The sequence below is a fragment of the Patagioenas fasciata genome, chromosome 3 (genome assembly GCF_037038585.1).
Source record: "Patagioenas fasciata isolate bPatFas1 chromosome 3, bPatFas1.hap1, whole genome shotgun sequence".
Taxonomy (NCBI): Eukaryota; Metazoa; Chordata; class Aves; order Columbiformes; family Columbidae; genus Patagioenas; species Patagioenas fasciata.
The window spans coordinates 79,925,441-80,069,619 of NC_092522.1; the positions used below are offsets into that span (position 1 = coordinate 79,925,441).

General features: G+C 39.7%; 1 protein-coding gene across 1 annotated transcript; it reads left to right on the top strand.

The window, feature by feature from the left end:
* The first annotated feature begins 15,173 nt into the window (after window positions 1-15,173).
* On the top strand, window positions 15,174-120,299 carry PREP (prolyl endopeptidase). Its single transcript, XM_065834753.2, has 15 exons — window positions 15,174-15,365; window positions 16,626-16,700; window positions 26,606-26,739; window positions 29,915-30,045; window positions 32,760-32,969; window positions 34,203-34,324; window positions 44,278-44,383; window positions 66,755-66,946; window positions 76,318-76,515; window positions 79,871-79,974; window positions 100,813-100,949; window positions 106,872-106,966; window positions 109,844-109,975; window positions 114,585-114,741; window positions 117,209-120,299. Exons 1-15 carry the CDS (start codon window positions 15,198-15,200, stop codon window positions 117,501-117,503), a joined length of 2,256 nt encoding a protein of 751 aa, XP_065690825.2. The 5' UTR covers window positions 15,174-15,197; the 3' UTR covers window positions 117,504-120,299.
* The last annotated feature ends 23,880 nt before the right edge of the window (window positions 120,300-144,179 follow it).

The window sequence follows — 144,179 nt, forward strand, 5'->3', positions numbered from 1 at the left end:
TCTCAACAGAGCTCAGTGGAAACACCGTGTTTCAGAGAATAATAAAGATCCCAGACCCCTTGTGCCTCAGTCATTTGGAATAATTAGGGGTTCACTTACTAAGGGTCAGATCATGTCATTGACCTCTAAACTTTCTGATCTTTAGGAACCTCCTCAAAATCGGCAAAAATCCAACAAGAAGGTACTATCTGCCTTTTTAAGCAAGTTTTCAGGAAATAAAAAAGATAGGATTCCTCTGAAGTTAATTAAAACATTCTAAAGATTTTGGGTTTGAAGTTTTTCAAAAAAGCAACTCTTTCCTTGGTTCAGTGAAAACGTAGCATATTTCTTACATTTTACAGAAAAGAAATACATTTTTTTAAATTACTCTAAAGGAAATTTACCATTGCTAGTTATAAAATAACACCTTTTTTAGGGCAAATATTTTTACATTTTGACATTTGGTTTTCACTGTGGAAAAGCTGTCAAACAGAAATTTATTGGAAAACCAGAAATTTTGGGAGAAGCAATCAGAGTCATCACACTGATTTGTTTTGAAAATATAGCTGAAATATTATGGTATTAGTTATTCGATAGATTTGAAACAGTAGGCACATGTGAAAAGAAAATGTGTGGTTAACACAATATGCCATGCAGTGAAGATGAATGAGAATGGTGAAGTGGGAACAAACATGTGAGTCAAAATATTCAGCACAACATTTGTCTTGCAAATATAGTCCTTCAAGTGCTTTGAATAAATTTGATTTCAACAAAAGACCTATCATTCTTTTTTTACCAATAACAGAAAATCTCAGCATCATGGTGTTTGAAAAACTTTCATAGCATGTCTGTGAACAAAGAGACATAAAAGATGATGAAGCTGAAAATGAATATTTCATTATGCTGCAAATGCAGAAATAAAATTCAGCACTTGTTAATGAATAGTATCTGTTCTCTTGATTCAGATAAGATTGTAAAAGAAAAACTATCACAAAGGATTTACAGGACGATAGAATTCTAAATTTATACTGCAATGTTGCATTTGAGCAATAAGTTATAATGTCTACACGATTTTAATTCACTTGTAGCATGAGATATTAAAGATTTTAACTTGAAAGAAAACTATACCATTGTATGATTATAGGTTTTTCCTGTTTTACAGATCAAATGGGTCTTCTGACTCCCCTTGGACTGATAGTGCTTGAAGCTTCTCTTTAAAATGTTGCATGAAAGATTCCTTCTTTTAGAAAAATCTTACCTTTATAAGAATTACTCTCACAATGTGCTTACCTTCTTCTGCCGATAAAATAGAATATTAAACTAGCAACTTCAGATAAATTAACAATTTATCTGCTGAACTGGGAAAGTATCTCTAAAAAAAGTGAAGTGCCAGAAACATCACGAATTTCCCTGGACCTTGCTACTGCTCTTGATTTTACATAGAGGACATTGGGATTTCAAAGAAGCTCATGCACTCAATCCCTGTGAAATCATGATACTTTCTAGGTACTTAAATCCATTGACTTATTTACTCTTCAGACTGCAGTGATAGGCTGAGGTGTGCAATCCTTAGGCAGTGCTCTTCCAAATTCATTTTGCAACAACAACGATACTTGATCGCTTTGGTATTCTGAGGTAAAACTTGTCTTTAAAGCAGTTTTCATGTAAGGTTTCATTTTATCTACATGAAAATCCTCAGATACTTTGCTGGATCCTTTTGGAAAGGCTCTATTGACCTATGTGGAAAATAATTTGCAAGAAAACACTGTGGACATAAATTTTAAAGCTCTCATAAAACATTACGCATGGGACAAGTGAGGCTATATTACATAGAAAAACAGACTCTGTCCATAGAGTTATCAGTTAGATTAGTGGTTAATATGTAATCTGAGACCTACAAATCCTGAAAAATGAACTCTCTGCACTCGTATCACCACAAAAAATGTGTGGGTATAGTCACTTTCCATGATCTCATAACTTTATCACTGATTATGTTAACTTCACACTATTAAGCTGAAGAAAATTCTCCCTCTATCTATTTTTCTTTCACACAGAATCTATGCTAAAAAGCTACTTCAATAGTTCTCCTGCTGCATGCAGGTTTTATTATAGCATTTTCACCTAGATAGAGTATTGAAACAATTTTATGTTTTCCTAAACCATATGATCCAAAATCGTAATATACAAATACATCAGCATCTCAAAGGTGTGTTTTACTCAGCTTACTCAAGGATCTAAGATATAATTTTGTAAAAGATCCTAATCATTTTAACAAAATTAATGAAACAAGGTGCCACTAACATTAACATTTGGTACTGTCCTTTTCTGCTAATAGTTTTTTAAAAGGCTAAGCTGCATTATACTTGCCAAACCTCTATACCAAGCCTGATTTAAAGGCTGGCTGCATTCTCTTCTCCTCACAAACCACAGGATAGATACACGTACTGCAGATTTATGCGGATATATTTATAGTTATTTTGTTACTTGCTACTGCACGCTAGAATGAGAAGTCCCACAAAATACTATTTGTGCTAGGCAATTATGGATTTGACTAAGCTATTTTCCTTTAGTATCATCCATACCTAGAGGAAACTGTTACTCAAATAGAAATGAGAACACATACTCCAAGCTTCAGGGGAACACTGTGTTCCCTAAAAGCCTTAAATAAAGACCTTTTCCCTGAATTAAGACCCTATTCCCTAAATAAAGACCCAACAAATCCTGCCTAAGAAACTACGGAAGGGACTGAACTTTTATTGAACCTCGAAGTTTTGGCTTATCTCTTGGGCAATGGCTGGGCTTGTTCTTATTTATATCCCTATTTAAAACAATCAGATTAATTCTTGGGTTTGCTTTCAAATTTAGTCACACATGGAATGTCTTAACTGTTTGTTAAAGGAACAGCAGGTTGTGGTCAGGGTCAAATGCCCTTGTGCTCAACAGATTTTAACTTTACATAGTAGTAACTCTTGAGACTATGATAAGCAAGCAAAGCAAACCTAGAGGAAGATCTTCATGCTGTACGTGAGGGAAGCGCTGAGTGTGCAGGTACACAAGGGCAGGGGAAAGGGAGGAGGGGACCTGAGTCCATCTTTTACCATCTTGGACAGCATAGTACGTACTGGTAAATGGGCTTTTGGTGCATGTATGTCAGGGACTATGGGATTCTGCAAGATTAGTAGTAAAACAGTACAAGATATCTCTGCTGCAGACTTAAATTGAGTCTTGGCAGAAAGATTTAGGTATATGGGCTGGAAAGCTGGTTCTGTGATCATTACTGCTTTGTAGTGGAGGCACAAGCTGGACCAAGGACCTTCTGATGGTCCGCCAGTAGTGCTATTGCAGAATTTCCTATTTTCCTAGAATGGGTGGGCACCTCCCTGAGTCCCTGGGGAAGGATCTTCAAGTGTTTCACCCAAACAGAGCACAAGGTATCATGCGATCTCCACTCACATACGGTGAAAATGTCTTTCAGATGTATGTGAGGAGAGGCAAGGGCTTGGTGGAGTGACAGATCTCTGAGGCACCACAGAAGAGCTGCCCCTAGGCACACTGCATGGATGGACTAGTGCAGTTGTGAAAGCCATGGGCTGGTTTGGGTGGATTTCTAAGGCAGGGGGACCTGGTGAATGAAAGCTCTCCTCATCATTTCCTCAGGGTCCTTCCAAACCTGATCCTGCGTGTTCACGGACAGGTTATAAGGGGGACTGAAGTGGCTAGATGGTAACAGATAAGACATGGATAAATTTATTTTTATGTGACCTATACCTCTGAAGTGTCAGTCTCAGATGTAGCATTCTCTGTGGTCACTAAGTGACTCTTTCCACTAATGAGCAAATCCTCCTGAAAAGGAGAGATCAGCAGGAGTAAATAAGAGGGGTGCTCAACCTCCCTCAGCTGCAGTGGGCTGGTGAGATTGGATGGCTCAGCAGGCAAACCCCCTGTTCCAGTCCAGTGGTTGGCACCACATCTTACTTGCATATCAGGCAGCCTCCAGGGAAGAAAAAAGGGTTATTTTAACTCAGCAAAACAGTTTCAGCTCTGTGTTATTCTGTTAGGAGAAAAGGGAGGGACCTCTTGTCTTTGGGACCAAGGGACTGGCTCTGTTTGTTTTCCCTTGGAGAAGACCAATTGCCAACTTTTCCACACCCTGGAACGAGGAGGGTTGGCTTCATTTATTTTTGGCACCCTCCAGGAAATGAAGCTGTAAGGTTTATTATCCCAAAGCTAGAAGGCCAGTTCAGTTTCTTTAGTAAGTGTAGGGGCATGGTTACTAAATTTACTGCACTTTTTCCAAAGGGTTGAGCCTTGGAGCAAGTCTGTTATTCATTCCCACTCACCACCTAATGCCCTGATGTCTCTTTGGCCAAAATCTGCCAGCTCAAATCATGACCTGCCAAGCACAAGCACAGACCTTACATAGGCAGCAATCTTCAGTTAGCACTGCTAAAAGAGAAATCCTAAAAGCTGTGTAGAAATGTGTCTATTTATGTGTGCCCAGGGTTGTGGCTGTATGACATCAAGTGCAGCAGTGGTATTGGTGAACAGCAGTGAGCACCCAGCTGGTTAAGAAGGCTGGTTTACAGCAACGTCAGTGTCCTGCAGGACAGAAAGAAAATCCAGGCAGCATTACACAAGAGAAAGGCACATTTCTTTCTCTGATCTCTTTAGTGCTTACAAGATTTAGATAACATGTTTATCATGAAGCAAATGGAGATATTTTGCAAGTTTTACTTGGTGTGGTAACAACCATTACCCTTTATACCTTTGTAAATACCCTGAAGTTCGCAAGAGTAAGGGCATAAATAGAGCGAACAAACACGGCCTAACTCCAAATACCTCTTGGCTTTCCACATACATCTGTAATTAAATGAGGAGGGTGAATTTTTGTGAGCTTGTAATAAAATACAATTATGTAAATAAATATCTGAACAAAATAGTCATATGGCTAGAATAAATTACTATCATATTTTTAATTACTGAAGTAAGTTTTGGTAGGAGGGAATGAATAATATTAAAAGATTTAATTAGTGAATTCAGAGAGGGGTTATTTACAGCATTAACATCAACACCATAACATCTAACATAATTAGGGATCAAAAAAAGCCTACTGCAACACTAACATCTAATGTAATTAGAGATCAAAGGAAGTCTACCAGGCAAGCAAGACCGTTCTTGCAGAAGAAGATGTGGTCTCCCAGTCTTTAACTCTTGTACTTTTCTCCTTTAAGTTCCTTTCTTTCCCAAATACTTTTATTTCCTCTAGAATATTTAACCATGGATAATTAAATCATTTTTGTGAGGGGTCAAATAACCTGCAGCAGTAGCCTGTTAGTTCTACAGAAGCTAGACAGCAGAAATAGCTGCTGAATATTGATGTCACAATACCACTACATACGTGAGGAATGGGGCAAGGGGAAGCAGGACACGTCACTGTTATTTAGCACAAATAGTGACTTATTTTTTTTCTCCAAGATGCATAAAGAGTTCTTCTAACCTGTCTAATTTAAGCAGAGCTTTGGAATAGTAGGTCTATAAAGTTATAAAGCAGAGGCCTTTTTCTACCTTGACCTTGTTCTGTGCCTTTCGATGACTCTTAGGCATGTACAGGGTTGGGAACAGGACTTCCACCAGGAGGTAAAACTGAATTAGGTGAATTAGATTAAATGAATAAGGGGAAACTTCGTGAGGATTTTTTTGCAGAATTTTTTTCCACCCATAAGTGTCATACTTTTGCAATTTCTTTGACTTGCTCCATGCTTCCTGGCTGTGCTCAGAAACCTGTTCCAGTCAGTGAAAAGGATGCCTCCTCCACCTAGACTGAAGGCAAAGGAAGAACATCTAATAAATATGTTCAGAAGAGGAATTAATGAGCATGATAGAACACTGGAACAGCTTTCCCAGAGAAGTGGTGGATGTCCCATCCCTGGGGACATTCAGGGTCAGGCTGGATGGGGCTCTGAGCAACCTGATCTAGTTGAAGGTGTCCCTGCTCATTGCAGGGGGGTTGAACTAGATGACCTTTGAAGATGTCTTCCAACCCAAACTATTCTATGATTTTTCACAAAATTTGTCTCAATTTCTCCTTCTCATCATTTGCTGTCAGAACTCAAAATGTTACACTTATTCTAATATTTATTGAGTCTTTGAAATGTCTGTTCCTTTCAAATTCTGGCAGACTTCTCCAGGAGAAGGAAATAACAAAGTATACAGAAAGCATTTGTTTTCAGTAATATTGTTGCAACTGGAGAAACTTAAAATTCGTCTCCAAAAGTGACTCAGTAAACCATGTAGGGCTTCTGTATCAGCTTCATGCTAAATTAAAATCTGTGCCTTTTAAATTGTTGGTAGTAGGATATAAAATCAGTTATTAGAAGCTTTTATTATCAACAAATCAGATGCTGGAACAGGAGAGTAACATGTCCTTTTTTTTCTCCAGCTTTCTGTGGGTTCCCAAGGGCTCTGCCCTTGGTCTCCTTCCCTACTCCCTCTGGAGAAAGCACCTCCTCTCTGGGGAAGCTTATCTGTAAGCATAAGCTCAACTGCTTACACTGATGACTCAAATCTACCCGTATGGTCCCTTTTGTACAAGCCCGAAGCTCAGCCTGTTTCTCTCTGGATGTCTCGCCATCGGCTCAATCCCAGTATGGTTCACCAGAGCTCTTAATCTGCCTTCTGAGCTCTCCTTGTTGCTGCTTTTTGCAGTCACTGTGGTGAACATCACTGGCCTGTCTGCTGCTTGGGCCTTGAACTTGTTAGCCAGCTCAGACTGGGACTTTCTCCACCTCGGTTTCTCATATCAAGGCTTTCTGTAAATCCTGATACATAAAACTTCAAAGCGATGACCTCCTACTTCCATGAAGCTAAAATTACTAGTCCGGCTTTCATCCTTTTGCCTTTCTGCTCCCACAAGATGCTTCTCCCTGGTCTTGACAGAGCACGTTTCCCACTCTTTCCTCTCCAACCACAGCTGTAGGTGGGTTTCCTCTCTCCTCACATCTTCCCATCAGCTCCCCTATCATGAAGCACAACATAATTCTCCTGCGTGCAGATTGCAGCCCCACTGCCATTTCTGATATCCCATGGCACAAGCTGTCATCACACATTCATAAACCTTTCACAGCTGTAACGTCCTCTTCCTGCACTGCCCTTCCAGCCTGGGAGGAGCTCTCTATGAAAATATACAGCACTGTCATCGTGCACCTTCAAAATTTCCCCAGGAGCTTTCAATTTCTCACAGTGTCTGCACAAAACAGGTTGCTGGCTCACTGCAAGTGTTACATGCATAATAACCAGTAATGCTGCCTTTTTTTCCTCCACATCCCTGAATCTAGCTACCTGCTGGCTTGTGTTTTCTACTTTGATTGTAAACCTTAGATCATCAATGCATCAAGAATCTTTACCATTTGGGCATGTGTGGAATAGGGCATGCTGAAGCACTTGTCCACATCTGAACTGAACAGACATGGCAGTATCAGAACTGCAGACATTTCACATTCAGCTACACAAATGTTGGGAATACTTTATTCAGTTATTTTACTATATTTAATTCATTCTCCTTTGGAGGAGAGACTAAAGTTATCCCTAAATGTTAAAAAATAATAATAAAAAAAGATTTCTTACAAATATAATTATATATTACCTGTCAAAATTTTGTGCTTTTCTTCAAAGACACTTTTGCAACTGAAATTTTTTCTTGCTTCTTATTTTTGTCTCCTTTGTGGAACTGTAGTTGAAGTATTTTAAATGATTTGTCATACAGGGTGGCTAGAGCATTACTGTACATGATAACCTAGCACATTGTCCAACATAGTTTGAATTTCAGATTTGGTGGTCACTGAATTGCATACAGTTTTCTTTCTTTTTCCCATGTATCAAGAGGTTCTTCTCAAAGGCATGTGCAAGTCTTGCTTGGAATCACATTTCTGGTTCTCTGACTCTAAAGCATATTTTTTTCCACAGGGATCTATAGTTTCTATAGTGTTCTAACCCAAACCAAATGTGTTCTGAGGCACAATAGAAAGCTCTATTTCTAAGCCATTTGAACACATGCATTCAAAATGTATTAAACATGGGTAGATGATGTCTGCAGAAGAAGATATTTCTAGTTGTGGAGCCTTTTAAAAGGAGCTAAAACTGTTTTCCTTTCCAAGAAAAATATATCAATTTCCCTATGTTTAGTGTATTTCAAATTCTGTCAACAAGTCATAAACTGTTAACAGGAAGCTGCCTTCTGTTTTGCTCACTGCCAAGATTAGGGGTGACACTCCTACTCTCTTGAAATCAATGACAAAACTTCATTCGACTTCCTTAAGGAGAAGATTTCATCCAAAGCAAAAAAACCAATCGTCCTTGCACTTTCAGAACTGAAAAGAATAAAAAACCTCCTTCCAACTGATATGTGTCTGCATTTTCAGATACTGCCATGTAAAAGTTATTTATACTGTCATCCTCTTCAATATAAAGATTATCTTAGTTGGTTTTGATGATTGAAAACAGGAATTAACTTATAAAGTATTTTTGCAGCATACAACAGCAACAAAAGAGTAGTTCAGAAAAGCAAAAGCAAACACACAGAAATAAGCAATTTTCTGTCCATTTTATTAATATGGATTTGCTATGTTTCCACACAAAAGAAGGAATATCATTTCATTAGAAAGAAATTTATGCTTATATAGTTCTTTTTGTAGAGTGACGTTTAGTGGGAGAAGATGAAGGAAGGGTTGATTCACAGATCATTGAAACATGCAGGGGGAAAAAAGTAGATAGAAAAGCTTCTGTTGACTGTGTTAAGCTTTATGCCCCCTGTTTAATATTGTGTACCAAGGAAAGTTCAAATCCTTCTAACTTTTCTGCAAGAACCTTCTTAAGAATAGCAAAATACACAAGACATGGAGACCCAGCTGAATTGTGTAAGTTTAGGATGCATTTCCAGAAACGCTGAAGTATAACCTAAATGTCATGAATACGCAGTGATCTGGTGCATAAGTAGGCAGTACCTAACCTTGCAAACACTGAAGGTCTCCCTGACAACTTCTTAAAAGACTCAAACACACCAAATTCAGTGAAAGGTGAGTATTGACTGTCTATGCAGGGATAGTCCCTGGTTAGATTTTCCTATGTGATTTCTGGTACTTGGCAAATCCTTTTTTTAACGGCCAATTGTTATCAGTTAAAAAATGAAGACTAAAAACATAGTGTCAAATAAAAAAATGTCATCATCAGCCTCTTCTAGGATTAGAATTTTGCTCATTCTTCACTTCACGAAGAAGGAAAAGGTGAGCCTAAACCACCTTAACTTTCATTTGTCTGAAAAAATTCCTTCAAAGAAAAGCTATTTTTATTTGTATGTACTTATACTATGACCTGCATGTTGATGCTCATAACGTCAGTTTACATTTTTTTGTCATACCATAATCGTGGTTTAGGTTCCGTGCCTGATGAAATACTTCGAAATACTACTTTGCAATTGCTATTCCATACTAAATCCCCAGGCAGACATCCCTTCATCGTTTAATTGATGTGACAGCACCAGGAGTGAAGGCACACAAAGGCATAGCCCCAGGACAAGCCAGAGTAAGATCTGCAGCTCACCGCTGACTTCAATGCACCCGTCCTGTCCCGTGGTGTGGAGAGCAGTTTACCACAATGAAATATTGCTTTGCTCGGTTGTACTTTCAAACACTGACCAGATCTACATCATGTGTAGGTTTCTATAACTGAGATAATAAAACCATATTTTGTTACATAAGCTACTTCATAATTCAGCTCAAAAAACAAGCAAGTCTTCAATTATCCATGAGCAATATGTAATTTTCATAATTAATACGTACAGTAGATGAACATAATTTAGGAATTAAAGATTCACTGAAAATCAGCAGGACTTAGTCGCTTAAGTCAGTGCTTCCAAAATAGAAATCCAGAAGAGCAGACACTTTCAGAATCACATTTCTCTGGAACTCCAGTTATTTGTAGACCGCAGCACATGCTCATGATAGTGAAAGACTGAGGTTCTGCTGACACCTGTTGATAAATGTCTGAACAGCAGAACTGGTGTCTTAGGTAAATAATTTTTTTAAATGCATAAGAAAACAGGAGTAAAGGTACAGACCTGCCTTCTTTCTATAGCAGAAAGGTTTCCAGTCATCGCTGAGTGATAATGGTGGAGAAAGGATAGGGAAAGGATTAAAAGGAAAGGTAAAACCAAAATTTGCTGCTAGATTTTTTTGTCAGATCTTCCCTGACAAGAACAATAATAAGGTCACTTCCTACCCAGTCAATACACTACTTGTAGTGAGTCATTGTGGAGATGCTGACTAAGCTGAAAGAGATTTGCTAATGACTGGATGATCAGCAGAAGTATAATTAATATCAGCAGAGAACAGTATGTGTTTTTCAAACGATCAGGTTCATGCAAACATGGCTATGTGATAAGACGATAAAGACTACCAAGAGATTTTCAAACCTTTTTTGAAATATAGGAAGAGAATTCTTACTTACACAGCAGCTTAACCTCAAAACTCAGCAAATATCGTATTTGAACTCTGCTGGGGTTGATTAGGCTCAAGAAAAGGTAAAATTTTAGTAGAATTTTAATTGCTGCTATAACATTGAACAATTAAGACAGGCTGCAAAATTTCAGTTATGATGAGATCCTAACACTAATTACTTTTAACTTTGTGTTAGGAAACATATTGAAAAAGAGAGAAGATTGCTGCACCTTTGGTAAAAAGTATTTCTGTAAACAGACTGCACACTGCACTCCCTTTTATTTCTACGGGGTGCCTGGTCCCTGGTAAAAACAAAAGCACACACACACAAACCAACCAAACACACACACACAGATCATTTTTGGGGCAGTATTTTCGACATTATGTAACCTGTATTAACTGCTTTTCTGGTAAGAAAAGGTCAGACAGCGTAGACTTGCTGCTTTTGCTGTAGTTCACACATGATCCTTCCCTACTCCCCCACCCCAAAGAAACAAAGGAGAAATTTACAGTATGAAGCAAATTCACTTTCTGTTCCTGGTGCTCACCTGAAAGACAATTACTGCTTGTAAAATACAGGCCCAAAGATCTTATCTTGGACAATCATGTATTTGGGTTTCTTTGTATATTCCCGCCTTCCGTGTATCCAGGATGAATTAGAAGGTATTGTGATGGATAATTACTGTGATTACTGGATGTTTGGCAGCCCATTCAGGAATTACAGTGCCCTGGATTGAAAGGATTGCTGAAGCCTGACAGATCTGCTCGGTGGCAGCTGCACAGTGCTGTGCAGTCAGGCTGCCCTCTCCCGGCAGATCAAGCTTCTACATGTGCATAAAGTAATGCCCGCCCCAAACTTCAGTACACCTCAGCTTGGCTGCCTTTACAGCATGAACATGATCCGTGAAAAGGTTGTGGAAATTCCCAGGAGATTTGGATGTACAGCTGCTCAGCCAAAGCTACTTGCAAGCCTGACTGAGCTGCTAAACATTCAGAAATTCTGGATAAATGTAAAGTACATTAAAATACATTAACCAATTTCCTTTCAGCTAACTTATTCTAAGGAATTGCATTTTTCTGAAGTTGGCTGCATGTTTTCCAGACACTGTTCGCTTCAGAGCTGATAATGGTAGCAATGGTATGCGGAAGAGACACAGGTTTATCCTTATTGCTATGGCCACCAAGGCTGCTGATATATTTTGCAGGTCACATAATTGAGAGAAGCATACTCGCATGGAGGGGCAGACAGAACAGGTGATCAAAATTGACCAACTAGGTATCCTATGCCATCCATGTCATACACTGTGTAAAACTGGGAGATCACAAGACCCTCTCTCTCTTAATCCATGGCCGATATCTGAAGAGGCCTGTTCTGCCTATGATCCTAGTTCAGGTTCCAGTATGTCCATCCCTGAACCCAGTTCCTGTGTACCGTTTCTGTGTCCAGTCCAGGACTTTGGGTGCCTGCTCTGTAGCCTCTGGTGTGACACTGAGAAATTCAATATTGGTTTTGTATACTTTGCATTATTTTCTCTTATTATTAGTATTATTAGTAAAGCATTTTTAACTTTCCAACTTGTCTTTCTCCTTTTTCCTCCTATTGCCTTGCCATAGTAGGGAGGGCAGGGGGTTAACAGAGACGATCTGTCATGGTTTATTGTTGCCCTGCAGTAAACAGTGACAGTAGCAGACAGCAAAGCCAAATGCTCTACAGAGGTATTGAGCTAATTCTCCATATGATACCATTTCATGCACACAGGTACTTCTGTCCGGGAAGTTCTAGACAGAAATGTGGCAGCCTTTTGCCTGCCAGCGTTTACCTGAGCAAGTCACCCAGACAGCTGGCAAACTTTTATCAGCATTGGGCATGTCAAGGCATTGGCATTAACCACCTTGCTGGCTGCCCATTCTTGAGTGCTACAAACAAAAGGTATAGTCGGGAACTGTGCTCCAGCCTTGTAAAGGGAGATTAATGGAGGAACAAGGTAAGAAGGAAAAATGACCAAAAGAGAAGGGATGAGAGACAAGAAGCCACGTAGGCATTGTTTAGGATGTAAATTAAGCTGATGAATGCAGTTATGTCACTCAGGAACAGTGATCATTATGGGATTGGCTTATTTCCTCATACACATACAACCCTCAACCTCGCCACAGGATACCCAATTAGAGGTGGTAACTTTTCATTAAGAGTAAGTAATCAAGACACATTTCTGAGCTGGTAACTATAAACATTCAATGCCATTTCTGAAATGGTTTAGATCATTGTCATTCCAGGTGGTTACTTTATTCACAATTGCAAACGCTCATGAGGTTGATCGAACCTTTAAACACCAACACCTGCAGAACTCCATGTTCCCGGCTGGTGCCACACACCACATGTACATGGGAGTTTACCCCAGATGAGCTGAGGTGACGTCCTCTTCAGGCTGACAGGATGACTTGGTGAGGGCTGCTGGTGGCAACTCTGAAGCAACAACTATTTAGAAAAAAAGCAGTTAAGACATGTTGCTAGTCAAAGGACAACCTGATTGCTGCATGTTTCCAGTATTTTTGTGACACGGGGGCCTGCTGGGTCACTACCTGGAAGGAAAAAAATTCGTAAGTTTTCTGACCCAGGAAACCCTCTTGCAAAATAAACACCTGGCTGATGAACCTGAGGTCACCCACCCAAAACACCTTTAGTGGCTAATGCACTGGAGCCACTGTTCTTACTGAGGCTTGTTGGCTGACTTGTCATTTGCTTCTGTGCTGCTTGTGGGGCAGCATGTTTGATGTACAGGCGCTGAAGGTTTGAGTGGACCTGGCCTCAAGCTGCCCTGAGCCCTTAACCATGAAACGGGCACTATTTGCCAGGCATCACTTGAGGGGAGCTCTCCAGATCAGGTCTGAGCCTCTCTCCACATGCTGTGTCAAGGTGGGGGAGCTGAGAAGAAAAGAAAAAAACCCGAACAAACATGAACTTCTTTTTTTTTTTTAAATTTACTATTGTTGCTGGATCAGCCAAAAGACCTGATCATGAGGTCTCCTAGCTAATATTAGGTAAATAACAGATGAGATGTCTAGCATAGGTTAACTTTAATACAAATAATAAATGAGATGTCTAGCAGCAATTAACTTTCAATTGTAGAACAAATCCTATCCTGGAATTGAGAAGCCAACCATGAACAGCTGATTATTTAGTTATTATTGTCAAATTTTGTGGATGTGCTTAACCTAAAGTGAACTTTGCTCATTATAGTATCATTTTAATACAAAACCACACCTCCTCACCAAAGGCTACCTGTCTCCAGGGGAAGACCCCTACTCACTGAGCATGTGTAGTAAGGATAGTGTTATACAACTTGTATGCAAATGTTGTTACTAATCAGCCCTACAAGACTGCCCTGAGGGCATAGAATCATAGAATGTCCTGAGCGGGGAGGGACCCATAAGGATCATCAAATCCAACCCCTGTCCCTGCACAGGAAAACCCCACAGTTCATACCACGTGTCTGAGGACATTGTCCAGTCTCTTCTTGAACACTGTCGGGCTTGGGGCTGTGACTACATCCCTGGGGAGCATGTCCCAGTTCTCCAGCAATTAGATTTTGTATAAATCATTGCAGATATGCTAGTTTGATCTAGTACCCAGACTTCCAGTTTCATTCTCCCTGGCGAGCCTCTGGCTCACTTTTGCCCCCTTCTTTACAGAGTGGATATTTCAGAAGAAGCCATTACTGTGGGGATAATTGTGCCCCATAAGCTCTCTGAGTCCATAGCAGAGGTTAAATGTCTTGATGATCTCAGCTGGAAACTTCAGGAGGCATCAGCTCTCCACAGGCAGGAGGGATAACCCCTCTGAGAGGGCGAAGCCCAAGCTGGCCTGCCCAGTGTTGCATGGCACTGAGCGTAGCTTGTGGCACTAATAAACAGGCTCTACCTCTGACTCCATTGGGCGCAGAGCAAAGACAGTGCTAGAAATAAGTGAAGAGAGCAGCAGGGTGCTCTGTTTGTGGAACTTGGCAACTTTTCCCAAGTAGCAAGTGACAGGATGAGAGGAAATGGTCTCAAGTTGTGTCAGGGGAGGCTTAGATTGGATATTAGGAAAAATTTCTTCCCAGAAAGGGTTGTCAGGCATTGGAACAGGTTGCCCAGGGAAGTGGTGGAGTCACCATCCCTGGCAGGGTTTCACAGACGTGGAGATGAGGTTCTCAAGGACATGGGTTAGTGCCAGGGTTAGGTTAATTGTTGGACTCGATGATTTTGAGAGTCTTTACCAACCAAAATGATTCTATGATTCTACGATTCTATGACTTGTACAACTGTAACAAAATCAACATCTTTGAATGGGACATTGGCACTCATGAGAGCAAACTTGCAATTCACAACGCTGTAAGGAGGATGAAACCCGTTGGACGGGTGGTGCAGAGTGAAACAACGCCGCTGCTGGAGCAGGGTGCACCAGGAGGGGAGTGTTCCTGCTCCGGCAGGGGATTGGACTAGAAGATCTTTCGAGGTCCCTTCCAACCCCTAACATTCTGTGATTCTGTGATAGGAGCCAGGCCGCTGCCGACGCCCGTGGTCCGTCTCCCTCCCCCGCGGCCTGTCCTTCCCGCCCCGCCCGGCTCTCCGCCACCAGACGCTGCCTGCGCGGCGGCTCCCTGCAGGGGGCGCCGTGTGACGCGCCGTGCCGCCGGCTCCCTCTCTCGCCCGGGCCGGGCCACGGCTCGCCGGCAGGGGGCGGGACGGATGGCGGCGGCGCTCCGCCTGGCCCGCGCCGCACGCCTGCTGCTGGCAGCCCCGGCCCTGCAGCCGCTTCCGCGCTGCGCTTCGTCCTCCTCCTGTTCTTCCCTTCGCCTCTCTCCGCGCACCATGCAGGTCTTCCAGTACCCCGAGGTGTACCGCGACGAGACCGCAGTGAGTACGGCCCTCGCCAGGGCAGCCCGCCGGCGTGTGGCGGCCGCCGGGCCCGGCCGCGGAAGCAGCATGTCTCGTCGGCACCTTGGGTGCTACTGAGGGCCGCCCCGGGGGAATTACTGCTTCCTCGGCTTTCAGGGCTTTGTTCCGCTTGGGCCCTTAAAGTCCAGCGTGCTATGTTTAAAAGGGTCTCTGTTTTTTTCCCGTCTGTGGGCCGCGGCGGCTGCTGGGGCTCGTGAAAAGACGGATTGTTGGCCTCGGTGCCCGCGGGCACGTCCCGCGTGTGCAGGGCCCGGGCCGCCGCCCGGCTGGGCCGGGAGGAGCGGATCTGGCCGCCGTGCCGAGTCGGGAGAGCGAGTCCCCGAGCTTCTAGTTCCGCTGCCTGTCTGGGGAGTCCAGGCCTGCACCTGGGCTGGACAGCGGTAGCGGGGGAGCAACCGGTCTATTTTGATGTGATAGCACATCTGCAAGATGGGCTGTCTCCTTGTGTTCCAACCGTAACTTGATACCGAGGATCACTGAGTTTGGCTGAAACGCGTTCGGTTTTCTTCTCATTTTGCAAAGGATTGTGCTTTAGGCGCCAGCCCAGGAATTATTTACAGAACTAACATCAGCTTTGAACCTAAATGTTAGCCAACGTGAACTAACACTGGAAAAAAAATCAAGTATTTACTTTCATAGTTGAGTAAAAGGCTGAACTGTGCAACTCCTAACAGCAGGTATTTAGTCTGATTTTGTGTACTGGAAGAAGGAAGGAGATAAATTCAACCACATGGGTTAATCCTCTTCACTTTTCCCCCTTTAATTTATATATGTACTTTACTCACATGTTTGTGAGTAGCAATAGGGGGGAGGTCTAAGCCAGAGACGCTTGCATATGGGTGCATCTAGTAATCAGGTTTTGTGATTTGACTCGAACCCCTGGATTTGGAGGAGGTTTGGGGTTGTTTGGCATTGGGTTTTTTTTGTTTGTTTGGAGGTTTTTTTAGTTGTTTTTTTACTTCACTAATCTGTCTTGTGGAAGGAATTTGTGTTCATGTTCTGCATTTCTTTGGTGCTCAGTGTTTTTGTCTGAGGATAACTTTGCTGCCTTCACCAAAGGATGGTGATATTAGCAACTCACCTGGGAGCAAGGTGTTCCTCTTCTTTTGGTTCTTAGCACTGTGTGCTCTTGTGAAATTTCAAATGCCCTTCATCTTGATGAATAGTGTTTACTTGTGTGCATGTCTTTTTCTAAAGTATTGTCTTTTTTAAATTCAGGAGTTTGATTACCATGGGCGTAAAATTAGTGACCCATACTGCTGGCTTGAAGATCCTGATAGCGAACAGACAAAGGTAACTTTTCTTCATACAGGAATGGCTGTTTTGACATGGTTCTCTTCTATAGAGTAAGTGCATGGGTTCTCTGTTTTTGAAGGACCTGCCAATACTTTTTGAAAACTTACGTAGTGAATGGAGGTGTAGTACACTTCATATGTTATGGTGCCAAAAGCAATGCCATTATTTTGTACTGTTGTGTCGGTGGGGGAAAGACTGGAACACTTGGTATAATCTAGATCACAAAATTTGGAAAATTAAGGCCTTGTTTGTCTTGCATCCATTTTTCTAAGACAATTTGAGTGCTCAAGAAGGTGTTGTCACATTGAAGAGAAACACTCTGATTTTAGAACATTTTATCCACTGTCCTAAGTACGTCTAAAATTGCCATAATAAAATAGTTAGGAAAGAGTAGAAAGAAAACTCCTTTGGGTTGCTTTTGTCATACAAAGTGTGTGATTTTTTTTTTTTATAACTCCATTTAAAAAAAAAAGTTTTCCTCCTGAATTTAGGCTTTGTCAGTTTCTTTTGTGACAGACTGAAGGTGCTGCAGTGTTTTCAGCCTGCAGTCTGCTGTAACTGGTCTTTCGGTGAGAGAGAATCCTGAAAAAATAATAGCATATGATTGTGAGGCAGTTCCTCTGATATTCAGGGCGTAAGGAGTTGCAGGGGCAGAAAGTGGTGGAGGGGATTTCCTCTGTAATGGCTAAACAACATTGTGATAACTGTAGTTCCAGCATGGTTGTGTTAGAAAGGTGGTAGACAGCAGGATCTCCATTTAAAAATATCATGCAGGGTGGCTTTCCTTTAGTGAGATTCCTTTTAGGTTCTCTCACGCATATGCTTACATAGTACCTGTTGATCAGCTAGAGGGTGGTCAAATAGAACTTGCTGTAACTGTCAAGAGCAAGATGAAAATTGTACAGGCAGGATCCTGTTCCCTACTTAAAAATCTACCAGCATAGGCTCATGTGGATTAAAAAGGTTTATTTGGAATCAAGTTTTACTGAAAAACTCTGCCATGGATGTTAACAGCGACAATTAGATAGGGAGGTTTTGTTGGGTTTTGTTTTGCTTTTCTGGCATTCTTAAGCAACAGAACGCATAGGACGGTTTTGTGCAAAATTCAGAGGGGTGTATGTGTGGGGAAGTATCGTTATGTCTTTCTTTTGTATAGGCCTTACATATATCTATTAAAGTGGTTTTAGGCATCCTGTGGAAGCATCAGGATTGAAAAAATGCCAAGACCTGAATTTTGTGGCTCCATGTTCAGTACTCTCACCATTTACTGCAAACAGGTTAGGTGAGAGGTTGTAGTTTAGGAGACAAAATAAGGATTGGGGGATTATAGCATGCTCATAAAAATGCAGCAGCCCAGACACAAGATGTCACTTTGGTGAAATGAAAATACAATTAAATCTTACTTGCCTAGACACTAAAAAACAAATGCCTTGGCAGAATTTTGCATTATAGTAGTAGTATAATGCAAAGAGTATGTATCTTTCTCTGAAGTTCCAGGAGTTACTGAACAAAGCAAATTAAACTATTTTGCTGTTCTACCTCTTTCATAGAAGGGATCAGAAAAAATAATCTTGAAGTGCTAAACTCCTCTCATCTGCTTTATCATTCACTATGTGCTCTGTAGCAGGGGTTGCTGACAGCTCCTCTTTATTGGTAGCTTTTCTTAATAATTTTATCTCCAAGTTCTTGAGATAGTTTGCAAGACTCCTGCGGAATAGCCATTCTGCACTTACCCGATCAAAGAATAACCAGACACTGGTGTAGAGGCAATTGAATGACTGTGCAGGCTTCAAAGAGAATTTGGAGTGTGCTTCTTAGACTTTTAAAACCTTCAAGTCACTGACCTTGAGACCTGTGTCCTTCCCAGTCTTCTTCCAAGTCACTTGCTCTCTTTATTGCACTCCTTAATGTCCCAAACCTCCAGTTGTTTGAGGGAAAAGTAAAAATATCCTGTGTACACCTGCAACAAAAGGCTAGCTTTAATTTTCTATGTATTAAGTACAGAACTAGAAGAATAATTCCTTGAGTGTCCATGCTCATCTGTAATGAAAGAGCCCCAATTTGTTTCTGTGTACAACATTCTTCCTTGATTTGAGTATGTGTAACAGTGAAAATTCAGGTTTATGCCAAGAGTAAAGACTGAACATCATTGATTTTTTAAGTTAGGAACCTTTTCTCACATACAAACAATCAAAATTATGTGGTGTGTGTGCTGTCAAACAGATGCACAAATATGTTGGAATTCTACTTCCTGGATTTAGCAGAAATAGTCATATCAAGCATTGATGTGGCTATAGAAAATAAATGGGTAGGCCTCACTTTGTTTCTGTATTGATGTGAGTCAGTGAAACATCAAGTTTACTATTTCTTGAAGCACGAAGAAAGAAGCTCAGGCAAGTGAAATTGGTTTTATCTCTCTAATTTTTATTAGTTTCACCTGATGTTCACTGTAGGGTTAATGGGACTGAGATTGAAAGAAATTGTCCACAACAGCTTTGAGTATAAAGAATTATACTAATTTTTCCTGTGGCTAGTCCAAACTATCTTGTGGACTCTTACAGTCAGCAGCTTAAAAACACATCAACATGGAAGGGTGTTATTTTGTTGATAGTGGTGGTGGTGATGGTTCATTTTTTTGTTGTTGTTTTTGGTTCTTTTTTTGGTAATTGGTTTAATCAGGTATTTTTGCAGTGAGAGTACAGTGCAGATAGTACTGTATTTGCTCCACTGTAGCTTGCAGGTTTCCATTAAGTCAGGTGGTTCTGTGTTTTATCTCTGCCCTCTCTCCTCCTTCTTGCACTGGCCTGAATGTTTCTGTCCCTCCCTTGCACAGGTATAGCCACCACAAGGTGGTGTTCTGGAGGGGAAGCCTTTGGTGGATTAGTTTTCTGTTGGCACACATGTGTAATCCAGGTCACCCCAAGGCCACATGTTGGATCTAAGATGGTTCAAGAATGGCATCTTTCCTTTTCCAGCAGCCCACAGCCTACTTTTAATTAGGTGAAAGTCAAATAGGTATAGAAACTTTTCAGCCAGGTCACCAAGATGATCTCATTCCATGTGCAGTGTATGTATCTGCTATAGAAATGAGGTTATTGAAATCTGCAAGTGGCTAACCAGAACTATGTCCTGCAGATTTGCAGTCTTAGAGCTGATGAAACCAATCACCAAGCCGCATCTTCAGTTTCCTGTGGAAAAGCTCTGGTTCAGGAAGTACACACTTCTGTGTTCATGATCTATGTGCTATATCACTTTTTTCAATATCACTTTTTTTCCCTCTGTTTGCTTGGTTGGTGTAGTCATGTGCAGCTATAAGCAAACAAAACTCCCTTCTCCGGACAGGTAAATAAAAGCTGAGACCCTGGTCAGATGAGGAAGTGCAGAAGCTCAGTTCATGCTCTGTTGCTGTTTGACCATTGGCCTTTAAGACAGACCGAGGAAGCGTCCCCAATATAGCTGAAATGTTTATGCTATGCTGGTAAAACACTTCTGGTGATGACATAAGCCACAACTGAAAAACCATACTTTTACTGTTGGCTTGGGTTTGGCTTGGTTGGACTTTTCAACTTCTTGTTTTGTTTTTACACTTTGTGGGAAATAATTTCTTTTTTTACTGAAGGGAAGTCTTTTGCTACTCTGTCAGTCAAATACGGTACCTTAACTTGCTGACAGTGTAGGCGGTGATGTGTTGCTTGTCTCAGACATGAGGAATGGAGAAGAGATGAAAGAGCAGGTATCATGTAGCATACACAGTTGAGTTGTGGCATTATGAACAGGCGTGTGTTCGGATTAAGACAAGAATGAAACTCTCAAAACTACAATTAAATGGATTTGGAGTCATAATTGACCAGTGTTTCATTCACATTTTGATGAATTTCCAAAAGCACTTTGAAACTTTCATTGCTAAATACAAAAGTAAATGCTAAGAGGCAAGCCACCAGAAATCTGCTTAATTTTATTTTGTAGTACTTAAAAAAAGGTATGTGCCCTCTTGTAGGAATTGCACTGAGCTGCCTTTTACTGAGAAGATATATATGAAGATTTTGGGGGTAACTGTTTAAGAAACTGTAAATACTTTACAGATTAATAATGAAGACTGGCAATATTAGACCAGTTTGTATTTTAAGACTTCTTGGAAAGTATAGTGTGAGTGGAAACTGGTATCTAATCAAGAGAATAGCTTAGTGGCACGTAGAAAGCTGATAGGTTGTAAAAATGCATAGTTAAAAATTTTTGTAGCATGTGGTTTTTTTAGATGAAATTTAGTTACACTTAAAAACAAACTAACAAACCAAAAACCATAAACAACAACGACAACAACAAAAAACCAGAAAAACAGTTGGCCCGACATGGCCAAACATTTCGGCCTCAAGTAAAACATCTCTACTCTTAGTATAACACTTTATAAATTCTTTGGCTTTTCAAATTACCTTATTTTCTGAAGCACCAATAAGCATATGCTTTGCTTGGACCCTTATTCTGTCTTTTCTTCTGCTAGCAAATTCTGTCCTGGTTCAATGCTTATGATTGTCAGATGCAGATTTCTACAGGTAAAATATGAATCTTTCTCTGTAGGCTCATGGAGATGTATAGAGCTACTGTTCACACTATAGCCTGGGTGGCATCTGTTTAGCTCAGTGTGGTGGGTGCAGTTGTTTACTGTGAGTTTCTGCTGACAGCATCATTTCTTGTACTTTACCTGGAGCAACATTTCAATTATGTATTGCTTTTTGAACATGAGTGCAACCTTGTGCTCAAAAGTGTAAGAACAGAGAGTTTACAAACTATACTGGATTCTGCTTGGTGGAACTCTTTCAAAAACCTGTAATTCCTACTTCCTTTTTTTAGATAGCAATGGCATTCCCTTTTACAAATAGTCTTGGAATCTTTGGTATAATACATACTAAGTGGAAATGGGAAAAATATATTAAGTTCCTGTAGTAACTCAGTGAGTGCAATAGTTAGTATGTAAGCATGCTCATGTGCAATGAATGCTTGTAAAGAAAAGTTAGTGTCTCCTCTTTGAGTACCAGTAATTAAAGCAGATGTGGTAATATGTGGGTCAGGATCAAGGGACAGGCTGGTAGGGGTGATACTGTTGTAGGTGTCTATTACAGGCCACCAGATCAGACTGAGGAAGTTGATGAGGCCTTCTATGCGCAGCTGAGAGTGGCCTCACAGTCACAGGCCCTGGTTGTTGTGGGTGATTTTAACTTCCCTGATGTTTGCTGGAAGGACCATTCAGCCAGCCAGCCACAGTCCAGGAGGTTCCTCCAGTGCATTGATGATAACTTCCTCATGCAGATGGTGGAGGAGCCGACCAGGAGAGGTGCACTGCTGGATCTCATCCTCACTAACAAAGAGGGTCTGGTTGAAGCAGTAAAGGTTGAGGGCTGCCTGGGTTGCAGTGACCACGAGATGGTGGAGTTCAGCATCTCGTGTGGCAGGAACAGAATAGCAAGTAGAATTGCAACCCTGGACTTTGGCAGGGCTAATTTCGGCCTTTTCAAGCAACTGCTGAGGGAAACCCCATGGGCAAGACTGCTTGAAGGAAAAGGGGCCCAAGAGAGCTGGATTGCATTCAGAGATTGCTTCTTCCATGCTCAGGATCAGAGCATCCCCACACGTAGGAAGTCGAGGAAGGGAGCCAGAAGGCCTGCGTGGTTGAATAGGGATCTGTTGGGTATGCTCAAGCAGAAGAGGCGAGTTTACAGGTCATGGAAGCAGGGACTGGCCACTTGGGAGGAATATAAGGCTGCTGTTAGAGGATGCAGGAAGGCAGCTAGGGTAGCCAAGGCCTCCTTAGAATTACAGCTGGCGAGAGGGGTCAAGGACAGCAAGAAGAACTTTTTCAAATACATAGCAGATAAAACTAATACCAGAGGCAATGTAGGCCCACTGATGAATGAGGTGGGTGCCCTGGTGGCAGAAGACACAGAGAAGGCAGAATTGCTGAATGCCGCCTTTGTCTCTGTCTACTCCGCTGGAGGATGTCCTGGGGAACCCTGTACCCCTGAGACCCCGGATGAAGCCAGGTTAATGGAGGAGTTTGCTTTAGTCGATGAGGACTGGGTTAGGGAACAATTAAGTAGTCTGGACGTCCATAAATCCATGGGTCCAGATGGGATGCATCCGCGGGTGCTGAGGGAGCTGGCTGAAGTCATTGCTAGACCGCTATCCATCATTTTTGCCAAGTCTTGGGAAACGGGAGAGGTGCCCGAGGATTGGAGGAAAGCAAATGTCACTCCAGTCTTTAAAAAGGGCAAGAAGGAGGACCCGGGTAATTATAGACCGGTCAGCCTCACCTCTGTCCCTGGGAAAGTAATGGAACAGCTTATCCTTGGTGCCATCTCAAGGCACATAAGGGATAAGAGGGTCATTAGGGGCAGTCAGCATGGCTTTACCAAGGGTAAGTCATGCTTGACCAACCTCATAGCCTTTTATGAGAATGTAACAAGGTGGATGGATGATGGCAGAGCGGTGGATGTGGTCTACCTTGACTTCAGTAAAGCCTTTGACACAGTCCCTCACAGCATCCTCACAGCTAAATTGAGGAGGTGTGGTCTAGACAATAGAGTAGTGAGGTGGGTTGCAAACTGGCTTAAAGAGAGAAGCCAGAGAGTGGTGGTCAATGGTGCGGAGTCCAGTTGGAGGCCAGTATCTAGTGGAGTGCCTCAGGGGTCAGTACTGGGGCCAATATTATTCAATATATTCATTAATGATTTAGACGAGGGAATTGAGTGTACCATCAACACGTTTGCTGATGACACTAAGCTGGGAGGAGTGGCTGACACGCCAGAAGGTTGTGCCGCCATCCAGCGGGACCTGGACAGGCTGGAGAGTTGGGCGGGGGATAACCTGATGGAATTTAACAAGGGAAAGTGTAGAGTCCTGCATCTGGGCAGGAACAATCCCAAGTTCCAGTATAGGTTGGGGCATGACCTATTAGAGAGCAGTGTAGGGGAAAGGGACCTGGGGGTCCTGGTGGACAACAGGATGACCATGAGCCAGCACTGTGCCCTTGTGGCCAGGAAGGCCAATGGCATCCTTGGGTGTATTACAAGGGGGGTGGTCAGTAGATCGAGAGAGGTCCTCCTTCCCCTCTACTCCGCCCTGGTGAGACCCCATCTGGAATATTGTGTCCAGTTCTGGGCCCCTCAGTTCAAGAAGGACAGGGAACTGCTGGAGAGGGTCCAGCGTAGGGCAACAAAGATGATTAAGGGAGTGGAGCATCTCCCTTATGAAGAAAGGCTGAGGGAGCTGGGGCTCTTTAGTTTGGAGAAGAGGAGACTGAGGGGTGACCTTATTAATGTTTATAAATATATAAAGGGTGAGTGCCACGAGGATGGAGTCAGGCTCTTCTCAGTGGCAAACAATGATAGGACAATGGGATCAAGCTGGAACACAAGAGGTTCCACTTAAATTTGAGAAAGAACTTCTTCTCAGTGAGGGTAACAGAGCACTGGAACAGGCTACCCAGGGAGGTTGTGGAGTCTCCTTCCCTGGAGACATTCAAAGCCCGCCTGGACACATTCCTGTGCGACCTCACCTAGGCGTTCCTGCTCCAGCAGGGGGATTGGACTAGATGATCTTTTGAGGTCCCTTCCAATCCCAAACATACTGTGATACTGTGATACTGTAATATGTGACTGCAGTTAAAACTGAGTAACACACAGTTCCAGTGTACCCTTGCCGCAGTGTTATTGATAGATGAAGCAAAAATGTGTGCTGGTTTCTGTCCACTAACTGCAACTGAAAAGTGGTTTTGCCCATCCAGTACAATGGATAGTTTTATACATGGTTTCGTGTGGCATCCCTTTTTGTGAAAATGTCACAGCACTTCTGAGTAGTTAGCTTATTTGTGTAGCATGTTCTGTCTAGATTTTTTGTGTCTGTGGTAATTCACGTGTTTCCATTTAGACAAGACAAATTCAGATACAAGTAGTAATTTTTGGGTAGATTTGATTAGGTTCATCATCTGATCAGATCGGGAGAAGACAGTTGTAGTGGTACAATGTGGAAGCTTCGTGCTGTTTTGACTTACCACTGGGATGTGCTGTGTTGCCATCCTGGCTTGTAAAGCTGTCTATGCCAGTATAATCCTCAAAGAGAAAGCAGAAGCAAAAATTGGCCATTCCTTGGCAATGTATTTACCTGTTCCCTTCATTTTTTCTCATGGGATCATTTCCTGACTTGATCCTTGCTGATGCATAGAGCCTCACTTTGAGTAAAGTTCCAGAAGTCATGATTGTTGGCCGTCTGTATCTGTTCCTTTTCAGTGCTATAGTGCTGGTTTTTTGTGTCATCCTTGAGTGGTGACCTGTGTGTAACCAGCCCACGTGTTCTTAAACTAATATGCTTCAACACTTAGCCAAGTGCTCTTAGGGCATTACTAATTCTGCACTCACAGGCTTAAAGCTTATCAGTTTCTGTATGCTTTGTTAGACATGAACAAATACCTCTTAAGTGGAGACTCCCCATAATTAATGCGCTTTCTCCTTTACATTTTGGCCTGCCAACTCTCTGAAAAAACAGCCTGGCATGTCATACAGCTCTTGGCTGTGCACTGCAATGGCAGCGAGACAAGTGGGAGGGAACGTGTCCCTCTGCTTGCCCTGTGTGCTCTCTTCTTGCTGTGTGAAATGTCTGTAAAATGCTGCTGAAAGAGATTAATGTACTATTCTTTCCTCTTTTTCACCTGAAGAATTAATAAATGAGTAAATGTTGATAGCAATTGGTAAGTGTGTGCCAGGTACTCTGTGCACCAGCTGGCTTTTCTGAAGAACTGTGAAACATGAGTTGTGGAATATGGATTGTAGCCTCACAGCTCCTGTGGGTCATGCCCTGTGGTGAAGTGTGGCTCAGATATTATCATTTGTCGATCTATTTACTGTGTGACAGGTTCAGGACAGGTAGAAACAACAGCTTCTTTCAAAGCAACTGGGGAAGAGACCTGTGTAAGCAAGAGGTGGGCGGATGGGGTTTCAGGCTGGAGGTGAGAGGCTGAGGTCCAACAGTGATACTGCAGCCATTGTTGCAACATCTGACTGTGAATTACAGCCACGCATGCTGTGTCCTGTCCTTTCTACTCCATGTTAGAGACAGAAGAGCCTGTATGTCTGCTTCTTAGCAGCTGTGGTTCACCTTAAAATGCTTAGGTGTTAGTTTTATGTTAACATCCTGTGCTATAAATAGGGATGGTGAAACGCCAACACGGCACCAGTTTTTCCATGTGTGCCATGGGAGTGGCAGCCACTAACAAGCAGCTGGAGTGTTAATGGTTTTGGCCACAGTCCTGAAGTGTTTGTCAGTAGGAGGTAGAGTGTTTTCAAGAAACCATGTTCCTCAAAGGTCTCTTCTCAGAGATAAAGTGTTCTTGCCTTTTGTAACTAAGAACTGATCTGTGGATAGTACTTCGGCCTTTCCAAGAAATACTGCCTGGGACTGATCGTGTGTATTATGTTAATAGGATGAACAGACAGAGCATGTGACATTTTGTGTCATCATTGGAGTATTGTATATTTGTGGTGAAGCAAGGGAAGATGGTATTTCCTAGGTATATTCTATAAGTTAGCTTTACTATGTCATTTAGGCAAATACAATGGGAGTTTTTAAAAGCATGAGGTTTGAGGGTGTTTTAAAGGGCAATTGCAGGAATCTGGTTTGTCTTTGAACCACTGGTTATACATGTCACAGAGAGACATTATTGAAGATATAAGATCAGTCTTATTACAGTATTGTGGCATAATGCAAATAACTATGCAAGACTTCGGGTGTAACTCTACACAACCTGAATGGGGGGAAAGATGTCTGTGATGCATTGCTTCAAAAAATAGTGTTTTCTGTAGGAAATACACATTTCTGCTTGAGTTCATGTTAACTCATGGATTGTTTTCTTTCAGGCATTTGTGGAGGCTCAGAACAAGCTTACAGTTCCCTTTCTTGAGCAGTGTCCTGTCAGAGGACTGTTCAAGGAACGAATGACTGAACTCTATGATTATCCTAAGTACAGCTGCCACTTCAAGAAAGGAAAAAGGTATGTGAGAAATGTCTTTGTAGGTGGTGATTAGTGTAAAACAAGTGAAAAACAATGACTAGTTAGGAAAACAAATTATAAGTTACATTTATTCCATTATAGTTGGGAAGTAGAAAAAGTAAGCCAATGTTAATACCGTATATGGTTGCATGATGCGGAGCACAAGGTGCTTGACTGTCTCCGATTTCCAGTCATATTATCTTGTTCTTTTGCCGTATTTTCTTTCTATAGGAAGAATTGTGAGATTATCAAAACCCTGTCAGCTTTTTAGAGTAATTGTTATAAAAATAAAACTTTGGGGACTTTCTTTCAGGGTTGGTTACTGTCAGTATAATTAAAGGCACCTCATCCTGAAAACACCACATGTCATGTGCATGTTGTTCTAAATATTTACTGAAGTACTACTCTTATGTCGGTCCTACCTGGAGCAGCTGGTAGGATTTTTGTTCAATCGTAGCCAGTGAAAAGTAGTGAAAAACAGCTCCTGTGTCTGCAAGAGATAGGGGAAGAATTATTTGGAGGACTGAAGGTGACTGCTGCAAAAAGATCTCTCTTCTAAGAAATAATGAAATCCTGCTATATTCCAATACCTAATCTACTTATATCCCTGTTTTAATTCTGTGGCTAGGTAACGACTTGGTGCTTCTGTGGGTTTGCAGTTTGAAGACTGCAGCTCCTACTCAATTTTATCTGACCTCTTTTGGAAACACTAGCCATCTAGAGAAAGGGAGCAGAGAGATGAAACTGCTGTTTAACTAAGAGTTGTTTTACCAGTTCAAAAAGAGGTAGTGCAAACAACCAGCCATTCTTAATCATGGGAAACACAGTCTTTTTCAGTATTTTCAGTTTGTTTGATCCTCGTTGAGTGACCACCTGGATGTACCAGGTGTGTTTTCACTGTCATCCACAGGAAAGAGCAGAAGCTGTCTCATTGCCTTAAGATTACTGCACAGATACTGAGGGAGATCTGCTACTCTTTAGTTATCTGCCCTGTGTTGTGAGGAGGGTGTGGATACTTGTTCCTAAGGGAGGGAAAGTCTGTATTGTGTGTTGTAAGTATATTGTGGGGAGCAAACCCAAGCTGATGTCGATTTAAGTTGTCACTGTTGTGGCACAGGACATCAGTGTGAGGTTTAAGCCCAGAATCAGTGGAGCTGTTCAGGACAGCGCTGCATGCAGGAAGTAAGCCTTGTTGAGCAAAGCTTATTAGTCTGCGTGTGATGCTCATGCAGATGTAACTATGCTGAGTCTGGTTCTGGAGCACACCTGATCAGCGACTGCTGGATTCTCTGACCCATTCTCCTTGTGCAGTGTAAACATGCCTTCAATGCTGATAAGGCCTGATGTTGCGGAAGTGCTCATGGCAATGATTAATATAGTCTCTACTAGAGATAAGAAGTCTTAATTTGATGCAGCTGACTGTCCTTCAGGAAGAATGTTTATGCCAGGAACTTGATGTCCTTTAATTTATGAGACTTTGATTTTAATAGATACATTTTAAGCTTTTCTGAGTATTACTCTGTTTCTTGGCATGCGCTGAACTTAAATCACAGTGGTTTAAAAATCATACCAAAACCCCATATATTATGGTGTTTGAGGAGATAAAAAGGGATCTACCAAGTTAAATAACATTTAGTAAGTGGCTGGAGGAGGAACTGTTCTATTCGAAGAACTACCTAAACTTCACATGTCGCTTAGAGATTCTTATATTTAATTACTTCAATTTTCTGCTGAGGAATGCCTGCTAAAAGTGTCTGATGAGCTATTCTGTAGAATCTGCAGAAAGGAAGAGTGTCCAGGGAGGTGCTGTGCCTGTCACATTCTTTGACCGTTGCTTCCCAGCTTATTGCCTGGCATTGCAAAGGTGAAATTGGCTAGAAAATGCACAGTCAAATGGAAAATTACATATGTTTTTCTTCTATTCCTTTGAATCTTTCATTTTTTTCACTCACATTATTATTTGAAGATATTACTAGTTCAGATTGTTAGCCAGGTCTTTCTGAGTGTAGTTTCCCCTTCTGGGTTTGCCATATTGCTGTGCTTGTATCCAAGTACTGGGCAGCCTTAGGAAATATGTGAACTTATGTTTAGGTTTGAACATAACCCCATAAATTCTTTTGTTCCCACAGGTGAAGCTGCTTTTTGATTTGTTAAGTCACAGATTTTCATAGTAAAACTCGGGAGTCCTATGAAGGAACAGAAGTGTAGTAATTATGAATAGCATAGAATGCAGTTATTAATTTCTTTGTGCTCTGTAGTGTATTCTGATATGAAGAGTATGCCTCACTAAAGAGAATTCTGTGATTCTCTGTTCCTGCAAGTTTTTCAAAACACACGCAGTTTTATAGACATTGGGAAATACAGAATCACAGAATGGTTGGGGTTGGAAGGGACCTCTGTAGATCATCTAATCCAACCCATCTGCTAAAGCAGGTTCACCTAGAGCAGGGTGCACAGGAATGTGTCCAGGCAGGTTTTGAATATCTCCAGAGAAGACTCCACAACCTCTCTGGGCAGCCTGTTCCAGAGCTCTGGCACCCTCAAAGTAAAGAAGTTTCTCCTCAAGTTTAGATGGAACCTCCTGTGCTTCAGTCTGTGCCTGTTGCCCCTCATTCTACAGATGAAATAATTTCAGATCTGTTTCATTTGAATATCTGTCTACCACACGGTACAGGTTGAAAGCAGCTATATGAATGACAAAGCTTTTAACATAGGAGATGGAAACCTGTGCCAATACTTGTAACAGAGAAACGCTAAGACTGCCAGAGCTGTTTCACATAGACAGTTACATAGAATTTATAGTATACTTAGCTTTGTTTGAAATGCACTGTGGCAAATGCAGCTTTTATTTTTAAAACATGTTTTCGCTGCATCCTACAGTCTCCTCTATGCAATCTATATCACATTGGGATGAGCTTCCTTTCATTTTCAGAGGCCTGGAAATTTATGTCTGGGCTTCCTCTGTATTAAGGAGGAGATAAAGGCACCTATAGAGGATGGTTAAATCCATGATGGCCACAGGGGAAACCATGATTCCTACTCTGCTGTGAAGCTTGTGTTTCCCTTATATATTTATCTGTCTTTTATTCACTTCATGACAATCTCATACAAGTTTTTCTTGCTTGCCTCACTCAAAATCTGAATGTACTTATTCTTCCCTCTTGTGTTCTTTTAGGTACTTTCACTTCTACAATACAGGACTGCAGAACCAGCGAGTTTTATATGTACAAGACTCCTTGGATGCTGATGCCAAAGTTTTTCTTGATCCAAATAAGCTTTCTGATGATGGCACTGTGGCTTTACGAGGTTGGTGAGGCAGTAGTTCCTGCTGAATAAGTCTGGGTCTTCAGGAGAATTTGGAAATGATTTCCAACTCTTTACCAATAAAAATATGGCTAGAGTGGCTTGTTTTAATCAAAATAATCACAATAGCCATATGTGGATTTTTATGGTGTTTCAGAAGAACACTTCTAAATCTGCATTGTATTCACAATTAATGTGGTTCAGTTTCTCAACATCTTCTTTCACAACTCTTAAAAATTACGTAATTACTTCTGTTCATTAGGGCTCTAACTTCATGCTGGCTGTCCATTTTCCCGCTCCGTATTGGCTTGTTGTAGAAGCAGGACTCTTGGACCTAGAAGTCCTTGAAGTCTCTACAAGGCAGTTACTAAAAGCAGAAGGAAGAGTTAGTGGATGCTTCTTTAATTGTGACCTAGTTGAAAAGAATCAATCTGGCATTTTTTAGTGAGAAGTCCTGGCTTAAGTTGTGGATATAAGGACTGGGTTCATATAATCTTTCTGTATTTCTAAAAAGTTTATGACAAAGTCTCTTTCCAAATGCACTTAAGAGAAACAACAACCATGGAAGAAGAGGAGAAACTCTTGGTGTTGATAAATACTTAATTTAAAAGGCAGGGACAGGAATAACTGATCAGCTCTTGAAGTGGAAATCACCAGTAGGCTTCTGTCAGGGTCTGTGCCAGGACTTGCACTGTTCACTGTGGTCATATACAAGGTGTTTCAAAACAGTGGACCCAATTTTAAAGCAGTATATTTCACGATGGCAACATGGCTGCTTGTATGCTGGGAGAGGCATCTAGCAGTAATTATTTGAAACTCTATGCCCTACCCTTTCAAGTTGTAAGAGTTTCATTCATGGGAGGTTCATAGTTGCAGAAATATAGTGATTTCAAATTGGATCCATCTTCTTTATATATCCTCTATATCTTTGCAACTACAAACGGCTCATGAATGAAATTCTCACAACTTGGGAACACAGAGCATTTATAAAAAGGTTACTAAAGCTTGATAACTCATTAAACTGTTTGTAATTTTTTACGTAATTGTAACATGTTGCCATCACGAAGTATACTTCACTAAGTCCACCTTTTTGAAACACCCTGTATATTACACAAATGAGCGAACAGTGTGGCCGCAGAGTTTGGCAACGCTAAAATGTTGCTCCAGGTAAAGGCTGAAGAATGACTGAAGAGATGCAGAAAGACCTTAGGGATAGTGAGTGGGCAATAAACTAACAAGTAAAAGTCTCTGTGCAGATAAATTAAGTGGTGCACAGGGGACAAACAATCCTAACCTTATTTGTAGAGGAATGGATGGAACGGACTCTGAGCTGACCATGACCATTTGGGAACAATTCTTAGGCTGTAATAGGTAGTTCCATGAAAATGTCAGCTTGGTTCTTGGTAGCAGCCAAACAAGCACATCGAATGTCAGAAATTATTAAGAAGGAAACTGTGAGAACAGAAGACACCATTACATTAGCAACCCAGGGAGTTATACAGTAGCATTGAATAGAATATAGTTCCTGTCCCCTCAGCTCAAAGCATGCTCTGAAATACAGTTCAGAGGAGGGCAGTAGGAGCAATCAAGGGTATGGAGCAAAGGTCAGGAGCAACGGAGTGTTCCCAGATCAATCAGGTTATAGAAGGGACAATTTAGCAGGGGTAAAATAGAAGTCTACAGAACTATTTGTGGCATGCGATAGCATGGAGAGAATAAATAGGGATTGCTTAGTTGACACTTTTTCTATTACAAGAATCAAGGGATATCAAATGAAGGCAGTGGGAGTAGAGTCCAAAGCAAACAAAAGGAGGTGGTGGTTCATACCAGAAGTAGATTTGTAGGACTCCTTACCAATGGATGTTATTGGTGCAAAAAAACTTATTGTGGGTTTAAGGGCAGGCTGGACAAGGTCAAGGAGGAGGAAAGTACTGAGGATTATTAACCAACTACTTCATGGAAAAGACGTGTCCTAAGCTAAAAATGGCCAGAGGTTGTAAGAATATTTGAGGAAAATATAACATGTGCTTGCATTGTTATTACTTTAGTAGAAATCTTCTTGTGACCCCTTCTGAGGATAGTTAGGTGGAATCTTGGTCTGAATCAGAATCGCCACTCTTATGTTGTTATGGGTTATTAATCCATTTGCATGCTAGTGTCAAATTTTTCCAGTTACTTCAGTTTTTAGGGCTTTGCAGGGTCTCGTTTTCAGTGTCTCCAGTACTGAAGTGCTATTTGCTTTATTTCAGGATGCACTCCACGTTTCTCTTTCAAAATATCACTTTAAGTTCTCTACCTGTGTGTATTTTCAGTCTCCACCTCTTCTCCTAAATTCAGGGAAGTAGAAAAAAATATCATAATTCATGTGTTGGGCATAAGTGATGTTAATGAACATACTTACTGAGTATGCATGTCTGAACTCAGATCTGTGAACTACTTGAGAAGCCCACAACAGCTGGAAAAGTGCTGCAAATCCCAAATATGATAGCAGATGTAGTTGCTTGCCCTGTCTTTTAGAAGATAAACTCTCTTCTCTCAGTGTTTGGTGAATGCAGTTTTTCTAACTGCTTTCCCAATTTCACCTCTCTTTCATTGGGATTTGGCTAGTGAGTAGTAAATAATAAAAAGCTTTGTGGCAAAATAAGAAACACTTTTTTTGAAAGTGCTGATTCCTTGTGCTGGTTCTTATTTCATCTTGTTTGGTTCCAACTTCCTAGGTTATGCATTCAGTGAAGATGGTGAATACTTTGCGTATGGCCTGAGTTCTAGTGGCTCTGATTGGGTTACTATCAAGTTTATGAAAGTAGAAGGTCCTGAGGATCTTCCAGATACACTAGAGAGAGTTAAATTCAGTTGCATGGCATGGACCCATGATGGAAAAGGCATGTTCTATAACTGCTATCCAAAACAAGATGGGAAAAGTGATGGTAAGTATGGTTGTACTAATTCCATGCTATATGGAAGCAAAATGGTCTTTTCAGTTATTGGTGCAACAGTTAATGAGCTCTACTAGTTTATACTGAAAATAACTAGCTATACTAGTTTATACAATTAGATATCAGCTTATGTCTTGTCTGATCAAAGCCTGTCCTCAGTTAGTGTGAGTATCCTCTTGTCTGCCTGTGTTCTCTTAAAAGTCTGCTGCTCCACTTCCTTTTCTCTGCAATGATTTATTTAGCTTTCATACAGGGTGTTATTGGCTGGAATTTGATGTCTGGTGACAGCTTACTTAGATCTGTTCCCCTTTTGCGTCTGTGGAAGCATAGGTGAACTGGCTTGGGAGGCTGACCTTATGAATAGCAATCTGGGGCATAAGGTTTTTGTTATTCAACCAGATTAATTCATCTGTGGTTCACAGAACAGCAACACAAAATGTATATGCTAGCAAAACTCAAGGAGCAGCACACAAAGGGGAATAAATTGCTGAGGAGCGTCAATAAGGGAGGAATTTAGAAGCTTTTATAAGGCAGTGCTACTGAAAAGTTTCTTCTGGACCTGTGCTCTTTGTTAGACCTTGGAGAGAGCCCAGATTTTGCCTTTGTATTTGCTTTTGCAGCCTATCATTTTGCCACACTTCCAAGTTAAATACCCACTTTGTGTTTTTTACTTTTAAACATTTTTGTAGTTCAGAAGCTGGAGTGTTGGAAAATGTTGCAAGAACGAAATTTTTAAAAAATCAAGGAGCACTTCTTGCAGTATTTTTAAAGACTTTTTTTTTTTTAAATCAGCAAATGGAAGTATGAAGATTTCTAGCATATTAATTAGCAATAAATCTCGCCTTAGTTGCCCAGGGTGAAATGGGAGCAAAAACATCATTAGAGGATGGCAGGGATTGTTGTTGTTTTTCTTTGAGTGCTTAGTATTTCTAGAAAGCAAAGCCTGAAATGATAAATCTTTAGATTTGAAGATAGTATTATCAGCAAATAAAGGAAAGGGTAACTGTTTGAACAGGTTTGCAGAGTGGTTTGAAGTTTTATTTGGTTTGGGGAGTGTTGTTTATTTGGAGGGGAATGGCTGTAGACTCGAACCACTGTAATTCTCTCTGCTGAAATACTCTTCACTTTCATATGGAAAGGAATACAGAAGTTGACAATGATTTTATTTGGTGGTTGTTGGATTTCTTTGAGAACTAATTGGTTTAAATATCTGCATTTCACTAGGCACTGAGACCTCAACTAATCTGCACCAAAAGCTGCATTATCATGTATTAGGAACTAACCAGTCAGAAGACATCCTATGTGCTGAATTTCCCGATGAACCCAAATGGATGGGTGGAGCTGAGGTATGGTGAACACCCTGAAGTTTGTTGTCATTATGTTCAGTTTTTCAGATTCTAACAACTGGTAGTAGTTATAAAGAGGAAAACATCTTGTTAAAAGAACATTTTTTTTAGTGTTTCAGTATTGACCATTCAGCTAAGAATTGCTGAAAGTAAGACTGTCTAATTTACTTTAAATCAGTCCTCATTCCTGTAATGACACATTTACATATCCTTTATTGAGGATTTTCTGCACAATGTACATTCCAGGACAGAAAAGGATCGTTTGATGAGCAATGTGTCACTGTTCTTTTTTTCTTCTTAGTCAGTGTTGAGCTCCAGCCTTCACTTTTAGCACAAAATGCTTATTCCAATAACCAGCATGTCTGGATATTCCCTGCCATATATTTATTTTGTTTATATTTATTTTCAGAGCGTCTTTCCTGGAAATGAAATATGTCTATTCTACTTACTTGAAAAATGGAGACATACAGTTAAAATCTGTTAAAACTGTGTGCCCATTTGGAGACTTTCAAGTCTCCTAAAAGCAAGTTTATTCAGCACAAATACTGTACGGACTGTGTTATTGGAGATAGAGCAAGTCACTGCTGGAATTGATTCCTTAAGCTTCTATTTTTGAACTACTACTATATTGTCCAAAGTCCTGGGATAGCTAATCATCTTCCTGACATGAATGCTTCAAAAGACCCTAAGTTTTGTAGCTAATATGTGTTTTATATTTCATGTTGGATTTAACAATTCTGGATTGAGCACTATGTTCTAGGTGCTGTTGGGATGTAGTGCTGGTCATTCTGTTTATCAGGGAACTGATGTTTTTCCAGTGGATAAAAACCTGTTGTAGTTCTTTGCACTCTCCTAGCTACTATGTTTAATCAGTACATTTTGTTTCTCTACAAGGTCTCTTTTGATCTGACACTTTTGAGAAATATGAAATGTTTTTACCCTGGTTGGGCTATTCAGTTCCTTAAGAGAACCTCTTTTTAACAATTTGCTCATCAGTCTGTGCTCACTTTTCCGTACAATAACCCATGAAAATGTTCAGGTTTTCTTTTCTGTGGGCTGCCAGAAAAGAAAGGTTCTTTCAGAGAATTTGAACAGTGGGATTCAAAAGACAGTGAGTGAGAATGTGAAAGATTCACTAGCAAAGTGACCTCACTGAGCTTTCTTTGTACAAATCAGACTTATCTGTAGGATCTCTGAATAATCATCTCATCTATTAATGATACATACTTTTAACAACGTACCTGAATATAAGTGTAAACTTGCAAGTAGGGCTTTGGAATTTTTTTTTTTTTTTCTGTTCAAAAACTAGTTGTTTCTGTTGTCTTAAACTGGCAATAAAAAGTAATTTGTAAATCATTATCCTTATTTTTCCCTAGCTCTGGAAATAAATAGGCTTTCTGTTGGTGACAGATGTCTTCTAGTGATGTATCCACTGATTCATACAAGTGATGCATATTATTATTATTATTATTATTGCTTTGCAGCATTGTGAGCTAAACTACACATGTTGTTGTGAAGGCAAATTCAGTTTCCGTGGAGGAGGGCTGTTGCAGTCTGATTCATTAGACTATACAGCTTTTTAGGGTAGTGAAAGTTTGAAGTCTCAGATGATTTTAAATCCCATGGAAATTATATCTTCCGTTAGTAGGTGTAGAGGTACGCCTGTCTTACAGGTAACAAAACCTTCTTTGAGATAATAGCACACTAACAGAGCCTTTTGTTATCTAAGTTGAAGAAGCAGGGCTGGAATATTTCAAGATCAGAAATACAGAAGCAAATATGAGGAGGACCATGGAAGAGAACTCATAGTATACTGCTTGTAGTGAATAGCAAGAGTTTGCCTGGCCAGGGTGCAGAGAAATAGCTATCCCGCATCTCCTGGCTCCTCTATTGTGAAAGAAAAGCTTGAGGCAACCTTAAATGTAAAAGTAGTACCTTTTTTTTCTGACACCAAATGTCTTGGGTAATTTTTGTGATTAATGAACATATAGCCATTATATTAATTGATCAAAAGGCCTTTGGGGTCGGAAGAGGGGACTGGTAGTAGTAACTTTTGCTGTACAATAGGAAAATGATAGAATGTAGCGCAACTACCAGTTCTGAAGCCACTGGAATCGGTAAATGGTAAATAATCATGAGCTTATCTAAGTGAAAGTACTTTAAAACAGTTGACATTCTGGGGTTGTACTGTGAACTCCACCTGTAAAATGTGGTTCTGTCATTCTAATACTAATGAAAAATAGTCTTTAATGGTCAGGAAAAAACATATTCTGCAATTAAAAAAAAGCAATTGCAAAATGTGGTTTCATCCTTGTGCAATATGTCAAATCTTTTCAGGCCATTCAAACAAGTTTTCTGGTCAGTTTTTCTGAAAGTATGTGTTTAAGAAAATGTAAGACCACAAAGTAATAGGCAAATATTAATTATGTGGCTTATTGACACTGTTCTGAATATACTTAGTTGGCACTAATATACTGCCACAGATTTTAAAATACAGCTTTGCACAGCTCAACATTTTATGAAAGTCTGTTTTCATGCATTCCTGCCAGATTACTAAACAAATGTTTTTATTTTACAGGGCCTTGCTGGGCCAAATAGGTAAAGACATTTGGGTTTTCTTATGTTTTAGACAAGCTCCAGTAAAGACAACTGGATTATGGTTTGGATGATCCAGTCTCAACTACCAAACCTTTCTCTATAGTGGGAGCAGAACTTGAACTTCCATACTTGGATTTAGAGCAGAATTTGCAGGTCTCATAACCTTTGGGTCAAAGGACATTAATACCTTACTTGCAATTGAAAAGCACCTGACAAGGAGGTCTTCAGAGCCTGCAAAAGTGATAATGTTGCCATAATACTTTTTTAAAAAAAGAGTAATCTCAGGTGCTCTGCAGGGAGTCAGCATGGTGTGTATTTTCAATGGAGGGAAGAAACTAGGTCACTGATTAGGATGAAAAAAGGCTTGTGTAAAATTTTGTTAGCTTAATACATTTACAAGACAACATGCAAGAAAATAGCTTCAGGGTTTTTTTTCTTCATTACACATTCAACACCAGCCCCAAGTATGCTTCATTTAAACAAAATCTGTGGTGCTGAAAATGTTGACATAGAAATACAGATGCATTTCCAACTCCTCACTTAAATGGATTGCTTGTGAGGAAGAAAAATATGTTTATTGTTAGCCAGATATGTAAGTTTGAAAAAGAGGCTATCGAGTCTTTTGATTAGTCTAGAAAAAGCATATGTATTTCTGGTATTCTAGGGTGGTGGGGGAGTTGGGAAGAGCAGGGTTGGAGTTTATTTGAATAACTTTCCAGTAGAGGGCAGCCTGGTTTGAAGATTTTTTTTTTTTTTTTAAAACCTTGGCAATGTCATTGTTACTCTCAGAAAGAGGAGCTTCCCATCCTTCTGTAAGTGACATGTTCTTGCTTCCTCTCCAGACTCACAGAGCCTATCTCTCTTTCACAGCCAGACTGTTATTCTCAAAGTTAAACAATAAGTTATATAAGAGCCTTTCACAGTTGGTAGTGTTTAAAGTCCCTATGGTACTGGCAGGAAAGTAAACAGAAGAGAAAGCAGGGGGTGGTGAGGAAGCCTCCCATCCCAATTCTGCCAGCAGTAAAACAAATACAGTTTTTCATGTTGTTGTCTGACAAACACAGTTTACAGTCCGTGAATTGACTTTTTTTTTTTTTTTTTTTTTAAATGTTTAGTGCTGTCAGTTAACATCAGTGGTTCTCAACCAGGGAGATGATCTTGCGAATGAAATTCAGAGCACAGAGTGAGCTGTGCCAGATGTGTGCTTACTACAGTGTGTTTTCACTGCAGGAGCATCAAGTGCAACATCCACAGGGAAAGAGTGAGCAGCACAAAGGGGAAGGGCTCGAAACAATGTCAGTTTGCTCAAGTGAGGCTCACTGCTGGACTAAATGGTGTTGTGGGAGTTTTCTGAAGACTTACACTATCTTTGTCAAGGCTGAATTTGGAATAGAAGCCTGCTATTAATATTTTTTTTTTCAGCCCTGGTAATGGATCTGGAGAATTTTGCCATTAAGAAACAAACAGGCAATTTTCTTGGCTGCACATGGGGCTATGGTAGATGGCAGTCTCTTACATAGCCAAGTTCCTGATGCTTTGGTGCCTTCATTGCACTCAAAAGCAAGCTGAAAGCCACAAGAAAAATAATGTGTGATGTTTGTCTGTCACCTCATAAGGGTACTGATTTTACTCTGTGCTAGATTAAAGAAAGAGAATGCATGTAAATATGCATTGTACATATTGCTGTGTTCTTCTGAACAAGGCTGCCTTGTGTCCTGTTATAAGCACAATGATCGAGGGTTGAAGCCCCAGTTCTCTGGCTTTGGGAAGTGTTCTTCAACCCCAGGCTTAGCAGAGGCTCAGAAGAGTATGATCAAAATAGAACTGCTCTTCATACCAGCACATTGTATCTGAAATCCAAGAATAAAAACCTGCCTGGAGTATGGAAATTGAATTAATGCCCAAAGCAAATTTTCTAACCTGGGAAATGGATGGAGAAGCACATCAGCATGTTGTTTACTTGTAATCGGTCTGTGTCCTGCATAGAGTATGTCAGGCCTGTTCCTCAGAATGTAGTAAGTGGGTTTTGTTGGATCTAATCCTGAAATTATGCAGTTCTATGATCAGACATCACTAGGTCTTTGAAGTCTAGTTGATTAAACCAGTAGGATGCAAATAGAAAACAAAGCATTTGCAGTGTTAGAGTAGCAGCTTCAGGGGCCTTGGATTGTGCAGACAGTCCCAACAGGTCACTTAGTGAAAAGGAGTTCTTGCCCCAGTCCTCATTCTCTCAAAACAGAACATAAAATATGATAGGAGCTATATGCAAGCTTCAGTGACTTTCTAGTTCCACTGCAGAGATAAAGTCAGAACACAGCTTTATGTGTTTTTCATTACAGCCCTGTCCCCTCAACCCCCAAAACAAAACCAAACAAAAACACCAAACCAAAACTTTAAAGATCATTTTACCTTTTGAAATCTGTTTCCTGTTCTAGAAAAGGAAACAGCTTTGCTTTTTCTAATAGTGAGTTAATAAAAGTGGAATTTGAAAGGCTGGGAAATTACAGTGGGGGTTCTTGACTTTGCCATCGTGAAAGCAGGACTTTGTGTCATGGGAGTGTGTGCGCATTTATGACATTAGAATAGTTGAGGCTGTTCAGACAGCGTAATTAATTGCTTTCATCTTTTACTGACCAAACGTTGTGGCAGTTTCTATAGAAATTTTTACTTATTCTCTGTAGAAATTTTGTGGGTTTTATCTTCAGTATTTTCCTTTACTCATCTGACACGAAGCTTTAAAATATTGATAGATAATGCAGTCAGTCACTCTGGGTGGTTTTAACTGTTATATTCATAGCATATATTGAAAGTTCTAGGCATTCTAAAATGCAGCTTACTGATGCTATGAGTTTTTAGTTGCTGGTTAGTTAATGCCATGCATCGCATGGTTGCATCTTTATTGCGATCCATCTTACCTTCTCTGGATGGTTTGATTTTTTTTCCCATGACTGGGTACATGGAGTCCGATTACTAATTTGACCATTTGGCTCTGTTTGAAAGTTTTGATTCTGTCTGTGATTTTGTGACCTTTATTTTTTTTTTTTTAATGCAATTCATTTGCTCTGTTTCATTGGAAATGCATTAGATAGCAATGACAGTTGCCTTGTTCCATATGCAAGGGGCACCGCTGTGTGAAGAGCAGTAGTTTGTAAAATAATCAGAGGCAGATCAGGTTGTAGATTAATGTCAGATTATAGCGTTAATATCTGCAGTTAAGGGAGAAGTCAGTTTATCTTTTCCTGAATAGAGGAATGTTATCTAATAACTGAATTTTACTTGTTTAATTTTTAAAATATATTGTTATGCAGAAAGAAATTACGCAGAGATTAGATTTTTTCCACCTTGATAATAAAAAGGGCAAAAGTGGTAAAACTTTTAATTGGGTAGCTTAAAAAGAAATTATGTGTGTGTATATAGTTGCCTTAATATAATACCATACGCTCAAAAAGCCCATATTTGCGCACTAAAAATAGAGAACTCTTCCTTATCCTGAATCTTGCAGTGGTGACTTCTCAGGGAGTATTCAAAGAACTGGCATTAATATTCACTGAGGTTGCTGTCATGCACTTTTCTTGAAAGCAAAGTACTTTAATGTCTCTTCTATTGACGTTTTAGTTGAGGAGTAATACACAAAGCCAGGAAGTCTGAAAACCCGACAGCCTTTTCCTTCTTTTTCTTTAATTATGTATGAATTTTTGGTCTGAAATGTGCTGCTAGTAGACAAAGTATTTAACTTCACGTTTACTGTGGACCCTCATACATGGTTACTGCTGTTATAAATGCAGAACATAGAACCCTTTGGGGTTCCTTATATGGCTTGTCTATGAATGAACTATGTTTTGTTATGAAAGAAAAAACTTTAGTTGGAAAACTCATTTTACAAATTAGGCTTTAAATTATGTTTCTTCTTTTGATATCAATTCATTTCTTGAAGTTACAAGTAAACCACTGTATCTCTTATTGTTTTTTTAAGCAGTGGTTACTTTTCATCAAAATGGAGAGAACACCTAACATTAAAACAAAATTGCTAATAAAAAACCAAAAGTACTCCACTGTAACCAAAAACTTCTCTATAAAGATTTTATTTCAAAGGGTTTGATCCTTGAAAGGCTAAATAGAATAGTACTTGTGAGCACAGCTGTCATAATGATACTTATGTATGTTTGTATGGTGCCAAGATGGTCACAGCAAATATTTCAGAAGTAACAGATCTAATAAATTCAAAATTGCCAAGTGACTGAATGGTGGCAGTGAAACTACCCACATCAGCTTTTAGAAATAATCCTTCCTTTACTACTGCTGTGTTATGCCGATAGAATCATGGCTATGCTGAAGGTTTTTAAAAGCTCCAGTTAAAAGGCTACAGGATTTTTTTCTGCGCTGTTTTGACAGGACCTAAATGTCATTTTAAGATGTTCAATTGTTTTATAACCTCCTTACCTTTTGCTAGTGGGTGTTGTTTGAAATGATAGAAATTACATTAATGAGAGAAATGTGCACCGACTAGCATTGCAGATCTCAGAAATTCTTGAGATGTTTCCTTTTCAGCTTGAATGTCAGAAACCAGGAGAATTTACTTGTGATCCAAGCTGTCAGTTCTAGCATTACAGCTGTCCCCTTTATGCTGAACTACAAATGCATTCTAAGATTTGAGTGAAATGCTGGTATGAAATTTTAGTTCAGAAGTTTGTGGGCCAAGAGCAAGGATTGCAGTTCTGCTCATGAAGATGAAGTAGCAGCGTAATAACCTGAATGATAGCTGGGGAATCCTGTTTGCTTTTGCCATTCTGAAACCCAGACTCTTATCTGTTGGCAATATACAAGAGTCAGTGGTATTCAGGCTGTGATTACACATTGGTCAGTGCTGCCATCTGAGCTGCCCTAAATAATCTCTGCCCATATTATTCATGTTTCCAGCTGCTTGGGGCAGTGTGTTAGCTCAGCCATTTGTGCAACTGCACAGTGAACCAACTGAGATACTCGTCTGTCAGACAGGCTTTTTATTTTTTTTTCTGTCTTTTTAAATTATTAATATTTATTTTAATTTTTTATTTTAATTTTTTCCCCCTCCTGTCCTCTTCTTTGTTCTGATCTATTTTTCCTGGATTCATCTTTTTTTCTTTTTTTTTTTTTTTTTTTAATAACGTGCTATTTTTTCAGCTGGATCAGCTGCTCCAGTCTAGTTTACGACACAAATGGTAAATGGTTATGTTGGTATGATTATAGGGGCACGAACTTGCATGGATACAAGCAACCATAGCAGTAGGGAGAGCTGGAGATGGAGACCGTGTAAGCTCGTACTGCTGCCAATATTTGCTCATCAAACTGTAACTTTGCAATGTCGATGTCTAAGTTTGCAGTATAGTAGTAAACATTTTAGCATGCTGCAGTCAGCAGTGTCTTGTCCTGTTTCTGTCACATTCCTTTGGGTTATAGAACTCACTGGTCTAAGAATAGCTTTAGTGATAGAGACAGACCTAATTGGCTTCCCACCAGCAATATGCTTTGGGAATTCCTACTTCAAATTAAACATAAACCTGTATCAAGTCTTCAGTAGTCCAGCTGGGAATGAGGAAGTAAAAACTCATTAGATGTACTCAGATTTGCTGTCCGCAGAGGTTCTGAATTGCCCTTGCAACAGCATCATCAGAAATTTGTAAATACGTTTTCTTGGGTAAAGCGAGCAGTCTTCTATTAACCGTTAACTCACAACATCAAAGAACAAATTTGTGTGGGTTCTGACTACGACTGAAAGAATTCTGTGTGTCATACTCTTGAGTTTTAACTGAAATTTATAGTTGTGCATACCACTTGCAATTATTTAACATGTTTTATGAGTTGGTGAGGAAGAGAAAGAAATTTGGTGTTTTTACAAGTATGAACAGTTGTTTAAGCAGCATATTGCAGTCACAAGTTTTATTAAAACTGACACCTGCAGTTAATGTTTGTCTAAAAACACTGAAGATGCTTCTTTGAAAAAAGATAACCTAATTTTGGTTTCCATTTCTGCATATACTCCCATCTTGGAAGGAGAAGGCAAAATGTCTCAATTTTGCAGGTTGCCATATTAAAACTGTCCTAGGTATTTCATATAATTTTATTTTATTGAGGGGTGGAGGGTATTGGTGTTGGTTGTTTGTTACGTTCTAGTAGGAATCTTAGGTGTGTTTTTTCTATTTGCCTTTTGATCTTTCAGCTGTTTAGACTTTTTTTTTAGTGGCATGGTTAGTTGATTGCAAAATGTTAAAAAATATGACTTGGAAACACTCATTTGGGTTGTTTTTTTGTATTTGTTGTTTTTTGAGGGATCTTTGGTTGTTGAGGTTTGTTAGTTTTCAGATGCTGAGGTTTTAATCTCTATTCTACGAAGTTCCCTTATTGTGTGTTCAAAACTGTGGATCTGTTTGAATAGCAGTATAGTTAAGACCTAATTCTTCTGAAATTTATTTCACATAACTAATTCTACAAGTATTTTGTACAACTAATGTTACGAATGTTAACCAAAGTAAATTTGAGAAGTAATCACAATATATGAATAAGAATTTTTTTGACGCTGTGTTTAGGGCCAAATGGAAAGTTTCCAGAACTCAGATACATACTTTGTGACTAGAGGTCTAAATTTCCATTAGATATTGTCATATAAGAATGTGGATAGGAAACAGCCTTCTGTCTGAGCTGTTAGTAAAACATCTAAATCTGCTAATTTTGGAATATGCTCAGAACAGCTCAGCTAGGAGTGGGAAACTTTTAACTTGATGACTTCCTGTTACTTCCTGCCTTTCCTTGATGGGCTTGCACTTTCAAAAGTTTTGCCAGGAAAAAGACTAGATTTGCAAAGCCTGAGTAGAAAGAAGGGTTCATTGATGGCTATGTACCAGTAGACACCATTTTGAAAATTTTATCCTGTGGGTATGTGCATGTGCAAAGGCAAACCAAGAAGCTTCACTGGAAAATTTATAACGTAGTTGTAGCTTATAATGTTCATTCAATAGCAGCCCACAGAAAAGACCACGGTGAACCAGGTTGTCATCCTGCAGCCCATGGAGGTCCATGATGGAGCAGATATCCACCCTGACTCTTTTAGACACCTTTTTAGCTGGAATACTGTTAAAAATCAGAAAAATCAGCAGATTATAACTATTTTACTTGTTGATGTAAGCAATAAGTGTGAGTTCTTGGTGAGTTCTCATATTCCATGCGTGGCTGTTCACCCTAGTAACCGTAGCATCAATTTATTTTTTGCTAGGGGTTTAGGGACTAATTTGTCAAGTTGGATTTTTGTTTGTTTGTTTGTTTGTTTGTTTGTTTGTTTTCAAAGGATGAATTGTCCTTGATTTTCCTGTAATTTCTTACAGGTATCAGACGATGGTCGATATGTCTTGCTGTCTATCCGAGAAGGGTGTGATCCAGTGAACAGACTGTGGTACTGTGATCTACAGACAGAGCCTCAGGGTGTATCAGGTGTGTGTTTTCTTGCTTAGTAACTTTTGCTTCGTTTTAAGATGATGTAAGACTTAAAATACTTTATGGTTAAATATATATATTTAAATATATATAGTTTAACTTCTCTTTTTTTTTTTCTAATGCAGAGAGTACGAGAAAATATGCACTGCTTCTGCTAGCATTCTGTCTTCTGTTATGGATCAGTAGATGGAGAACTCCATTCTTAGTTCTGTAGTTTGTTTAAAAGGTCACAAGGAAAAGTTGAGATTATATAAGCAGCCTTACCAGGGTGTGTTCTCTTTCTTTGTGTACCACTAGTGCTTTTCCATGTTTGACTTTTTACATTTTAGAGGTTTCTGTGTCTCCCTGCGCTCATCTTCCCTCTTTTAAAAAGTACTTGGTTTATAGGTAACACTATTTTAAATTCATATAGTACTAGCAAACAAACAAAAATCCTCTAGTAATATAACTTCGCTTTATAGTATCATTATTATTACAGTAGCAGTATCTACTCATGTTTCAAATACACAATCATGAACTGCTCCTTCCTTACCTTCTAGTTGGATTAGCCTTTGGCTTTTGTGTTCTTGGCTTTTTAGCCTTGATGGTATGGGCTGAAAGTATGGTACTTTGCTCCATATGGTTATTTTTGATGGTTGGCATAATTAGTTGTTTCTGCTTATTGGTGGTTTTGTATTTCCAGAGCACTGGATTATTGAAATCTCTTTCTCAATATGCGCTTTGCATAGAACATAAAGCTTTTGATTCTTTGCAGCTTCTGTCTTCCAAAACTTCAGAAACATAATAAACATGTCAGTTCAATTTGTAATTTTCTGGCACAGGAATTGTAGAAGTTGCTCATGAAGTTAGGAGCAATGGATGCCAAATTTCATTATTTAAGCTGTTTTAGACAAATATATAAGCAGCTCTAGAGCAACAGAGTTTAATGGCAAGTCTTTTTCTTGATTTAAGACTTGGGTTTAACTGCCAGTTTGTGTGGACTGCTCAGTAATATTTCAATGCATGTTCAGATGGGTTAAGATTAAGCAATGCTTAGAGATCTATGTATAACAGAAGCACATGCTTAACAAAACCATGAGATACAAAAATACTGACCCTTGTTATGCTGTCTGTAGAATGCAGTGTTCAGTACAGGGTCTGTGTAAGTATCAAACCAAACCACTTGTTAGGAAGTATTAAGAGAATCAAGTTCCTTAGAAAAGTGTCTGTACTTTTAAGAGACCTTACATTATCCTTCTGTCTTTCAGTATGAACGTTGTGAATACACCTCATACCTTTGGTGACATCTAAGATACTTCTTGCAGTTTTCCTCCTTCAGAACTATTGAATGTTTAATCTGAGCCTTTTTACTTGACCTGTTTACAACGATCTGTTCAAAAATCTGTTCTAGTGTTCAGAATACGTCATCTTAGTTTTGAAAAAATATAAAGGAAAGAAAAGTAAGATAGCTAGTGTTTTTCCAGTGTCCTAGATGGTACTTGATATAGATAACTAGATTTGCAGACACATTTTTTTATTCTCTACTTGGTCTTTTAATGCAAGTTGTCCAAGAATACACATGTTCTTTAGAAAATTGGGGGGTTTATGCTTTAGATCTTTCAAGTTTCAGACAGCTTTAGACTTATTCAGAGGGCATCAAACACAAAAGGCAATGATGCCTTTTCAGAAGGTAACAGGCAGTAGTATTTTTACATGCCATCCATTACTTATACCATATATTTCTTTGTGAGGAAGTAAAAGCAACTGCTAAGCGAAAGGTAATAGATGAGATTCTAATTTTATGAAGTTTGTGGCAAAACCTTGATTACTGAAGGATACCGTTCTTAAAGCTGTTCTGTAACATCTATTTATAAAATAGCATTTCAATCATGTGATCATGAATTTCTTTTTTTTTAAGTACTTCCTGTCTGAAGGTAAACATACCACTGTGTAGTTTAAAATGCTGTATGTAAAAAGCATGATTTAAGGAATCGTCTGTACCTAGAAATGCACAAAATGCAAAGAACTGATTTTCATCTATTGCTTATTACCTAAAAAACCTATTTCAGAATGTCATGTAAACTAACTTAGGGGCACCTTTCTTGATTTTAGTTGCTAGCAGTGCATTCTTTGACAGAAGGTAATCAATTTTCTTTAAAAAGAACATCGTCTCATAGTCAAGAAATACGACCACTGAGGAGTCAATTTATTTTCCTTCTGATGTAGTGAGGGCCTTGTGGAGTTAAGAAATAGTAACAGAACTACAGTTGAAGATGTTGGTTGCAATGATAAAGGTTGCTTATTTGGCCACATGGTGACAAATGGCTGTGAAGAAGTCATGAAGTTCAGTGTTACAACCTCAGTGCTGACTGCCAAAGTGCCAGGTAGTTGTCTGTGGGAAAACTGCAGGAATGTCTGTGAAATGGCATTCATTATGGTTCTAGATCAATAGTTTATTCCTAAAATAGCGAAACTTAGATTTTTACTGGGAGATAAACATCCATATTTCATGATTTAAGGAAAGTAACATGGCATAATATGATTTTTTTTTAAAGAGTGTAATTAATTGTTTACATCTGTGTATATTATTGGTGCTTCAGAAGTAAAGAGAGTGAGTTCTGAAAATTAGAAATAAATGCTGTTATCAACACTTTCTGCTTCTGAAAAGGGAGAAAGGATTTCTTGGGGCATGGAAGATTGGAAAGTGTCTCTCATGTTGGGAACTAAAATAGCCACAAACTAGAAGGAGAAAGTCTCCTCTGTCTGCAGGTTACAGGTAAATTTGTAGAGGGTGAAAATGGCAGGGTATCTTTGACTGAGTGCATGTTCCCTAGACACCCTTCTCTTCTTCTATACCTGTGGCAAAGTTTGCATTAGGAAATTCTGCATAAAGTCTCTTTCAGTGGGAATTATGTCAGGAAAAGATAACAAAATAGAACCTAAAAGTTGCATCAGACCTAGATCCAGTGTGTCCTGATCTACTGTATTGAAAAACTGCTTGTTTATTTCTTGTCTAAGGTGCAACAGGTCTTTTAATTATTGAAACTTTTTGCAGTGTTCAAAGTGACTTCTGTGTTAGTTTCCTTCAGACTAATATTACTGAAACCACCAAGGGCTGACTTCTTGCCTATTTGTTTACTATGGTGTGAGGTACTTTCACAGCTTTTAAGTTGTCTTATTACGTGTCGCATTTCAGCGTTTAACTATTACTATACTGGTGATGGTCTTAATTTCTAGACATATTTAACGTGGCAGTAATAGATCTTTATTTGTTTGTTAAGTTTTTTAACTTTGGTTGTCCTCAAGATTAAAACTTGCTTTAGAGGTGCTGAATACACACTCCAGAGAGTTCACAATCCAGGATCCATGAAACCTTAAATGAGTCAATAGGAATGTGACAAATTGAAAAATATAGTTTCTTTAAAACAATCCAGACTTACCCAAAGAGAAGCACTAAGTTGCTCTATTGAGCGAAGAATGTACAAAGAAATTTCTCTTAGCGATAGCACATCTGTCATCAACGTCATTCCCTGAATGAAATGAGAGATTTTTCCTTCTCCTAGGCCTGAATGTTTATTAATTCTGTAGGACAGATGAGGACAAATTGATTTTATCCAGATCAAGTTTGATTATTTAAGAGATGTCTTCATTTCGTAGTTTGTACAGTGGTAGAATTTAATGACATTTGTTATTTCATACTTTATCTAATAGTCTAGTTCATTACAACAGTGAAAAAACAGTAATTATAATCTTTTCCAAAGTTGAACCCAAATGATCTGCTTTTTCAATATTTAGTGTGTTTTGAAAGTTCATAATTATAATTTGAGCTTGTCCAATCCCAAACTGTCTTCATTCTTGTTTTACAGAAAATGAAAATACAAGCTGAAAAATACCACATGTTAGGAAGCAGTGAGAGAATGGAAAAAAAATGTATTTGACCTCTTCAAATAGTGTGGTACATTTTCAAAGTGTGCCTCTTAATCAGTAGTGATCTCCAAAACTGACAAAAATCAGATTTCCAGGGCAGTTGGGTTCCACTTATCCTAATAACACTTCTAAATGCAATTAATAAGCAGATTATCTGCATAAAGTCTTTCAAACAAGGAGCATAATTAATTATTGGCATCCTCACTGATTAAAAAATGAACTGAAAGCAGCTAAAAAGCAGCTCCCATTTTACACCAGTGTATAATCTCTACCTTTTATATTATATTTCCTGAAAAGAGAAAATGAGTCTGAAATACTTGACACTCCTCTGTGAAAGTCCCAGTCAACATACCCTCTGCTGCCTTTTGCTGTTGCTGAAACAGAGATCTGGCACAGAATTTGTAGATAATGTGGCAATAATTTGTGTTTATGTTCTTCTCAGTACCCTCCTGCTGGAAGACCCGAGTCCTTCAGCTCTTCTGTTTGATAGAAGCACGTGTTCAGGCTTCCCACTGCTTCATTATAGGGGTGGGCTGCGCTGCGTGTGGAACCCAGGGGCTCTCTGTGCAGTAGCAGGTTATGTGCTCTGACACTGGCACCCAGCTCACCTCTGTGCCAAAGCTCTCTTCCTCCAAGACATCATAACTGTATCCAGGTTGCCTGTTGGGAATGGTTTTGGCAAATACTGTCCCCCAAACTGTGACCACGCACTGTCTACAGATGTGGGGGATGATCTGCTGGTAGTTACATAGTGCAGAAGTCGTGGAGCAGTGCATCAGACCTGTGTCCCACCTCTCTTTTATATACTGAAGTGTATATAACCAGGTTGATTTCACACAGCAGCCTGTTTGTTCTACAGATGGGGATGTGAATTATGTGTCATGTTCTTGTTGTTATGTGTTCTCAGCTGAACTATTCAAGAGCTGAGGAGATGGCAATGTTGTGTGATGGACAGAAGTGAGGAAAGGAAGCAATACAGTTGCAATTTGCCTGAATTAAAGTTATGTTCCTTTAAGGAGCAGTGGTCACAAAAGAGGAATGGTAGAAATATTAGTTTAGTAATGACTCTAATAATTTCTATCCAAAAAGTTGTCTTGAGGAAACAGAGGTAAACTTAAAATGTGTTCTCCATCTCTCTTTCTTTCCCAATGTGCCTGTCTTATACCTTAGACCAAGGACTACTTTGTGAGGTATAGAACTGTTTAGGTTGGAAGGGACCACCTGAGATCCACCTCCTTTGTTTTAGCAGGGTCTGCTAGAACAAGTTGTATAGGACTGTGTCTGGGTTCTGAATATCTCTACAAATGCTCTCCACAACTTCCCTGAGCACTGGGTGCCAGTGTTTGACCGCCCCACATCAAAAAGTGTTTCTTATGTTCAAATTGAATCTCGCAGCAGTCAATAGAAAATTGAAAGTGTGGACGGGATGGTTAATAAATTTTCTTACATTTTGCTGTACTGCAGGAGTTTGGTCACTGCCGAATTCTATGTTGGAGGTAAAGTGAGAATCACTTCCAGACGCTGGATATGTTAGAAGAGATGAGGGACTGAATTCACCTCTTTAGACCATTAGCTGCAGCTCCTGCGTTCCTATGCTCCCCTGCAGCTGTTATGTGGAAAGAGTGTGTGAAACGAGAGTCCTCATGATGATTCAGTACATGTGAAATACAAGTAGCCCTCTGGACAGGTCTGGACCTCTGTGCTGATTGCAAAGGGTGCCCATGGCTGTTAGCTGACATGCTCCTAAAATTAGAGGGAGGGAAAGAAAAGAGAGAGACCACAGAACTGAAGGCCACTTTCAAAAATTGGAACGGGAACGTTCCTCCCATGGCATTTGAGAAAAGTACAAAGCTGAGGTGAGAGAGAAAATGAGCTGATTAAGATATGGGTGTTTGTGAAAGAAGATCTCTAAAAAAGGGAAGTAGTTGCAATACTATTTGAGTTATTAGTTATTTCAGAAATTGTACTGCCTGGCACAGAGGGAATGAGGAAAATTGAAAAATGAGAGAAAATGTTAAGATATAGCTAGCCTAGCATCTAGGAGATAGCGTATCTGTTATGTTTTTAGGACAGAGTGCTTTGACAGTGAAGCTCCAATATAGTGACCTCAAAGAAGAGGTTAAATAACATTAGATTAGAAAGAGGAGAGGCTTTGATTATTTCAGTCAAAATGCCTTTGGATCCTGGAGATACTCGCTGAGGACAAATAGTCTCAATTTGCAACTGAAAGCTGATGGTGATATTCACTAAGCTGGTGACTGAATTGTTGAAGATAATTGACCAGACAAGGCTTCTGTCAAATATGCCAGAAACAGGGCTATGATTTTTGTAATGAGGAAAGAAGAAATAACAGAGCTGATAACTAAGGGAAAGGACCTAATACATGAAATAGACCTCAGAATTGAAGGGGCATGACTGGTTTTCAGGCATTAAAAATGGTATTGTAGGAATTCTGTATTTAGCTTGTCTTTTTTTTTTTCCCTCCTTCTTCTGTAATAGACCTCGACCATCACTGTTCATATGACACTTCCGGTGTTTGGACCTGTCCTTTAAAATCCGACAGAGGCAAAATTCTCTGGTTATAGGAGTCTCTTTTATCCTGTTAAATTTCTTTGAAATGCATGAGAAATTAAATAACTGTTTGACCGTGACGAAATAAGTGTGTGTGTATGTACTTAAGGACTGAAGTGACACTACCACTGTAGAAGCTCATGTGCTCAATGTACAGTGTTGCTCTACAGCAGCGTCCTGGCTGTAGCAGCCCAGATAAATAGACTGATCTGACTTCTCTTTGTCTAGATAACGCAAAACAAAAATGTAATAAACTGTTCCTATCCCAGACATTTTATAGGCATGTTACATGTTGCTGGCTTTCCTCGCACTGAGTAGTAATGTTCTGGTCTCTAGGTTGAGGCTTTTGTAATAAATGAAAAACGTTTGTGTTGCCATGAAATGATCCATAGTTTGGATCCCTTCTGTGGTATGCTGTACAGCTTATTTAGAAATAGTAATTGCTTTTATAATCTTCCTCATTTTAAGAAGGCCTTAAGAAAAAAAAAAAAACAACAACTTGGAAAATTCCCTATGATCTGACAGTATATATTATAGATTGTTAGCAAAAAGAGGTAAACTTTTTATTTCATTTTGTTGGAGTTCTTGCTGATTCTTGTGGGACAATCTGGTTTTCCCTTTCAGCCTCTAAGGTGAAAAAGGTGTAGACTTATTTATTTACATTACCTAGATATCCAGTAAAAACAGGACAGGTATGTAATTGAGCATAAATATGGAAAAAGTCCACAATTTAAAGAGGAAAAAAAAGGTTTAACAGCTTTGGGGTTTTTTTGTCAATTGGATGTGCTTATGCTGTTGCATTAATCTTTAAAAAAACTTCCAGAAAGCACTGAATTTAATTTGAATTTAATTTGAATTTGAAATCTTCTTCTTGCTATGAAAACATGATACATGTAAATAAGAGTAAAAAGGGAAGACTACACGTTCTGTCCATCTGCTGGGGAAAGAAATATCTGAACTCCTGTAAGCCTGTTACAAGCTGTTAATATATTGTGTTGCTTAATAATTCCCACAGTAGCTGATTCATCTCTGAATTCACAGTCATCTTTTGAGTTCTGTCAGGCAGGTATTTGATAAGTGTTTTTTATTTCCACACATGAAATACACAGTTTCATTTTGCATTCCTGTTTCTTCTTTCTTTTACTAAGGTGGATTCCCCTTCCCTAGCCCACTTCTCCACTCTATCCTGCAAATTTCAGCAAAATAATTCAACTGGACACTGTGCTGTCTGAGCGAAAAAGACCAATAAAATAAAACTTTACTCTGAGGAAGCAGATCTCTTAACATCTAGGGGGAAAAAAAAATTGTACCATATTTCTAATATACGCTAAGTTGGAAACAAATTTCGCAGATGAGCTAGGCAAGCTTAATTTAAACAACCCTAAGTATAGCATATCTGCTCTACTGCAACGTAAGTTTCTAAACCATGACTTTACAGTATAAATAAATTCAGAACTATGTGAAATTTGTTGATACCATACTTGAAATATTCCAAAAGAATATAACCCCCTCCTATATGTCCAGCTGTGTGCTGATTTAGACTAGTTCAGCTAAAACAAACCCCAAAGATGAATATAATAATGAAAAACTATATCATAATATCTATACTTGACAGAGAAGGCTTGAAGTTGTATATGCTCATGTGAAACCTATCACCACCCAACTTTTAAGTATAAAAGTGGTAAAAGCAATGCCTTACCCTCCAGAACAGCAGAAAAATATTTTAGTTGTTTCCCTGTCTCTCATCCCATGTGGTGCTGGGCTTTCTGTGGCTCCTTTAAGATTTTCTTTTAGCCCAATGGTCTTGTTTTCTGACTAACAGTCTGGCAGGCAGTGATGCTAAATCAAAATGCCTTGCTGTTTTGAGGTGTCTGACTTAGGTTTTAGCTCACATACCTTTAGTTATCTTTGCTGTTTTAAAAAATTTCCATTTTTTTCACAGAATGTGTTGTTTCCATTTTCAAGAGTGGGAGTCATCTTCAATCATCTTGCTAGTGAAGAAGGATTACTGTACTGGGCCTTAAAAATAAGGAACATAATGTATATTTCTATGTTTTGTCCCGCATTGGATGGTTCTGTAACATGATCTGGACATTACAACACAGAAATATTTCAATATTTATTTTTCAGATTCTTTGCCACCCCGTGGAACCTGCAGTCCTGAGCTCCATTTCCATTCTATAAAATTCAAAGAGAGACAGGGAGCACAGAAAAGGATGCATGATAACGTGCCTACTGAGCTTCTCAAGTTAGGAAATAGGCAGTGTTGAGGTGAGAGGGACAAAGTTAGAACTACATGGGATGTAGGTACTCCATGTTCAATAAGTAGCTGAGGTATCACAAAGTATGCGAGAAGTGGTGCTTTTCCTAAAATGGCATAATGTGCAAGACACATACTGTGTCTTTACTTGACTATGGATGTTGTCTCTTGGGATGAGACTGTTCACTCCATACTTTGCCTCCAGCTGAACTTCTTAACTTCGATATTATATGTATTTTAATCAAATCAGAATCTAAAAAATGACATTTTAAGTGCTCTGGGAAAAAGTGTTCCTTGTGGAAGTCATCTGCTGGGATGTCTGTCACCTCTGTGCATTTTAGTAAAGTATTCAAGGTGTCAACCAATCCAGAGTAAATTGCTTTGATGTAGAGGAAACCTTTGGCTGAGCTTTCTCACAAGTTAGCTTTTAATGAAACATGGTTTGCAATATTTGCCACTTCATTATTGCTTTCATTAACTTCCTGCACAGCATGAGTTGTGGCTTCTCTTTGCACGTACGCCCTTTAAATTATAAGTCAAGAGATAATGATATAATTGAAACTCTGTGCAAGCATCTATTTTATTAGTTCTGCTGTACTGAGGGCAGTTGTGTCTTGTGCACTCATTGATTCTTGGTATGTTCCAGTGGCTGTGGACCAGTGGAAGTTAACTTGCCCTGTGGTGGGCAGGAAATTATCTTGACTCTGAATGGAGATCACATCTAATAAATGAGAGTAGGCCTTTTCTAAATATTTGAGAAATTATAAGGATTTTACTTGCTTTTTTCTACATTTGAAATTTTAAGTGTGTCAGGTTGCCCTTCTCCCTTTACTATATATGATTACTTACGATATTTTGTCAACAACCATAGGTTAATTGAATGTTCAGTGCGATCGTCTGTAATAATTCTTGTCAGTTTGTTTTCCCCAGAAGATAATCTACACCGCAGTGTTTCTGTTTCTTTCCATGAACATCACAGGGAGCATCTGAGCATCTTTTCTGCTTCTCAGGTTAGCTAAAATGTTGTTCATGCTTCCTTTTCCCCCTTCACAATCTTTATACTGTATCCAGGCTGAGTCATTTTCCTCTTCAAATATTCAGGTTGTTTGCTAGGTTTTTAAATGGGCCATTGTGAGCTATTTGTGCCAAGAATGCTCCTTTTCAGAATAGAAAATCACTGTGATAAGTAACTTATGACAAATACACATCTATTTTTTATGAGAATTTTAAATTAGTCTGGATACATAAGAGGTTTGGGGGATATTGTTTCCTACTCCCCTGCTACCGTGTGCATCTTGTGAATCCCACCAGTTTAACCTAGCTTGCGGCTTAGTTTTTACCACAAAGCTCTCCATGTTAGAAATCACTAGGTTCACCAATTGGAACCAAATACACTTTAAAAAAAAAAAAAAAAAAGGCTTTTATTGTCTCATATCAAAGTGGTTTGCAAATACTTCATTCCTCAAGACTAGATACGTTTAGTCATAATTCACAATGTTGTGGCAAGACAATACCGAGAGAAGACACAACTGGGCTGTTCGTTAAGCTTTTGGAGAAACTCCATTGCCATACTGTGCTTCAAGCAGCTGTGGGTAGTGGGACTTTTCTTTCCTGCATGCCTCTTTGGTTGCTTACGTAGTGGGGTTTAGAAAGATGAGGGAGAATTAAAACCACTCTTCATCAGCCACTGAACCAACTAATGCAGTTTAGTTTTGCTTTATGAAATTTCAGTAGCAGAGGTGCAACAGCTGTATGTTGTGTCAGGAAGGACAGCACTGGGGGTTCATGTCCAGAAGGTCATCCCTCACTCAAGAATTCCCTACTTATCTTGCCAAACTGTGAGGATTTTCAAGCCTTGACTCTTTCAATATTTGAAAGTGATCTAATGCTAAGTGTTTCTTTTCCTAGTACCCGAGCACAGTTTTTTACTATTTTATCAAACCTGTCTTCCAGAAGACAGACAGCACTTGACTTTGCTTGTATGTTGAACCAGTCAAACAAGTCAAACTTCTCTCATTAATCACTTTGCTTAACTGTTGTTCTTGGTATACCTGAAAATGCTTCATATTAGCCAAACAGCTAGATACACAGTAATCAAGTAATTATATATTAGCAAACTTTGTTGTACACCTTACCAAAACAAACAAACAAACAAACAAAAAACCAAACACCACCAAAAAAACACCATAAATGAAAAAACAATGGTGTTTTTTCTGTGGTGTTTTTTCTGTTTCTGTGCCTGGTAATAATTTTGTTTTTCCCTCTTCTTGAGAAATTGTTTCTTTTCTATTAGATTGTCAGCCTTGACTATTTATTCTTTTGACTGTGTGGTTTGGTGCAGGAAAGAGGGAATTTAGCACAAATCTGTTGGCGTGCAACAAAAGTAAATGAAAGCTTTTTAATCAGCCTTGGCTATGAACTTAAACCAAGATGACATGGCTGATCGGTCTTGTTGAAGTTGTTAACATTGACCTTTTTCTTTGTTTTGCATTAAGCTAGCCGCTTGGAAGCCTAATAAAAAAATCGGTATCCTCTTGTTGTGAGCATCACAGAGCTGATTTATGAGTCACTGACTCAGAGCTCTGAGCAGAGCCCGCCTTTCCTCTTCTAGGGGAGCTGAAGCATGAGAACAGAGAGGAAAAGGAAGGATATAAGGCAGCCTGGGGAGCAGAAGAGGTAGCTCTCATTATAACCTCTGGGCACACAGAAACTGTGAAAGGTTGCTGTGTCTTCTGGAATGCAAAACTTTGAGAGGGATAGCAAGTTGGGAAGCACAGCCCGGGTTGTCGGTTTGGAGGGATTGCACTAGCCAGGAGCTCAGCGGACGTTTGTAGAAGTTAAAGGCGTAAGGAGTTTGGGGAGAGAGGAGAGTGGTTGGGGCTTTTAAGCTTGGGTGCTGACTGGGCTGCTTGGAGACTGGCAGTTCGTGTCTGGTGGGAACAGTGGGAGGTGGTGGGAGGACATGTATGCAGGAAGAGGAGCTGGTGTAAAATATTTTAGAGCCACTGGCTTGGAAAGATGCAATAAAAATGGAGAAAAAAAATGAACTTCACAGTTAGCTGGTCGCTTAGTCGTCGTCAGCTGGAATGGCTTTGCACTGAACTGGCAGAGACAGGATGCAAGAAGGAATTCAAGAGCAGAGTTATCAGCCATAGGAATTTTTATTTTGTTCCTTTGTTTAAAAGGTTTTTCTTTTTTCCTCACATTGAGGAAAGCATGTACATGGCTTGAGGGCAAGCGGAGAAACAAAGGGCATGTTTGTCCACTTTCTGTTGAAAGTAGGTTTATCTGGACTTTTGTATTTTAGTTTAGTCTTGTCGTTTATAAGACTCTCTAAAATAAAAAGCAATGAACAGTGCTGTATACAGTAACATCAAACGGATGAGTCAGTATGTGCTGCGTAGCCTGAAAAAGTGGATCAAAACCTTTGTAATGAAAAAGAACAAGAGAAAAAGGATAGTGAGGAGACAGTAGACATCAGCTAGAAAGTGGAATGTGGTGGGAGGGAGAGTGCTCTTCATTTTTTGAAAGACTTTTCTGTCATTGAAGTAACTTTAAAAAAAACTGTTTCATATCCCTTACGTGGCAAGTCCAAAGAGTTTTTATTTCAGTGTATTTTTTTTAATTGGAGGCAAATCATTAGCAATAAAAGTAAATAGTTTGCTGTTTGGGCAAGGAGATCTTTATGCTACCAGTGTCCAGCTGGACATGACATTCACTATGAAGTGTTTCTTAGATTATGTATTTGTGCTTTGTGTATATTAGAGAAAGTGCAGTGTGAGAGAGATCACCTTTGGCTCCTGTTTTTCTGTTGCTGTGTTCTCCTGCATGAGGACATATGCTTTGTTTTGAGAGAGTTATAGCTTATATATTCTCTTCTGTCTTTTGAGTGATCATCCAAATTGAAGTAAAATAGAAGCCTTGAAACTGACAGAAAAATCTCTGCTCATAAAAATGCTTTATTTCTTTCTTCTGGGCTAATCTTTGATATATCTGGACATGTCTAAATGTTTTAACTCAAAGGAATAAATATTGCCTCCTTACATTTATTTATTTTTTAAATTGCAGATACATTAACTTTCCATCATCATTGAATAAGCTTCATCCATCATCCACAGGATGAGTGGCACTGAGAGCACAGTACAAACACAACAAAGTTGCGTTCCTTTCAGGGACATATTAATAATACCTCCACCCCAGTATTGCCTCCTCAGATGTTCATAAATGAAGTCAGGTCCCAAGAGATTAAGAGATCTTACTTTCAAAGAGAGTCCACATTGTTTGAAAAATCTCTCTTGCCTTTGGAGACCAGAGAGAGACAATTTTTTGTAGCTGTGAAGAAAGAGCCAAAAAAGCGTAGCTGCCTGGCTCAGAGTGAGACCTTGAGAGGAAGCAAAGCGTTACATGATTCAAAAAGAAATTAGATTCTGATATGGAGTAGAAGTCTGAGTGAAGGGCTGTGCTGGGCCATTCATTTCCAAGGATACATTATGAACAAACCACTGGGGCCCTGAAACTCTCTCTTCCAATTTGAAACACATTGTGTACCGTGAGATTACCTGTCTTCTATCGAACACAAAAACTATTGTGGATTAGTACTGTGGCAGACTCCAGAGTAAGTGCCCGGTTTTCAAAATCTCCTCTCATAGAGGATACTTGAAATTTGGAAGCCTTTGTTGTATGGATTTTCAGCGTCTGAGAAGACTTTTAAATAAAAGTTTGAAGGATCTGACTTGCTTTAGTGAGTCAGTATTCAGCAATGAAAATTAAAAGGTTAACCTTCATCTGACTATCAACATAAGTGTTACTTTTGCAGGTTATAAACTTCTTTCAGTCACCATATCCACCACTCTGCCAATGTTTGTTTTTCTGAGTATTATGGGACACCAGAAAAGGATGATGACTATATATAAACTGTTGTCATCCTAAACACCTTGTGGTTCCTGTCCTCAGGGTCTTGGTGACAATGTGAAATTTTATAGTAGTGATAAAACTTCTCATATTATTTAAAAAAAGAAATTCAGCTCTATTTGGCATCCACAGTAACAAGCACAGAAATTCTGAGATTTAAAAAAAATGACATTGAAAATGTCAGAAACAACACTATCTTTTCCTTAAAATTACGTTTTTTGTGTCCAACTGCGTGGTTAGTTACTAAATTAGTTAATTGTTAGAATAACTATTCTCTAGATACCAAATACCAAGAATAAAATGCAAGGAGGAGTAGCTACACACAAGTATGATCTGTCAGCCTCTTATGTTTTGCAGCTGGGTTGATTGTGGGTTGTATTTTTTTTTGTTTGTTTTGTTTGTTCCTTATTTAAACAAGCTGCTGGTGGAGCAAAGCCAGAGGTCTCAGAAGGACTAATGTCTATGTAATGGGTTAGCTGACTCATAATTTCAGAGTACTTCTGAAAAGGAGTCTTCAACAGTTGGCACGTGCAAATCAAGTGAAGATGCAGAGTTGATGCAGCTGCTGATAGGGGAAGGAGGAAGCAAGAGATTAACATCAGTGTGGTGGCTCAGGGTTTGCAGGTGAAGTAGAACTATTTCAGTTAGAGATAGTGTAGCTGGTAGAAATCTAAGCACTGAGTTTTTTGGGTAGTTTTATGCTTTCAGGATAGAGCTGCTGAGACAGACTGGGGGGATGGGCACGATGCATCGATGTATAGCCACAATCTGCTCTTCTCAGCTCTCATTTCACATAGGAAGTTGCTGTACTCCACTATCTGAAACCTGTGTACTGCAGCTGTTACAAAGCAATCTCCATTTTTTTTTAACATACTCTGAAAGATGACAGCAGCATAATACTGGATTTTCTGTTATATCTAAATATCCAGCAGTCAGCAGTGTGAGATACAGTCTGCTCTCTGATATGGTGAGAAATAAAGGGGGAATACACTCAATAACTACTTGTAGGGAATTACAGCCATGTGACATGCAGTAATTGAATGTTTCCTTTCTCGGATTTACCCTGTACACTGTAACAGGCAAGAAGAAAATACAAAGGGGGGAATACTAAGAGGAGATGTGAGTACTAGAGAAAACTTAAACTGCACTATGATATTTGGTTTGGTTTGTTATGCCCTGTGATGAAGGGCTTTATATATCCTGTGGTTAAGATTTTTGGACATGGAAAGAGTTTGCCAGGTACCTCCAGCAAGTGAAACAGCTTCTCAGATAGGGATTGACAGTCCAAGGGCAAAAGATATTTCTCTGCTGTAGCAAAGGTCTTAAAAACTTGACATGTATCTATGTGTCTGTACACATACGAAAAGAGGTACAGATATATACAAATACCAGTATACCAATGTATTATAGATTTTAAACCATTTTAAATGTATTGCAGGCTATGTAGGTAAGTTAATATTGGAAAATGGAATCTGTGAAAGATGTAGATGATTCTTCCTTATGAAAATAAAATTTAGGGAGTAAAAGCTTTCTCTTCCATGGGAAACATAAAAAGCAGAAATTGAGGGAGTGACTGATTTTCATCCATTTTCCTGAGACTGAAAAAGAAAAAAATAATCCACTAACAGAGTCCTAAATTGTAGAGTTTAACTATTGATTTCCTCTTAGAAATAAAGATGAACAAAAGAATCCGGAGTTCAAAGAGTAAATATGGAGACTTTATAAAATTCACCGTAAAAATACAGTGAGGTAAGAAGGAAATAGTATGATGACTTAACTAAAACCAAGATTTTTATCTTCATAGGATTTAAGACCTTACGTAGAGACACATTCATTTCTGTTTATAAAATTTTCAGTAAAATATGTTCTTCTCTTACATGAATGGGGAAAACATAGAAAATGAAATTAAATAAATTGAAAGTGCTTAATAATGTATGTACCCATGTGACTTCTGCTTTTATAAGGCTTTTTTGGAACTGAAAGTGTTAAGGCTGTGAAGTTATTGTCCTCCTATGTCCTATTAGAATGTGCTGTTGTATATATGTGTATGTTGATTAGTCTGTCAGTAGCAAAGTATTTAACTAAACCAGCATGTTTCTCTTCTGTCTCCGATGCTGCTAGTGTTGAATGCATTGATCATTCCAGTTTAGGAGTTGAATGTGTTATAATTCTAACGTAAAACATACATAAAACCCATATGCCCTAAAGTTACAGTTGTGCATGTAGATAATCTAAGTGGATGTTGATAGATGCACATATATGGAATCGCAAAAACAGAATTACACTGTTTTTAAGGCTTTTCTGTGAGCAGATTGCATTTAAAGGCATTTTGGGTTTCATTTGTATTTTCACTCTGTTTAAAAAAAAATCTTCCTATTGAAATAATTGAGCAAACTATCATCTTTAAGATGAAAGACAAAATGAATTCCAAATAACTGTTGAACAGCTATCAAAATTAATTCAATTTAGAAAGTCATGCCTGTAGCTAAGTTGGAAGCTCATTTGTTAAGGCTGAAGATAACTGACTGGGTTGGTTTGGTTTTTTTCACGTATTTTTAATATTCCATTTATGATTCAGAGGCACATTATGCACTTAAACTTCAGTGCCTCCTTGAAAAATCAATTCAGTGTAAAATCTAAGAGTTGAGAAATCATAATGTTTCCTTGAGTAGAAGTTTACTTGTTTAATGCATGTAGCATAATGAAATTTGGTGTTCCTGTTTGGGTAGAGAGCCTGTCCCATCATTATGAGACATTCTGGGCATTCTCTTCCATTTCCAGGAAATATGTCTGTCTTACAAAAAAATATAAGTGACAAGCTAGAATGGAATATAATTTTGTGGAAGTTAACATTTATATCTTCACCTGATAGTTTTGACTGCTAGACTACCTGAAAAAAAGCCAAATGAGAGCGTTTACCTTGTTCATAAAACCTTTTTCCACAACATCAGTAGCTGATCACTAAGCCCTGTCTTCTCCAGCCAGCACAGCTGAGAGGTTATTTGCCACTAATTGATTGTTTGGCTTTTCCATGAAACATGAAATATGGAAGGAAGTATTGAGAACATTTTATGAACTGATGAACAGTGACTCTCAGCCATTCTGTCCTTTCTGTCTGAAAGAGGGTTGATAACAGGCTTTCTCTGATCGTTCTTACTGTTATAATCAGTTTGTTCAAATTAGCTTTTCCTTCTCCTGTAGTTGCCACTGTTCAGCTACAAACCTGCTTCATCACACAGAGAGCTCTCAGCAGACCAGCGAATGTTTGGCTGTGTTCAGATGCCAGTACAAGATTGAGGGCTTAATCTGTGATGCTTACTGATACAATTCCCCTACTGTGGATCCAAACATTTTGTTTAAAAGTTATGTCTGTACACTGTATGTTGCTTTTGTCCTAAACATTGCAGAAGAAGGACTAGCTCTGTAGGATTATGATTTTCTGTTGTGTGGCATGGCTTTAGTGTCCATCAAATAAAGGTTATAAATCCTCTACCTGCAGTTCCTATAGTAATGCAATTATTTGATGATGGATAACTGGCAGGTATAAAGTATATAGGCAAAAGCATCTATAGCTCTTCAGCAATGTGTTTTAGTGGAAGGACTGGCAAAGAAAAGGATTAGGTTATAGCAGCAGTATGCAGTAAACTGTCAAGATCTTCAGCCTCATGCTTTTCTGGATTAAACTCTGCAGTCTTGAGTGACTCTGGTGTGAAGGATAAGGGTGCCTGGACCACAAGTGCCACTTCTCAATGACTGTCTTCAAAGACAGATCGTCTCAGAGGGCTGCTAGTTCTTCACCTTCCCCCTCCCGTCCTTTCTTTTAAAGAAGTATGAGCTCAGTGTCCATCCTTTGCCTTACTTTTGGAGGGGTTTTTAAAGTCATAACTTATAGATGTATTGTTCTTTTCATTAGTAAGAGGCTGTTTTTTCTGAGTTTGAGAGTGAAGCAAGAATCCTTTAGCTGTTTCTAGTTGATGGTAACCAGCCTTCCATTCATGGGCCTTGGTGCCCTTTTTGCTGGAGACATTCAGAGATGCGGAAGAACTGGTTTGCATGAACTGTTTGGGGGTCAACAGACCATTCCTTGTTTCTGAGACCCTGTAGTCCCTCACCTGTTTTGATAACTGGGTAGATACATGCATGCCACATGACGCAGTGCACACAGTCGCTTTTGGTCAGGTATGTAACCAACAAGAGAGTATCCATCCAGTCATATGATGGGTTGTGTACATGTATGTCAGGCCGTTTGGTAAGAATGGATGTGCTGATCACATGAGTTTGCATTGGCGCGATGGAGAACTGGCTGTGGTCTGTTACCCAGCTAGGTCCAGCATCCTTGCTCTGACAGAAGATCTGAGCACCACAGCTCCCTATCATTTATTGTTTTATACACTTTGTCGTGCTTCTGTGTTTTCGTCTTTAATGTAAGGCAAAAGGTATCTTCATGGGTCATTTTATATGAAAACTATATTTTAGACCTTTTATCATTACTCTGGTCTGTTTTGAACCTCTGTTTCCTGCATCTCATTTAGCTCCTGGGAAGACTGTCAGTCATCTACCACTGGCAGAGCCCTTTCCAGTCTCTTGTCTTAGTGAAACCACATAGTTCATCTCTGTATCTTCTTAGCTATATCCATTTGTATAAGGCATCTGCTTTTTTGACTATGGCTGTGTATTCATCAATAACTCCACTGTTTTTCTTAGCTTCCTTGGGAACTGGTGGATGACTTAGTGTTACAAGTTACTTGGAAGGCTTTTTGTTGTCCCATCTAGGTTGTGTGTAGATATCTTCATTATTCTTTCAGAAGTTATAATGTGAGTCCTCCATAATCAGCTGCACTCTCCCACATCTGCACTGCATACTAAATTACTTTTTGCTTACCTCTGATTGCTGGAACATCCTCTTCTGATACTTAGATAACAGCTCTCAGCCTGGCTCATTGAGCTTCTGTACGAGTGTGCACTGTTCCACCTGTACAAAGAACATGCTGTAAGGAAGTGAGCACCGCTTGAGGCTCTCAATGCATAGTTCACTGTGCTTTTGAATGTTTGACCAGTTACTATAGAATCATCCATCCTAAATTTAGGCCAGGTGAAAGCTGCACACAGGTACCTTTCCTAGTATTCAGTAGTCATGCACGTAAACAAAAGACACTAAGAAAATGAAGTTACACTTAATCTACTTGCATGGAGTTTGAATTGGAAATGCATGTGTGTGTCCCTATCTGGGCAGGCTTGTAGATGTATTCCTGACACAGACAGAATCTTTGATAATGGATACTTTACACTTCAAGTTGTGTTCATTCAAGCAAAGTCTCCTCATGTAATGTGCTGTCTTTAATCAAAATCTGCCTTGTCCATTCCCATGGGCCTTTTGGGTACCACAGGAAGCAGTTTTATGAAACAAACAGAGCCAGATTAATCAGTTAGTGCTGTGGAAAGGAGAGCTGTCCCATCTCCATAGGCTCATGGATCACCTAACACCATCCCCTCCTGTTGAGTCACCTGTCTGACCCTGTGGTTAGGTGACTGCACTCGCTAATCTGCCACGGGGGAAAAAAAATGTATAGTAGAGAGAGATTAGTTTTCTTCTAGGTTAGCTAATTTAATCAGCTTTACTGTTCACTCAGGCAAATGCCAAACCAAGCGTGAAGGTGGAGACACGCTGATGGAGGAGGAGGGGGAAATGGGAGTGTGCGGCGTTGCTGCAGTCAAGCTTATCTTATGGCTCATTGCTAATGACAAATGTTGTTGCTCCTCTTCAGCCTCTCTCTGCTGCTGCCTTGTGCACGCTGGCTGCCCTGTGCACAGTGACACTCCTCTGCCTGGCAGTGAGCTGGTTCAGGCAACAAAAGAGAAAACTTTCTTTTGTGGCACGTTTTTTGGGTTTGTTTTTTTTAGTCATTTAACCCATTAAACGAGCTCACTACTGGGGCAGATGAGCAAAAGAGAAGCAGTGAGCTTGAAGTCATGTGAAGAAGGACAAATTCCTCTGTGGCAACGATGAGGCGTCAGCTCAACTCGCAGCAAGGACAGAGTGCTCGGCCTGGGGGCATCGCCACGCCAGTGAGCTGCATGGACCTGCTCTCCCTTCTGCTGCCACTGGTGTGACTGCAGATAAATGGTTCTCCTCACAGTCGCTTTTCAGCCATATTAGTGCCCAGAGAACTGGACATGCTGGTCACCAGGCTGTTACCCCTGGCCCAAAGGAAGGCTAAGCAGGGTGCTTGAAGGTAATGCTCGAATATCCCTTTCAGTTACGGGCCGCAACTGGATCAGCTGCAACCAGCTGTAAAGGTGCATCCTCTTGTGTCTGATATCTGTCTCGCTGCAAAGTGTTTCTTCCTTTGATTAAAGATCTACAGGACATACTCTGTACAGTAGAAAACATACCTGATGTACCGGTCTCTTTCAGCTGCCTGTAATTGCCTCATTACCACCTTAACTTGGACTAGATATTGGCATATTTAACCACTTCAGTGAGACCAGGGTTTAGGGATAATTCATCTGCAATATTTGTCTTCTAAGAACTATATAACATCCACTTTAACAACATGAAAGCTCTCGATTTTGTAATAACAACTTAGTGTATCCCTGTAGAATATCAACCCTTTTGCTGTTTTACTACCTGCTCATTTGGGCGCGGATGAACAAGTTGCACAGCAGCAATGTAAATCCCTAATGTCACATTATTGTCCTTTTTCTTAGTGGAATCCAACTTTTGTTGCAGTCATGGAGACTACAGTTATTGTGCACATTTACCATTTTCAACAGTCTGGGGATTCCTTTTTATGAAGTCTTGTTCTTCTTTAGTAGGATGGTTTCATTTCATCAGATACTGGAATACAAATGTTCCAATATTGTTATGGTGTTATACTGCAGTTAAGTTTTTATTTACTAGAACACTTATGCATGTGAGTTGAGATCTTAAAACAGTTTCACTAGTGTATATCAGAGTTTGCTGTAGGCTGGATTTTCTTTGTTTTACTGGGCATCAAAGCAGGTTTTCTCTATAGAACTCCGAGCAACTGAAGGGACCTAGCAGGATTTTTCTTCAACATAAAATCTCTTGAGAAGGACAGAACTCTGGACCTCAGTGGAAACCAAAATTCAACAAGCATTTGGTTCACTCAGAGAGGGGATACTAAGTTGGCTGGATTGTCTGGAAAGTTTGTTTTACAGCACTATAAAAAATAGACTTAATTGGCAAATCTATTGCTTTACTTGAAGAGACAGGGAAAATTTTCTTAAACCAAAACCAATTAAGAGATAGGAGCTTTACGAATGTACTAGGCCTGGCTATCCTCTCTTATTACATTTAATGGGTTTTAAATGAGCTTTGCCATCTCACTGCTTCCTCAGTTATTCTTTTCTTTTTTAAAACTTAAAGTAGTTACAGCTTAGCTATGATCTACTTCCATTATTCTACTCAGCTTTTAATATTATAAAATAATCTGCTGTGTTGACACAAACATTATATTATGGAGTTTCATGAACAGATTTATACACAGTTGATACGGTTTTACTTAAAAGCAAAGACCCAACCTTTAGTTTTGGAAAAGAGGCAGGGTGGGCCAAATGTTATTTTAAGATAGAAAAGCTTTAACTTTACTATCAATAAGGATTCTGATTTTTCAGCATAGCTAATGTATGAAGTTTGGCTGATAGGTTGGGTTGTAGATATAACAAACATATTACATAACTGATCTAGTTTTACTGCTTTTTCTATTAGCCTCTAAACCTATTGCAAAATATTAAAATGTGAATTAAAAGTAGTGGAGTCTTTCAGTCCCAAATCCAGGCTGAGTCAATACTAAGATTGTGGTACAGACTGAGTAAACTGAGGCAATTCATATTTAAGAGAAGTCCACCTCTGTTAGTGAGTGTGATATTCTAGAAGGTCGGTAGGGAAAATGCAATTTCATTCTTCACAAGCCAAGAAGTTAACATTTTAGCTAACTGTCTGTAGTTGTCCTTTGGTGGTGACAAGCTTCTACAGAAGAACACTTAAGGAGTATTGTTTCTGAATCAACAGGGAAATTCCTGATATTGAAGTTTATTTTACTTATTCAAATAGCATCTTTTCTATTCCGTGGGAAATTCCGAGCTTTTAAGGAGAATGGAAAACTTCCCACTTTAAGGAAAAGTAACTTTTTTCAGAAAGAAAAAAATATTCTATAACTAAATAGTAATCTGAAAAAGCTATTGAAAATAAAATCGAGCTCAAAAGCTTAGTGCAGAGATTTTGACTCAGCTGCAACTCCTCATTCCAAGTCTATAGAAGTGGGAGCTTGTGAACTCCGTTGGCAAGAACATGATATGGTTGACGTTGTTGGCTCCACAGCAGTCAGTGTGGTAGAAGCACCTCTGTCTGTAGCAAACACCTGAGATTTCCAGCAGCCTCTCAGGAAAGCTGGTGAAACACTAACCATACTTCTGTGAGTATTCTGTGCATATTTTGCTAGAAATTCCTCAAAACCAGTATGTTAACATGTCTGTGAATGGGCATTTTCCCACTGCAGCCTAGTAATCTGCAGTATTCTTTGAAAATTCTGAATACTCAGTGCATATTCAGCCCCTTCCATAGCTGTACTTCTTCTGGTCGTTGCCGTTGTTCAATAAAGAGCCTACAGCAACTGTCAGGAAGACTTTGCCCTCAGTTGTTAAAATATTTTTGTTTCAGAAGGTGAAGAATTTACATGATATGTTTGATCTTGCAGGAATTCTTCAATGGGTGAAGCTGATAGATAACTTTGAGGCTGAGTATGAGTACGTCACCAATGAAGGAACAGTGTTCACTTTCAAGACAAACCGCCATTCTCCAAATTACCGGTTAATCAACATTGACTTCAGTGACCCAGAGGAATCCAAATGGAAAGTTCTAGTCCCTGAACATGAAAGAGATGTTCTAGGTAAGAGTTCATGTCAAGTTAAAGATTTTCTATTCTGCTTTTTTCAAATTAATTCAGAAAATACCCTATTGAAGGATCTTGTACAGACTTTTTTTTTTCCCCTGTGTTTAAACTTTGTTTAAGATTTGTGATTAAAAGACTTGCTGAGACCTGAAAGATCCAGGATCTATTTCTCTCTGTCTAACATCCTGTGTGGCCATAGTGAAGATGCTTCATGTGTCTTTGTTTTAGTTCTGTGTTTGTAGGAGTTGAGGGCAAAGTATTTTCCTGCTTCATGTCAGTATAGTAAACATGTACGAAACAGTCACAGATTACAGCAAGAGGGACTTTGTAAGCAGAAGGAAGGGAAAGAGCAAGTCTGGCAGTAGTGTAGCACACTGTGAATCGAGTTGGTCAGAGTTTGAGGCAGGATTTTCTGGTTTTCCTGCAATAAGAGAAGACAACGCTTGAAAAATGGTCTCAGGAAAGCTGGAGGACATTGACGCTTCTAAGCATAAAAGCAAGCTCAAAAGAGAAATCTTTGGGTTTGGTATAATTAAAATAAAGGTCTATTTTTTTAATCGCATTTTTGAGGAAAAACTTAGCATTAGTTTCAGATAATGCAGGAAAACCTCCTCTCATCTGTTTTTGACAGATCCTCTGTGTACATTTATTTAGTCTGCTCTCCACACAGTGCAAAATAGTATTATGATTTATCTGACTAGCAAAACTATAGCTATTCAAAAAGACTCAAACCTTTTTTTTTATTAATCCATCTTTATACAAATTCGTTCACATTTGCTACTTTTCTGGTAAAGAGCTGCTTTGTAGGAGTAGAATTCTCTGCGTGTGTGTGATTGATTTGTTTGTTCAGCAATTTATAAAGTGGGACCAAGTTGAAGAATTGACTTAGAGATGGCACGTGTCCAAACAGAATGAGACAGAAACATGTGATTGACATGAATGGTGGTTACTGTGTGTGGATTTACCTGAGATGTGGTCTAGACAGCCAAAGGAGCTTTGACCAGTGGCTGTATAAGCACTGGCTATATATTCCTTCCTAGGAAGGTAAAGACCACATCTGTTCTTCACTACACTGCAGTATTTAGCTCAACTCCATTTTGTTTTCATTCTAAAGGCAAAGTTGTTCTGAGTTCATGTTTGTGCACATGCAAAAAAAAAATTCATGCATACAACGCTCCTTTAATGGATTATACGTGACAGCCTTGACTATACAAACATAACAAGAACGGTATTTAGAAAACTGAAAGTTCAGATAAATGGGTTTGCTGAGGGCACTGGCCTTCAGACTGTAAACATAACAGGCATTCAGCTCTTAAACACTTGAAGGCAAACATCATCTGTCATATAAAACCATCAGAGTGACTTTCAGGAGTCTGTTGTGTGTCACTAAGCTTCCACTGTATTTGAATGTGAACCCGGAGTAGGCAATCATGTCCACTTTTCTCTCCAGCTTTTTAAAGTGCTACGTAAAAGAATCAGATTAAAGTAACAAATAAAAATGTATCCATAAGAAGATGAGTTATAAGTAGATCTTAGCGCTACAGTAAAGTGAGTTTAAATTGTTCATTTGCTTCTTTGTGGCAGACACTTGCAGATTGGTGTTGTATCCTCAAAACCAAGATAAGGGAGTTTTATCATGTTTGGGAGGTTGTAGCCCTGAATAAATATAAGTAAATAAATAAACCAAACACATTTACTTAATGAAGTCAGCAAGCAAGCCAGTCTCTATGTCATGTTGTTTCAATCATTCAAGATTTTCTTTAGAAAGATGTAATTATACCAGAAAGCAGTTAATAATTCGTTGTCTTTAAAACCTTAGAGTCAAGTGAATTTGATTTTGTTTGATGCAGAGATGACAATGTAATGAAACGCCTTCTGCAAAAGCTAGGACAGCAGTGATTCAAATGGTAAATGAGTGTTGCTGCTTGTCCAGTTTTACATATGTGTGGGAGCGAGTCTACTCAGATGTAATTAGCTGTGTCAGAATTTCCTTATAAACATTATAGTTAGTGATGCTCTAGGTCACAATTGATTTTTACTGGAATATATAGATACTCAGCTCAGAAATTTCCTGTTCTGGTGTGATCTGCCTGGTAGCCATAGCCTTCTTCATTTCTATGTGTTGGCTTAGATTCAGTTTCATAAAAGCTGGACCATGTGCATACAAAAATAGATTTATTTATTAACAATAAATGCAGGTTTGAGAATTATGAAGCTCTGCCACTGTCTGTCAATGGCAAAAAGAGAAATTTCACAAAGTATCATAGTGCATTCTTAGGGAAGATGCTATAGCTAATATAATCTAACAAAGAAATAAACACACAACTACAAGTCAGTGTGAATGTCAATTGGTTTCTGCAACATATTATTCAAGATAGACTTTTCTTATTGGCTTTAACCTTTTTGTTTTCAGAACTGTTTATAAATTAACTAATTTGAGAAATACAGGGAAAAAAACCCAAACATATTCCTGCAATGATGTTGTACACACACCTCATTTGACAACTCCCAGCAGAGATTTCACACAGAGTTGGGGTAAATGTACATCTTTCTCTGTGAGCTGAGGGGAAGAAATAAGCGACAACTATTTTAAAGTGAAATTTAAAGAGGGCATCAGAACATATTGGGGTGTGATGAGACTCATTTCCCCCTTTGGGAGTTTGTTTATAGAGTGTTACTTTTACTTTTCAGGGAGTCTAAAAGAGAACCATAGGAGAGATTCACATCTAATGTTGAAGAAGTGGTTTAAATTATCATATACCTGCAAATCGGTGTGCTGAATTAGTTAAAGGGCAGCTATGAAACCATAAATGCAGACTGATCATTACAGACACTGTGACCTTAGTCCTAAGGCATAGGATAAATCTGCTGTCTTTAGAAGGTTAAATAATTCTGAGAACTGTGACACCCCGAAAAGTGCCCAACACCAGTGGAGCGGGACAACTTAAGAGTAGCAGTTATATCCAGCCCTGTACTTGTGACAATGACAAGGACAGGGAACTGCTGGAGAGAGTCCAGCGCAGGGCAACAAAGATGATTAAGGGAGTGGAGCATCTCCCTCATGAGGAGAGGCTGAGGGAGCTGGGTCTCTTTAGCTTGGAGGAGACTGAGAGGTGACCTTATTAATGTTCACAAATATATAAAGGGTGAGTGTCATGAGGATGGAGCCAGGCTCTTCTCGGTGACAACCAATGGTAGGACAAGGGGTAGTGGGTTCAAACTGGAACACAAGAGGTTCCACTTAAATTTGAGAAGAAACTTCTGAGTGAGGGTAACAGAGCACTGGAACAGGCTGCCCAGAGGGGTTGTGGAGTCTCCTTCTCTGGAGACATTCAAAACCCGCCTGGACACATTCCTGTGTAACCTCATCTAGGTGTTCCTGCTCTGGCAGGGGGATTGGACTAGGTCATCTTTTGAGTTCCCTTCCAATCCCTAACATTCTGTGATTCTGTGTGGAAAACAGAATAGATCTCCTGAGTAAGAAGAGCTGAGAAATAAGGTGTATTCCTGAATGTGTCGGAAATGAGGTGGATGATCTTGAGCAGTTCCTTGAGCCTCAGTTGGCCATTTAACTAGCAAGGGCAAAACTAGTAATGCTTCTGTGCCTTGTACACATCTGCACATCTAAACTCAGTGCATGTAAAATGCTTCCGTTCCCTCACCTAGAATGTGCACTCCAAGTAAACAATAGTAATTTTCTTCATACCTTTAACCTGCTGGCTAATTCGTAGTTTGAGGAGGGGAGTTACTGCAACTAAAGTGTTGTTGTACTCCAGCAGTGTCACAAAGATTTTTGGCTGCCTTTTTACAAATTTAAACTCTAAAGCCAGATTTTGGGTCACTGTCCTATTCACACATGAAGCACGGCATAAAATAATTAAAAAAAAAAAAATTCCCAGGCATTCTTTCAGATTTTATGTAATTCTTTTGAATGTAGCTTACACTGGAAAATACAATGTGGAGACAAGATACTGAGCAACCAACCAGAATAATCAAATACATTGCAAGATAACTATTTATCTTTTGGCACTGTAGTGAAACCAGGAGGGACAAAGTCTGGAATGAGTGCTATGAAATTGCTGATCCTGCATGACAAGGACGTGCATGGGTGTGAGTAATCCCTCACGTTCATCTCAGTCGTCAGGAAGCTTGTGCACTCTGTTATGCTGTGATGTTTTTCAGGATACCTGTAGCTTTGCACACCTGGGAGTTTGACTTGCAAAGCAGGTGCATGTTCTGTGTGCACGGCTGTTCTGAAGAGCTGTTGTGTCACCTGCCGTGTGCAGCCCAGAGGCATCACCCTGCTGGGATGGCTGGTGCAGAGGAGTACAAGAGAGGAAGAAATTAGCTGCAACACAAACAACCAAATTGATAAGCTTCTACTGTGAAATGTGAAAAAGAAAAAACAACAACTGGGATGTGACTTAGCTCCGGTGTATGCCAGCAACAAAAAGTACCTCCTAAGATCTGGCCAAGCCAGATACTGTTCCTCACACACTGTGGACATGGGAAGAGGATGTGGTTCAGATGCACGTCCCTGACTGAAAGTTTTGTTCTGCTTTCATGGCTCTGTTTAACTCTGTTTTCCTTGGAAAACTGGTGCTGGTCACAGATGACTGAAGTCTGTAGGTTACTTAAGGAAGTATCACTCCTGATCTTTGCAGCTTCAGAAGAGCTTTGCCCCCTTGATTCTGCATCTCATTTGTGTGTCTCATACTGAGAGGATGTGGAGTATAAAATCCTCATCTTGTTGAAATTGGTTGGAGCTTTTCCATTAACTTAAACATGGCGGACTGTTACTGGGGATGGTGTCTTGGAGAGAAGACATATGCCTTTTCATATGTTGTGAGGGTTCATCAACTTTTACTCACATTTCAGAATTATTCATGTTTTATTATGTAAATTGCTCATGCTTTGCTTGCAAGTCTACCCACAAGTAACCTCAAGTGGTGGTTTCAAATTATTTTCACTGAGCTCAGCATGAATACCTGTTAATGTACAGAAACACTGAGGTTTATGGTCGCTGTCTGTGATGACCATAGGAACCAAAAGGGCCTTCCAGGTCTATTTTGCAGTTAAAGCTTTGACAGTCCATTAAAATATATTAATTATTCATTGAGTGGACACACAAGCACATTGTACAGCAAGTGACTCAACAGTTTCTGCTGAAGACTTACGGCTACCTAGCTCATCTAGCTTGGTGTGGTGTTCTCCATCAACCTTTCAGCCTGTGTCTGTCAAAGCTTGTTTGTACAGCTGGACACTTAACATGCTGTAGCTACTGCTGCAGAAATGAAAGGTCAGAACTGTCATTAAGTTATTAATTGTCTCTATTTAGGGTTAGTGGCACAGATGCTTGGTTTGAGGATTCAAACTTCTTTTTCCTGATACTATTTCAAAAGTTGTTCATGGCAACATGGCAGGTGCTGAGTTAGTGACACATCTTTGCTACTAATGAAAGCTGTCAAAATAAAACAGTTTTTGGAAAGTAGCAGTATATTTATTTCTAATAGGTTGAATGGACCATTTCTTCTAGAGATGGTTGAGCTCAGTTTTCTAGGCCTTGATAAGAAGTGTAATTCCTCTAGCCCAAATTTAGCTTTGAAGGATTGTGTGTAACCTATTGTAATCATCAAAGTGGTCACAGTCATCTTCAGAGGGAATAGGCAGTACTAAGAATAATTCTTCACACCTGCTTTCAGCACCTGTGAGTGTTTCCAAGTGTGTCCATCTCTCTCTGCTGCCTGAACCGAAAGGCTTAGGTTTGTGAAGGCAACCTCTACATGTTTGTTGCTTAGTAAAATAAATACTTTGCCTGATGAGTATTTTAAGTAGGTGGGTTGTAAGTATGCTGGAGAACAATTGATACATTTAGGTGTAACTGTGAGAGTAACTGCTGTGTTCATTGGTATTAATTGAAAATAAACTGACCCTATACATGAGGTCTCAGATGGTTAGCTTTTAAAAAAAAAAAAAAAACACACTTGTGTGAGTGAAACCACTCAACAAGCAATTCATAGTATCCCAGAACAGCTTGCAGTCAAAAAATAGCTCTTGTTAATAATTCAGCATTGGTTTAGCTTTCTATGTATGTATGTACGTGTTGGTTCTTAGTGTCTTCTGCTCTTTCAAGTCTGCTTCAGTGTTTTACTCTGTTTTGATTTTTTGCATTTCTTTGTAACTTCCATTACTGTAAATTTTGGAGGCAGTTAGCAATGCACCAAAACCAGTTATAACACAAGTATTATACACAGAAGTTGTGTTCCTAAATCTCATGGAATGTTTTAAAAACATTTTGTGTTGTCTTATCTGTTATTTTCACCTTGCTGAGAGCATCTCATTAGTAAACCAAAAGAGTAACAGAGAGTTAGTAATGCTACTTCCTAGGCAAGTTATTCAATAGCACGAATCCCCGCGTAAGCCAGCAGCCTTACCCATGGGCAATTGAGTCTGTTTAATAGAAGAGTAATATCTCTTCATAATATGTAAGCCAAAGTAATAATGTACCTTGACTTTTAATGAAAACATCCATTAAACTGGAACACTTCATCAAACGATTAGTGAAGAATTAAGGGTCATCACAATTTAATTTTAAAATAAAAGTTGCTTAACTAATATTTTTGTTGAAGCAAAACTACATGCTTTATACATTTGATCTGAGAGTGTCTGTAATCCATTTTATGTAACTTTAAATGTCAGAAATTTTTGAGAGTAAAAAATAGGCATTTTAGTTACAGATGTTACTGAGAATGCCAATTGAGTTCATGGGCTCTCATAATTACTGCAGAGCAGTTAATTCTGCAGGCAAAAATGCTGTGTTACTGTAGGTATGCTATATTTTTAATTCATGTTTTATAACTGGTTCATTAATATAAATGTGAACGTTGTCAGGTTTGTGCAACGACACTCATAAATATTTTTAATGACCACATATTCTCTTTGTTCATGCAGCCAAGAATGATTCTATATTTCAAAATACGTAATTGGATATAACAATTAAACTTTATCCTGTTCTCCAGTGTCATTTAAGAAATTTCAGTTACTCCAGAGCTAAAATTACACATCAATTACTAATTTATAAACAGTGTTATGCTGTGCTATGTCTTTATTTCAGGTCATGGCTTCATGGTTGAAATTTCAATTAGTGTTGTACTGTGGGGCTTTGGTTTGAAAATTCCCAGATTTAAGCTAGAAGCTCATGAAGTAGTTAGTCTCGGGGGGGAAAAAATGTCAGTGGTGGTCTTTAGGAAGAGGAGAGGACTAAAGCTTTATTTTGGTGTTTATGTAGCATAAATTCATACGGCTAGAAATTCAAATTAGTGTTAAATTTCACCGGTCCTTCAGGAACAACCTAAAAAGAAAGTAGTCTCTATTGAGCTATTAGGATTTGAACGTCTTCGAGCTCTAGGGGGTCGTGACAGACCTGAACTGTGTATGAAAGCAGGGACTGTTAAAGGAGCTAAGTGTTACGGAATAATGAGTTCTGACCTTCAATTCAGAAAGAGCTTCTCACCTTTAGCAGAAGGGACGCATCATACAACTTGGAACTTTTGTTCTGGAACTTGAATGTGCAAAGATGCATTTATAAGACCATCATCAGTCCCTCTGTGAATTCAAATTATTTGGTTTTATAGGGCATTGGGGAAACTGGGAAGAACTGTTAAAATGTGAACTACATAAAATAGTGTAAAACTGAAATTCAGTCAATTTTGCCTTGCGTCTCCTCGTTTTTTCCTCCAATATTGGTATTTTAAACTCCATGTCTCTTGATGCTAAATTACAGCATGCCCTAGTCAGTCCTGCCTGATTTTTCATGCTCATTTGATTCCATCTTTTAGTTTTTTGCTTTCAGCAGGTCAGAGAAGGCATTGTCCAGTGCTGGCACCTTGCCCATGACTTAGGTTTCCAGTCTGATTTGTCAGGGGAGAAGTTGCACATACATAGTTGGAAGAGGACAGGAATCACCACCTCACCTAGCTCTGCAAATTAAAAAAAAAAAAAAAATCCCTTGTTCCCTCCTTCCTGATATTTTTTTCTTGACTTTTAACCTTGTTTGTACTTTGTCTTGTTTGTATTTGATTTGTGAATCAACAACAAGTTGTAATATTTTTGTTGCAAAGGTTAACTGGTTTCTTAAACACTGAGGGAGATGAAGAGGTTTCAATCTTTTTCCTGTCTGCTTGAGTAAATAAACAGATTTGTCACTGAAGATCTAAAGCCAATGGCACAGGAGACAGGAGAGAATATGTTACATGATATATATTGTGGGTGAACTGGAGCCCTGAAGAGTTTCTACACTTCACAGGCTATAAAGATGGGAATTGAAGTGAGGTGGTTGACAGAACTGCAGGGATTTCTTTAGAAATTGCCAGCCTTGATTTTTTTTTTTTTTTTTTTTGTTTTTTTAATCGGTTTGGATTTTCCAAAGTATAATTAGAAAAAAATACCATTCCATGAAAAAGTTCACAGATCTGTGTCCTGGTTGTTGTTTTGTTTAGTTTTTCTTTACTTCTTCTGAGGAGCAAACTCAGAATGTGAAAGGTTCTATGAAGCAGAAGTTCTCATTCCTGCACAGCTGAGATGGGCAGCGCTGCTGGGGTCCAGGACTTTCAGGAGAGGCACAAAGGGAATGACCCTCTGCAGAGCACCTTATCCCTGGGTCCTTTTGCCAGACTGATTTCCCCATGCATTGTCCTGTTTCTGTTACCTGAGAGTCTCAAGAATGCTGTTTAACATTAGCTTCTTTAATAAACATATTTGTTCTTTTTTTAAAGGCATGTTGAGGATATCACCTCAGAATAGCCCTTTTCTTGCACCCAATAGGGCTTATGAGAATAGCCTCCTGAATACCTAGGCAATAAAAACAAAATGAATAGTAACCTCTAGGTTCTGTACTTTAATGTGCAGTGCAGGATCACATGTGCTTTTGTTCTTATTCATTTAGCTTGAGTCTAAATCATAGTCATTGTTTTGATTTTCTTGCATTTCCATAAGTACTGCTGGCACAGATCAATGTTTTGCTTGGGTTTTGCATTGAAATATGTGATATTTAAGCACTGTATTGATGTATAAGCAACTCAAATGAATAAGCATCTTGGTTAAACAGTCTTTATTCCTGTGTCTGCATAAATTAGCTTCAAGCAGCATGGCTAGCACATTTCCAGAGAATGTCAGCCTTTACTTTTATGTTCATATTTTTGTTTCAGAAGGCAGGTGACTTTTAAAGAGCCAATGTATGCCAGAAGTTCTGGTGCATGTATTTAGATACGCTCAAGAATTTTAGAATCAGATTGTGTCTGATTATTTTATTTCTTAGCACTTTTTACTGTATTTTCTGTGGCTTTGTTGTTCTTTTCCACACTCTGCAGAATGGGTTGCTTGTGTGAGGTCCAACTTCCTGGTTCTGTGCTATCTGCACGACGTGAAGAACGTCCTGCAACTTCATGATCTAGCTACTGGTGCACATCTGAAGACTTTCCCCCTAGAGGTCGGCAGTATTGTGGGATATAGTGGCCAAAAGAAGGACAGTGAAATATTCTATCAGTTTACTTCGTTTTTATCTCCAGGTAAGATTGTGGTTTTTTCCCTTAGTTATTGTTCCTTTTCCTGGGACAACATTTTTCTCCATTTCTCCTGTTTAGTAGTTATTTGGTGTATCTAAGATGCAGATAAAGCCCTTTAGGTTGTGCACTTCAAAATGTCCCCGTCCTTGATACATGAAGCCTAAATAATATGCCTGCTAATAGACTTGCATTCAGAAATTACTCAAGACTGGCTTGTACTCAAGATGAAATTGTAGCATTCTCACAGCTCTTGCTTCATACAGCAAGATGTGCGTTTACAAATTCTGTTGAAGACAATTGTTAATGTATTTAATGTGATTTACATCACAGTTTTTGAAGAACATTAATAAAAGTCACAAAAATTATTTCTCTGACAGCTTTTTGATTAATTTGTGCATGGTCTCATTTGAGCATTCTTACTATCTGTCCTTACAACACCTGGCATTGTTGAATTGCTGTAGGCATTGTCTTTGTGCAGTCCTGCAAGGCCAGAGCCGTCCAAAACATTATGCAATACCTATGTGGCACAGCAATAACTGTTCCAGGATTTGGAACAGAAAGGGAGTTTCTACACAATTGTCAAGCTAGTATATGACAAGAAAATATATTTGCTGTTCTGTCCTTTTTTTAATTTCTTTATGGCCCAAACAATCAATAGCTAATACAGGACAAGATTCAAATATGGAGGTGGGAGTAGGCTTCAGAATCTTTATTTTCTTCCAGGGTTGTGAGTAATCATGAATCATGAGATAATCAAAAATGTTCTTACAGCATCTGACATATATTTTTGCCCTGTTTCATTTAGAGCACAGCCACATTGCAAAGTGGCTGTATAATAGTTTTGATAGGTTTGCTGGCTTTGCTAGATAGGGTTGTGTGAGGTCATGAAAATTATGTTTCAAACTTAGCAGATAAGAAGCGTGGTGAGTTTCCTATTGTTATGTTTACATAACCAGAAATAAGATATATTATGTTTCCAGTTCCTTTTTTAAACAAACTTCTAAACAACATTCAGATCATTGCAGCCATTGCATCTTGGGAGAAGCTTGAGGACACTTGCTTTTACCTCTAACTTTATCCCAACTTGGTGGTTCAAATAGTTCACTTGCCCACATCCCACTTCGTGGGCCAGAAGTTGCCAATCTCCATTAATCTCAGCTGAGCCAGTAGAGTCTCTGCAGCTCCTAAATTTGTTGGGAAGAGCCCAGAAATCTGTTCTAGCCCCTGGAGTGCTGACCAGCCAGCAATGAGTGCTCTCAGGGCCTGCTGATTGCTTAGGCAGATTATTTTTTTTTTTGCCTTTTCATTCATGTGCTTGGCATCTACAGGGAATTCACCATGACATAGCTCTTTTGGCTGGGGCAGAGCAACCTGGAATCTAGAAGAAAGAAGAAGGGAAGAAATAGAGGTAGAATGTATGAGAATAAGAAAAGGGTGAGAAAAGCAGACCAGAGATAACTGTTAGTTAGGTGTGTGGATATTTTTTAATTTGCATGTAACCTCCATTCACCCTATCAGTAGAATAACCAGACAAAAGGTACGGGGATGGTCCCTGCTTAACTTGGATCTTCCTACTTTACTATTAGAAATCAATGTAATTTGCACTTGGATTAAGTTGTACTGTTTTCTTTTTTTCTAGGGAGAAACAAATTAACATATTGGTGTTCAATACCTACAACAAAAGTGATAGTAAACATACATAATAATGAATAATTATGAATGAATAATAATGATTAAAGCACTTCTGAAACCATAGATGCTGAGACCATTAATATAATTTTTCTATTCCCTGGAAAATATAGTTGTCCCTTGTTCTCTACTCCAGTCAGGCACTTAGCTGAGCACTCTAGCATTTTGCATTTATTTAGCATGCAGACCCCAACATTACTATTATTTTGGATATTAACTGCCATGCTGCTAAAATTAGAACAGGAGATGCAGTACCAAAGGCTCAATTGTATGGTACTGTAATATTAGGTTGATTGACTCCTGAAATGCAGTCTGTGACTGGACTTGTGCTTCATCATGTGGTTTCCTAATATGCAGCTATTCTGCTTGCTCTGGGTATAACATTTGCCAATACATTACCCAGCTTGGGCAGCTGTATGGATGTCAAATGACTGCTCTGCCCCTGACCACCTGGTGTGCTTTGTGCTTTCACATCACTTTCTGGATCCTGATTTTTAAGGGAAATGCTGGTTTAATGCTTGTTTGTACCTGTCACCCTGCATTAGGCGTGCTGGTCACTTAATGACACATGAAGAAAAATATTCCCAGCAAATTAGTCTTACTTTTATTCCCCTATTAAGTCACCGTTATGGAATGAGACTTTATCAGTTATTAGCAATGTTGGTTTTCATCTGTGTTCCTTTGCCGATCTGTACCTTTGATTTTTAACAGTCTGTAAAAGTGATTTAATTAGGCAATTCCCTTGTATCAGATGTGTTTCCTCATTATTTCATGTATCAATATAATTTTTGATAACTATAGCCTCTGTAATAATTACTTCTGGTTTCCTGAAAGTATCTAAAATTTACACAATACAGCAGTATTTCTATCAAGTCCTTTCTACCTTGGTTATTTTTATTATATTGAGGATCCCTGTAAAGGGTTTGTTACCTTAACTTTTAGTGTTCTTTTTCCTAATATACCTTTACAGTTTCACAGAGACCAGCTTCTGTGTAGTGTCTAGATGACCACAATCTCTGTGATTCTGCCTCTGCTGCAACGTAGAAGTTTTATACTGCTTATAGACGTACATTTTTCTCATGTGCACAATCCTTTGGAAATAATAGATGCAACTCAAGCAAGTGAAGTTGCCTTTAAACCTGCAGGATCAGGATGTAAAATAAATTCTATGAGACCAAATTCTGTTCAGTTTCATAGGTAAACTGTGCTAGTCTGATACAATTTCAAGTGAATGCTCAGCTCTTTCCATTATCTGGGAGTCCATTTCAATTGTAATTTCAGATTATTTTGTCTTAAAGAGAAAAATGTTGGCCTGAGTGAAGTTCTTGATATACTTAGTCTGGTAGGTCTGGAGAAGATGTTTGAAAAAGTGCTATGTAACTTTATGAAAGCAAATCATTTTTCCATTTTGCTTGACTCACTTTGGATACCTGACTTCGTATGGGCAGTGAGAATATTCTCTCTGTACAGAAAGCCTTTGCGCCATTCCTACATGAAGTGCATATATGTATGTGTTAAACTGTATATTAACTGAAAGTACGTGTCTGGAGCTACTGTTTTTCACCCTGCTGAGTTACATTTACCATTCATTATTCCATCACAGTGCCTAAACCAGCATCCTTTTAATGATGGACATACACTAAGCTGACGAACTTGCACTCTGTTTTAGGTATTATATATCACTGTGATCTGACCAAAGAGGAACTGGAGCCAAGAGTTTTCCGGGAGGTGACTGTTAAAGGATTTGATCCTTCAGTTTACCAAACAATTCAGGTAATAAACATCAGTTCTGCTGTCTTGCTGTAGTCACCTATGCAAGAGTTGAACAAAATTGCACTTGGCTAAAGGTGAGAGAGATGAGCTTCTGGCTTGCAGGTCTCTGTGTGCTCTAAAGGAATTCCACTGAGTCTTGTTAGAGAGATTAGAAGATGCCACCACAGTAATGGGGCAGACTCAGTCCTCACTTGTCTTACATTATGAAGCAATATATTCTCCATTTTTTTCCCTTGTTATAGCATTCTTTGACATTTGTTTTAACATCGAGCTTCTGCTTTTCCATGCTTATGTATTTCTTCCACCAGGGCAACTTGGCATGGCTCCTTTCCAAGAAGTGCCAGGGTATATTGTGTTCATTATGAGTCAGTGCACTGACACTTGGAGCAACTCACTTTCATAAAAGCAGGATTAGCAATTTAAAAGACATACATATATGTCTTTAACATTTCTAATGTAAATCTCCATAAAGCAATTATTGTACATGTCTAACAGCTTTTAATATTAGATGTTTAAACAATTTGGGACAGGGACCCTTCCATTCTATCTGTGTACTACCTTGTACCATAGAATCTGGGTCCATGGGATATTGCTTCAGTACTTAATAAATAGCAGGTTAGCAGTGCATTAATACTCTTTTAACTGTTTCCCAAGGTTCTAATGATTCATTGAAACTATGAATAAAGAATTAAGAGACAAACATATTTGTCCTATGTAGCATGGTTTCATGAAAAACTGGTGGTGTTAAATATGCCTGCTGCCTCTTGGGAGGGCAAGATTGCATGTATGGTTTATAAAGCCATCAAAGGCTCAAATTTCCTAAGAGACTTTTTGCCTTGATAAAACAAAGGCCTCTGGATCTAAGTTTGCACAAGTGGAGTTAAGATTACAGACATGGGTGATCTGCAGACTGGTTCTGTGAGACATGAATGTGGAGAGAAATGAGTAAAGTCTTTCCTAGCAAGGTCTAATGCCATTCTGTAAATTCCTCAGGAATCTAGAAAATAAAATCTTTGATAAAGGATTTGGAGTCAACAAAGGCTGGCAGATAGCCAAATAAGGACAGCAGGTTACTGATTTATAATGATGTAAACTGCTTGTTAAATGGTCCCATTACAACAATCTGCATTTCAGTATTGCCAAGTGAGGGTAAGACATCTGGGTACCAGAGAGGGATTTATCCCATTTCAAAATCTGAAATCAGGGAGCCTGTGTCAGCTGGTCTCCCAGAGCTCCCTTTGGTGTCTACAAAAACAGCTATTATATCATGGTGCTTAGCATATTTAATACCTGCAATTTACAGAAGAAATATTGGAAGGTGGATTGTTTTACATCTAGGATTTTGCATCTGTAGAGTAAGAGCCAGAGTGGAATAGAGAAATTTTCTTTCTATAGACAAAGGTGTAACAAGACCCAGTGCCTAAAGCAGAACTTAAATAAGTTTAGCCTGGAGAAAGGTGAAGTCACCGAGGAGATATAGTTAAGCAACAGTGGACAGCATGGCTTGGAGTCTTTGAAAAGAAATTAGATATTTTTCTTAATCTCTTGTTTTTAATTTTCCCTCTGGCACATATACAGGACAGATTCTCTGTAACCATAAAGACAGTAGTCTGTGTGGATGAGGAGGTTGTAAATAGCCCCATCTGTTTATCTCTGCATCTCCAAACAGAAATAAGAGAGTTGTAGAGGACAGTTTGCTTGAAATGTTCTTCCATAGAAAGTGTTTTTACTGCTTCACTCAAATTCATTAAGGGATTTCCACAAGATGACTTCAGGGCATAGTGAGCTGAAAAAAGGGAAGAAAACAATGTTCTTTTTAGGAAAGAACTTGGTGCAATTATAATACTGCCGTCAAACCCAGAAGGATAATAATGGGACACAAATACCCCTGTAATTAAAAAGGGTTTAGGAGGGGTTGCCATAAATTAGAAATAATGTATTTTTCTAGTAAATAAAATTTTATTAAATAAATGTCTTGAAAAATAAAATCTTATTTTACATTTAAATCAATTACATACTAAATTAAGGTAAAGTAGAACAGTAATACAAGGAGGAAGCATGCTGTTGCTATGCTCTGGGAAACCTTTGCTCTGTAAATCACTGGCAGAGCTTCATTGCTGGCCTGTGGAAGTCAGCATCAGTGTTTCTGCTTTTCTCCTTACTCACCTGTGTTTAGTACCTGCTCTAGAGAAATGTGACCTGTTTAGCTGCACTGTGATCAGTGCTTACAAAGGACATTCTTGTCTCACCACTCATCCAGTTTTGCCTTTTATCAACAAATGATCTCAGTGTGGTTGTAGCATAGAGGGTGTTGGTCTCTTCTCCCAAGTAACAAGTGACAGGACAAGAGGAAATGGCCTCAAGTTGTGCCAGGGGAGGTTTAGATTGAATATTAGGAAAAATTTCTTCATGGAAAGGGTTGTCAGGCACTGGAACAGGCTGCCCAGGGTAGTGGTGGAGTCACCATCCCTGGAGTTGTTTAAAAGGTGTTTAGATGAGGTTCTTAAGGACATGGTTTAGTGCTAGAGTTAGGTTAGGTTAGGTTAGGTTATGGTTGGACTTTTGATGATCCTGAGAGTGTCTTCCAGCTGAAACGATTGTGTGATTCTTGACATCCTGGCAATTCGTTTTCTATGTCGTTCAGATCCATGGAGAAATCTCATCTGTGCTGTGAAAGAGGCCATTTGTCAAGACCAGGGCTGGAACTGCCTGGCCACCGTTGTAGTAACATAGCCTGATGGTGCTACACACTTCTGCCAGGCTCCAGTCCTTGTTTCCATTTGTGGGGTCTCTCTTGGACCCTTGATGATGCTTCTTGGAGGAGTGAAAGGGAGATGACAGCTTATCAAAGCAGTTTATGACAGCACCTAGGCTGCCAGCCTAGATTAAAACCTTGCATAACCATTGCAAAACTCAAGCAGCATTGCAGGGACTTGTGAAAGAAACTCAAAAATAAGAATGCAAGAAATATACTGAGAATAGGCAAAGGTTGCTGATAACAGGAGAATGAACAACACTCCGGAATTTATTTCATTATTGCAGTTTCCATCAGAATTACTAAGTAGTAAAGAAAAATTGTGCCAGCGGTGTCCTGACCATGTCCTCAATGAAGGGCAAGTCTCCTGCCGAGGTTCTTCCTTTATTCTCACATACTGGAAGAAATACCTACTAAGACTAGCAATCTTCCTAGCTTTGTCTGCATAGCATATATGAAGCTTTAATGAGTTGTTCTTCAGCAGTTTTTGAACATAACTGAGTTAAGAATATTTTAACTGAAGTGTAAGATGTCCTGTGTATATGTAACTTGACTTAATGGCAGTTGGAAAATGCCACCGTACCTGTTTTTTGCAATTTTGGATACACTTTAAAGTACTTCATAGATGCTGCGCAGTGCAGGTGTGGACCAGTGATAAAGTTTACTACACCAAGTAAATCTGTGGTAGAGCAGCTGCTTTGTACTACCTGAAGTTCTTACCCTTTGGCAGCCCAAAGTAAGAACAAATCTTGCACTGAGGGGAGAGCTCTTTTCAACACACCTGACACTTCCACCAGGGTAAGAGCATGCCCATAGGTTCTGGGCGCTCTGTGACACCCTGCAAGTACATAGTCTGACTTAACTGTGCAGTAGTTTGTGCATATGCCCTTGCCTTGAAAGACTCTGTGTGACCTTCATGAGAAAGTCAGACTGTTTAAAATGCTTGCCACACATAAAAAATTTATCCTGGCTACTTTTGTTAAATGATATATTAAGTTGCATTAACAAGTTTTCCTCTGCCAAGCGCTTATTGAAATTTCTCTTTGCTTCCCTGCACGCTTCCATCCATCACAATGACAGACTCTTTCAGGAAATAGCCTGGGGTGGATTTTACAAGAGGAAAAAACACTTCTGCAGGAACTCACAAACAGCACTTGCTGTAAGCTGTTTACTGCATAAATAACTCAACTGCTGCTTTAAATAAAAAGCCTTTATTTTATCTTTACAAAGTTGCCAACTAAGTTCTCATATGCCTCTCCATATTAATACCCTACAGTGACACTTAATCATAGATAAACAGTCTTCTGGCCTGGCTCACAACTCATCTACTTTTAGGCTGATATGCAGGATTGTAAGTGTTGAAATTGCAACAACAAAAATGTTGTTTGGCTCCTTTTGCCGTTCTTTGAATACCTTCCACTAATGTCCTTAAAATAGTTTGAGATGAACCAAAAATAGATGTTGCTGTTGACAGATACACTTTAGATTAGCTCTTGCAGAAAAAAAGGTGAAATTCATAACACAACTTAGTTTTACAATTTAGTTTGATTTAAAAGTGGCTGCTGTTAATATTGCTGCAGAGATGAAAGAAGGATAAGTCTTAGGATATTTATTTTCTTGGGGCTAGGATAAATTTCCTCCTCTTTCTTTTGCAGAAATTATTTTTATAGGTGAAGTAATTTTCATGAGAAGTTTATTACTCAGTCTTTCACCCTCATCTTCAAGCCTTTCCAGCAATGATTTCAAGTTACAAGTCATTGACAGGGAAAATTTGTCTACAGTCATTCTAATTCCTTGTGGAACTTTACACCGTACAGTTTGGCACAGCAGTTAATCTCTGTTTCAGAAAAATAGAACACTGAGAGAAGATGAGTCAGGCTTGTGGTTGATTGGCAGAGTTGTGGGAGAAACTTGTGCACAGCACCTGCCCACGCTATTCCTGGATCTCACCATTGCTGGTGTTGTCATTCCATGAGCATTGGATTCCCTCCTTAAAATAAAAAGTAACAGGGCAGCAGAGGAAAGCAGCGTCCTTTGGAAGCTGTAGTAAGCTCAACCTGTTTAGCAATGCAAGAGCTGATATTATTGCTGTCTTGTGATTGCGAATGTAGAGATGGTCTTACCGTTGTTTCTTTCCCTTACCTAAGTACGTATGAATAGATCAGTGGAGTTTGGAGAGAAATTCAGTAGCTCTGAATTTATCTCTGTTGAGAAAAAGCACTCTCATACCAGAGAAGAAAGGCATACACTTTTTGCATTGATTCTGAGCAGAGGCAAATAATTCTCCCCTTTTCTTCAGGCAAGTAAGTTGCTTTGGCATCCTTTCCTTCCCCCTTCCAAGTCAAAGGAGATTGACTTTTAAGGTGCTGAACTTTCTTGCTTCTAACAGTATTGCGGGTTTGAATCCTGCCTCAGTCTCCTGGGATGGGAGAGGAGAACTGATACTTTGGGGAAACAAGTTGCTTATTGTTTTTTGTTCCTTTTATTTCCTTGTGGTTCCATATTGCAGTGAGGAAGAACTTGAAGAAACGTTGGAGGGAGGAGGTGAATGTGAACAGGCGCACCAGTTTTAGTGCTTGCCACAGTGTGGCAGACACCTGCCCTCTTACAGGAGGGAAATGAGCTTTGAGCTGCGTCCATCAGCGCTCCCAGGAAGAAAACTGAAGCCTTCAGCTCTGATCTGTGCCAGTGTTTTGCAATGGTTGTGGTTTTGGCACCCAGACAACAATCTCAGTCTGGAGGACATCAACAAAATCAGTGACAACTGTGGCGGTATTGGCTGTTGGCCAATGTGAATTTAGCATCTTACACCCTTGGCATGTGGTTGTTGAAAACACCACTTCAGTCTGCCATTACCTATTCTAATTTCAGGTCGTTGAAGAGCCACTAACTGCAAATGTTGTCCTCTAGGTTTAAGGCCACGTATTTCTTGAAAGCCAAGAGATTGTATGTTAAATATGTTACATATTTGCAGCCACAGTACACTTCATTTTGAGGGGAGAGGTTGTTGATGTGAAGGACTTTATGCCTAGAAGAAAGTCAAGTGAAGGATTTCCAATAATGACCTTACATGCTCTTGCACTTTGAAATCCTTGTGCCTGAGCAGAGGAGTAGTGGTTGGCTGTACACCCATTGGTTTTAAGCAGCTCCATCAAATGCACTTCAAATAATTCACACCACTAATACTGGCAGACCATGATATTCTCTTAGTGTCAGGAGCAGGAACCAGATCTCCATATTCCAAGTAAGAGGATGAACCGATTGGATTTTTGCATTACTTTGTTCCCCAATCCAGTTCAAAATCTGTTTTAAGGTCTAAATGTCTGGGTTGTTTTTACCCTTTTTACCACAGAGGGTTGCTGCACAGTTTAGGATGTTGGGAGCTTTTGTTCAGCAGAATGCAGAACAATGGAAATGTGGTTTGGGATGGAGGAGTCCAGAACTGCTCTTAGGAAGAGTTAGCACAATACCGGACCACACATTGTAGAGGGAAAATATGAAAATACCAGTCTCTGTGTTCATTTGAATTGTCATATATGCAATTTGTTTAGAATTACATGCAAGAGCATGTAAGGTCATTATTGGAAATTCTTCACTTGACTTTCTTCTAGGCATAAAGTCCTTCACATCAACAATTTCCCTCCTCAAAATGGAGTGTACTGTGGCTGCAAATATGTAACATTTAACTTTGATTCACTAGTTCCAAGCTTTTAATATTAGATTGTTTCTTTTTCTGCTAAGTGTTTAGGGAATTGAAGAACTTCTTAAAATGTTAGAGTCTGTAGAACCTTCATACTCAAGACATTATAAAAACATTCATCTGTTTTAAGTCTGCAAGGAAAGTGATTGCTTAACAGTTTAACTAAAATCCATTGTGAAATATTCTTCCTATGCCTTACTCAGAAGAACTTCCGTTTGAATTTGTAGTGATTTGTTTTCCACTTTTCTAGTGAGTGGACATCTTAATTGGTGTACTTGATCCCAAGCTGCATTCCATGCTTCATTTCTTCTCAGAATTTCTTAAAACACAAGGTGAAACAACATGGATTAAAACAGAGTTGTAACCATTGAACATGGTGTACAGAACCTCTTTTTACATGCAGGAGTTTTAAACAAGAGCTTAAAGGATTGTTTAACTGCTTTCCGTATCTTAAATGACTGCACTGTTAATCGTGAACAGCAAATAGTTTGAGGTTTTATTATAAACAGCTAAATGCATTTTACAATCAAGAAAAAGTGATTTAAAATGTCATTCACTCAGCCACCATAAATGAACATACGTGTTTAAACCTTCAAGAATCTCAGTAGGTAGATTCTTTGCTGATATAGGGAGTTTAAAATGAGAACATTGTTGGAGTGAGAATGCTTTTTTATTTTCATTTTTCTAAACAAATTACTGAAGATTTTTTCCCTTTTTTTCTCCAGCTTTTATATTCACTCCTGTTATTGATGTCACCCCCAGTAATTAACCATGAACACATTACTATTTTAATTAACTCCCTAACAAGATAAGTAAGAATTCTATTTAATGATTCGCAATGGGAATCTTCTTTCAGCTTTTCTTCTCACTTTTCTATAAGCATATCAGTGTTAAATTTCTCAAAGGCAGGGAGTATATTATTAGCTTCATTCTGCAGGAGCAGAAACATTCAGAAGGGAATTTGTCCGTGATTGCACTGGGGATATGTTCTGATGGTTTGCTCTTCTAATGGCAGTGGTTTCCTACTCCTCTTTTTGCTGATCCTCAGAATTGAGTCTTCAGATGCAGTTTGAAAACTTAATCAAGCCAGTTGTTAAATTCTTACACAAGTAGCAGTTCACAGAACTTCAGCATCAATAAAAAGCCCCCTCTCGCAATACCTTTAATAGTATTAATAGCTTACAAACCTGTTTTTTCATCAATATGTGTTTGTGTGTCTTGTATAGGGCAAATTGAACAGCAAATTCCATCGGTGGCAGAGGATCAAACACACAGGATGCTTCCACAAAAAAATTGTTCCGAAGCTTCTCTGGCTGCTCAGTCCTTGCTCAGACCAAGCACTCATAAAAGCGGAAAATTGCAGCACACTAGGGACTGCATAGTCCTCTACTGAAGGAAAGAAGTGGTAGCTACGACTGTTCTCTGTCCCTTTGTTGAGGCTAAATGTCAAACTCTGGCCTGCCAGCATTGTTCAGAATGAGAACACTCCTCTGCAAGTGTGGGAATTTTTCTATCCATCTGCCCACCCATTACTTTGCCTCATGGAGCCTACCCAAGAGGCCATTAAATTTTGATGATAATGTTGTATTGAGGACAGATTGCTCTGGGACCACAAATACTGGTTTTATTCAAACAGCTGGCAGAAGATCATTAAATTATTGCATTTGTCAGTCACCACTGGTGTGGTCCAGCACTCAAGCCATTGGTCTAGCAGGGAGATGGACTGAATTCCTTTACCAAGAAAACCGGACTGTTCTGCTCATCTTTTTCAGTATTGCACTGGCAGTGCCATGCAAATCTGTTGAGTAGTCATTAGGTTTCCAAAGGATTGGACTTATATTTAGTAGAGTTATATACACAAGTACCCCGTTTCCCCAAAAATAAGACCTTCCCGGAAAATAAGCCATGGCATGATTTTTCAGGCTTTTTGAATGTGCTCGAAATATAACCCCTACTTCAAAAATAAGCTCTAGTTACAGTTCATTTTAAAAGTCAATTTAAATAGTGTCCAGGCAGCTATACATGTAAAAAATTAATAAGATTTGGAGCAAAAATTAATGTAAGACCCTGTCTTATTTTTCGGGAAACAGGGTATATATGTATGTCTGCCATGGGGTGGGTTTTAAATTCAAGCAGATTTGCAGAAAAATAGTAATTATAGTTGTTTACTCGCTATTGAAGCCCATGCTGCTTGGGAATAAAATATTGTGCACTTTGTTTATGGTGTTCACACATCTGCAGGATGTACATGGGCAGGTTGTTAAAAGATTTTGAGTTTGGTTTTAACATCTACATTTTTAATATTTACAAATTTAAACCTTTTTCTGAAATTTAACTAGTACAAATTCTCAATGAGGGTGGTAGATTTTTTTAATGTATCTCTGTTCTCACCAGTTGTTCCTGTAGATCCTCTGATATATATGAACTCTCTGGATGGCCTTCACATCTCCCGAACAACCATATTTTTGTGAAAGGTAGAAGTCAGGGAGAAGGGAGGCACTTGTCCTCTTTTAGTCCCTTTGTCTTCTCCACTTCTACTTTTGAAGCCTCTCTTCTTGAAAGCATATAAAACATGGGTAAAAACAATCTCAAAAGATCTTCTCATGTATTGCAGTCCAAGAGTCAGGATTCTGACTTTTCCTGCAAGACGAAAGGAACCCGCTGTTTGTTACTGCCCAGGTGATGTTGCAGTTGTGAACAGAAAAACCTGTGGCAGAGCTTCTGTAATAACCAAGAACATAAAAACTGGGGAAGAAAAGAGCTGCAGTGCCTAAATGTGGTTGGAGGTGGTGACAAAGTGGTCAGGTACCCACATCCTTGAGCTGGCCATCAATGGCTACAAAGTCGCGAGCATGCTGATCTGTCCTGGCCTCTGTGGCAGGTAGTTCTGCTGGTACTACCCATGACTGGGTTTTGTCTGCCTTGTGCTTAAAAGCTTTCCATCTCCCTAGGTAATCTGTCCCAGTGTCTCACTGTATTTACTGTTAAAAAGCTTTTGCAGGAAGGCAGAGAGCAGGGTTTCTGCCACAAGGTCTCACCTAAATTCCCTTGCCGCAGTTGAAATGTATTGCTTGTGTCCTTCACAGACACGAAGGACAGGTAATTCTCTTTCTAGTCACAGCAAACTTCTGCACATTTAGAGACACTCACCATGTGTCCCTGCATTTTTTTTCTTTAGACTTAAAAAAAAAAAAGTGCACATGATGTGCCTTGGTTTAAAGTGAATACAGCGCTCCAGCTGAGGCTTTGCAAAAGTTTAATACAGCAGAATGCATTATTTCATATGTCTTGAGGGTGAGACTTTGGCTTTTATCTCCCAGTATAGAGTTTGCTTTTTTGCCAACAATTCATTGTTTGTTCAAGTTCAGTTTAACGTGTACTGTAAATCCAAGATACTTTTCTGTTGGTTTGGGGTTTTTTTTGTCAGTTGTTCCTTATCCTGTAGAGTATAACATGTTGCATTTCTGGCATTACAGGATTGCATTTTGCATTTTCAGGTAGTTTTGCCTTCTGTCTGTTTCTGCTTCCAAAATGCACTCCCTTGTGCCCTCTTTTCTGTAGTGTCTCAGTCTTTCTTGTTAGCAATTAAGCTTCCCCACAGCTCCGTATTCCGTTTAAATACTTTACAGTGGATCCATCTCTTATTCTGAGTGGTGTCCCTGTAGGTTACTGGGGAACTGGGGTGTTTTCTGAATAGAAATGGCTGTGACAGAGCTGGGAGGTTTGTGTTTCAGGGCTGCAGGCCTCCGAGCACACACAGGTTGGTAACTAGTTTATGCAGTCATTTATTAGGGTTGGCATACAACTGATAGAAGGAGGTTTAAGGTAGTACAGCAGCCTGTAGAGAACAAAATAAAAGGTTGTTACTCCTTTATTTGCTTGTGTTATCGCAGCACATGAAAGTGATAGTCATGGACTGCAATCACCAAAGTGCTGGATAGCACAAAAATGCAGGCCATTGCAGGGCCCTTACCAACCATGTCTTGAAAGCAGGACAGAGAAATAAAATATGTTTGGAAGATTAATAGTTACACCTGTGCATTTACTACATACGGGAAACAAAACGATATTAGAATTGGTAATATTTAAAACTAATGAAAAATGCAGATAAACTTCTGATAGATACCGCAGCCCAGTAAAATTCTACTTGCTGTCTTCACCCAAGGCCAAAACTGCTTGGTAGATTAGAATGTTGTTGTTGTTAATTAACATTCATCACCATGGTGGAAAACATATTAATAGAGTTCAAAGTGGAAAACAGCAATTTTGAATGTTGGTGAGATGTTACAGAGACTTGATTCAGACATAGTATAACTCAGTTGAACTTTGATAACCCAGGAGCCTCTGCAAGGTAAATGAGGCTGTTCGGCCGCTGCTTGGAGCAGACTCTGCAATTTAAAGGAAAAAGGGGAAGCGAATGATAGCGTATATTGTAAACTAAAGCTATGACTCTTGCTTTCACTGTGAATGTGATTACCTTAGAAAAGGACGCTTATTAACAAAGATGATCATATAATAGTTATGACCAGTTCTGCTTATACTGAGAAAATTTTTACTAAAGAGAAATTAGGAAGTTTTGGAGAACCTCTCTTACCAACGTTCTACAGCACAATCACACCTCCTAATAATATATTGGTGTCACTGGGCGCTTTCAACAGCTTTGTCTCCATTTATACTAAATAGAAAAAAATATACTAATAATGGGTAAGGCAGAGATAAAAACACCTCTTAGTCAATGGCTTTTTATCTAGACAGATTTGGTGGGTTGTTTTTTCTTAAATTGTCATTCACTGATGAAGAGATAGGACAAATTAAACACGAAGTGCTTCCATAAGTATATGGAGATGTAGTTGGGAACCCATGTAAGTGAGACATGAGTGGGATCATTCAGGAGACTTCTCTCTTATCTTCCCTCAGTATAAGATCAAAAGTGGTAGAAGTTTAAAAATTACAAAATCTTCAGGCATTCTGAAATAATATTTTTTCCAAGAGGAAGGAAGGGAGGAAGGAGGGAAGGGAGGAAGGAGGGAAGGAGGGAAGGGAGGAAGGAGGGAAGGGAGGAAGGAGGGAAGGGAGGAAGGAGGGAAGGGAGGAAGGAGGGAAGGGAGGAAGGAGGGAAGGGAGGAAGGAGGGAAGGAGGGAAGGAGGGAAGGAGGGAAGGAGGGAAGGAAGGAAGGAAGGAAGGAAGGAAGGAAGGAAGGAAGGAAGGAAGGAAGGAAGGAAGGAAGGAAGGAAGGAAGGAAGGAAGGAGTTCACCTTCTACCTAGAAACAGTTCAGTCACTATGTGAGTTTTTTTCTGTGGGCTTTTGTCTGCTTATGATCCAGTACAAATTCATCAGTGTGCCATTTTATTAAGGGTAATCCAGTTTGCATCTTCATTTAGCAGTTGATTTGATTTTATCAACGCTGCCCAGAGGTACTGATAGAAAATCATCTTTGCTTAGGTTAATTATTTCTGCTCTGTCCTTGAGACATCTCCCAGGAAACTTATGGGACAAGCCTCCTAGAAATATCATTATTCATAGTAACTAGTTTTTCAACTGTGTAGATGCATGATATAAAGAAATAGATTGTTCTGGCTTGCTATTCTCACAGACAGGGAAAAATCAATACATAAATTCTCCCTGACAGCTCTCTGAACTGCTTGCTTTTCAACTGATTTGTCAATTATATTTGAAAGTAGTAGTGATCACAGTGATCACTGCTAATGGCTAAAAATAGACAAGATGCAGAAAAGCTCCAAAGCATAATGGTAGAACACCTAAAATCAGGGAATCGTTTACAGTTAGAAACATCCCTGATTTTTCCCTTATACTTACTGGTGTTTTTTTAACTGCTAGTACTTATTGAACCTGGCTTGATGTCATTAGACATGTGATCTGTTGATTTATTAGTAGGTGATTAGTAGTAGGAGTTGAATTTCTTATGACTAATCTAAGTTAGTTTCAAATTTTGCTGTCTTGTTCACATTTTGTCCAAGAGAGGAAGGATTGCTGCACGTTGTCCTTAGTGTTATGGCTTAGGAAAACAAAAAAAGGCATTACTCTTTTGTTGTTTCTTTTTCTCCTCCTTATTCCAATGGTTTTACAGGGATGCATCAGTGTACTTCTTGGTGTTCCTGTTATGAAGTACCTCAAAGAGTTTGTTATGACATCTGCCTGGAAATTACATTATGAAATGAAATTTTTGCTGGGTTGCTTTACACTCATTTTGGTTTAATTTTTTCCCTAAGTATTGTTCTCTTTTACTTCCTGCTACTCGCTGGGTGATTTCTCTTCATTATACAATGAGAACTTCAAATCTGAAAACAATAGATGAGCCTGAAGTACTGTCTCCACAGCAGAGACATGGGCACCAAGACGCAACTGTTGAATCAATAGTATCTGATTCTTACAATTATTTTCGTCTGTACTAGTGCCCCAAATGTTTTCTAGGACTTTAGTTTATTCTTGACCGTTTTCAAGGGATTTTTTTTTTCTTCTGCTGCAATTTTGGGTTTTTTTTGGTTTTTTGGTTCTTTTTTTTTAAATCATGTAGAGGCACAAATTCAGGCTTAATGTATTTGTAGCTATAATTTGAGTGAGAAACTGCACATGGAAGTGCTTCACAATACTTTCAAGTGACCTACTTATTTCAGTAAGTTCTTCATAATAAATATTCACAGGATAAGTGATCTGGGGCTGATTTTGAAAAATACATTGTCCAGTGAAAATTATCTGTTTCTTTTCAAACCAAAAAATGGGAATGAAGAGTATCAGCTATTTCTTTTAGTACTGTACTAGCTACATGCAGAATTTTTGTAGGTTTTTAGTGATTTATTGTGCCTTTGGTTTTGGATAGGCAATTTGACATCTATAAACATTATATGATTCTCTAAGGAAGAGAGAGCACAGTGCTCTGAAATTGTCTAGCTATTGAAAGTCATAAATAAAGTTTCTTGGCAATGTGAAGTGGAATATGTGGGTCCTCTTGGGGCTTTGACACAAGATGGGCACTTGACATCGCCAGCGTCAAGATTGAATTTGTTCTGTGCAAGAATTTTTGGATACTGGTTCACAGGTGAAAATGGGGCACCCTTAACAGTATTGATGCCCCTGCCTTAGGGAGAAGAAACAGTAGGGGTTGTGTCATCTCTTTGAAGCTCATGAAAGCTCAGCAGCGGGGCTATGTTGAGATAACCAAACAAGTTTTGAACAAAATGGAGTCAGAAACAGAAAAGCTGAATTAGCCCATTACTGTTGGAGTAAATGCTCTTTCTTAGCATGTCAAATTAGATCTGTGCACCTACCACAGCATAAAACCATGAATAAGAATAGTTATTGTGGAATAGTTTCCATAAAGTAAGTTCTCCTCTTTGCTTACCCCATGTTAAGGTACCTCTACATTTTAATTCTTATAGTGCTTCTCATTACAACTTGAACTGTTTTCCAGCATGGTAAAGATGAAAGGTGTTTACTTTCCAATGGCTACACACTATTCTAGTGATTTGTCTCCTGTCAGAGCAGTTTTCTCAATGAAAGTTTGATTTAATGAAAGAAATTGCACTAGCCAGCAACTGTTACTCACATTTTTATTTATAAGTGTGCCACTTCCATTGAGACAGCCATTTGCTTATCTCATACTACTTCATAGTAATGTTTCTTGAACACGTAAAAACAGAGGTAATTCAAGAACGAGACTGTGACTTACAAAAGCCCTTGGGACATTTCTCCGTTTAATATGACTGCAATGTATATTTAACTCAAACAGTAGATGTTATCTGCCCAATATCTGTCTCTACACTGTACACTAAGTTTTCTTTAAGGCATGTTGATTGAAGGAAAGGACTGACTGTGTAGCAGATGCTAATTATTCTGCTGCAGGAAGCTCTGAGATCACACTGAAAGGGGCTGAGGATAAACATTTAGAGAAGAGACAAATGAGTCTTTCAGGTTGCAAAAGGGGAGTAGAGGGGTCTCACTGGATCCCATTTACTACTAGAACTTTATGTGAGGGGAATGGTGCCTTTTCACACATCTAGAAAAGTGTGATTTAAAAGCAATTTCTGCCATGCTGGTCCTGCAGGATTTCGGAACTTTCAGGTTTATTTTTCTCCTGCCTTCTCCCCCCTCTTCCCACCACCCTGTGAGATACCTCCCTGCAGTCATTTGCAGATGGGCAGCTGAACTTGCTAAGGAGGCATTTCTTTTAAATGACCATCTCCTGGCACTTTGCCTCTGTCAGCATGAGGCTGCTTTTTGTCCCCGTGGGTGGGTAGCAAAACACCCACGGGGTGTTTTCTTTGAAAAGGTTTCTTGATTGTTTTGGTAGTGCTTTTGCAAATGTCTTTAGTGGGTTTTCTTCTTCCTGGGTTTTACCTGTGTGAATTTTTACTGTCCTGAGTTACCTTGGCCCCTCACCATTTCTGTAATAAGTAAGCTTTGCAACTCATGCAAAATTGCTTTGAAGCTAATTTAAGAAGCTTAAAAAAGATTGATGAGGATTCCCCTCTGAAGAAAGGACACCTTGGAGTTCAGTGGGTTTGCTATGTATTTGTAGTAGTTCTCTGTTACTTCTCCTGACTTCTGGTGAACCCTGTGTATAGGAATACAAAAACGGGTGGTTAGTAACAGCTGCTCCTACAGGTGGCCGTTGGCTGTCTGCCAGAGTTGTCCATGAGGCCACTGGTGATCTTGTGCTTGAGTCCATGCCACTGCTGCAACAGATAAGGCATTTTGCTTGTGATGTGCCATATTGTCTTTAGCCCCAGACTAGTATCAAGTTTTATGTAAGGTCAGAGGTGATGAGGGATCAAATGGGCTATGGGAAGGTCATGTGCCAGGCAATGCATGATTCTCTTTGAATCAATGAGATCTCTGACCTGACATCTCACGGAGAGGATTTCTCCCTGCCAGCCAATGCTGAAATGTTCAGACTGGTTGGTGTGAAGGCAGGGGCTTTGTCTCTTACCTTCCTGAAGCTCTGAGTGGCAGCTCTTGGGACTTGTCAGTGGGGGGTGTTGGTGTGTGGCTTTGTTCAGCCCCAGGTGGCACTATATCTGTACCTAAATATAGGTTTGAACACTCTGAAGCCACCATCTGTGCAAGAAAACTTTCTCCAGGGACCACTCCCTTAAGTTTACTCTTCCAGTCATCTTTCAAATATAGTTGTGTGGCATTTTTAAACTGGTGAGTCTTTCACAAAGCATTTGTGATGTTTGGGAAAACACGAGTGACGTTACGTGATTTACTATTAATTCCTTATGCTTTTTTCTCCCAAATCTCAAAACACACGTATTGGTATAAATGTGATGAAAAATCTTCATGTCACACTTAATGAAGGAAATACTGGATGCTTGAAACACAGTTCCAAGAAATAAAAAATGAAGTAATTATTCCCTTTGATTGGCTGCCTAACCCAGCCATGCCTACTTTGCCCCTACCCGCGTCTGCTGGGACAGAGCGGGACGTCGTCCTTCTCCAGCACTGCCTGGAGCTGTGTGGTGGCCATGGGTGGAATCACAGCAGCCGTGTCAGGGCAACTGCTCTTATCTAGAAGCAGAAGACAATTGCTAAATTTCACAAAACTGCTACATCCTGTATTTGTTCCAAATGAAAAGGAATTATCTCAGTAAAACTAAACTAGAAGACATTAGAACAAAAGTTATTTTAAAGGCATTGTCTTGGTGTTATTAAACCTAAATTATTGAACGCACATTTTAATAAGGAGTATTCCAGCATGATTCATGTGCCTTTTTAGTTGCTCTTTGTAGAATTCTTTGTCATTCCGCACAATGGATGTCAATCTAATGACAAATGTAACTTTTACCTGGTTTTGATCACACGCGCGAAGACATGGAAAGAATTGGTATCTCTGGTATGTAGTACCTAATCTTGAAAGAGAGGCTGAGAGAGACATTTTTAGAATCACTAGTGGCTTTCTAAGAATAATCAGCCTACTTTGACTTAGGGCGTGTTTTCAAGTCCCAAAAGTCAAAGTTGCTTTTCATATGTAAAATTCATATATTGTCTACAGGAAATAATTCTTTTTGAAAAGCCAAACTAATGACTTCGTAATTGATTTTTAATTCTCTTTGCCATTAATTAACAAGTAAAAAAAAATATAAAAGGTTTCTAGACATTCAGATATTGTTCACAGCTTAAAATATATGCATTAGACCTGTTTGAATAAGATTATTTTTATTCTGAGTTTTACAGCAGTATCTCAAAACCTGTGTTGAATCTTAGTTTTATAAGGTTCGTTTTAAATCTGTGCAAGTTTGGGGTGGGTTTTTGTTTAGAAGGATTTTTAGTTTTGTGGAAGTAAGATGATTTCAGGTGTATGTACACTTTTTCCCTCGAACAATTGTAGTTCCTAACACCTCTCCATTATATAAACAGAAAACATTTCTGAAAGGGACCAAAAAAGTTAAACAGAATACTCACAAATTGCTGAGCTTTTTAATTTTTAAAAATAAGTTTCTATTCAATTTCAGTTGTTTAGGTATTTTTAGTTATGTGGCACAACGTGAGTATTCAGGCAGATTAGTTTTATTTCTTTATTTATTGTGGTGATTGTATCACTTTAGTATTCAAAGATACTGATTTCATATTTACTCACAAGTGTGTAGTGGATGATTGCCAAAATCATTTTTATTTCCATGTGTAGGTCTCGACGTCTGGCTTTGTTATCTCTGTAGACAAATGAAAGAAAAACTTTGTCTTCAACTTCTCTCTCTCAAATCCTCTTAGCTTTTCAAAAGCTAAAATACTTAGTTTTGCCTCCTGGTGAGTTGAGATGGAGAGGATACTTCTGGTACCTGCAGAGGGAGAAGTGGATAAACTTGGAGTCTTTTTGAAGTTAGGTCTGAGTCTACAATGCTGGCTGATTGTTCCCCTCCTCCTTGAGTGAAGATTCACCTAACATAAATACTGCACATTTAAAGCAAATAATTAAGAGGACAAAGACTTCCCCAGGAGTGAATGTACAGACTACTAAGTCAATATACAAATCCTATCACACAGCTATTAACTGTAGTTACTTGTAAAATTTACTCTGTAAACTGTCTTGGAAGTAAACTTTGTGAAAATGCGGTGTAAATTGCTTTCAAGTGCTAAGTTAAAAAAAAAAAAAACTAAACAAAACCAACAACAACCCACACCACTCTGTAAATATTTATGTATGCACTAGAGGAAAATGACTGACATAGTTGTTCGTGTGGTTTATACAGCTTAATCTTCAGTTATTTTATATTGCGAGAACAGCATTGTATCTTTTGTGAGTCATAATAAGAAGAATAGGGGCTATAAATTTATGCCTCAGGTTCTGGCATCTGAATTGAAGGTGGTTCTGTCTGGCACTGAGACCCCTCTACTGTGTGGCAGGGACATTAGTGTGAGCCCAAGTCAGTTATAACTAAATTTGGGGGCACTGTACTGCTCCAGCGTATGCTCCTGGAATAGAGTGGGGGATTGCATGTGGCAGGAGTGCCCTCTCAACCACACAGCATCACTGGTGCATTCCTGGAGGCTGAAAATATTTATTGTTAGCATGTTCCTCCTTGAATGGTGAGTTTCAGCATTCATAATGGTATGTCTGAAGCAATGTTCTCCATCCTTTTCCCTCCAAAATCACTTTGTTTATACGTGCTCGTGACACGAGTTTTTATTTGAAAATATATGAGCAATGAGTACTATAATGTGACCAGTACAAGTGGATCACTCCTATCTGCGATAAAGCAGAAAACGGTGGTACCCTTTTATGAACGTTTACGCCTGTGAAAGCTGACAGCTTCATTAGGCATTAAATACCATCTTGGGAAATTCTTCTTTGTAGGGCTTGCCCTCTCCAGTTCACCTTAATCTTTGAGATAGAGGCACATCCCTTTATTGGTTGCATGAATAAACCATTGGACTTGCTTCAGAGATAACACCTAATTTAAAGGTGAGATTGAATCAGTTGTTGAAAATATTTTTTTTGGAGAAGCTTAAATAGCTTCTCATATCTTAGTGTCTGACTGAATTGATTTCCACCCCCCTTCTGTTTGTTCGTCTTGGAAGGAGAGGTAATCATTATTTTAGCAAAGATAGGAGTGGAAACTCTTGAATCACAGATGTCACCTTGACATGCATCTCTTTTTTTGTTGAATTTTCATTTAATGGTACGTTATTTAATCTTAACTGGTGACGATAAAAGTCCTACTGAAGTCAGTTTTCAGAGGGTTGCTTTGAAAAAAAAAAAAAAAAAGAAAGCCCCTTGTTCAGAAAGAGGCAGTAAATTCAGTGGCATCCTTTAATCATCAGGAAAGGAATGGCCCACAGCCGTGAGTTGCTGGACAACACAGGAGGGTCAGGCTTCGTGTGAATTGCCAGCAACAACTGGAGTTGACAGATGGCATTTTAGAGAGGAGTCTCCTTGGAACTCTTCATCACCAGCCTCAGCAGTTCTCTTGCCCATCAGATACTTTATTTGTTTATAGTGTTCAGCGAAATACTTAAAATGAAAATCTTTTGTATTCTAGTGCAGTGAGTTCAGATGTGCACTTGGTCAGTAAAGATATGGTTGTGGCAGTAGTTGGAAGCAGTGATTTCATCTGTGTAAAAATGCCTTCAGGGTTTTGGTCCGAATTTTTCTGTCTGCTGGGAACTGTGAAATACTGAATTTTATCTGCAATATGTCTACAGGTTTTGATGAAGCCTTTGGAGATAGATGTGGTTTCTTTTGAAATTTCTCACATTTTCTTAGCAATGATTAAACAAAAATTAAATGTGATTATTTTGTTTTCAACATGCCATGTGGATTTACATGTTTCACATTACAGGCAATGCTCAGAATAAATGTGGTGCATGGGTTCATATTACAGTTGGGGTTCATGCGTTATAAAAATAGATCCTGTTGATCGTTTGCTTTATAAAGCGTGGTATCTCTATTTCCTTTAAAAGCACAGAGGTTGTAAAAATGCAACAAAATTACAAGAATGTTGTTCTTTGTTTATTTCTTCTTTGTTCTAATTAGACTAGAAGCTGCAAATACTGATGCTAAAACCAAAGCAATGAAAAGGAGTCAACTATTAATAGAATTTTTCAACAAGCAGTAAACTGCATTCACACCCACGTGTTTTGCTTGACTGGCAAAATAAGACATGCTGGATCCTGAGTTAGAGCATGCAGGCAGATACATGCATCAAAACAACGGATACTAGCTTTTAAGTTCACACAGTGCCGTGACAGTAATAGAAAAACATATATGCTTCATGTGTACTCAGTGTTTTGAGGGCCAGTGTCCTGAAAGCCACTGAGTGGATCCCTTGTCTTGCTGAGTGGGTTTGAGGGTTCTGCAGCATTAGGGTTCCTGATTCCAGCTGGTAGGTAACGCCTGAAAATGCACCAAGCACTATGAAAGTTTCTGTCAGGGCTTAGGTTACCACCCTGATGAGGTGAAGTCGTTGTTGAGACAACCTTGCCAGTGCTTAGTCCACTGTTGCTGGGCAGAGATTTGCTTGGGTGAATCCGTGCCACGTGTAGAGGTGTTGAGTAGTCAGCTTTTTGCTGTTTCCACATGGGTTAGTAAGGAATGGTGTCTTCAGCTATTAAAACTTTATTCTTTAGACTTGAATCTGGTGTGTTGGGTCACTCCATTGAGAAATGTTGTTAATGCCAATATATTAATACTAAAACCAAAATACTGTCACTTATTTAAATATCTTTGGCCTTCTGCTTGTGGTTATGTTTTCACAAGCAAAGACTGCTGCATCAACCGATACAAAAGGATTCTCTGTGATTTCAGTAGTACAAGACCAGATCTTCAGAGTTTTACATATTTATTTGGTAGCAACATAGCTCTCTGCTATCCAAAATGATGAATGTTTCTGGAGTCTCACAAAGTCAGCACCCTACCATGAGTTTCTTTCTTCTCTATGCACTGTTCTAGAGTGTCCAAAATCTTGAGTTTTTAAAAGGAGAAATTTTAAGAAAATATAACTTTAGATTGAAAATCTGGATTTAGTTCTGTTCATTCTTCTTGCCATTCTTCTTTGCTGCTTTCCTATATGATGGACCTTGCAGTTCTTGCATTTTCACACTGCCAGTCTTCCCTTGCAGAGAATTGCATAGCTTTTGTAGCATTTCCTTAACCCCCTTGTATGTAGAATTGATAAATAGGATACGTTAAAATGATATTGTCATACCCTTTGTATTGTCTCATTTTGATACATTTTCCAGAACTCATAAGTAACCAAGTGGATGATGGCCATGGCTGAGCATGACCTGTGCAATTGGTGTAGACTGCTCAGGAAGTTTTACCCATTGGACACCATGGAAGTGATCACCTCCAATTCTTGTTAACAGTGGTTGTGGAGAGTCAGAACAATAACAGTATTTCAGATTTCTTTTTCTCTTGTCTTAGGTTTTCTACCCTAGCAAAGATGGTACTAAGATCCCCATGTTTATTATTCACAAGAAAGGAATTAAATTGGATGGTTCTCATCCTGCCTTCTTGTATGGATATGGCGGCTTCAACATATCAATTACGCCGAGCTACAGGTAAGCAGGGTAATTTATACTTTCTTCTGAAATATCTGGTATTAATAGCTGTCCCAAACTGAGGGCAGGGTGGGCTATGGATCTGACAGAGTAATACATTCATTTCAGGTCCCTGAGAAGCAAAATGAGGACTCCCCATCAGTGTCCAGGCATCATTTGTCTGCTTTGTTAGTTGTGAATTCAAGGGTTTTGCTCAGGGTCACAGAAGAAATCTTTGTTACAGCAGAGGAGTGCTGTGCTCTCCTGAGGTTTACAGCAGGTGCCCTGCCCTTTGCATTACACCTTAACCTCTTCTTGCTTTGTCACCGAACTCAACAGAAAAGCATATGGACATATCGCATTAAGCAAGTATTTGAGCCTTTTACTGAACTAATGACATAGGAAGTTTTCCTTTTTTCCAAGTTATACAACTACCTGTGTCTAAATATTATAGAAAATCAAATATTTGTTTAAATCAATGTAATAATTAAAATTCAGCTGCATTTTCATATGTTGCTTTTGGGAAGATTACATGAGAAGCAAAATCATACTGTGTTCCCAATAATCAGTAGAAGAAGAAAGACGATACTTTCTTGAGATGCACTTGATATAAGTTCTGCATATGCAATGCAGTGTAAACCAAAAATGCTGTGTGCACAACAGGATTTGTAGCCCTGAGAAGCCATAAGCTTTATTGAATTGATCTCTTTAAAGAAAAGGCAAGGGAATTTGAATAGACTTACCAAGAGGCAGTCATTGTCTGTAATATGTAAGAAATGCTCCTAGGCAAGGCAGGGGAAAACAGAAATGCAAAGGACTGGAGAGCAGTTTTTCAGATAGTAAAAAAGCCGCTCACCAACACAAAAATTATCTGTTATGAAACCATCCTATTAAGTTTAGGTGCCACCAGTTTTGCTTTAGAGACAGTACCTTTCAAAAAATCCTTTGTAGTGTTTGCTCCTCCAGATCACTGTGATTGTATTTCTAAATAGCATTTACAGCTTCTTGTCCTTTCCAGCAAATACCTTGTCTAACAATGAACTTCCCATCTTGTATTCTGTGATTATTTGAATGGTTTTTATCTGCCTTGTAAAGCTACATTTTTAATTTCCTGTGGTTTTTGAGACACAATTACATTACCAGAAGTTTTTAAATTCCTTTTTAGATTAGGCTCAAGCATTGATCTATCACAGTTTATTGTAGATGCTGAAAAAGGTGATAAAACTTATCACATTTTCTTTTCTAAAGTAAATAATATGAATCTATTGATTTAAGATGAAATTTCACACACTGAAAGCTGACAAAAGCTGACAAAAGCTGGCTGCTGGCAAAAGGAGAAGGTATCTCATTGATGCCTCCTTCCACCTCCCATCCACTAGTCGTGGTGCTTGCTGGAACCTTTGCTGAGCTGCTTTACCTTGCGAGAAGGCAGAGAACTATCCCAACAAAAGTAGGAGGAGAGTGCAGCAGGAGAGTGCAGCTGACAGTCAGAAAAGAGGAAGATGGGAGCAGTGACCTACGTCATCCTGAACCCTATGAAACCTTTGTTGTAAAATAAGAATATGAATCTCTGTCAGTCTCTTAAAAGAAAATGCACAGAGAATGATCAACCATCTCCAGATCAAAATGCGTTATCCCACTGACAAGGTAAATGAAACAAAACTGGCACACCTCCCTCCTTGTCCTCTCCATGTAATATCAACACATCCCTTCTCAGCCTTTCTCTTTTTAAAATAGAAATAAGCCAGAGCCTTCAAATGCATCTTTATGGTTAATGACCTGAGAATTGAGTACTTGTTGAGGAATTCTGTTCCAAAAGTAGGCAGGCAAGATCAGGGAAAGGAAATTGTAATAGAGAAATTATGCCACAAAGGCAGGAGGTCCAGCCCTCCCTTTACCTGGCAGATTCAAGTAATGTTTTACTACATCCATGTTACTATATATACATTGCAATATTTCACATGGAGTTCCCAGGCCCAAGGCAGCTCCTGCCACAACCCAACACCACAATTCAGTCAGTTTTTGGTAGATGGCCACAGGCAGAAGGGCTAGAAAGCAGCCGCAGGATGGTCAAGGCTGAGGCTTGCCACATAGTTCACCTGATCCTGAGCTGAGACATAGCTAGGGAAATGCAACCGAGTAGTAGCCTGCTTACCTTGAAACAAACAAGCAAAAAGTTGCAGGATAAATATTTCTCTTTTTTTTTATTTGAACTTAAGGCTCTTAAAACTTTTCACAAAACATTCTGTCATCTCCTTTCCAGTGATTTATTTCTGTCCTGTGTTTCTTCAAGCCCATACAATGTTTTCTCACTGGTATTTCACACCCATTAATGTGAGCCAGCTGTCTGGCTTGAGGAGCTTATTTCTGCTTAATTCAGCAACTGATGTTGCTTTTCATTTTTTCTCCAGCACAAAAAAATGAAAATAAAATAGTTTTCACTGAAAGCAGTAGAAACAAACCAGCGGGTTAGAGGATCTAGAAACAACTATGAGAATGATAGGCCGAAGTCATGAAGTCAGTTACAGTGGCAGTTTATTTTAATGCACTCATGCATCTTTTATACGCTCCTCTGGACTGAGGAGCTGCATTTGGAAGTATTTCGAGGTGGTGCCCGCTAGAGCAATCTCCTGGGTGATACAGCCTGCACAGGGAGTGCAAGTGGAAGCTGATGGACCTCACACAAGTGACTCAGCAGAGCTGCTGGGGCAAGACCATCGCAAACCCACCCCTAATGCCTCAGACTCAGCTACTTACCCTGCAGGAGGCAACGTGTTTCCCTTTGCTCTTCTGTATGTGCCTGTGTGGGTACAGGAGAAGCAATTTCTAGTGCATCCTGGAATACAGCTGATGGTGAAGCAGACTGTGAAATTGCATTTCACTGCTACAGGGCCAAGTTGTACCAAGCCTTTAACCAAGAGGTGGTCCAGGGAAGGGACTGTAAGCCCACAGAAAGGTCAGGCAACACAGCAGCCACCAGGATTTACTTTTTGGTTACTTCTTTACCACTCCCTCCACTTCCACCAAAGCCAAGAAGGCAGACAGGTTCAGCGGCGCAGGATATTTTTTCCCCCATCACTCCCTTACATTTCTCCCAAGAGGAAAGCTGCAGCCGTCAGCTGTAATACCTGACAGCAGATCAGTAATTCTGGGAAAGCATTCTTGGTCCTGGAAGCACAGCTGCTTCTGTTGTTCTGGGGTGGGGGGGGAGAAAAAATCCCAATACCTGTTTTCTGATTTTGTGTGTTATACTTCTTAAGAAAAGAGTGATGGGGTCAGGAGGGAGCTCTACAGGGAAGGAACCATCCTCTCCTCCCTCTGCTGGCTCCTTCCTGACCCCATTGCCCTTTCCTTTACTCTTTTTCTTTACTTTGCTCCCATGGGAAAAGGAAAAACAGGGCTAATGAGAAAAAGGCTGGAGAGACTGTTGGGAAAGGCAGGGAGCCAGACTTTCCTGGGCTGAACAAGACATTTCATAGGCATCCAGAGCAACTGGGTAGTTTGCTGGGACTCAGATACCAAACTGATTTAAAATCAAATCTGAAAGCAGGAACCTACCTGGAAGAATGCAGGAGGCAGTAGCAGGGTTGTGTGTGAAACTTGAATTTTGTGCTGTCTGATCACATGGAATTTTCACTTTTTTTGAAAGTTAATGAGTCCTGACTATATACTTATAAAGCCTGGTTCCTTGAACTTGAAAGTCACTTTGAGAAAGCTTGTTGAAAGCCCTAGGAAACATCTACCTCAAAGTATTGGTCATGTTATGGTCCTGACTCACTTTACTAGTGACCATACTAGAGTGGATATTAATTAATAGTCGCTAGCAGTGAAATTATTAGGTGTATATGTTGAAGCATATCGGGTAATGATTTCCAAAGTGCCTAAATCGCAGTAGTATTGCTGAGAGAGGGCACAGATATACTAAACCTTACTTATAATTTGGGCAATATAATGATTGTTACCAGACTCTGGACTTTATCCCACTGAGGACCTGTGTGACAGAAAAATTGTATGCTTGTGGAAATGGGGACTATAATGAGAATACTGTGTATCCTATGAGACCCTAAGTCACTTGGACCTCTCCAAAAATTATCATCAGGGTACTATCTCTGTTACAGGAGTCTCTGGACAGGATAGGATGCTCTCAGTACTTTGGTTTTGCATTGCTCACAGATTCTTTGCTGGTTAAACGTGCTGATCCCTGAGATGGGGACAGTTTCTTTTTTAAATACTCTCAGGCAACATATTTGAGTAGCAAACTCTTAACTTACTTGTGACTCCTATACTTGCTACCTTTGATTACTAGGAGGTGAAGTAAGTTCGGACCAAAAAGTTTCTGTAGATTTCGTTTGGGACAGAGACTAGGAGAACAGTCACAATCTCATGAGGCAACCTACTGTCAGGGTCCAAATTAGCTGCGTAGCAACCTGTCAAAATTTGACATCCTGGAGTTTGACAGGATAATGCTTTCTGACCTTTGCACAGTGTGCTTGTAGAATATCAGTCTTGCATTTGATCAGCATGTCACAGCGATCTAAGGAAAATACAAATCACAGTGATGGACTTCAGAATTGATGTTACAGAAGCAGAGGTAATTCATGCCTCCTGAGCCATCTGATGGCCACAGATAAACCACTCTAGGTGGAAAGTTTTTCCTTAGATGGGTTATTAAAATACAGAAATATCAGTCATCCTCCTGCTTTTCTTTTTGTTTCCTTAATCTTTAGTATATACTCTCAAGAACAAGTGACAGTATATAGATAATTGCTTTGGGAGGTGTGAAAAATTTAGCTGTTTTGTTACTACATCCACGTGAGACACACTGTAGGACCTACTGTCTTTCAAGATGTTTCTGATAAGCAGTAGGGGGACTTAAAGGTAAAAAGGCCCAGTCCTTGCTCTTGTGGTTGAATAGGATTAATTTCTGCAGGCAGAAGTTTTCTTGCATCAGCAAAGATTTCAAGTAAATAAATTTAAACTTACTAAAGGGGAAAAAAAATAAAGACTTACTGGGATTAAATTTTAATATTTTACTGGTCTCCTTGATATGTGTGTGGTTTGCAATCTGGAGCTTCTGCTATGTATAAGCTACTGCCTCAACAGATCAGAGAACTATTTCTCTTTTTAATTGTTAAATATAATTTAAATTACTTCAGTCTCTTTTGAAAATATAGCAATAGCTTTGATACTTCTGCAATTTGACATCAAAAAAAGAAAAAGCTACTTTAGCTTTCAGCCAGGTTCTAGAGATATGAGGGAAGGCAGATCTTATAATTTTATTTTTTATTATTTATTTTGTATTTAGCAATGCAAGTGGAAAATATCTAAGGGAATTGACCAGAATTTGACTACAGACTCTGGCACAAACCAGTGGTAGAAATAGCATTTTTCTTTGAAAACACAGTTTTATAAAGATCCAAAAAAGGTACATTAAGCAGAAGCTGAAAATACCTACCAATAAACAAAGATCAAGTGCTGATCTTAAGTCTTCATTCTCTGCTTTCTTCATTTGGGCTAAGCCTTCCTTTTCCCTCTGTCAAAGCAGAGGACCCACAGAAGAGGAACAGTTCAGAAAGCCATGTGGCTCCAGTGGTACTGCATAGCTCTGGGCCCCACACTGAAGGCTTTGAAAATGATTAAAAAAATGGCGGTGTCCTGAGTGGGTTTTGTGCTGGGCAGAACCACTGGCCCCGAAGTTCAGAACTAAAGGAGGAAGAATGGACCAACGCAGGTTTCTTGCTCTCCCAAGGCTGCAGAGGGTTTAATTTCCATGGATAACCATTGAAAAAGCTTGGCTACTCAGTTTTGCCATCAGTGGGGACCTCAGTCTCAATTTCGTCGTTGATTTTGGGAGAGATCTTTCCCTCAAAGTATTTTCGTAAAAGTGGTAAGGATATAAAAAGTGGAAATTTAAAACGATCCCCTATCTGTTTGCTTTTTCAGTGTGTCAAGACTTATTTTTGTGCGACACCTTGGGGGTGTTCTAGCAGTGGCGAACATCAGGGGTGGTGGTGAATATGGCGAGACATGGCACAAAGGTAAGTCAGTCCAAGTAGAGGAACAAGACTGCAGACTTAGCAATGAAAATGAGAACGTTTTCTCTTCATCGCCTCTTCCATACCCACATCTCCTTTTGCCTTTTACGTGTTCTGTAGAAACGTAATTTTTTTTCCTTACTCATATGTTAGATCTGTACGTTGTCCAGAGTTATCTGATGGTTTTTGCTATTTTTTGTTTTTGCAACCTACTTAAAAATAGTTTTGCACAAACACAATATTGTGGTTTTTTAAGCAGCAAGATCAAGTTCCCTAGACTTTAAGCTTTGAAAATGCAGCTATTTATCTTAAACTGATTTTTCAAAAAATGTGTCTATATTGTAGGACACCTGCGTTGCTTTCACATCCTTCTCTCATTATTTGCAGGTGCACATGGCCCCCAAAGACAGGAACATTCAGTCTTTAGACTCCCTGGGTCACACACACACACACACACCAAAAAAGAACCCAAATAAACCAACCACAAGCCAAACACATTTGCAGAATCTAACAGAAGGTGTGAGCTCTTGAGTTCAGAGTCTAACTCTACCAGATTGTTTTTGCATAATTTATTAATATATCCTTTTTTTAGTGAATGTGATTGAAGTTCATCTAAAAACAATCAGCTCCACAAGTTCAGTGACAAGTGACAAGTTCAGTCATCCTCTATACGCTCTCTTAGGGGATCCAACTTCTTGTAGGCAGCGTTTGACCTTTTGTGTTTTTTTTAAGCTTTTATGCTGCAGGGAAACCAAGTCACTCACTACAAAACTGTCAATTTCTCTTCCCCCTTTCTTAATAGCTTTGATGTATTTCTCTCCATGTTTTTCCTGTCCAGTCCTTGTCTTAGTCCTGGATTGTCTTTGTCTACTTGCCTTATTGTTGACAACTTTCTGCATCTGTTCACCAGAGGAAAAAGCTGGAAAAAAGACCTACTCACCTCCGTAATGTACCCATCGTTATTTAATGATAGCACCTTGTCCATATCCTAAGAATCTGGTGAATAAGTTGCTGGAGATGTCAGCAAGGCAAATGCACCAAAATAGTGGTGTTTACGCAGCAGTTTTCCATGGGAGTAATTCATAATAGCTTTTTATCAAACAAAATGGTATTCCTAGATCATTACATCTTGGGTTTACTGTTTCATCTGTGGTAGCTTTTTGTCTGGGTCACTTCCTCACAATTGAGTTAAATATGTAATAGTTTCATAAATAGAAGCTATATATGCTTGCACATACAGGATACTATTGCTAAAGATGACGTATCCTTCATTAATTTTAATTTGGCGATTGGTTTGTAATAGGTTTTAATAAAATTTATTTTAATATTATAATGCTTCTTTGGTCCACCTATTTCCTGCTTAACTTTGACCCAAGTCTTTTACTGCAGTTACATAGTAAGATATGTATCTTTTCCTTGTTAATTCCAGAAGCAATTACGGAAGTCTGTTTACTTAGGGTTAAACGTGTAGGTAGGATTCTGACCTTACACCAGACCAGAACTTTGAGCAAAGAGTAAGATTTATTTCTCTTTTATTGCCACACATTTGAAGACTTTTTGGTTGCCACAGTATGTCTCTCTTCAATGGTCTTGTTAATGTGAGAATGATGTGTATTTGCTAAAAAAAATTTAAAAATTGAATGGTCTCAGTTCTACAAGATCTGTATGACTAAAATGTCTGGGTTACCTTACCAAACTTTTGCAACATAGAAATTAAGCATCCAGTGTAAACTGGGTGTCTAGGATCACTGGATGGAAAATGGAGATAAAGAGACACCTCCGGATTATACCTCATCTCACTCATTTTAGGGTAGAATTAATTGTCCTGGAGGTTCCTGGACTATAGTGGGAATCTTAGGCAGTTAGCTTAGAATAAATATCCAGCTTTTGAACAAAGTAGAAGGAACTGGAGTTCCTCTTCTGTGTCCACTGGGCCCCTCTTACCTGGCTGGACTGCAGCCTTTGCTACAGAAATATGAGAATTTTCTTCCTAGTTTCCATCTTTTACTAGCATTTAATTGCCTGAGGAAGAACATACCAGGTTTTAAGGTAGGATGGAGAAGCCAGTTTAGTCTCTTCCCAAACAAGCTTCTGAAGCAGGAAGATTTTGAGACTGGGTCAACTGTTGAGTTCTCTCAGTTGGTATTCTTCTGCTCAAATAGTTGAAAGATTCTAGTGCAAAACTATCCTTTTCCTTCTCTACCCCACCCTGTAAATTTTTTGGTTTGAGAACTGAAAGTCTTACCAGTGATGTCGTCTGGACCTACATTTTCAGTCATTATTTATTCCTCAGGCATCTGGTCATGTTTGGAATTTTGTTCAACAGAATGGCAGCGTCTTAAGCATTTCCATGTTGGTAATTAATGAATAAAATTTCAAACCAAGATGCAACTCTGAAGTCCCTTTCTGACCATAGCTGTAAATTAACAACCACATGTTCTATGTCCAGGAAATTAGAAGTGCTTATAAGTTGAAGCTTTATTGCCTTAAGAAGCTGTCATCGAGTTTAATGCTGTAAAAGTCCCATTTGACCAAACCTCAAGTGGATTGATTGTATGTGGTCATTTTGTATATATTTTGCAATGCAAAGCTCTTAGCTTTCATTTCACTAGTTAGGAACATTACCTGGCACTCACTCCACACTATAGGTATCTATTATTCAGAGTTTCTGGAAGCATTAGCGTTATTGACAGAAGCATCTTACATTCTCTCTGTGTTTAAAGAATCTTTCATTTTTGCTGTCTTTCTGAACCACATCAATTATTAAAATGTTCATGAAACTGGAATTGTTCCCAGGTATTTTTGCACACATGTTATTCCGAAGAGATGGCATCAAATGGATTTTATGGCATCAACTGATTTGTTTTATTTGTGTCTTAGGTGGTATTTTGGCCAACAAACAAAATTGCTTTGATGACTTTCAGTGTGCTGCTGAATACCTCATCAAGGAAGGCTACACATCCCCAAAGAAGTTGACTATTAATGGAGGCTCAAATGGGGGCCTCTTAGTTGGTAAGAACCACTTGTTTATCTCCTGTGTTTGGTGCTGGGTTTTTCAAAGTAACCAGACAAAAAATTGAGATCCTCTTTCCAAAAGCTGCCAAAATGTCAATGTATTAATGTATACCGGATGTTAAATATATACGATTGCACTTCATTTGCTGTTTGCACGGGACGATGGGATTCTGCAGTTTCTAGCAAAGGCTGGCTATTAAAAGCCATATTTACTGCGTGTGTGGGAAAGCTAACCCTCTGGTGGAATCACACAGTAAGAATGCTTTAAAAAACTATTTTTTTTTTTATTTTTCTTTCTTAAGGCTAACCATTACGAAATAATTACTGAATAACCAGAAATCTGTTATGTAGCATTGGGAATCTTTGTGTGGTCTGTAATGTAAGCCAGAATCCCATGTCCTGCAATCTTTCATCAGAGTTTCTTATTCACTCTTTCTGTAGTCATGCATTCTTATTCTTACAGGGTATATAAAATTATGACAGTTCTGCCTTTAAAACCTTTGTACAGGGGCACATAACAATTTAACTCCACTTTTGCTGTGTAGTTAAAACATGACCACAAATAAAATCATGAATGTCTCTGGTTTGAAATGTAAAATGCAAGTACAACTGCTTGAAAAGGTCGTGAGCTTTTGAAGGACTGTGTAAATGTCACATTTTGTTACAAATGCATCTTGTTCCCATGTAATTCACTGCTGTGTTCTTGAATTAAAGGAAATTAATAGCCTCCTCTTAAACAGAAAAGCTTGTCACAAGAGCATCTCATGGTCTAAGCAGTATTGAAAGAGCTACAAAATTTATGTGTGTTTAAATCCCTGTATGTGAAAGTAGTAGAAGAAAAAAGGAGGTGAATTCGTTCAATTTTGAAAGGAGAAGGAAACATGAATATGGTTTTGTTTGTGCTTATTTTAAACAGCATGAGAGGCATGGGACAGTATGACAGGGTTGAACTGCTCATGTGAGAAGGGGAAAAAAAGGCATTTCCAGTTCATGAACCACTGATTTGTAGAAAATGAGCATATTTACTAGACCTGCTCTTTGTTTGTTGTTCTTTGTATATTCCTCTCTATTTATCTGCTGCTGAATACTGGCTTTATTGATTTCATTTTATTTTTTCAGTGAACTCACATCCAGCATAAGAAACAGGATTTGGAGTTATACAGATCTTTGATCTAAGCCATCTTGACTATTCCTGTATTCTTATTTTTAAAAAGCAATTGTTTTACATATAAATAATAAGTACATGTAAAATTATATTTTTACTTTCTGCTTATATGCTTCTCAGTTACAGATGGTAGGAGGTATTTGTCCATTGTGCATAAGAGCACCAATAAAAATGGATTAATATGGTAAAGGATTAAAGGGTTTGGACACCACTGAGAATGCAAGCATTGCACAAGTCAGTTTTATGTGAGCATAAATATATCTTTGGAAATGCAGGAGTTTCAACATGTTACATGGCTTCTGAAAATACTATTTTATGGTTTCATGGACTTCAGTTTCAGTCTGGATGGGATTCATCCTGCCCAGCTTTAGTCCTCCAAAATGGGGTGTTTCTGGCTGAACAAGTAGCTGGGCGCCATGTTGAGGTAAAGGGAAGTGAGTGGCATCTGCACAGTGTACGTCATTCCCACAGGAGACAGGTGTGAGGAATCCAGACCTCCCTGCTCTGAAAAATCTGTTGTTAGAAACCTTCCTTGGCACTTGCCAGATGGATTACAATCCAGCTGGATTTCCATGCACTTGATAAACCAGATAGGGATTTGCCTTGACTGGGTAGAATTAGGGGTATTTAAGAAATCCCTATAACTGCTTTTTCTTCAAAGAAGAGCTAAATTTTGCAATAGCTGTTCATGCAACACTGAAGAGCAAAACTCATACTTTAGATGCGAGGACCCACTGCCAGATTTTCTCAGTTCTCATTTATTGAAGAGAAAACTGACAAGGGAGTGTATTGTCACTCTTCAAAACACAGTTTCCTTTTACTCTGGCTAACAGGAGGTGTCAGAGCCCTGAGCTCTTGCCTCATTCAGCTGCGAAACAAGACTTCGTTGTCCTGCGGTGTGATGCAAAAGCTGAGTCGAGCAGCACAGCTGTGAGCTGAAAACCTCCTTCATGCAAACACAGAGTTTGACCTCATGTTTGCTCAGACAAACAGTTCTGAGGTTTTGAAATCTTACTTTTGTACTGAATTCTAGAGCTCGAAGTATGTGTAGAGGTGTAAAATTCACTAATGAACTGTTGTTCCAGGTTACAGTTTTATTAATGCATATAATGAAATATTATGGCTATAATATGTTATAATAGTTGTTTTGGCTTTTTTTTTTTCCTACCAGATATAATTTATGTTCATAAAAGGAGATAACTTGGAGGGGAGGGATCTGATCAAAAGCTTGAGTTAAAAGGTTAAAGAGCTATTTCAGGCACTATATATGCCTTATGAAAATGGCTCAGAATGAACCCAGGAAGAGCTAGCATAGTTACATATCAGAGATGACGAGAAGTAAAATTGTATCCTTCAGAAAATCGAAATCACATTCAAATGAAGAAAATAAGGTAAAGCATAAACTCTGACAGAGACTGACAGACCACAGGAGGCTGATGAACAAATTGCTTGCAGTATAAAGATAAGCAATGAAAGCTTTCTGTGCACAGTGAAAGTGGGACGCTGGCCAGAGGATCTGCAGGACTTAGAAGTTAGTGAGGTGTAAAAGGAGCACTAAAGCGAGATAATGGCAGAGCAAAACAACTAAATGGTCTGTTTGTATTGATGCTCCCTCCTGAGGAGCGTGGGGAGTTCCCTGCGCTAGAGTCTCTCTTTACGGGGAATACTCCCTGACTCAAGCTGAAGCAGCAGCAGAAGAGGTTTTGGAATAGATCAATCAAGTGAAAAGCAGGGTGTTGCCAGGACCAGATGGTGCACATGCAAGATCCTTAGTGAACTCCAATAGGAAATTGCAGGCTACTAAGCCTGACTATCTGAAGAACAGAAGGGAGCAGGTATAATGCCAATTTTTAAATGGTTCATGGTGATCCACGAGCTGCAGATGAGTATATCTGACTTCTCTAATGGGCAATTGAAACTAATGAATAATAGCTGATATATAAGGAAGAATTTTGCAGGCTAAAGTTACATCTTCTGTATCTGTTAGAGCTGTCTGAAAGAGTCAGGCAGCTTATGGTGCTTCTAACAGTGATCTAGGTGAGGAGTTACTCTTGAATTTTCAAAAGCCTTTGACAAGGTCCTGCACATAAAGCTGTGCAAGGAAGTTCTTGCTGAACTGGAAGCAAGGTCGTGTCATAGCAGTATCCTGGTTATCAGGAGGCAAAAAAATGGGAGTAAACAATCCATTTTCTCAGTGGGCAAAAATGAGGAGATACAGGAACTTGGGTAAGAGTATACCTACGTGTGGATGCACAGTGATTAGGTCTGGATTAAGAAGCGGATTCTGGGATCCATTGTAGTAGTTACGCAAAAATCTCAGTGCTCCTATTTCTTAAAAAAAAAGCAGGGGCATTTGTAAAATCACCAGGCAACAGATTTAAATCAAGCAACAAATATTAGATTTGAAGAACTTATTGCTACAGGATATGATGAACAGTAGATGAATAAACACTAAGAAAGGAAATAGATGTATTTACAGAGGATATGTGTTATGATGGCTTTTTAACAGGATGGCTGGAGATAACTCTGGCTCAGGGAAAACCTAAACAACTACTGCAGAAACTGATGATATTGTACAGGAAATATCTCCCAGTATTTGCCTAACACGTTTTCCCAGAGCATCTGCCAGTTGCCACTTTTGTAAGCTGAACATTGAGCTAGATGGGCCTACTGTGGTTATTTTTAAAATATATAAGGCAAGCATTATTCTTTAAAAGAATCTCCCTTCCAGTAGTAGGAAGATGGAAATCATAAAGAAAGCACAACACTAATTTGCTTTCTTAAAATGAGGTTATTCCTCTGACTTTGTAGTAGTTTGCTTTTATCAAAACTCTTTTCATATGGGTTTACATAGTAATTATGGAAGAAAACTTTCATTGATAGATGGAGTTTTGCTCCTTAATGCCCTTTTCTTTGTTGGTACTAATGTTGAAAGGTTAGATGGTGAATCATTTAAGAAACTTCAATTCAGTAGTCCAAAAGTTCACGTATTTTAAAAGTGAATTTCTCCTTTGAACTCCGTTCATTAGATTGGAAGGCAGTTTTCAAAGAACAGTGTGTTTGGTGCCTGAATAACAGGGAAATAGTTCTTGATCTCTTTTAAAAATACCGTCTTTGGGAATTGTAATTTTTACATGTTTGTGTATTTGCTTTCATTTTTGCTTAAAAGTCTATTTGACTTCATAGTCACGGGCAGTCTTCTCCTAGCGCAATTGGGTTTATATCAGCTATTTTATACTCCAGTTTTTTGGCTTCAGATATTGTATGGTAATCTATATTTCGTCTCACATTGTTTAAACTTAACAGTTTTACTTTTTTTTAAAAAAAAAAAAAAAAAGCTTTTTTGGAAGTTGATCTTTCATTAACTTGGCTGTGGAACTTTCACTGCTAAGCTTAATTCTTCAAGATATGAATACTAATAGAGTTTTTTTCCTGTTGAAGCTGCCTGTGCTAATCAGCGCCCCGACCTATTTGGCTGCGCTATTGCCCAAGTGGGAGTGATGGACATGCTCAAGTTCCACAAATACACCATTGGCCATGCCTGGACCACTGACTATGGCTGCTCCGACTGTAAAGAGCAGTTTGAATGGCTCTACAAGTAAGTGCCTTTCAACTCTTCTGTGGTTGTTCAAATGAATACTCTGCTCAACAGTTTCAGGTTGTCATGATCAGTAGCTATTCTAAGAATTATTTCTTCCTTTCCCACACTGGATTTGTGGAGTTCAGCATTTCCTTCCAAGTCAGTTTTGCTTGAAAGACTATCTTCAAAGCCCTGTTGAGTCAGCTGGTCATATATTTAAAGACCTTGTTTTGCTATCAGCTTTCACAAATTTTAAGGTTTTCTTTCTGAATAGTGACTCCTTTAGGCTGTCACAACAAAATATTCTTAAGTGAACCACTACATAAATTGTATGTTTTATGATGGGGGAGAGACAGTCACCACTGTGAATTACATTATACAATGTGGATGAGATTTATTTGTAGGAATTGAATGGCAGGAGACCATAACAAGTTATTAGTTAATTTTTTAACTTCTTGCTGAGAGGTCTGGAAAGGTTATTTAAAAAAAAAAAAAGAAAAAAAAGGATAAATGAGAGAGACAGCTGTGTGAGAATAGAAATGATCTGCACAGTGGATATGGCTAATAATGAGTGTAATAATTTTAAAATATGTTTTCTGGAACCTGGTCTTCAGTTATTGCATTTGTGTTCCTTTAGTAATGAAGATTGACGTTCCAGGAGAATGCTTTAGACACACTAAACAATCTGGCTGGTCTGAAATTTAATAGAGTGTCTAGATATTAAAAAGTACATGTGCTACAAGTACACTGAGATCTAACTTCATCTAAAGCATTTATTAAAAAAAAAGAATAATTAAAAATCAATGTCAAGTCCAAATACTAGATGATCAGTTGGGCCCATTGTAATCACATTGTTTCAAACCTCCAGTTGTCTAATTTAAGCTTTCAGTGGCAAACACTTTTTTGCAAATACAGTGCGCAAAACAATTAACAAATTTCATAATTCATCTTTTATCAATAGATATATTAGATCTTAGATAACAGATAAAATATTAACTGTTAAAAAATATCAACATAATTTTCATTATTTTGGACATTTAAACTTGCTTGCACATCTGTGAATTCATATATACTCAAGAGGAAAATAGAAGCGAAGTTTTTAATTCATTCTGTGATTATGAGAAATGCATCTGTAGGAAGGAGTCACTCTGTACCTACTTACACACGTTTACTCACAAAATCTCAATGCAGAATTTTAGAAACATCTTATATGGCAATACCTGAAATATTTCTTTACCTCCTTTTCGACAACTGGCAATTGCTTATCAAATGTGGGAGGATATATATGTAACATCGCTTAGATGTTGCCTTTACAGGTATCCAAAAAAAACATAAGGCAAATAGAGTGGCATGTAGTGACCATAATTAACTTTTTTTCAACATAAATCATAGTCTGCAAATTCGCTTATGTGTTCCTTAGGTGAAGATGAAGAAGTCAGGAGTCTGTTAGGCTGGACATTCCAATATTGTCATGTGTTCTTAAAAATAATTTGGACTTAATGGGTACACCTCCAAGTGGGAAATTCATTAAAAAACAAAGCAAAATTTCCCTCTGTATTTTCTGTCATGAAATAGCGGGGGCGGAAAGTATCCTACTCTTGATTTAAGGAATGTAACCTTCTTCCTAGATGTAGCTTTGTCTAAATGAAGTATGAAATGGTTAGAAGGAATTCTTGGTGACTTATTATTCTGTTTAATTTCTAATGCTAGAGAGTACTTTGTGTTGAGATATGTAGATACATATTTATTTTATGTTACAGCAACTACAAGGTGTAAATTCTCCTGCAAAGAAAACACAGCTTGAAAGTCAGATTATTCATTGCTCAAAAAATAGGAATCAAGGTCACCTATTGAAAGCAGGAAAACAGGAAAGCAGTTATCTCAGTTTCCTGCTTGGTGTTCCCTCAGAGTATGTGTGTGTGTGTGTGTGTGTGTGTGTGCGTGCGTGTGTGTGTGTGTGTGTGTGTGTGTGTGTGTGTGTGTGTGTGTGTGTGTGTGTGTGTGTGTGTGTGTGTGTTCAAAGGTGACCTCAATATTGCAGGGAGAAAATTTAAGAATGTACAGCACTTGTGGCTTACCACCAGAGACTGTTTCCAGATGTGTATGGGAAGAAGCCATCCACACGCAGACCTGGACTGCAGATGTATGCTGGGAAAAAGTCCCTATTTCGCTGTTTCCCAGCAGGATGGATGCTGCAATGGACTTGACAGCTTTTGCTGTAGCTTCCCTGTTGCCCATTTCTGATATTTTTGGCTTTTCTGCGAGATGTATGCATGTGACTCTCTGAAATTAAGTAAATGCACTTGCTTCACATTTGAGAGGCAGCGATCTGTGGCCACTACCAGTAGTGCAATTCTGATTTATGCAATTGAGAACTGTAATGCTCCAAGTGGCAGCAAAGGCCCCTGTGACTATTTCAATATCAGAAGACCTTCTTTTGGGTCTTGAGGAAAAAAATATGTAAAGATCTGTGTGCTCTTCTCAGGTACTCCCCACTTCATAACGTCAAACTACCAGAAGAAGACGGCATCCAGTATCCCTCTACGCTGCTCCTCACCGCAGACCACGACGATCGCGTGGTCCCTCTGCATTCACTGAAGTTCATCGCTACTCTGCAATACATTGTGGGCCGAAGCCGCAAACAAACCAATCCCCTTCTCATCCATGTTGACACCAAGGCTGGGCACGGAGCAGGAAAGCCAACGGCTAAAGTTATAGAAGAAGTGTCAGATATGTTTGCTTTTATAGCCCGATGCCTAAATCTTGATTGGATTGAATAGGCAAAGTGTTTATTACTGTCTCCTTTAGAAAACAAGGGCTTTTAACACCATTTAAGACCAATCAGACTACTACTTGGTGTAGTACCTACATTTAAGAACTGCAGTTTAATATTTTATTGATCCATCCTGCTATGGAGTTTTAATCTTCTGTGCTTCCCTCCTTTTGGCATTTCTTTGAATTTCTTTTCTACTGTGTTCCAAGGTACATTTTGAAAAGCATGTTGAAATAAATAGCTGAGCTACTGTCGGTGCTGTTGTAAACATTTAGTTAGTACTAGTTGAGCTAATTTGCTGTAGACGATTTTAATGTATTTTGCACCTATAAACACATCCATATCATCTGTAATTAAATGTAAGTACTGTCCACATACAAGAACTCTGAACATACTTTATTTACACAGTAACTTATTTAAGAATGTAAAATGAAGGTGTTCAGTGATAACCAAGAAAGACTGAGGAGATAATAATCTGGGTAATTAAGTCAAATATTATTAAAAAGCTTATATTACATGCTGTTCATAAGTGTGTTACAGTTTATAATAATGATGTTGCTAAATCGTTTTTTCTTTCAAAGAGACTTCCAAAGTCACCAGTTTTTCTCTTCTGTCATTTATTTCCACACAGAAGAGAAAATGAGAGGCCAGAGAACGTGAAGAATTCTTAGATTCTCACTGTAATCTCAGTCAGGATACACAGATATTCTTCAACAAGCTGTCTGCTGTTGGCACTTTAACTATTTCTGAAGAGCAGAGCAGACACTGATTTGGAGAGGGAAAGAAGAAAAAAAAAAAGCTTTGTCCAGATTGTTCAAGTTCAGTTTTTCCTGATGCCTTTGACAGAATGTTCTGTAACAAGCCAAAATCGGAACATACATATAACATTCTGGCTGCAGAACGGCAAGAGCTCAAAGTCACACTTCCTAATGATTTGACACAGTATTCAAACTGCTGTTTCATGTCTTTGCCAACCAGGCTGTAGGGCTATAAGGCAGATATGAGTATTTGCCTACTAGCCGTCCAAACTCTGATGCACTGCAGCAATTAGGGCTGGATTTTGCAGAGCAAAACAGTGTTCTACCGATGATTATTAATCTTGCTGCCCCTCCAGAAAACACAGCTGCTTCTCAGTTTTGCGTAAACCGATAAATCCTTCCAGAATCACGTTCGTTGTTTTATTCATACGTAGACCTCTATTTTAACTCTGGGCTCAGGAATTTCATCTATAAGCAAACAGTGTCTCAGCCCAGAAAGAGGAGGGAGTGGTATTTAGAAGAGGAGTAGGCTGCTGTAAACAGCAGCAAAATTAAAAATAAATTTGCACCAGATCCACTGTGTGTTTCTCTCATGCTCTAAAGCTTCTGCTGATTCCCTCTGCAATCCAGGAAGGATCATCCCTCCCAGGCACTTATTATGCATAAATTGATTTTGGGGTGGGAAAATAAATAAATAAATAAATTATATTTCTGCTTTCCTAGGAAATACCATACCTAAAACCTGTATATGATCTGGGGTTTATTTGTGATCCAGGGGCATTACAGTTTAACCAGATACTTTGTGGATTGATGTGTTCTGATCACAGCATTGAATTAAACCATCAAAATAGGGAGTTGAGTGAGGGTGGGTTTTTTTTTCCCATCCAGGCTGTGAAAACAGGGTTCAGGTTCAGCACTCCCTTTGCCCAGGGGTATGTGAACTGCTTTCTGCAATCATCTGGGAATTTTCAACAGCTTCCCTGCACGGCAGAAACGAAGCACATAAAGCAGTTCCATCTCCACTCACAGCGCCTCACAGTTGTGGTATCTGTCCTATTGCTGAGTGTTGACAGTATCATCAGGAGAGCTGAGCTTCACCTCGGAGACCAGAGCTTTGCAGGACGGGGCCTATGGAGAACACAGTCCTCCAGCATTTTGTGTTGGTGCATTGAATTGCAAAGGTTTGGGCACAGCCACCTCCATAATTTCTTCAGGTCTTTGTTCCTAAAAATGCTTTTCCTTGTTCTGCAGCTACTGGAACACAAAATTTCTGGCGTAGGTTAAAAATCATTTATTTTCCTCCTGCAGCTTTCTGCTGAAGCTCAGTTCCCTGAATGGCCCAGGATCGGGACAGATGACCCATAATGTGGGGAGTTTGGAAACACAAGTTTGGGTAGCAATCAATAGTATTGAAGGTGGAGCTGGCTTGCTGGAGACACCACTTGCAAAATTAAAGTGTTCCAGAGTATCCCTTGTAGAATGCTGGTATCTCTGTTGGGAAGGCATTTTGTTTCCATAATAGGGTCTTAATGTTGACATTAATTGATCTTGATCAGATATGCCAAGTACAGGATTCAGGTGCCAAAAATGTGATGTTGCAGAGCTGTCCTATTTGCTGCTTTTGCTGCTTTCAGTGCAGAAAGGGTCATGACTCCAACTGGAATATGTAATTAACTATGAGCGAGTAATGCTTTTGTAATACAGTGGGATTTAAACCTTCAGAGTTTGGTTTAAATAGACCCGGGGCTAAACCATTCCTGATGTACAAAATGAAATCTCTGCTAGTCTGGTTTCAAGGTTAACTTCTCTACAGTGGAGATGCTATTTCATATATATTGTGCCTTTATTTCTAGTGCATGAAACAAAATTCACTAGCCGGGCAAGGTAAATTCCTCACAACTATTCGCTTTTTCAAAATCATGTTTCTTAGAAAAATAGATACCAATGTTTTGAGCCAAGATCAAAACCAGAAAAATCTTTATAAGAGGCTTATGCTCCATGAACTCAAATTGTTTTTAAGTGGAAATAAATGAACTTTTAACATATTGCTCCTTCTGAGACTCTTCAGAACTAATGTAAAGATACCTTGTCTTTTCTCCCATGAGAATACTTCTGCATCAGAGTTGATTTATGTGAAAAAGGCCAGAAGTCTTTTTAAAAGCTGAGAGGAGTCTTATTCTTCACAGCAAGAGGTATTTGAATACCCTTGCATCAGAGTTTATTTACATTTTGTTAGCTGGGTAAAAAAAAAAAAAGGCAACAACAACAAGCCACCAACCCTGACTGTAGATAGGCGCTGCACCACCAAGATCTAAAGATGGAAGAAGTGTGGCTGGCGTGTGGATACGTAAGAATAAAGGCTGCTCAAGACAGAGTTTGGAGACACCTCTTTCTGGCACCTTGGACTTTGGTATCACTAGGATTTTCTTGACTTTACTTTGCCATCTGTCTGTAGGAAAGTAGAAACTGAACGCCACAGCTTGCTGCTCCTGACATCTATGGTGTCAGGTCATTTATCTATTTTAAGCCTGAGGTAGGCCCTCAGGATTGCCTAAAGCTCTGCTTATAGACTCTTCCTGACAGCCTCTCCTGTGAAAGGGGCTTTCCAAGCCAAGCAGGATGTAGGGGGGAGGGCTGAGGGAGGAACTTGGAAGCCAGGCTCATAAACAACCACCTGATTTTCTGCCAAGCTCTTCTACTTTGAAAATCTTCAGTAGACAGCTTTTGTGCAATTGCTCCTTTGTGCAGACCTCTCAGGATTTGGATAGTCCATGCTGTTTGAACAGCCAGGTTTGGCAACTTCGTTCATTTGTCCGTATGTTCTTTTAATTACTTCTGCCTTACTATGCTGCATGGCAGGAAAAGAAAAAGCATTCCTCTAGCTTCTTTTTTTCCTTTCCCTTGGAAGAAGGGGAGATGGGGTAGCCTTGCAGTTTGCCCGTCTCTGAAGATAAACAAGGTGTATCCTCAAGATAATGTTATTCCTGAATAGCCATTTCTGAACAATCTCATGTCTACAGTTTATTCATGGCAGAGAAATCCCAGTGATGGGACTCCCTCAGTGGAAGCTGAACTAGCTACTGGCATCTACAGAAATAAACTGAAATTCAGGACTAGGAGAAGGACCGTGATTTGGCCATTTCTCCTAGTTTTCTGTAGGAAGATTAACTGAAAATTCAGCATTTAAAACCAAAGCTGAGCAATAAGAATCTCTGTTCTGTAGACATCCCTCTGCCTTGCTCGCAGGAGTAACAGAGGCAAGGAAAAAACTTGGTGCTCATGCCCGTACTCACAGCAGGGTACATTTAATGCTCAAAGTCTGAATGGCAGGAGTCAATTCATGGCGATTTTTGTTAAAGGTTTCTGACTTCGGCAGCAGATGCAGCGTGAGGGCCGGGGTCAATGGATGGATGATGTCTCTGCATGTGTGACATTTTTACCCTGCCACGTGCTGTTCAGAAGACCACAATTTGTGCATGGGAACTACCCTCGGTGCCTCTCAGGCCTTCTGTGTGCAAAAAGGAAGGAGATATCATTCTTGAACCTCTTGAAGTGGGGGGGCACATGCTATTTTAACTTTGGTAGGTATCTGATAGTGCTAACTGAAGGATTAAATTGGATATTTGTCTGTTACCTAAACAGGGAAATATTAGGCCCAAAATATTATCTATAATTTTCATCTTGGCATCAGTGTCAAAATACAGGGGAAATAATCAGAAGAAAAGCAATGGGAAGGGCTTGATGTTTTAGTATTCCTATTGATTTGACCCTTTCAGTACTTCAGGAGACTGGATGAACACTCACTGCATGAGTTCTGAAATCAGCATTACCCCAGACATAAAGAGGGGTGAAATTTTCTAATTTTAGGAAACAAGGTTGTATTACAAATGTAAGATTGCACACAGTGAAGGTACAGACCTGCTGCAGTTTGAGCTGCATGAAATATCTTAATTCAGCAGGGGTGGCTGGACTCGTAGGAGGTAACTCCATTTAGCTCTTTACACCATTGTTTTCGTGAAGCTTTTCTTTCCCTGCAAAGAGCTGTACTTAACCTCCGACACCTCCTCAGTAGAACAGATGAACATTAAGATATATTGCATTTCAGTGATGCCATGAAATAGATTCTCTTCTCCTGTGAAACTTTGAAAGTGTCAGAAGACAACAGCAACAGTGAAAAAAAATAATGTTTGCTTTGCCACCTAGCAGTCACTGAGCAACCACAAGCATACTAAACAACAGGAAAATTGTTATTCGTTAGTTATACACAAGTTAATGGAATCTATTAGAAGTTCAGATGAGAATGCTTAGCTGGTGAAAATTGCATTCTGTGCTGCTTTGCTTTTAGGCCATTTCCTCATGTGCAACCACAGCGCATCATCTTGACAGTGAATGACAAAGTGCTGTAGTGTAGACTGTTGTTTCTTTCATGGGGAAATTAAAAGATGAATAAAAGGTCCAGGCATTTCACTATTCAGAATCCTTTGGAGCTGTAACAGGAGCAGATAAATAATGCTTGGTGTCTTCTGATTATTTCAAATGAAACTGTCATTTATCACCAGAATAAGCTCTGCTGTAGAAAAACAGGCTTGTAAGTGTAGCTGTGTGCAGGTATCTATTTAGGTAGTTTACCCAAGCTGCTAAGCATTTCCAGTTTCATATAATTAGTGTTAATAATTAACATTCTGCTGCTGAAATTGCTTTTCAGATCTAGTTTAAAGCTTTTCAGTATGAAAAACGTATGTAGAAGTGGCATAAAGGTGTAGAGATAAGACTGTTGACAGAGACACAAGCTTCAGCTCTTTTACCTTTTGTCTTGCATTTCACTAGGTAGACACAGATACTATGAAAACTTTGCATTACAGTAAAAAGGTGAAAAAAACCTTCATGATTGCTGCCTGTAAATCGCAGAGCTTGGGAAATCTCTGTTGTTGACTGTACCTAAAAAAACCCTCCAGCTGTATTTTGAAATTAAAGGGGATTCCTTTTCCTGATTAGGGATGCTCAGGCCTCCTGGAGCTTCAAGGAAGTGCAGATCCAAACCTGCTCTTCACAAGAGCACCCATCACTCAAAATGCTTAAAAGCAAAAATTCTTGAAATTCCCAATATTTGCAATGTGGTTATCCTCCAGCAAAGCTTCGGCTGCCAAGGACAAACTGGAAAACATCCTCCTCTCACAGATGACAGTCACTCACACAACAATCCAGTCATTAAACAGTTTGCTGCCATGGGACTGCTGCCCAGTCTTCCTGCTTGGTGGAGCCTTCCAGGGCCTTTGCGCTTGCCAGAGGAAGTTGATTGAAGGGGAGGGGTATCAAAGTTACCAAGTCACTTCCAGCTAATGAATTTGAAAGCTTATTGAGGCCATTTCATTAGAGGTTTTGGACGGCTTCTGTTATTTTCGATGGTGGTTTCCTTTGGTGAGAATTAGGCAGCCTGTTCTGCCAAGCGGGAGGGGACAGCAGTGCTGGGTCTGAGGAAGAGTCACCTGATGGTGGATGTCACCTGGAGAAGCATTCTGGAAAACATACTGTCCGTTCATCAGGGTTTAACACCAATGTGCACTGTTTTCTGCTTTACGGATCTAATTAGGTGAAAGGGAACATCAGAGCATTAATTGCAGAGGGGTGTTGTGGCCTCTTCAGTCCCTTGGAGTGGCTGTGGGGGCCAAGACACCCGTTGTAGCAGGACCTGTCAGAAACATGAGGAGCAATCACCAGCCAAATAGAGGCATGTCTCTCAGTGGATGGCAGAATGAGAACCATCTGTCTTTGGTTTTGGATGCACAGGCCTATGGAGCTCCTGCTTATGGAGCTGAAGGAAAAGCCATTCACCCGAGCTGTCAGAGCCTGGTTTTGAGTTGTGTTGGCTGTAGCTCATCCCAGGCTCCCACACCAGCCATTGGGCTGGTGCTTAGCTATGGTCACTGAACCGCAGAAGTTCTCTATTTGGCCGTTGTTTTGGGAGCTGAGAATGATGTACCTGCGACTTGAGAAGGGATGTGATAGATTAAATCACTTAACCACTCAGCCACTTCACCGTGCTCTGACCGCTGTGATGCAGATGGGCTTTACCGGGTTGCCAACAGACCAGAGCGCCACAGGGTGGTCTCCACTGGTGGCTGATGACTGAGGGCAGCAGAGCTGAAACAGAGGGCAGATTTTGGGCAGGAGTGTTGGCCCTCTCTAGCCAGCTGGAAAGGCGTGGCAGCCTCCACCTGAGCCTCCCCTTTTGGGCACCACCACATGGCTGACAGGGATCTAAACCCCTGTGATGTGGTAATCCTCCAAGACAGGGACAGTGCCCAGGTTGTAGGTCCTTCCTGTTGGCTCCCTTGTCCTACGTATCATTCTACACCAGGTGATGTGATCACCAAGACTAAGTCCCTCTGGACAGCCCAGTTTTCCCACATGAGAGGAAGCAGCAGCCTCAGCTCGGAGCTGGGAGAAAGGGAGGCACTGGCACAGACCATGGCCATACCTACAGGTCCAGTCCCCAGAGCTGGACCATAGTGGGCAGATCTGGAATCTGATCATGAGGCCCATCAAAAGCCCCTAATATGGCAAGCGATGCGCCAGGTGCGGGGTCCAGCCATGGGCTCCAGACAGGAGCAAATGAAGATGGGGCCAGAGCAAGGCTGGAGAAAAGCTACAGTGACCATCCAAGGGGTCCATGGATGAGACAGGCTGCGCACAGCACAGAGACAGTATCAGGGGCAACCCAGCACTTGAGATGAACATTCACATGGTGAGTTTTAGAAATAAAACTGAGATTTCCTAGTCACTGGATAAATAGAGGCTCCTCTTCTCCAGAAGCAGACATTGGTTCCTCTTCTAGGGAGAAAATGGGGTATTTGGACATCCTTGTAGATGGCAGTGTTGGTGCCCTGGGTACTGCAGGACTTCAGACCCACAGATGCCTTGTGATGTAAATATAAAATACTAAAGCAAGGCAAATTCCAACAGTCTTCCATTTCCCAGTAAATACTGAACTATAGACATGTGGTCACTCTTATTTTATATTTTATTTTATTCCTTCTGGGTCCTGAAATGCTTTGTCTCAGACCAGAGCAACTGCTTCTTTGATCAATGGGGAAAGAGGTGGGATCTGCTCAGGCTACGTTGACACATAGAAGAGTTTGTTCAGCCAGGCAACTACAGGTTGTGCCTTGCAGCTTCTGACTTGGGCCTGTCTTTAGCAAATATGGCTGGTTGTGAAAAGTTTTGTACCTCTTTAAATAAATAGATGCCTCTTCCTCAAGAGGGCTTCAAGCCTTGCAGACATCTGGTCAGACTCAAACAGCTGGTGATAAATCATCCTGGGGAAAAAAAAAAATCTTTTCTTCCTCTACTTTGTGCCAAGATATGATATTCTTCCAGCTGACACCAGCCTCAAGGTAGAAGTCCAGCATTAATCATTTTTGCCTGTCTGCTGCAGTAAAATTCAGAGAGTCTTGCAGGACAGGGGGTTGGGCAGCCCCATACCAGCACAACATGTACCCCTCCTGGAGGAGCCTGCCTGGGGACACCGCATGGGCAAACCTCAACAGGCAAAACCTCCACAGCAGAGCCCAAGGAGGACACCTCGGTGAAGGGCTGCCAACACCATGGCCCCGCCTGCCAAGGCTGGGAGGACAGCTGCTGCTGCTGCTGCTGGTATATTTAATACCGCTGTTGTCATCCAGACTAATGCACTGGCTCACAGAAGGGCTGTGCTGTCTCTACACATGCCAGAGCTTGGCTGCGAAGACATGCGTCTGGGCTTACGTGAGAACTTGGGGAAGATATTTGCAGCATGAGGTCTCTAGGACCACCTGCCCTGCCTCAGCAGAGGGCCTGAATGCTGTCGGATTACAGGGGCGACCTTTCTCTTCCTTTAAGTATAAACATCTCCTGCACTCAAAGCTATTTTATTTCCAAGTTTATTAGCATACTCATTTGTGGGTTTTCTCCACTATTCAGGATGACAACAGATGTCTAGGGAAGCTAATCGCTCTTATGTTCAAGCATTAGAAGGCTGTGCAAGCCTTTTGGGAGAGCATGTCATCTTTAACTCCAGCACAAATTTTGTTGAAAATGGCAGTTTAGCCTAGAAACCAGTTTCCTGAGAGTCTTCCTCTTTACAACCAAAACATGGAGCTGATCTCCTCAGCTCACCAACCCAAGACCCACAGTGACCTCTAGATAACTGAAGGGAGATGCAGGAAACAAGGAGAACACTCAAATCAGCAATTGCAGACAAGGCAGGGGAGCTAGGGACCCCGACCTGCCAAGACTAACCAAAATCCTACCGCTGGCTCATTTGTTTGAGCTGTCCTACTGTGCTGTAAAGCATGAAGCTGTCACGAGAAAAGGCAGGCAGGAGCCTAACCCTGCCATTGAATAACCAAGTCCAGCTCCGGTCAGGGCTTGGGCACTACAGTGACCTGCAGCTACCAAGGGAGCTTTCTGGCCTGCATGAGAGAAATCTCTGATGGGAAGCAATGAACTGACAGGGTTTTCTGAATCCCAGTTTCAGACTTACACACCAGAGCCCGTCTGATGTAAATCCTCCTGTTGACTCTGAGCCCGTATCTTACAGCAGCAGCTTCATCCTTCTCATTCTCCCATCCCATTCATCTGCACTGTATTATGTGTTTCAGGCATATCTTGTTTTCCTTACCTGCTTTTTGCTCCACAAGGTGTTCTCATCTTTCCTAATCACATTATGCCTGCTCATTTTTAATTCTTTGCATTCTTGCTGTTCTAACCCTGTCTACTCCTTGAATCACGTAGAGCTTCAGCATGCAGGAATTACTACAAAGCTTATGGCAAAAACAAAGAAGCTGCAGGCTCACAAACACACACGCACATGCGGAAGCCTTTCCTTTGGGCTTTGCTTAATTTTCTCTCTGCTTTGCTCCATATCACTTATTAGAAATTCAAAAATCCCTCAAGCCAGTTTCTGAAGACTAGCTGTTCTCCTTGGGTGACATATGGTTCCCACATACATGGCCCTCCAAAAGACTATGCTTCACTCAAACCCTGTTTCTGGGATGCAATGGGGACTTGAGACAGCATGCTTATTTTCCACGGGTGACTGAATCTCACCCATCAGGAATGTTTGGTACCAGCATTAACAATTCCCATTCTGCCCTCTGGTTTCAATCTCCACTTTCACTGCACGTCACCATCTGCTGCTAACTCCAGCTGTCAGCTTTTAAAGAAACACTTCTTGAACATTTGTCGTGGCTCTGACTAACCTTATCTCCAGGTGCTTTGCTGAGAATTGCATGTCCCTGGTTAACAAACAGCCAGCGCTACCCAATGCCCAAGATGTACCGCTGCTTTGAACATCACCCTGATCTGTTTAATTAGCTCCTGGAGCTGGAACTAGCTGTAGCTTAGCTTCTGTTGTTTTTTTCCTTCGTTATTTCACCAGGGCAGGCTGTCCCTACAGACTGCTGCCACCTCTTGTGCATCTCTCTCATCTTGTTCCTTGAAGCTGCCAACAAAAGCCCTTTTGCTTTCCGTGCTGGAAGATGTGCAGCTCACAGAGCTCTCAGCCCTGACAGTGGTTTCACCTCTATAGCCGTCACTTGTCCCAAGAATTGTCACAGAGGCTCAAGCCCCCTGAGATGCTGTGGTATTCTCCTCCTGCAAACTCCATATCATTTTCATTACTTCATCTTTTTTAGACACACAAATAAGATGTCTGGCACTACATTTCCCTATTCTCGTTTCAGGTAAACACAGCCAGCAAGGTCTAAATCAAACAAAGTCCAACAGAATGGAGGAGTTTGAACCTCAAAGTGAACCACTATCCCATTATCCCAAGGCAGTCCTCATCCAAAATACAACTGTCATGAATCTTCCCATTTCAGCAATGAACTTTCTGCTCAGATGCAGAAACAGCAGTGAAGGTTTCATAGTAATGTAGTTTTGAAGTTGCAGCATAGATGGTGAAAAAAGACCCTCAAATACCTCTTGAGATATTTCCATATAACTTACTACAGCAGTTCTGGCACCACTAATTTTGCGCCTATATTTAACTGAGTCCTTGAACAATCCTGGGAATGGCATTAATTATCACAGTCAATGTCAGTGATGGGGCAGGTGAGAGCACACATTAGGGGATGGCCAGAGGAGTGTCTGCACCTTGGGGAGGAGGACAAGGAGCTGTGACCTGTCCCCAAGATCCTCTTCTGGCCAGGCCCATGACAGCAGTTCACCCCAGGGAGTCCTGTACACTTTCCTAAAATAGCAACTCCTCTCAGCCCTGTTCCTCTGGGGGAGGTTCAGCATTAGCAAAGTGGCAGCCTGATACTCAGCTGTGCCTCCTCACTTCAAGCCCTGGAAGTCCTAACCTATGCACTATCCAGTAAAAACATATCTGCAAATACATTTAGAATTAAAAACGAACAAAGAAATCCAAACAAACAAAAAAATACCAACAAAAACAAACAAAAAACCACCACAAGAACAACAACAACAACAAAAGCCAACAACCCAAACACAACAAGAAGCAACAAACAAACAAAAACCAAACACCAATGTCGTGGTTGAGACGAACAAACAACATAGACCAAGTTCTTCCAGGATGAAGGCAATAGATGCCATTTATTGCCACAAGCGCATTTTTATACAGTTTTACCAATTCATGTGTCTCTTCACTATTGGTTACAAGTTACAGCAGTAGCGTCTCATTGGCTAATTTTGCTATCATCAATGTTACTCTTCTACTCCCTTCTCTCTCACGGGTACATCCTTAACATCTCCGGATACTCCTTTACTCCCATCTTTCTCATGACTAGGCCTTCATATCTTCAAGGCTAATTTCTGTTCCCATGCCCTCCGTCAGGGAACCCATGCACCCGCCGTAGTCCCCCACACACCAGGCTCCAGCACTGATAAGGAAGAAAGAGGAGAGGCACAGAATATACTAAGCCTCCCTGGAAATTTGGCATTGAACTACATTGGTTCTACCTTGAAAAGATGGAGAAAAGTAGGAAAGAATATATGAGAACCAGTCAGTCAGATGCCTGTTAGGAAAGACCAAAAACTAGGAATTTTCCATTCAGAAAAGTGAAATGGCAGGGCACAAAAGATATGTTCATAGTAAACACTGTGGAGAAGGTAAATTCGGTACTGAAATCTGCATTCATTACAAGCAAAAAGACAAGAAAAGAAAATAAAGAGGCACAACTTTTACAAACAGTGAAAGGGAACAGTCTCACACAATACATGATTAATCTGCAGCACCACCTGCCACAAGATGTTATTGGGGTTGAGTGCTTAGCAGAATTATTTTTAAAAGGCATATTACATGCTAATAAAAACATGCAATGACCTGTGATAGCTGAAACTTACAGAAAAAATCTGCAGAATTTCTAGAAGAAAGCACAGAAAGTAGAAGACTTGTCCATGAAGAAGTAGAAGATGGTCCATGAAGATAACTCTTACCATGGAAGTGTGGACAATCCCCTCTGAACTGGAGCTCATCAGTTTTACATACAATTTATTCTTGAAATAGGAAAAGCAGGAGCATTCTCAAGTCTCCTTGAGACATCCTGAGGATTATTCAGGATAGAGAGATGGTGGGAGAAAAGCAAGGTTGTAAAAAGGAAACAGTTTGCTTCGTTCTTAAAACCCCTTTCAGCTGTTGTGATTCTGCTGGATGAAAGGGCCATAGTATAAAATGGCTGAAGCCATTTAACATTGAAAAAGGGGTACAATTATGAAGAGGAAGCTCAAGTTTTGCTTTGAGTGTGATATCCCACCACTGGTGAGATTTTTCAACAAAAGGACTTGCACTTCTGTGCTCAGTCCTTGTGTTTCTTCACCCTGTGATGTTCTGAGGTGGCTTTGCCAGCCTGTGGGAAGGTGAAGTAACAGAGTTTTGAAAGGCAGGAACAGGTACACATCTCAGAGGTGGCTTTATGCAAAGGGCAGTGTACATACTCATGTATTGCTGCTATCTTACCTCTTGGAATCATGCAAGGTCTATCTAGGAGTTTCCAAAGCTCTTTGTTTTCTTAAGAAGACAGAACTAAGCTTTTGATGCCAGCCCTTGTTACTAAAAATGACTTTAACACCTACACATCTTTTCCTCTACTTGCACTTAATTATGTGCTTATTTGACAATTGACACCTAATAAACATAATTTGCTTTAATTATTTTCTTTCTGTCGTCTGCCTTCACTGACTGCACTATAGATGCTAACATTGATGCTAGTGCAGTCGTCCCTGCCTTTTCACTGCCATTTTCCATCTCTGCTGCTTGTGCAAAACATGGTTTTCAGCTTTCTGGACAAACTTACAAATAATGAGTTCAATGCCTTTTATATGTTTGGTGGGTTGGTTTGTTTGTTTGTTTGTTTTTTCCTTTTTTTGGGGGGGAGGGTGTTCCACCCACTCCCCCCTCTTACTGAAACACGTCTCAACATTCATTTATTCATTTTTAATTGAAGAAAATTTTTTCAGGGTGGGGAGGGAAGGGGGAGAAGGCACATCTATCCCAAAAGGGAAACAATTTAAAAAGGAAATTACTTTGCCAACATTTTATGAGACTCTTTTCCAACAATTCACTGAATTGGTCATGAACACATCACTGTGTGGTCCTAAAATATGGGGTCCTGTTTGCTCATATTGTTGCTCTTCTCAGTCCTTCATGCACTAAACAATCCCATGTTACTATAAGACTTCCAAGATTTTTCTAAAGCATCTGTAAGCTTGTGAGAGATTTTTGGTAGGGTTCCACCTTTACTTTTGTAAAGCTTCTTCAAATAACAGGTCTGCTTCTGGTCCTCTGTTTCTCCTACCAGGTCACTGCTAAAAACATATAAGCTCTCAAGAGGAGCTAGTGTACAATATCATCAATCAGTGCCACACACCAAGTTCTTGCCAACACCTCAGAATAGCTCTGGGGGAATATTTCTCAGCCTCCATTCATAATCAGAGACCTCTTGCTTATTATTTTTACTGCAGTGACAGTTTTGCTGGATCAAGAGACTTCTCTACGTGTCCCCTGTTGGATTTGCAGCAGTTACTTTTTAGTCTTCCTAAATTCATATTTGACTGCAAGCTTCTTCCCTGTTCTAAGTCTCATCTTCAAATGCTTCTGCCCAGAGGATGAAAACTTGCTTTGACCCCTCTCCACCTACTTTGTACAAGGGGACTGGTGTCACAGGAGCAGCACGCTTTCTTCTTTCCCCCATTCTGCATGCTTTTGTTTCCCTTTCCCTTACCATCTCGGGCTAAACTCTGTTCTTCAAAGAGGATTCCTGAATGGTAGTGAGAAATTGTGGGTTTCAGCCTTGCTCATCGTTTTTGTTTTTCAGAAAACAAAACCTGTTTCAGAGCTACGCAGCGGTGCAGGAGCCTCCAGCCTCCCAGGGCTCTGCAGTCCCACCACGGCGGCTGAGCCCTGCACTGCTCAGGCACAATGTCCAGGTGTACATCACCTCCCACTGCTGGCACTACCCAGCCTCACCAAGGAAGAGCCACCTTTCCTATCAGAAAATGTGGTGGTGCTGCAGGTGCCACGGATGTACACAGAAGGGCAGGAACAACTCCAGCAGGAAGATGGGCAATGGGATGCTGGTACTGCCACACTGCATTTCCCAGTAGCATTACTGGAAGCCATGTGTGTGCTGAGCTCAGTTTAAAGAGGCTCAGGACAAAGTTATGAGGAGCTACTGGAAGATTTCTCTTAAGCCTTTCAGATAATTAAGGTTATACTACCCCATTTTTAGTTTATTCTTTCCCGCTTACCGTAGTGCTACAATGAATCTCATAGACACATCTTCAGAGGGAAATGGAAAATATCTTTTAGTTTGCCAGCAGAAAAAAAAAAAAAAAAATTATGATTAACTGCTGTTGTCAGCTCTGTTAACAATGTATTTTGCAGAGTTGTCCAATCTTAGTGTTATTTTCATGCCTAGTGAAGTACTAGCTATTGTCTCTGTCATAAGCAAAAATTTCCATTTCTTTAGCAATGTGCTAAAATTTGAAAAAGAAAAATTGTCCATCGTAATTCCTGACAAGATTCCATTATACTGAAAGGGGAAAGTGATCTTGTACTTTGCGTACCCAGAAAGTAATGTCTTAAAGGCCTCTGTTACACAAAGAATATTTTTCCACATCAGTGCAATTATTTGTAGACAACACATCCATTACTCCCTTCCAAGTCTTTATTTCATGTAAGATGGGAATGTGTTCTGTGAAAGACACACGGTTTTCATGTCACATCAGAATTAGTCAAAATATCAGAAATAAAACACTTTTTATTTTCTCTAAAATCTTTAAACCTAATAAATTCTCAACAGAAATCGGTGGCTTATAATAAACAGACAATTCTTAACCAGCTGAATAAACTACACAATACTGTTTCAGCATAAAGTTTTGCACCTCTGGGGTATTACAGAAAAGAGAGCTGGAGGAATCCATGACAGCTGAAGATGAAAAGACAAAACCCTTCCCTAATATAAATTCTCCTAACTTCATCAAGTTCAGGAAAGCTACAATGATTTACACTTCTCTGGAGTGTTTTCAGCAGTTTTCTTCATAAATAGAAGGGTGGAAATAAGAAAAGATAGAATTATGGATAAATAAAACAGAGAGTGGGCACTGTATGAAGACTGGTAGGGACCCCTGTTCAAATGTAATTCAGTTAGGAAGTCTGTGTGCTTTATAGCTCTGTGCTATACAGTAAAAAACAAAGATATATTTTTAAAAGATCTTTAGAAAAGTAACTTTTTATGCCCTGCATAGCCCTTATGTCAGATGAGCTCATCTGTGATTGCTAAAAAATGTCAGTCCAATCGTGCTCCCCAATCAGGAGAGCAGTTCAGTTGCCCACACATGGATGTCTGGTGCCATTTAAGATGCTCTTGGGCATCCCCTCTACTTGCAGATGCTCTCCCAAAGGATGCAGGTTTCCCAGGTCTTGGGTGGTATGTGCCAGCCTTGCACTGGCATTGTGGACACCCTTGGGCATCTCAAACTGGACAACCTTCTGATGTCTGGGCACCTGACACCTGCCCCAGCAGGGAGACAGCTCTAGGTTGAGACGCCTACATTGAGATGTAAGCTGTCTGAGATGCTGAGGGCTGTCTCAGAGTCCACACAAGGCTGGTGGACACGACCCATGCTCTGCAGGAGACCCACAGCCCACTGCAGAGGCAGTTGGAGCTGGCCCAGATACTCAGAGGGACCTCAAATAGCTACAGGTGCCCACGTTTGGGCACTCAATTGGATCTCTGGGTCTCCATTGACCATAGTGGGTGCCTGACCTCAGCTCATAAAAGTGCACTATATGTACACCCACAATATGGGTAGTAAGGCTGAAAGACTTCTGCAAGGAACGCCTTGAGGGAACCAAATATTAGCTGCCCCCAAAAAAGCTTAGTTATTTTTACTTCCTTTGCCAGAGCAGGGCTTGAAAGCACATGCCCAGTCACACCTCTGCCACCCAATATCCCTGTTTTGAGGACATTACTCATAACTCTACAATCCAACTGTTTAAATATGTTTTAATGCTACCCTGCTGCCACAAATACGGAATTTATGCTCTACTCACTCCCTTGGCTTCAAAAATAGAAACTGTCCAGCAACTACAAATAGAAATATACTCTTTATCAGATGGCATTTTGTTATTGTCAAATGTTTTTTGTCCTGAGATGACAATGAATTAAAGTTGGATACCAAGTTAACTGCATTCAAGGGTGAGGTCTCAGCAGCCTAAGCTTCATAGTGCAAAGCTGGTTACTGATGTGAGTATGGACTTCAGGGAGGTTTTGGATTTACTTCGAAGATTGGCAGCTTAGTTTATCCATTCAGATGCTGACTTTTGGCTGTTGGAGTTTATTTCTTATCCCCATTTTTCAGTACAAACCATTTATGAATTTTCTGAACACCTGAAAAGTGAGGATGTTGTATATTGGCTTCCAAGTGTCACTGGCCTGTTTTTTTTGAACTCATGTTTTCTGCGTGCATCTGCTCAATAAAGAAAATCTTTTCCACTGGTTCAGAAGAAGTGGATATCTCATCCTACGCCTAGGCAAAAGTTTCCTGCTGCAAAGAAAGAGAGATGCAAATGGGATTTTGCCTTATCTCTGCAGTCTCCTCAGTCCAATGTTTAGACATAGACTCTGGAAATTTTTACTTGGATAATTTCCAGTTCTATCATACAAGCATCTGGACTTAAGTGCCCAAATTTCTTAAATGACATCTTTTGGATATGCAAGTGCATGTTCTAACTGAGTTTAGCAATAAGTTATCCAGCCCATACTTAAAATTCATTGGGTCCTACAAGCCAGACAGTCATTACCTTGCATGTAAAACCCATCTGGGACATGATACTAGAGCACACACACACCACCTTCCGGGTGTAACACGGGTGAAGGCACCACTGCCTTCATTCCAGGTACTCCCTGAGAGTGGCTATGCTGGTGTCCCTGCTCCTCTGACCCATACCAGAGTAAGCAATAGACTAAAAAGCTGTGGTCAGTCACTCACCATTCCAATAGATAACAGTCTTGTCTTCAGCTGGAGTGGGCCACATCTCTTCTTCCTACAGGCTACCCCAAAGTCTGTGAGAGAAGGGAGGATTGAGTCTGTGTCCAGGTGAACAAGGGCCAGTGGGCAAGAAGAGTACAGATGCCACCTCCTCACTTGGCTATGAGGCAGATGCCCCAGTTGTGAGAAGGGTCAAGCTCTGGTGCTCATGGCAAAGTAACCCAGCCACACTCAGTTGCCTTTTTTGAGCCTAAAATCCATCGACGTCTGGGGAAGAGCGTGGCATTTCTGTTGGTATTTCTCCAACAGCTCAGGCAGCTTCCCAGGCAGGTGCTGAGCTTCACTGGTGGCCTTCCCTGGTGTCTGTACAGACAGTGGGGACCCACAGAATCAATTCCAGTCCCAGAAAGTGCCAAAAAGTCAGAAGACACAACAGTTTGCTATTTGGGATTGCTGCCCTATATAGTTATTCTTCTGCAGGTATATGTGACAGTGATCTCAAATAAGGGTTTTTGTCTCTTTTCTAAGAGATTATTTCACAGAGGAATGATTGATCTATTTAACAGTGCAAAGAGCATCTGGTCTATACGGGAAAAAGCCAAGCTAATTATAAACAATTCTGCCTACACCTCCTATTCCATACTTTTTTTTAATTCCTTCTTGGATTTAATTTCATTTTAGTATTGTTTCAGGGAAATAAGATCTTTTGCTTTAAGACTTCATCTGCTCTCACTTGCCATAATTTAGAAGCTAATAATCCTCCTCATGACATCACGCATACTCACTGAAACCCATTATGCCAAGGACGAAAGTATGACAGTCTCAGGCGTGGGGAATAAGAACAACATATGAGAGACAGCAACAGATGCAAATTAACTGCTAAAGACAAAGAATTATATTGTGCCCTTCCAGAAGAAAGCTCCGTGAGGAAGGAAAACAGCCCAGCAGTGCTGTCTATACCCCAGGGATGCTTTCAAAACTCCCTTGCCCGTCGTTTGCAGCAGTGGAATTGATCAGACCCAAGCTTTTCTTCTTCTCAAAGGAAATGTAGCAGGCTAACAAATGGCATCTAAACCACGCTGTTAAACACAACTTAGCACTTAGTGTAACCAACTCATGGTTAGCCTTAGGTTGCTTTTAGTACTAAGTAAAAACATGGCTTTAATCCAAATCATAGTATTATCTGGTTTCCCACATGGTTTGAAATTATATTCAGTATTTTTTAAACAATTGTATTTTCTAAAGGATATATAGTGCCGTAAGCTGAGTTGGGTAGGAGTGATTAAAATGATTCACACATTTTGATAGCCCCTAAGCCCATTCAGTCTCAAATTTGGTGTGGTTTTGGCCAAAGAAGTCCCATGTTTACTGAAAAACCTTATGCTGTAAATAACATTGCAGTGTACTGCAGTCAAGTAGTGGAAACACCTTCAGAGACGGTGGTGGGCACAAAGACAGCTTTTACTCAAACAAGTATGAGCGTGAGTGCTCTCAGCTGGGAGAGACAGGGAGGAAGGTGAGTTGGAAGGGTGCAACACCAGGCTCAAATGTAAGGGGTCAAATACCATGTCCATCTTTTCACCGCAGGTTTCTGTTTCCAAATTGCACATCAGGAACCACATATCCCTGGCCAAAAAAAGTTCTAGTTTTGGTGAGGTTTTGTTGGTTGGTTGGTTGGGTTGAGTTGGGTTGGTTTTTTAGTGTGTGTGTGTTTTGGTTTGGATTTTTTTGTCATTGTTGGGTTTTGGGTTTGTTTTCCTTTTGTTTTATTTTGTTTGGTTTTGTTTTGTGGGTTTTAAAAAATTTTTTTAAGTTTGAAACTGCTTTTTAAATTGAAGAGCAGAATGGTTCTTTAAGGTGGTGCCTTGTCTGCAGCAGTGACTGCAAGCAGGCATACTCTGAGGGGGAGAGCACAAGAACATGGCAAACACACATCATCCTGCTGCCAAGCACCTTCACAGCATACTGTAATCCTCAGCAAAGCTCTTTCCCACAAGCTTGTCCTGTGCCCCTCAAAGTCCATGCAAACTCTGAGCATCCATGATAACTGTGAGTAGGAGTTCACAGCCCACAGACACTCTGAGGGTGGAACGACCTCCTGTCCAGTCAGCTGAACCTGCCACCTACTGCTTTCATCTGCCAGTGCCCCATTCCTCTGCCAGGAGTGTGCTGTTGATCCCTCTTCCAGTGCCTTTCATTATTTCATAAAGGGGCTGTGAAGTGCCTCCCCCGTGCCTCATTTAGTTGTCTCTTTTTCAAACTGTTTCATTCCCCCTCTCGTTGTTCATCATATAGAAGGAGTTTCACAATTTTGATCACCCTTGTTGCCCTTTTTTGAAGCTTTTTCAGCCTTCCTGCACCTTTTTGAGAAAGAAACACCAGGACTGCATGCAGAATTGAAGGGATGAGCAAATCATCAACTTTTATAGTGGCATGATGATGACATCCCGTTTTCTTTCTCTTTCTTTCCTGGCAATTGTTAACACTTGCTTTGCCTCAGACTGCATACTAATAGCAAGCATGAATAGTTTTCATGGAGCTAGCTATCATAACCCAGAGCTTTTGCTGCTGAGAGAAGAAAGTGGCCCATCTTTTTATATATGAAATTGGGATTGTTTTTTCCCCCACGTTCATATTTGTCTACATCAAATTTCATCTAACACTTCATTGCCAATTCAGTCTAGCAAACTCCTTCTGCAACTCTGCACAATCATCTTTGCTATCCTGAATAAATTATTAACTTTGTATCATCAGCAAACCTCATGCCTTAGTCCCCTTCCACGTCACATATGATGGTGTTGAACAGCACAAGTCCCAGTACAGATTTTCTTGCAGGATTCCCCTTGCAATCTCACTTCACCGTGAAGAATGACCATTTGCTCCTATCCTCTGGTTCCTTTCTTTTAATAAATTATTTATCCACACACAAACCTTCCCTCTTGCCACACAGTTGCTTTGCTTCCTTAAAAGCTTTTGGTGAAGGACCTTGCTGAGAGCCTTCAAGTAGAAAGTACAGCCAGCTTTTTCTTATTCAGCTGCTGTTGACATTTTCAAAGAACTGAAGGTCTGAAAAGGTGACGTTTGTCTATAAAAGCTATAACACTTATTGCCTAGCAAAAGGGATTGCTGTTATTCCAGCCAGCAAAATGTCCACAATGAAATAACAATGCAGGGAATCCAGCACTGACGAAATTAATAATTTTCTACATGACATATTACCCAACACTGATTTCCAGAGGAAATCATCCAGGATAAGAAGGCAACAGAATTCAAAAGAAGGCTGGGCAACCACAATTAGAGTTCTCCCAGCTTGGTTTCCACTTAGTGTAGGAAGGGATATGGAAACTCATCAATCAGGGTTTAAATGACTGTCTCGACATAAAAGATCAGGATAAAATCTAATGAAGATGATCCCCTTATTTTCTGAATACTCCCTCATTGTAACCTGATCTGATGAAAAGAGGCATTAAACTTAAAGGGTTCACTGGCAGGAGAATCAGATGCTCATCAGCCATGGAGCTGCAGGCTATGGAGCCGGTCAGTGGAGCCGCCTTCCCACTGACCACCAGCCTGCAGCACCGCTTGTTTGGCCTGCACCTGACAATAAAGACTAAGACTGAGAAGCTTTTCAACAACTTATTGATCTTCATTTTAATGCTGACACTTGGTTTATAACATAAGCCACCCGAAATCTCAGAATCTTAATTTAAATGACAAAATATCCCATTTATAATCCTCATAAAATAACTCATAGCTTGGTATGTTTCTTGTATTGGTTTGCCCTTCCCTCTCTTCCCTCCCCTTCCCTTCCCTTCCCTTCCCTTCCCTTCCCTTCCCTTCCCTTCCCTTCCCTTCCCTTCCCTTCCCTTCCCTTCCCTTCCCTTCCCTTCCCTTCCCTTCCCTTCCCTTCCCTTCCCTTCCCTTCCCTTCCCTTCCCTTCCCTTCCCTTCCCTTCCCTTCCCTTCCCTTCCCTTCCCTTCCCCTCCCAGCAGGATGAGATTCTCACACTGTTCAAGCTAGATCTTGCAATGTTCAGTGTATTACAGCCAGCACTACATCATTTCTTAATGGTAAACATAAGAGCTGATCAGCACTTCAGGAAATATTTTGGAGCTCTGCAGGCACAACACCCTTTTTAAAAGAATTTTTTTTCTTTGTTATTCCTTTAATCCACAGACCATTTGGTAAATGTAATGCTAAATTATGTTTCCACTTTTTTTTTTTTTTCTGTGTAATACTTTGTATCCAGTGCAAATAATAACCAAAAGTAAAATATTAACCCTCTAGGTTCCACCTTGCTTCTTGATAGCTTCTGGTCATGATTTCTAGTGCATCTCCGAGTCTCCAGGACTGAGCTAGCACAGACAGCTCTGAGTTATCTTCGCACTAACCAGATATATCCACTTTACTACTGTTGCGCAGAAATACCCCAGCACAGTAAATTAGCATGCTCAGAGGGCTGTGGTTTGGAAATTAGCTTGGATAGCTCTCTGATAGGTATCTGTCCACACATGTTTATTTCAGAAAGGTATTTACTCCTTAGCACAGAAGCAGGAAAACAAAAAAAAAAAGCACAAGGTATTTTTTTATTCACTCCCCTTTGATTTCCATATGCAGCCAATCATTGTAGTATCTGAGCTTGTCATTCATGTATGTTCAAATATTCTAGACATAATTTTCTGTGTATCTAATAAATGGAAAAGCAGTGCAATTTTTAGTAGCATTTATTCATTATTTGTGTGCAGCAATACATAGTATATTTGCATTATGGCAGGCAAACTACACTAATAAGAAGAATGACCTTCCAAATTTCTTCAAGAACACAATTCAATTGTCATTTTCATAAATACTTCTGAACAGCTTCATTTTTGAGAGCAATCCCATTGATGCTACACTTTAGCCTATGTATCTTCAATTGCTGTATTACTCTTTGGCTGAATGTGTTTAGCAAAATCATACACTGCAAATTGTAAAGATAATGCCAGAAAATACTGAAGAAAAATACATTCTCAGTTTCTACAAATAAGTGCAGGCAAACATGCCTGAAAACAGATTATGAAAAGAGTAATTGAGATACTCTTTTAAAGTAATTAAGCAACTAGGAGAGTTAATTCAACTGAAAGACAATATCCTTATTAAGGTAGAAGAAGATAAAGGGATGTGTTGAAGTGGATGACACTTCCAGAAAGAATAAGCTATTTGTGATGTCCCTAAATTGAATATTGATTGTTATCCATCTTCTTATCTAAGCTTGTATATGCGTGCCTGGTACGAGCACATGTATTCTGAACTCCACCCTCCCTTAATGTATTGATTTTCCCTCCCACTGGGCTGGGTTGGTAATATATTTGTGCTGTGAATATACAACAAAGATGCCTCACGTACATGCTGTTCAGTGAGAACGGCATCATCTTCCTGTTTGGGGAAAAGAAGTCCCCAAGCCCTGATGTACCCGATACTCGCTCATCCTTCACATTCTGTTGCACTTGCACCCTTCCGCTGCTTTCCATGGCATAGATATGTGTTTTCATAGTCACAGTGGAGCTCATCAACCCAGTAATTGCTTCTTTGCTGGCTGCTTTCCTCAGTCAGTCTGGTCCTGCATACGGGCAGAGTCTGGTGAGCATCTGGAGGTGAGGAGGAGTGAGCGACCTGTGGGGATGGCTCGGAAGCCAGCTGCTCTCTGGTGCCATGGGAGCGTCAGATGAGGATTTTGGAGGAAAAGGCAGCTGTCCTGGTGCCACACCACACAAACAATGCACTAGCTCTTCCCTGCATATATCTTTTTTTCATCTGTACCTGAATGAATGAGGGAGCCACAAGCAAATTCATGTGCCAGGAAGATGGTCATGGCTGCTACTTCAGGCCAGTGAGCCTGGCTAGCCAGAGGCATCTTGGCAGTAACAGAGAAAAGTGGATTCTGCCAAAAGCAGGCAAGTAGCTCCCGCAAGGACTGCTCTGTTCAAGCAGACCTGGGAGCTGGTGCCAAGTCAGGGCCTGGCTCTGGGACGAGATGGCCACCCCTCTGCAGCCCGCGCCTCTGCCCTCCCTCATGTCACAGTCTCCCCAGGCTCCTTTACTTGGGTTTTCCCTTCACAGCCCAAGGGAGATGCTCCCACTTTGCGCTGGGGGACTCGGAGGTACTCATCCTCCTGGTTGCACCCGTTTGCCGCCCATGGCATGTGCCTGCCTCATTCTGGCAGACTTGGCTATGGGACCTCACAGCCAAACGTCTCAAAGTCGGTGAAACAGCCAGGATGTGGGTTTTTCCCCATGTGAGGAATTTCGATGGTAGGTCTACCCCAGATTTTTCCTTATCCAGAGTGACACCTGAACTCCCCTGAACCTGAGAAGTGTCACCTTCTCCATAATGGATATGGAGAGGGCGCACCCAGAGGGCCACTGACTAAATTCTGTGAGCTGCATGTGCAAAACAAAGGCAGGTTTGAACCAAGAAAGAAGCATAGTAATAGGTGAAGGAAATCGTATTCTCTTTGGTGTTTTTGTTTTGTTTTGTTTTGTTTTTTTAATTGTGTGTGGGTTTTGTTTGTTTGTTTGTTTGTTTTCAATGTCACTTTTCTCACATGTAAATGTTGCACCTTGAAGAAAAAGAGCACTATCAAACGCAGTCAGCTGTGGTTCAGGCATTCTGCCTCCTCTTTGTAATCCAAAACATTTACAAAATGTTCACATTTTAAAAACCTTTTATTTTGTCTTCTGTATGTTACTGATTCTGTTTTGCCACAGAATACACACAAAACAACTCTGAGTATTTCTTTTTACTAAGCTTTCACTCAAATCAAGTGTTTTTAATACAGAGAGTAAATAAAGGATGGATCCTTTATGTCTGGATGTTCTCCATAATGGATTAATTGTATTTTGTTCTTTCTTTTAGCTTTGATTGATTTTAGCTAAACTGTGCACCCTGAAGGTATTGCATCCAACAGCTAGGTGTGGTACATTCCTATCTGCTTCTGCCCCTCCTCATTTCCCATCATTGTAAATTAGTCGCTTCATATTATGCAAGATAAACCTTACTAAACATTCTCCAGTGCTTATTTCTTTCTAAGTAAATACACATGTTGACCTACTAGATTAAAGTAATCTGCTTATTGACACATAGTAGTTGCGTATATGAACCAACATCATTAATCGTCTCCACTGACAGGAAGCCCATCAGTGCCAAGGACAGCTGGCACTCAAGGTTTCCTGTATGCCTTGTGCTAGGAAACCAAAAAGGAATACCTAAACTCAGGAATTACTTACTTAAATTCAGTGCAAAAGCATTTTTCTCTGCCCTTGACTGATTTCATGAAATCAATCCTAATCTTTCAGCAATTATGTGAATGCCATTATGCAAATAAGCAACTGCTTTTCAGACTTGCAGAAACATTGACACCTCTACTAAGATTTCTGAGGCTCCTTAATAGTGGCAGTCGATGAACTTCATAAATACAGATTTACAAGAATTGCATTCAGTGATAATGATCTTCTCTGTGAGGCTGGGCACTTCTAAAGCCGTATCTTGAGGCTGAGAACTAATGAAATGTTTAATATTCTGGAATAATTCACCTCCGTGCATCAGAATGTTGTAAGAAGGTTTCCATCTGATGACGCCTGCAGCTGGCACGGTGTGCTCTGCATTTATCACGGTACTCCAGATAATATTAGTATTTAATGACTGTGCACTGATAAGCTGAAACTGGATGAATAGGCTGTCTTCAATCTCATTCTGCTTAAGGTGACATGAACTTTCATTTATGTCACGACCACTTGCAGCTGTTCAGATACACTCTAAAAACGCTGAAAGGAATGCTCTATCAATCTGCAACTGAATGAGTCTGTTGTCTTACTGTCTTTGGATCACTTTAATAAAAGCATTTGTATTCCAGGAAGGAGGCAAGAATATAATCAATCATTGACACAACTGAATAGGCGCATTGTTTGAGTGATTCATTAGGAGGCAATTTCAAGAATATTTATTTTGATGATATACATTTTATAATTCATTAGCAACATAATAAAGTGAACACTCAAAAGAATCCATTTCCTATTTTTATACCTTTGAATTAAATATAACTGCATCCTTGCTATCTGCAGCTCTCTGCAAAGCTTTGTGTCTGAAAAAAAAAGGAAGAACAGTGATCATGATGGATATAGTTAGTAATGCCGGGAAACTGTATTTACAATGCTGAAGTCCTTTTTGTATTGATGACCACAACTCAGACCAGAAATTTTATATGCCTGGTGAAATTCAGGCCCACAATTCAGTATTACTGATAAGAAATTTGGCAGATAAGTCTAGAATTACATGTGTGCAACCATGTGCAAGAACGCATATTTGCAATTATTTTTTCCGTGCTCCAGCTGCACTCCAGTGTGTGCAGAATATGGGCAGAAGGTGGGAAACAGCAATGCAGAATCCCTGACTCCACTGTGCCGCTCTCCTGTACCTACATGGAACTTGGTATGCTATGTGATTTTTCTGTCTTTGAATGCTTGGAGATAAAAGTCTGGTTTGAAAAGGAGGCTTTTCTGATAAATACTTGAGTAGTATTTATTAAACTCCATAAGCATTTATGGCAAGTCTGCCCACTAGGGCTCACCTTGATTCTGTTCACTGCTAGGGCTCGATGACGTATGTCACCTGTAGTTTCCACCTGCAATTAATCTAACACTTTTTTGTAGCTGCGTATTCCTAACACTGGGAATGAGAGCTACGGTGTATGAAACAAAAGCTAAATAATATTGCATGTGTGTCAACTGAAATTGGTGCAATTCTGAGCTAGGCAAAATCTGTTTTTACCAAGAAGACAGGCTCTCCCAGACAAACAGACCTCTTGCAATGGCCAGCACGTCTGGTCATTTGGATCTTTCTAAGCAAAGATAATGATTTATTTAAAAGATCTTTATCTATTCTTAATGACAATACTTGTGGAAATAGCTTGATTGGTAAGGACTGAGACAGAAGGCTTCTCAGAAGAGAGGAAGGGAGAACTGGAAGAAGGTGAAAAAGCAAAATGAGCAGTGAGAGTATAGAGTTAAAAATGAGAAGTGTAAGTCTAAAAACTATTGAAAACATTATGTAAGTACTAAGATATTCGACATGAAAGCTTGGGCTGGGAATTACAGGTTTCCTTCCTTTTTCAATAACATCTAGTAGGAGGTTGATGACAACTCAGTACTTCAGCAAGAGAGAGTGTCAGATACTGATATCAGAAACCATGTCTATGCCTGAAGAGTCTTTAAACACTTGTGATGGAAAGCATCTGCTTTATTCGCCTGACTATAACATAACCTTTTCATTTTCACAGTTGATGTCTTCCTTAGTTACATAATGCTTTGAAGAGCTTTTACATTTACACTCTGTATTTTTAACTTTATATTCTCTTTCCTGAGCAGACATCTTACTTGAGATGCAAACATCAGCC

What these genes read in the sequence shown, in the direction of transcription:
- PREP (XM_065834753.2), top strand. Translation starts at nt 15,198, where the DNA reads ATGGCGGCGGCGCTCCGCCTGGCCCGCGCCGCACGCCTGCTGCTGGCA. An exon ending in AGAGCCTCAGGGTGTATCAG is followed by an intron (nt 44,384 to 66,754) that starts GTGTGTGTTTTC and finishes TTGATCTTGCAG; the next exon opens with GAATTCTTCAATGGGTGAAG. An exon ending in TGGCGAGACATGGCACAAAG is followed by an intron (nt 106,967 to 109,843) that starts GTAAGTCAGTCC and finishes TTTGTGTCTTAG; the next exon opens with GTGGTATTTTGGCCAACAAA.